General features: G+C 38.0%; 12 protein-coding genes and 2 pseudogenes across 12 annotated transcripts; 3 read left to right on the plus strand and 11 right to left on the minus strand.

Annotated features, from left to right (window-relative positions):
* Window positions 1–6,013: 6,013 nt before the first annotated feature.
* Window positions 6,014–6,964, minus strand: LOC138836256 (olfactory receptor 2AG1-like). Its single transcript, XM_070034749.1, has one exon. It carries the CDS (start codon window positions 6,962–6,964, stop codon window positions 6,014–6,016), a length of 951 nt encoding a protein of 316 aa, XP_069890850.1.
* Window positions 6,965–13,272: 6,308 nt separating this feature from the next.
* On the plus strand, window positions 13,273–16,601 carry LOC138836541 (olfactory receptor 2AG1-like). The gene is made up of 2 exons (XM_070035328.1): window positions 13,273–13,303; window positions 15,629–16,601. The coding sequence occupies exon 2, from the start codon at window positions 15,651–15,653 to the stop codon at window positions 16,599–16,601; it is 951 nt and encodes a 316-aa protein (XP_069891429.1). The 5' UTR covers window positions 13,273–13,303; window positions 15,629–15,650.
* A 4,071-nt stretch (window positions 16,602–20,672) lies between these two features.
* Window positions 20,673–21,295, minus strand: LOC138836542 (olfactory receptor 2AG2-like; annotated as a pseudogene).
* Window positions 21,296–24,150: 2,855 nt separating this feature from the next.
* LOC138836257 (olfactory receptor 2AG1-like) lies at window positions 24,151–25,101 on the minus strand. Its single transcript, XM_070034750.1, has one exon. It carries the CDS (start codon window positions 25,099–25,101, stop codon window positions 24,151–24,153), a length of 951 nt encoding a protein of 316 aa, XP_069890851.1.
* Window positions 25,102–32,697: 7,596 nt separating this feature from the next.
* Window positions 32,698–33,648, minus strand: LOC138836543 (olfactory receptor 2AG2-like). Its single transcript, XM_070035329.1, has one exon. The coding sequence runs from the start codon at window positions 33,646–33,648 to the stop codon at window positions 32,698–32,700; it is 951 nt and encodes a 316-aa protein (XP_069891430.1).
* A 5,935-nt stretch (window positions 33,649–39,583) lies between these two features.
* Window positions 39,584–40,507, minus strand: LOC138836258 (olfactory receptor 2D3-like). Its single transcript, XM_070034752.1, has one exon. The coding sequence runs from the start codon at window positions 40,505–40,507 to the stop codon at window positions 39,584–39,586; it is 924 nt and encodes a 307-aa protein (XP_069890853.1).
* Window positions 40,508–48,756: 8,249 nt separating this feature from the next.
* On the minus strand, window positions 48,757–49,680 carry LOC138836259 (olfactory receptor 2D3-like). Its single transcript, XM_070034753.1, has one exon. It carries the CDS (start codon window positions 49,678–49,680, stop codon window positions 48,757–48,759), a length of 924 nt encoding a protein of 307 aa, XP_069890854.1.
* A 6,754-nt stretch (window positions 49,681–56,434) lies between these two features.
* Window positions 56,435–57,357, minus strand: LOC138836260 (olfactory receptor 2D3-like; annotated as a pseudogene).
* Window positions 57,358–69,261: 11,904 nt separating this feature from the next.
* LOC138836544 (olfactory receptor 6B9) lies at window positions 69,262–70,218 on the minus strand. Its single transcript, XM_070035330.1, has one exon. It carries the CDS (start codon window positions 70,216–70,218, stop codon window positions 69,262–69,264), a length of 957 nt encoding a protein of 318 aa, XP_069891431.1.
* A 9,331-nt stretch (window positions 70,219–79,549) lies between these two features.
* Window positions 79,550–80,476, minus strand: LOC138836545 (olfactory receptor 6B9-like). The gene has a single exon (XM_070035331.1). It carries the CDS (start codon window positions 80,474–80,476, stop codon window positions 79,550–79,552), a length of 927 nt encoding a protein of 308 aa, XP_069891432.1.
* Window positions 80,477–88,191: 7,715 nt separating this feature from the next.
* Window positions 88,192–89,118, minus strand: LOC138836261 (olfactory receptor 6B9-like). Its single transcript, XM_070034754.1, has one exon. The coding sequence runs from the start codon at window positions 89,116–89,118 to the stop codon at window positions 88,192–88,194; it is 927 nt and encodes a 308-aa protein (XP_069890855.1).
* Window positions 89,119–104,628: 15,510 nt separating this feature from the next.
* Window positions 104,629–105,612, minus strand: Or6a2 (olfactory receptor family 6 subfamily A member 2). Its single transcript, XM_070034755.1, has one exon. The coding sequence runs from the start codon at window positions 105,610–105,612 to the stop codon at window positions 104,629–104,631; it is 984 nt and encodes a 327-aa protein (XP_069890856.1).
* A 10,644-nt stretch (window positions 105,613–116,256) lies between these two features.
* Window positions 116,257–117,212, plus strand: LOC138836264 (olfactory receptor 10A5). The gene has a single exon (XM_070034756.1). The coding sequence runs from the start codon at window positions 116,259–116,261 to the stop codon at window positions 117,210–117,212; it is 954 nt and encodes a 317-aa protein (XP_069890857.1). The 5' UTR covers window positions 116,257–116,258.
* Window positions 117,213–133,617: 16,405 nt separating this feature from the next.
* Window positions 133,618–134,586, plus strand: LOC138836615 (olfactory receptor 10A5-like). The gene has a single exon (XM_070035387.1). The coding sequence runs from the start codon at window positions 133,618–133,620 to the stop codon at window positions 134,584–134,586; it is 969 nt and encodes a 322-aa protein (XP_069891488.1).
* The last annotated feature ends 9,593 nt before the right edge of the window (window positions 134,587–144,179 follow it).

The following is a 144,179-nucleotide window of genomic DNA, read 5'->3' on the forward strand; positions in this document are numbered from 1 at the left end:
CATTTCTTCTTTCATATTTTTATTGCAAAAATACTGCACACAGGGGCTAGAGTTACATGAGTAGGGTAATGAGTATATATCCTATTGAGCATTGTTACTTCCTCCTTTGTTTTTCTCCTACCATCCCTTCCCCCAACTCCTCCACAACTCCTCCCTCACCCGAAGTTGTAAAGTTCTTTTTCAACATAATGTCTTGTACATCTCATTGTTACAATGGGTCAACCTGTATCTTTTTTTCAGCATTTTGTTATTTCCCTTCCCTTCCTCAAATTAGAAAATATATATCAAATACAGTAAAAACATGGTGTTATAGCATGGGAGAAGAACATATGAAATAAATAAAAACATCACATGGTACACTATAAATACATTAAAAACAAGAGCAAGAAGGATAAAATCACTGTGTCCCTATATTGGGGTTCATTTTCATTAGCATCATCTTTTTTTATTGTGAAAATACTGTACAGAGGGGTTACAATTATATAGGCAAGATAATGAGTACATTTCTTATCAAGCATTGAAGCCTCCTCCTTTGTTTCCCCTTCCCATCCCTTCCCATCCTCCCCCTGCCCCCCATCCAGTCCTCCCGGCTCCCTCCCCCCCCCACCACCAAAGTTGTAAAGTTTGTTTTCAGCATAACAACTTGCACATCTCATTGTTGCAATGGGTCCACCTGTATCCCTATTTAAACGATTTGTTTTTCCCCTTCCCCTCCACAGATTATACCGACATCAAATACAGTGAAAGCAGGGTTTATACTGTGGGAGAGGGACATACAAAGCAACAAAGAAATAATCTTATAAATGTGTTAGAAACAATCGCATGAAAGAAAAAAACATTTGAATACATATCTTAGGGTTCATTTCCTTAACATCAACTTATCTGACCTTTTCTGCTTGTCTCAGACCTATACTAGATATTGCAAATAAGGGAAATCATGGAACCTATGTTTCTTTGGGCCTGGCTTACTTCACTTAATATAATTTTTTTCCAAGTCTTTCCATTTCCTAACAAATGGGGCAATGTCATTCTTTCTGATGGAGGCATAGAATTCCATTGTGTATATATACCACATTTTCTTGATCCATTCATTCCATTAGCATTATCTTATATGGTCACATGAAAATAACTTTTGAGCTTTTCTGGATGTCTTAGACATATACTAGTTATTGCAAATAAGGGAAACTATAGGACCTATGTTTCTTTGGTCCTGGCTTACTTCACTTAATATAATTTTTTTTCCAAGTCTTTCCATTTCCTAACAAATGGGGCAGTATCATTCTTTCTGATGAAGGCATTGAATTCCATTGTGTATATATACCACATTTTCTTGATCCATTCTTCTACTGAGGGGCATCTGGGTTGGTTCCATATCTTAGGTATGTTGAATAATACTACGATAAATATAGTTGTGCTGGTAGCTTTGGTATGACTTTGTTTGTGATCGTTTGGGTAAAGGCCCAAAAAAGTAGGATTGCTGGGTCATAGGGAAACTTTATGTATAGGTTTTTGAGGAACCTCCATACTGCTTTCCAAAGTGGTTGAACATGTTTACACTCCCACCAACAATGCAATAGGGTTCCCTTTTGGCCACATCCTTCCAGCATCTCTTATTACTAGATTTCTTGATTATAGCCATTCTAACTGGGGTGAGGTGGAATCTCAGTGTTGTTTTGATTTGCATTTCTTTTATGGCTAGAGAAGTTGAGCATTTCTTCATATATCTATTGGCCATTCTTATTTCCTCTTCAGAGAAGTCTTTCTTTAAGACTTTAGCCCACTTATTAATGGGACAGTTGTTTCTTTGAGGATTTGTTGTTGGGGGATTTAATTTTTTGAGTTCTAAGTATATTTTAGATATCAGACCCTTGTCTGTTGTATGGCTAGTGAAGATCTTCTCCCAGCCCACGGGCTCAAAACCATTTCTATACAATTTATCTCCTTGATATCTGTTCTTTTATTTTATTATTCTAAATCAACCACACCACACACATAAGTGTGATGTGAAAAAATAAATGTGAATTTTTTTTCTCACCTGGATTACTGCTTCAGGAGACAAATCTTGCCATGCGTACAATCCCATCTATCGGATAGATTCCATATGAAGCACACTTTTCCTTGTCTTCTCTGCATTTGTACTTTAGTCCCATTTGTCATAATTCCTTTACAATACTTTTAAATGGTCCCATTTTTTGTCTTGTCCAGCAGTGGTCAATATTCTGGCCAGCATACACTGACCTCCATGTAAATGAATCAGATCATGTCAATTGTCAACAAGGAGGCACATGATCTTGTTTCATCCAAGCATTTGGTCCATATCTGAAACTGTCCCTTTGTGCCTACACCAACTCACATCCTTGGCCTTCTTGCTGCCAACATTCAGCTCATAATCATACTTGTTTAGTACCAATTAGCTTTTCTCATAAGTCTGCAGTGTTCCCTTGCCAAATCTGTATAGCTTACCACATCTCATCATTTAAACTTAGCTTAAATACTAGCTTGTCAAAGAACCTGCCAGTCTAAGTAACATGCACCCAAACCACAATGTTACCATTCATCTCATTAAACATGAATAGAAATCTTTTTCATGACTTAAGTTTACTTTATTCCTTCATTCCTCTTTCATTCTACTATAAAAAAAACCTCCAAAAATCCTTTGAATGTGAATGTGAATGTAAATGTGTGTGTGTACATATTGACTACCTAGAGTTCATAAAGGACCATGTAATATAAGTTAAAAGGAGTTCAACATTCATGTAAAGATGTTAAGGTTTTCTTTAATAACCTATCATTTATAAGTAACATCTCTCTGATGGAGGCATAGAATTTCATTGTGTGTGTATTATATCTATATCTGTATCTATACAAGATATAGATATAGATATATCACATTTTCTTGATCCATTCATCTACTGAGGGCATCTGGGTTGGTTCCATATCTTAGCTATGGTGACTAATACTACGATTAACATGGTTGTTCTGGTAGCTTTGGTATGATCTTGTTTGTGATCATTTGGGTAAATGCCCAAAAGTGGGATTGCTGGGTCATAAGGGAGCAATATGTGGAATCTTTTGAGGAACTGCATCTTGTATATGCATTTTTCTAATTTGGGGAGGGGAAGGTAAATAACAAAATGCTGAAATAAGGATACAGGTTGACCCATTGTAACAATGAGATGTACAAGACACTATGTTGAAAAGGAACTTTACAACTTGCGGAGAGGGAGGAGGAGTTGGGGAGGTGAGGAGGGAAGGGATGGCAGGGAAAAACAAAGGAACAGGTAACAATGCTCAATAGGAAATGTACTTACGCATGTATCTATAATCCCTCTGTACAGTATTTCTACAATAAAAACATTATAAAAAAGGTGGAAAGAAACAAAAAGTAAGTAACATCTCTAATATTGATAGCAAATTTTCAAAACTATACTGTAAGCCAGGTGCTGGTGGCTGCTCATGCCTGTGATTGTAGCTACTCAGGAGGCTGAGATCTGAGGTCTGTAGTGCAAAGTCAGATTAGGCAGGAAAGTACTCAAGACTCTTATCTCCACTAAATCACAAAAAAACCCCACAAAACAAAAACAAAAACAAAAACAAAACCCAGAAGTGGTTCAAGTGGTTCAAGTTGTAGTGAACTAGCCTTGAACAAAAGAAACTCAGGAACAGAGTTCAGGCCGTGAATTCAAGTCTCTAGTACTGGCACACACACACACACACACACACACACACACACACACACACACACACACACACACACACACACACACACACACACACACACAGAGGCAATAATGCAGTTTTCTTCTAAAAGCCAAACTACCACACTAAGTATGAATTCTCTTGGACTATTTTCAAATGACTAAATAAATAATACTTTCAAGTGACTAAAAACATAGTTTTGTGTCATGTTATCTACTCCATATACACTATCTTCTTGTGTCGTAATCCCCTTAGCAAGTATAGGGGCACGTGACTAAGTTTCCTTGTGATACTCCATGTGAGCCTGTGTACTTTTTGCCTCTTCTAAGTCATAAAACCTACCAGTAAAGAACAATCCTGTCTTCACCTTTTGGTGGATGTTACCGAGTTAGACATCTTTGAAATCCCCAAAGAATAAATCTGCCAGTTTGGGTCCATGCACCTGCCATTTCATCCCTCATCTAGGATTTCCATATGTGAAAAAAGGTTTTATCTGTAAACTCATAGAGATTAAGGATTCATTGCCTTGGATGGCAGGGGTTGAAGAGCAGAAACAGCTAAGAATGACACCGATGAGATTCACCACCCTGCTGTTGTAAATGGAATTTTATTGAGACATTTGTTTTTGTATCAATAGTGATTGCTTCCCTGCTGTAACAGCAGAGTTGAGCAGTTTATCATAGGGACAGAAATCTTTTGCTGATCTATCTATCTATCTATCTATCTATCTATCTATCTATCTATCTATCTATCTATCTATCTATCTATCTATCTATCTATTTAGAAAAAGAGAAAGAAAGACAGAGCAAGTAATGTTATTTTAATTTGAAGAACTGTAGAACCTGGGAATAACATGTTATTTTATTACATTAGATTGCAGTCTAAGGAAGATTCACACAAACAAATTTTTACATATGTCATTATTAAAATTTATTCTTTGCCCCAAAACAGCAGGATTTTTATTGTGTTAGCAATCCTATGAGGCTTATTTTAAATAAAAATTCTCAGATTATCTTCTATATTTCACACTATATTGGGAAATATTATCTTTCATTTGCAACTAAGAAGCCATTACAATCCTGGTATACGAACTATATTCTATATTATAAAATTCAAATATTCTACCAAAGACGTTGACAATCTCCCATAATTCTCTCTTTTTATCTCATCTTTATTTTGTAGGGCTGTCCCACAATTCTTCCCATCTTCCCTTTCTGAAGCTTGCATGCAGTACATAGTCCTTATTACAGAATTAAAGGTATTTTTTAAATCTAGATGTTTCACCCTTATTTTCAATGTATTATTTCACTATTTTCTGACTTACACACATATATGTCTCTGTATCAGGGCACTGGCTTAGTATGTGTAAGCTGTGGGCTTGCTTTCCAGCATGAACAAAATAATCCTATAAATATGCACATCTTTCACTTTCAGAAATCGTTAATTTTTTTTTTTTTGCTGGTCATGGGGCCTGAACTCTGGGCCTGGGCACTGTCCCTCAGCTCTTCAGCTCAGGCTAGCACTCTACCACTGGAGCCACAGCACCACTTCCGGCTTTTTCTATTTATCTGGTGCTGAGGAATCGAACCCAGGGCCTCATGCTTGCAAGGCATGCATTCTACCGCTGAGCTACCTTCCCAGCCCCAATAAATCATTAAATTTAGAACTGAAGGCCATTTTAAAAATATACCACCATAACCATGAGATATTTCTGTTTCATATCTATATCCTTAGCTATCAAAGATGTGTCTGGGATATATATACATATATATATATATGTATATATATGTATATATATATATATATATATATATATATATATATACATACTATTTTGGAAGTGAATTCATTTGCCCATACACATTCTAATATGTGTGATGTTTCTCTGTATAGTGGTTTGTTTTTCACTGGATGTCTGCAGTGAATTTTGTGATATGTGTAAATGTGTTCATTTCAATTTTAAAGCTTATGAAATTGAAAAATAGTTACAGTTAGGTTCTCATGTGGCTCTTTCCCAGCTTCATTCATTCCTTTCTTTTTTGTTTCATTTCTTTCCTTTTTTATGCTCTCTTAGCTATGTTTTTTCCTTCCTTCCTTCCTTCCATCCTTCTTTCCTTCCTCTATTTCTCTCTTTTATTTTTTTCTTTTATTGTCATGTAACTCTTGACCCATGCTTCCCAGGAAACATTATTTTTTTGGTTTTCTTTTTTAAATATCATTTCAAAAGTATATGTGGCATTCCCAACAAGCCTACTATTAAGGAAGCGTTAAGTATATCTATTTGTTGAGGAGAGGAAATAGTGAGAGGCAGGCTCTAAATGTTGGGGTGTGATGGCTGTATATATTTTCCAAGGACTCTCTTCAAGGCCCCCATGACCTCCTTATTTCTCAAGCTGTAGATGAGGGGATTCAGGGCTGGGGTGACAATTGTGTAGAAGAAGGAGAGGATGTTGTCCTGTTTGGAAGTATGGAAAGAACTGGGCAGGACATACACGAATGTAGCAGGCCCATAATACATCCCAACTACAGCCAGATGAGAAGAGCAGGTAACAAGGGCTTTCTTTCTTCCCTCGTTTGAGGGCATATGGAGTATAGTAAAAAGAATTAGTGTGTAGGACACCAAAATGGCAGAAAGTGGGGGAATCAGAAAGATCACACCCATCACATAAACCATAAGCTCATATCTAGAGGTATCTGCACAGGCCAACTTCAGCAGAGGTGGGATCTCACAGAACAGATGTTTAATCATTTGGCCTTTGCAGAAGGGATAATGCATAGTGTAACTGGTATATACAAGGGCACTCAGAGATGCCAGGATCCATGATGTGCTCACCATGAACCAAAGAATTCTTGGTCTCATGAAGATCATATAGTTCAGAGGATGACAAATAGCCACATACCTGTCATAGGCCATAAAAGCTAGCAGCAGGTCCTCTGCCCCACCCAAAATCAGTTCCAGGAACATCTGAAGAGCACAGCCAGCAAAGGAGATGGAGTTATCTCCATGCAGAAAGTCCATGATGGCCTTGGGTGTGACAACTGATGTGAGGAGAAGGTCAATGAGAGAGAGCTGTCTAAGCAGGAGGTACATGGGCACGTGGAGCCTCACGTCCATTGTGATGAGCAGGAGCAGCAGCCCGTTGCTGGTCAGAGACAGTGTGTACAGCACTGTCATTGTGGCACAGAGCAGTTCAGGAAACCTGCTGTCATTCAGAATGCCCACCAAGATGAAGCCGCTTCCCAGGGTGGAGTTCCAGACCTCCATTCTCTGTGGTCTTTTTAGTTGCCTAGAACCAGATGTCTAAAGGAAGCCTTGCTAAGGGATTTCAGTCAATATTTGAGGCCAACTGGGGTAGCCAACAGAAATTCTGTGGAATATCTTTCAATTGTCTATGTTCCCTCTATGTTTTGATTTGTCTTAAAGTTTTCAGTGAATTATAGTGATCTTTCAACTAATGAGTGACAGACATATCAATTGTTGCTAACCATTAAATATATCATACATGTCTTTATGAATAGAATACACCCAGGCAAATATCTTCAAAGAAGTGAAAACATCTCTTACTTCATAATTACATAGTAAACTTGATATTGGTTTAAACTTTAGCTGCTTTTATGCTTAAAATCTACTTGGGTGTATACTTTAAAGTTTGTTCAAAGGAGTAGTATTTGCTAGTTTCTTCCTTGACTTGATGCGTGTTTTTACTTTGTCGTTTCAAAGTTGTTGTTTGTTTCTTCCACACAAGAATATCTGTGTCCTGACCACTTGGTCTCCAGTAGTCTTCAAATATTCTCCTCTCCTTGATAGTTACACTGTTGGTCTGCTGAAGGAAGAGTAATTCTTAGCTAAAATGAATGAAGGGGTGAAATTGTTTTTAGCGATAAGTTGGTAGAAATAGTGAAAAATCACTTAACTTTTCAAGATAGCAATAGAAATTTTTTTCAGTGGAAGCAAAGACAAGAAACTGGACGGGATCTCTGGAGGCATGATAGCAGGTTCCATTAGTGAAGGGTATGTATTTAAGGTGTTGGGTACATAATGCCGGCATTGTAGGAAAGATAAAAGCCATCCCACTACTTGAGACTCACAGCAGCACAAAGCATGAAACATTTTTTTCCCTCATAAATATTAGTAATGTGAGGAAAGATGCCATTCTGATGATGGTGAATCTAAATGAAAGTGCTGGTGGAAGGGATTGAAATGGAAAAAACATGGCGTGTGGGGTATCTGTGAAAGCATCCATTAATCATGAAGCCTGCTTTTTATAAATGCATCCCTCATTGTTAGGAAGACTTAAGAGACACTGTGGGAAAGAAATAAAAAATGTCCACTAAACTACTTATCTCTCATTGATAAATAACTATCTGTGGTACTATTCACTTGGGGTTCCCATCGGACTGTTGGTGTCCAGGAATGATCAGTTATACCAAATGCAAGTATTGCGATGTTTTTTGTTGTTGGTGGTGGTCATGGGGCTTGGACTCTGGGCATGGGGGCTGTCCCTGAACTCTTCAGCTAAAGGCAAGTGCTCTAACACTTGAGCCACAGCACCACTCTCATTTTTCTGGTGGCTTGTTGGACATAAGAGTCTTATGGACTTTCTTGCCTGGGCTGGCTTTGAACTGCAATCCTAAGATGTCAGCCTCCTGAGTAGCTAGGATTACAGGTGTGAGCCATCGGAGCCCAACTTTCAATCTTTTTTTTTTAAACCATACCCAGGCTTGAACTCAAGGGCTGAGTGTTTTATTAACTAATTTGCTTATGCTGGTTCTTGGCTTTTTCTGACATGCCTCCAGCCCAGATTTTGTCTCTATATTTTGGCATGAAGTCTGATGGACTTTTCTGCCCAGTTTAGTTTCAAACCATGATCATGTGGGTGTTATCCTCCTGAATAGATAAGATTGTCGGCATGAAGTACTAGACTCTGATCAGTACTGAGGCTTTTATCAGAAATTCTAGATTCTTGAGTTTGGCCACTGTTGTGCGTATTTCAGGTAGCTTCTCCTGTACAAGGTAGATATGTGTATCATGTGCCTAGAATATACATGTGTGTGTGTGTGTGTGTGTGTGTGTGTGTGTGTGTGTGTGTGTGTGTGTGAGCTGTGAGGCCTGAGAAATAGACAGGGAGTAGAACATCAACTGTTTTTCAGTAATCACACGCTCTATACTTTCTAGAGACAAAGATACAACATTTACCTCCAAAGAGAAAAGTCACAGATTTTAGATCACACCTATTATCCTAGGATTCATGTGGGACATGAAGAGGCTCCAGATTCTTAGGAAAGAGGAAGCATTTCTTCTGAAAGGTGGAGGTGTGGATGTGCACGGTGGTCACTAGGATCAGGAGTCATACGCTCCTCCATTCACCATCATTTTTGCCAGCCCTCCTTAAGGAAGAGATGGATATAGATAATCACCTAAGAATCCAGGCAGGATGCTGTGATGCCAGGCCCTGATTCCCTCAGAAAGTCTTCATCCAAACTCCTTGCCAGAAAGTCTCTCCTAGCTCCTGGAAGGTTTCCCGAGTCTTCCTTAAGTTCCCGTAATCAACTTCCATCTACTCTCCCAGCAGGAGTCCATATGAAAACAAGAGCCTGGTAGAGACTCTGAGACAGATGAATGGACAGTGCTGCTCAAAGGAGACCCACCATTTGTTTATCCTCGCTGCCTCTGGGGCAGTAGGGATCCTGGTCTTGTCTTTGGAGAATTTTCATACTCTCATCCTCCCTGGTGAAATGGGTTCCTAAGAAATTACATCTCCTAGAAGCCGAATTTTAATGAGTCCTTCCGGACTTGTCCCTTGGCCTACCATTTCTGCAAACATCACATACTAAACTAGCTCTGAGTCCTAGGACTTGTTTCATCTCTTGTGTTTTGGCTGCCTAAGTCCCTGATTAAATAGATAGTTTCAACAACTGACCCAGAAGCAAACGGGCTCTGATGCAGCCTCTAAGTTATCAAGGGACTCATGTCTAGGTTAGGACTGTCACTCTCCTTCTACCTCCCTGTGTCTCTTATTCAGGATTTTAACAGTGTGCTTTTGGTAACCTCAGATCTTCCTTCACTGGCCTTTAACACTGGTTTAATAGATGCTTCGAGTTTTTTGTTTCTTACATCTATGCTCTTTCATGTGTGTGCACGCCTGTGCCTGTCCTTGTCCTTCAGTATTCAGTGACCAGGGGATGAAGCTGGGCAGAGGTCAGGATGATGACACAACCCATCCCCCAGCTGTCACTGCTCTGGCTCAGCCCTTCTCAGCTCTCAGCCAGTTCTTCATTTCTTAGTCTTCAGTTTCCCTCCTCACCAGTCAAGGCTGGAAAAAAAAGCAGCTGGGTTTTTTTCTACCTTTTTTTTGCCCTCAACATTAGCAAATTAAAATAAAAATAGGTTTTCACATATTAATTATAAAATGCACACATTCCCCAAAGCTTTTTAGACATTTTTATTGTTAAGTAGTTGCACATAGACGTTACAGTTCCATGTTGGGTTATGAGTACAATACATTTTGATCAACACCATCATTCTCCTCCATTATGTTCCCCCATCCCTAGCCCCAAGTTACTTTACAAACACAATGCAAATGATAGGTATTTTGTTATTTCCATTTATTATTTTTACAGGATCAAAAGTGGAAGCAAACCTTGTGCCCCTAAGCAGTAAAATAGTTATTCACTAGAAGTAGTAAATATTTACTGCTATATAGAAATCAAAGCAAAGGATCAAGACGGCTCTGCATTTATGTAATATATTTATTTCTGAAAGTGGTTTTAAACTAAAAATAATGGTTTTGTGTTCCTATAGCCTACTAAATGAAATGTTGGCATATATATATATATATATATATATATATCCATTGTAGAATGGAGGAATTGTAGCACTTTACATTTGCACTACTCCACTCATTTTTGTGCAATGAGAATGTTAAAGTCTACTCTGTAATTTTCATAAATATGGTACAGGGCTACAACTGTAGTATGTCCTCCAATAGCTCATTTGTACTTATTCCATCTTCATAGATGAAATTTGCCTCCTGTATTCAGCATGTCCACCACACTCTCTCCCCTCCTGCTGGCCTCTTGTAACCACAATTCTGCTCTCTGCATATGTGAGCTCAATGCTTTATGGAAATAGACTGTCAATTTCTTATGAATTCAAATATTATTTTATGATACAACAGAGCAGAATCTATAGTCTTTATTGAGTAAATAGACTATTTGTGATCATGAATGTATCTGATTCTTTTTTGTATAAACAGGGAAATTGGAAGCAACACAAATGACCACAGATAAGTGAATGAAGAGAGAAATAGGAATAGTCCATATAATTGGATGCCACTTGGCTACAAATGGAAAAGAACTCCTAACAGACAGAAGAGTATAAATGAATTTCAAACACATTATGCTAGAAGAATGAAGCTAGACTTAATCTGTATGATATAAAGGACAAAGTTATGTTGGCAGTAAACAGATCAGGCATATAGATGGAGTTTGTTGAGGGGAAAATATTACAATCAAAGAGCACTAGAGAGTTCAGATGGCTGGTAAAATTTTGGCAGCTAATATCTTGACTTCGGTGGTCATTACATGACTGTTTATTTAACAAACTTGCAAAACTGAGTATTTGGTGTATGTTCCAAGTGCTTGTGTATCTAGTGAAAGGGTCAAAGTTCAATCCCTCATACAACACCACCACAAAACAAAAACACCTTGAAAAACAGAATACTAAAAACTGACTGATATTAATGAACTTAAAATTTTCTCATTTAAAAATAAAAAGGAAATAACTAAATGAATATGAATATAGGGTTTCTACTGCCTTCATAAGTATACATAGCAGTATCCCAACCAAGTGCTGTCATTCTTGTGAATTAGAACTCTTTTAAGAATATAATGTATATTTTTTTCAAGAATTAAACTTCACAATTTACTCACTGACTCAGATTTTAGTTTCAACATTCTTCCCGGAACTGTAAATAGCTCCTAGCTTTCATTTTTCTTTCTGGCTGAACTTATTTTATTAGGAGACTTTTGGGTTTTGCTTTTATTGTTAATTTTGATTCCTTCAGTAACTATAGTTTAGCTGTGTAAAGATAATCTAGGTGTGTGTGCCGCTATATTTAAGAGTCTCTGTAAATGTATGTGTCCCTTGTCCCATTATTGCCTTTGGAAGGCCATTGTTACCTCAGTACATTTACATAGTGGGTAATGTATCATTTTAATCCCTGCAAGCCTTGAAAGGGTTATAATTAATATTGATACTCTATAAGCTTCAGTACTATGTGGGCTTGTTTTTCATAGTTGATCAATACTTGGAAAGTTGAACTCTCTCCCTTAGCATCACAGATGGCAGAATAGTAGCACCGAGATGTGCACACAAATAAGCTTTACTGACTTCAAAAGGTAATGAAAGGAAAGAGTTTACATTTACAGTCTGTGCAAGAGCAGCCATATGGCATTGGAAATAGTCCAGGCTGCAAGGACCATAATGGAGGAAAGCAACGCTTCACAGAAACAGAGAAACCCATCTTATGTTTGGGGAGCTGAATGCTAGCACAAGGACACTTGCTTCCTGCTATCTACAGTAGCAACTTAAAGATTTGTAAAGATCTTGTGTAGGGCTGACTAGAAACCTAGGCGGCTGTGTGCACATGCCTGTAATGACACTACTTGAAGGCCGAGGCAAGATCACAAGTACAAAGCTAGCCTGGGCTACAGAGTGATTCTGTCAAAAAATAAAAAGGAATGAATAAAGGAGGTGAAAAGAAAGGAAGGAAGAAATTAAGGAAGGATGAAAAGAAGGAAAGAAGAAGGGAAAGAGGGAAACAAAGGGAATGGAGAAAAGGAGGGTAGGAAGAAAGGAAAGGAACTTAAGGCTCAGATTGCATTTAGTGAGAGAAGAAAGTCAGGTCCACAAACCAACCCAAGAGTATTCATTAACCTTCCATTTCCTGGGCCAGCATTTCCATGGAGACCATTTCAGCAGAGAACATAAAGTTCCTCTCAAGATGGAGAGGTGAAGGACAAAGTAGAGGGAGGAGGCATGGGATCAGAGGACAGAGAACCCTGTTCTAGTACAAGGGCCCAGCTCTCTGCAAGTTCCAGAGATGCTGATGTGGGACATAGCAGAGACTTTTGTGCCTCTCTTGCATTATCTACTTCCTTCCAGAGGATTTGAATAATGGCAGTGGCTCTCAGATGCCAGCAGGAATAAAGTAGAGTTTAAGCAACTGGATCCAAGAACTCAGTCAAAAACTGCCACACAGCTAGAAGGACTTTCATTCCGTGGCAGATTGTATGATAAAAGCAGTTTCTGCAAATTCCTCTCAGCATTAAGAAGAGGAAGTCCAGCTTCTTGCTCCATAGGATACAAGCCAAAGATTGTGGTAGCTGCCTGTCTGTTCCTACTGTACCTTCAGTGAACATCTGAGTACCAATGGAGCCTGACACCTGATATCGGAGGGGATCCTGAAACACAACCAACTTAGCATACTGAATACTACTGCAGAAACCCACATCTTCCTCATTTCTACTGAAACAGCATCAACCTTCAAATAACCCAAAGGAGTGGAGACAGTCAGGAAAGCTGGGCTTCTCTCCACCAGAGGTAAGACATTTTTCTGTCTTTAATGGAAATGTATACTCTCTCAGCACACTGGTCAAAAAAATTAGGGTTCAAGGTTAACCGTAATTAACATGAACTACTTTGCCCACCAACTTCTTGTGCTGTGGTCTCCATTTCCTTAATCTCTCAGCGATTTCCTGATTAAAAGCCAACCAGTCAGAACTGATAAAAAGCCTATACTATAGGTTAGGACAAAGTACCTGCTTCCTGGTGGCAATCTCAATACCTGATTTCAGATCCTGTCACCATTACTAGCTTCTGACCATGCTTTTGTACTTATCTGATGATGAACCACCATCACAGGCCATCTAAGAATTTCTGATGTAATTGTTGAAAATTCTTATACCTTTTCAGTACTCAAAAGAAGCCAATGAAAATCACTGAAACATTAGGATGTATATGATATGATGTATCTAAATGAGTTGCAGGAAGTGGAATCTTTCACTTGAATCTTTCACTTCCTGGCTTCATCTGTCTGTTCATTGATTATCCCAACTCTAAATGCCCTCATTTCCAATCTCACATGGCATAATAATAGCACATTAAAACTAAGAAGCAAACAAAATTGTTTGCATGCATTCTGCAAGTGTAGATAGAAAAGCAACATTATCTCAGATTCAACATCCTGTGGTTTGAAAGCTAATAGAGATTGAGATTCTGGACAAAAGAAGTAACTAAAGGGATAAATTTGCACACTTTTAACCCAACTAGTGTCTGTAGCCTTGAATGCTACAGAAAATTGTGGCTTTAAGGAACATGGAAAAGAAGCCAGGCATAGCAGTTCATTTCCACGATCCCCGTTCTCATAGACAGACAGGATGATTGCAAATTTTAAGGCAGCCGGCTTTAAAAAGGATGTATCACCCCCAAAAAAGTAGATAAAGAAAAGGAGATCTTTTCTTAAATTCATATCCCTGAACTTATAAGTAGAAAAACAGGGTCATAATGCAAATAAACTTGCTATTTATTTATTTTTCTTATCAAGCATTATTGCCTCCTCCTTTGTTTCCCCTTACCATCCCTTCCCATCTCCACCCCCCCAACAGTCCCACCACCCCCCTACACCAAAATTGTAAAGTTTGTTTTTCAACATAGCGTCTTGTACATCTCATAGTTGCAGTGGGTCCACCTGTATCCCTATTTAAACAATTATTTTCCCTTCCCCTCCACAAATTATACCAACATCAAATACAGTAAAAAAACAGGGGTTATACCGTGGGGGAGGGACATAAAAAGCTACAAAGAAATATCTTATAAATATGTTAAAAACAATAGCAAGAAACAAAAAACCATTTGAATCCTTATCTTGGGGTTCATTTCGCCTAACATCAACTTAATCTGATCTTTTCTGCTTGTCTCAGACATGTACTAGTTATTGCAAATAAGAGAAACCATGGGACCTATGTTTCTTTGGGCCTGGCTTACTTCATTTAATATGATTTTTTCCAAGTCTTTCCATATACCACCTCACCCCAGTTAGAATGGCTATAATCAAGAACTCTAGTAACAACAGATGCTGGAGGGGATGTGGACAGAAGGGAACCCTAAACTTGCTATTTAAAGCATTAATCAAACATTACATTAAGAAAAACAAAGTAACTGGGCTCCAGTGACTCATACCTATAATCCTAGCTACTCAGGAGGCTGAGATCTAAGTGTCATGATTCCAAGCCCCGGGCAGAAAAATCCGTGAGACACTTCTCGCCAATAAACTACTCAGAAAGAGCAAGAAGTGGTGTTGTGGCTCAAGTGGTAGAGCACTAGCATTGAGCACAAAGAGGCTCAAGGACAGTGCCCAGGCCCTGAGTTCAAGCCCAGGACTGGCAAATAATAAATAAATAAATATGAAAAAAGAGGATAGGAGAAAAAAACTGGGAGAGAATAAGGGAAGGAGTAATGTTGTCTGAAAAGAAATGTACTCTTTACCTGACTTATATAACTGTAACCCCTCTGTACATCACCTTTAATAATAACAAAAAAGAAAAAAGAAAAGAAAAACAAGGATGTGTCAGAATATTTCTTAGTCTTGAAAGAGAGATAATGTAATCTTTCTTGATAGATACATGTTTAGGATTAACATGCTGAATAATATTTTCATGGAATGACCTCTTGATGTTTATATAATACTGCAGTTTTTATTCTCCATATTGAGAAATTTTCTATCAAGATATAGTAAAAAAAATCACTTTAAATTCACAAGGGAGACATATATCATTTGTTGAAATTATATTGTTTGTTGAAATACATAATGATTGTACTAACCTATTTATATTAATAAGACCCCGCTAAAAATCCATCTGTTTCTAGGCAACAAAAGAAAGCACACAGAATGGAGGTCTGGAACTCCACCTTGGCAAGCAGCTTCATCTTGGTGGGCATTCTCAATGACAGTGGATTTCCTGAACTGCTCTGTGCCACAATCACAGTCCTGTACATGCTGGCCCTGACCAGCAATGGGCTGCTGCTCCTGCTCATCACAATGGACGTCAGGCTCCATGTGCCCATGTACCTCCTGCTTAGACAGCTCTCTCTCATGGACCTCCTTTTCACAACAGTTGTCACACCCAAGGCCATCATGGATTTTCTCCTAGGAGATAACACCATCTCCTTTGGAAGCTGTGCCCTGCAGATGTTCCTGGCACTGACACTTGGTGGAGCAGAGGACCTGCTTCTAGCCTTTATGGCCTATGACAGGTATGTGGCCATTTGTCATCCTCTCAACTACACGATCTTTATGAGTCCAAAAGTCCTTTGGCTCATGGTGATCACATCGTGGTTCCTGGCATCCTTGAGTGCCCTTGTATATACAATTTACACCATGCAATATCCCTTCTGCAAAGCCCGGGACATTAGCCATCTTCTCTGTGAGATTCCACCTTTGCTGAAGTTGGCCTGTGCAGACACCTCCACCTATGAACTCTTGGTGTATGTGATGGGTGTGACATTCCTGATTCCCCCACTTGCTGCCATTCTGGTCTCCTACACACTGATTCTCTTCACTGTGCTCCGTATGCCCTCAAATGAGGGGAGGAAGAAAGCCCTTCTCACCTGCTCCTCCCACCTGGCTGTGGTTGGGATGTTTTATGGGGCTGCCACATTCATGTATGTCCTGCCCAATTCTTTCCATAATCCCAGACAAGACAACATCATCTCTGTGTTCTACACAATTGTCACTCCAGCCCTGAACCCCCTCATCTACAGTTTGAGAAATAAGGAGGTCATGGGGGCCTTGAGGAGGGTCCTGGGAAAACACTTATTTCCAACACACCCAACTCCCTGAGTGTCATAGCTAGCTTCTTTTTGTTTTTGTTTTTGTTTTTCTGGTCTTGGTCCTGAGGTTTGACATGGGCGCTCTATTGAATTCTTGTACGTTCAAAGCTGGTGCTTTACCACTTGCACAGCTCTACTTTTGGCTTTTTGAGTGGTGTTTTTGGTGATTAATTGGAGATAAGTCTCATAGACTTTACCTGGATGGACTGGCTTTGAACTGTGATCCTCAGTTATTGGCCTCCTGAGTAGCTAGGATTACAGATGTGAGCCACCAATACCCAGCTTGGTAATATCTTTTGATGGAGAAAAATAACCATGTAATTGGACTCATCAAATGCTCTTAACATTTTCTTTTCATGTGGCATTTGACAGGATGAGTCATATTATATAGGTTTCCTTATCATTTACTCTTTCATAGTCTCTATTTTACCATATGGCTAGTTATTTAAAAGAGTCTAAAGGGTATGGCCAAATTGGATTTGGCTCCTGAGCCTTTTATTACCTACTAATCCAACTTAAGTATCAGAAACAACAGTTTCAAGTCAGTGGTCTAAGAAAGACACAGATATCACTTGTAGATATCTACAAGTGGTGTAAATCTCAGATTTATACCAGTTGTAGGCCAACCCTTATTAAAAGCTTCTTGACAGTCTTTGTCTAATGTCCTAGTAAGTTTTCATGTATTTGCATTATGTTCACTATTTTCCTCTTTCCAGCATCACCTTTAATAGGTATGCTTGTTTGTATTGAGCATGTATGTGTTTGTTATTTGAGAGTATTTTATAATAATTAAATTCAAATATTAAAGAAATGAAAAACATTATCCATTTGTAAGAACCATCAAAAGCACATCTCTTCTTCCTCCTTCTCCTTTTATAGAGCTAAAGACTGAAATAAGCATCAATGATTTTTGTCTCATTAGTAATAATACCAAACTAGCAGATCAAAGGAGGGAATTTTCCATTTTTCTTAACCTATTTTAATATGTTCCATAATTGCAAAGAGTCAGTATGCATGGTATGGTGTTTAAGTATTACAAAAATCTATAAATGTATCAAAAAAGCCTGTTATTCCATATAGACATGTAATTTTCCACTTTTATGTGTCACTAAAATCAATTTAAGTTTCAAAAAGAAAAGGAAAGAACAATAAAATTTTTCTTGTTAAACTAATTATGCTAAACTATTTTTGAGGATATTGTCCTATTCTATTTTTTCTTCCTCAAATAAAATAGCACAATAGCAGTTCATTTATAGCATTAATAGGTGCTCTTTTTCAGTTGATGTCATTCAAGTTGAAGACTGGTTACTAAAAGCTGGTGATTGTTGGGGGTGGAGAAGGAACAGAGAAATATTGTTCAAGAATATTGAATCAGGGCACTGATGATTCTACCTATAATTCTCAGATTCCTGAGCAGCTAGGCAGGCAAGTTTTGAGAATGTTCTCTCCAACTAAACACCAAAACGCTGGAAATAGAGTTGTAGCTCAAGTGGTAAAGAGCTAGCTTTTAATACAAAAGCTCAGTGACAGGAACAAGGCCTAAATTCAAGCCCAGGAACTGGCACAAAAACAAACAAACAAAAAGAACCCTGAGTTACAGTTAGGAGCAAAAATATCTAGCTTGTTATTCCACAGTATAATGAATATAGAAAAGGGAAATATGCATTTAGAAAAGGTAGAATAAAGAACCTCAAATATTTTAATAAAAAGAAGTAATAACAGCTGACAAAATAAATATATGTAAGTATATACATGTATGATAATGTAACATATGCACCACTAATTGGTACAGTTTTCATGCTCATATTATCTGTTACGATAAAGTTCTTTTAAAATTAATATACTAGGTATAGAAAAACTTTCACCTACACACAGTTAGATGAATTTCCTTCCATTTTTAATGCAGGCATACAGTTGTTTCTCACCTATGGATACTTAGTGATGCTTTCCTCTGCACTGTATGGTGGCAGACTGAGCAATACTGAAGATTGCTGTATCCATTGTTAGGCTTGAGAACTCTACAAAGTGCATTGCTTACTTGCATAACTTTGAACATGAATCTTAATCCCATTGAACTAGAGTCAGCAATAAAGTGTTCATAATTTAAAAGATTCATTTCCTAGAATTTTGTGAAGATTAAGTTTTAAATATGTGATGTGTAATGAGGGATTTGACATACGGCTATTTCATGTGATTCCTAACTCCTAGATGATTAAATTGCCTTGAAAATGCTAAACGATAGCATAAAATTAAACTGTATGGATGTTTTTAACTGTATGGATGTGTTTCAAATTCAGGGGTTCTGGTAATTTTGTGTTCTATTAATATTGCAAAATATTCCATCATAGCAAGAAAAAAGAATCTCCAAATTGTAAATGACAAAAGAGTTTAATTAGAAATATATAAAATATAAATGGATATACACAAAATGAAGAGGAAAAGTTCCAGGTGATTTTTTGGTTGCTATTTTCTAAATCTCTGAATTTTCTCAAGTACTGCTATCAAAAATAATGTCATTGACATAAATCAAAATATTTTAGAATACCTTCACTCAGCAAATATGAGGCCAACAATGGCTTTAAGTCTTCCCACACCAAAATATAATAATAATAATAATAATAATAATAATAATAATAATAATAATAATGGTGATGATGATGATGATGATGATGTGTTTAGAGTCAGGAGCTAGCAGCTCATGTCTGAAATCCTAGCTCTTCAGGAGGCTGAAATCGAGGATCTTGGATGGGGGGTAGGGGGGAGAGGGGGGCCGCAGGGCGAGATGGGAAGGGATGGGAAGGGAAACAAAGGAGGAGGTAACAATGCTTGATAAAAAATGTACTCATTACTTTGCCCATGTAATTGTAACCCCTCTGTATGGAATTTTCACAGTAAAGACTTATTAATAAAAAAAAGTTTCAGAAATGTAGTCAACATTGCTCTAGAAACATCATGTATAATATTTTGTTTATATTTTATGTGGATGAACACACATATATAGTGCAGGTATATATATGAATGAAAAACCCCTTTGCCATTTAAAATTTGGTGACTCTTGTTCCTTCTTATGATGAAATATTTTAGAATATTAGTAAGATTGGAAGTGACCAGAATCCATGGATATTCTTTCCTTCTCTATTTATTTGTAGCTAAATTTCCATTGCAATTATTCATTTGTTACTTTTGGTTTTATATTTAGACATTGTAAATGGCTCATTTACAGAAACCATGAAAGTTTACAACTTGAAATGTCAGGCTCTCTTTTTGTAGCCCTTTGTTGTACTCACTACTGGTTTTTTATTTTTTTTGTAAACACGAATTTCTCCACAGATATAGAATACAAATGTAATCATATATCTATTATTCCTCCTCATCAATAGCTTTCTTTTTTGCCAGTCCTGAGGCTTAGACTCAGGGCCTAGGTGCTGTTCCTGCTCTCCTTTTACTCAAGGCTATCACCTTACTATTTGAAGCACAACACCATGTTCAATATTTCTGTGATTTAATAGGAGATAAGGGTCTTATAAACTTTCCTGCCTGGGCTGGCTTTGAATCATGAAACTCAAATATCAGCCTCCTGAGTAGTTAGGATTATAGGTGTGAGTCACCAGTGCCCAGAACAATAGCTATCTTTTAAATGAGCAATGAGTCCAATACATCTTTTGTGGAACTTCTCCTTTATTAATATTTTAAGAATACAATCGAAAGGGAGTAGACTGCTGAAGATCAATGCTATTACTTTTTGCTTCGCCTAAAACAACTAATATTTCTCCCCAATATGTAAAAGTGAAGTAGAAATTTAATCCCCTGTCCTGTCAACTTGGTAATGTTCATGATTCCTCACAGCATAGTAAACCTCAGACACCTATTCAACCATTTTCTTCCAGTCCTTTTTTAATGTGGAAATTACCAAGAGAAAGTAATATGTGCCACATGACTTCAATGTCATGTCTTTGTACATACTAACTACACAGTAGAAGATAAAGAGTTTAAAATGTGTTTGGACCATCACAGAATCTATTACTAAAAATTAGGTGAGTATAGCAATTTGATGAGGAAAAGGAATAGTGACAGGTAAGCCCTAATTGCTAGAGTGTGAAGGCAGGATGTATTTTCCAAAGACCCTCTTCAAGACCCCCATGACCTCCTTATTTCTCAAACTGTAGATGTGGGGGTTCAGGGCAGGAATGACAAAGACGATGTTGTCCTGTGTGGGACTATGGAAGGAACTGGGCCAGACAAACAGGAACATGGCAGCCCAACTACAGTCAGGTGGGAAAAGCAAGTGACAAAGGCTTTCTTCTTTCTCTCATTTGAGGTCATGTGGAGCACAGAGAAGAGAATCAGTGTGTAGGAGATGACCATGGCAAAAAGGGGGAGCAAGAGGAAAGTCACCCCTGTCACACAAACCAAGACTTCATAGGTGGAGGTGTCTGCACAGGTCAACTTCAGCAGAGAGGGGGATCTCACAGAACAGGCATCTGATTTCCAAGGAAATGGAGAAAGGAAAATGCGTGGTGTATATGATATGTCCTAGGGAACTCAGGGATGCCAGGGTCCATGATGTGGTCACCACGAGCCAGCAGATATTGACCCCATAAAGATTGAGTACTTGAGAGGATGACAACTGGCCACGTACCTGTCATAGGTCATAAAGGCTGCAAGCAGGCCCTCTGCACTACCCATTATCACTGTCAGGAACATTGTGTACCTGAAAATTGCTGAACACAGTTTTAACTGTTCTTACAACAAAGTATGTGAAATCAAGAACATCCCAATAAGCTGGAATTATCAATGCTATAATTACACACACATTAAAACATTATAATATACACAGTTAACAGATGTGTCCATTCTAAAAAGAAACAATCATATTAGGATTTTGGAGATTCTTTACCACTTATACATACAAAAGATTATTTACAGACTTGGTCTAAAGGCCTGACATTTGTTATATTGTGTTAAGAATCATGATATAAGGCTTCTATTGATCACCACTTTTAACAGATAAGCAAACCAAGTTACAAAAAGAATGGGAACACAGATGAAAAGATTTGTATCTACTGTTTACCACCTTATTAACTAGAAATGGCCATGTATATTAATAGTTTGCTTGAAGACATCTTTGACAAAAGAAGCAATATGTCATTTGTAAATTTTCTTGTTCTAAAGAAAGCAGTTATGTTCTATAGATCTAAATTATGTAAATAAAAGTTATTTTATACTGTTAAAAAAAAAAAGAATGGGAAACAGATCCTGAGGATGTACAGATGCAAACTCAGGAACTTTGGCTCTTTCCTCTCTATGAATACTCCAAAATATGATAACATAATAGTAAGCCAGAAGAGTCACTAAACATTACAATTCAAATAAAAATTTAGCAAAGCCTAACAAAAAAGGAAACTGACTTTTGCTTCCTTCTAGATACTGAATTTTCACAATTGTTAAACATACTTGGTTTAATGAGCTTTAACTGTCATAGCTTAGTTTTACAGATTTACTTAAGATGACTTAAGGAAAAAACAGAATTTCTGGGTTTTCACCAAGCATTGCTGCCAAAGATAAACCACAGCAGTGTGGAGCTTCTGCACCCACAAAGTTCTCACGTATTTTTATGTCTTCTCATGTCTATTAGTGCTATAAAATAAAGCATATTTAGGGTAGAAAGAAGGGAGATTGTATAATCTATGCTTTTGTTACTCTGTACACAGATATGATCATATTCTCACATCAAGATTATGAGCTCCTTGCAATTATTTTGAAAGCACACTAGTGTATCAATAAGAACACATTAAAAAATTCAAACCACAGAAACAATAAACTCTATTATCACATCTGCTTTTCTGTTTAAATAAATGCTTGATTGTATCTTGTATTTTAATTACATTATAAATATATGTATATATGTGTATATGTGTGTGTATACACACACACACACACACACACACACACACACACACACACACACACACACACACACACACACATATATATATATATATATATCTTAGGGCCTGGGCACTGTCCCTGTGCTCAAGGCTAGTGCTCTACCACTTGAGGCACAGTGAAACTTGCAGATTTTTCTGAGTAGTTCATTGGAGATCGGTGTCTCACACACTTTTGGCCTGGTTGGCTTCCAACTACTACCCTCATATCTCAGCCTCCTGAGTAGCTAGGATTATAGGCATGGGCCACCAGCACCCGGCTCTTATATTTTCTATTTCAATCAAAGATATTTTTATTTTATTTTAACTTTTTATTGTGAAAATACCATACAGTGGGGTTACAAGGTAATGAGTACATTTCTTTTTTTTTATTGTGAGAATACTGTACAGAGGAGTTATAATTACATGGACAAGATAATGAGTACATTTTTTTTTTTTGGATCCAGTCGTGGGGCCTGAACTCTGGGCCTGGGCACTGTCCCTCAGCTCTTCAGCTCAAGGCTAGCACTCTACCACTTGAGCCACAGCGCCACTTCCAGCTTCTTTCTTTTTGCTTATGTGGTGCTGAGGTATCGACCCCAGGGCCTCATGCATGCAAGGCAAGCGCTCTACCACTGAGCCACCTTCCCAGCCCAAAACGAGTACATTTCTTATCAAGCATTGTTGCCTCCTTCTTTATTTCCCCTTTCCATCCCTTCCTATCAAAGTTGTAAAGTTCGTTTTTCGACATAACGACTTGTACATCTCATTGTTGCAATGGGTCCACCTGTATCCCTATTATATTTTAAAAAGTACTCTGACAGGGGCTGGGAAAGTGGCTCAGTGGTAAAGTGCTCACCTTGCGTGCATGATGCCCTGGGTTTGATTCCTCAGCACCACATAAGCAAAAAAGCCAGAAGTGGGGCTGTGGCTCATGTATAGGGCACTAGACTTGAGCTGAAGAGTTGAGGGACAGTACCCAGACCCAGAATTCAGTCCCCTACAACAGATTAAAAAAAAAGGACCTTGACAATCTCTGATGAAAATTTCTAGGCTTTCTTCATTCACACTTTCTACTATGTAAATATAGGCTATTTGTCTTTGTGGCATGAATATGAAATACTCCTCAGAGAAAATTTCAATTACAATCAATGGTCTATTATTTGTCTCAGCCGATACCAAATTTCTTAATACAAAGAAGCCCAATGTAGCTTTTGTGTGTCCCTCCACTTGTTAAATTATATGGAAATCCAATAGTTGGCAAAGAGTCTTCTAAAGTAAGATGATATTGGTATTTGCTTAGACCAAACAACTGATATTTCACCTTGTTTTGTAATTTTGAAATGGAAAGTTAATATTCTACCTCCCTAATGAGTAAGGTAGGTGACTAGCTGCTCCCTCACCAGAGTGAGATTTACATATCTATTCAAAACTTTTCTTCTTCTAATGGCTTTTCAAGGGGAGGATTCCAAAACCAAGTTATGTGCAAATGACTTGAATATAAAATGTTTTTATATACTAGCTACAGAAGCAAAAGAAGTTTAAAAATGTATGTAAATTCTCCAACTGAGTTTACTATGGAAAAATATCTGAAGGCAACAATCTGACGAGAAGAAGAATAGTAAAGATCAAGCCCTAAACAGTGGAGTGTGAAGGCAGGATGTATTTTCCAAGGACCCTCCTCAGGGCCCCCGTGACCTCCTTATTTCTCAGGCTGTAGAGAAGGGGGTTCAGGGCTGGGGTCACAATTGTATAGAAAAAGGAGACGATATTATCTTGTTTGGGACTATGGAAGGAACTGGGCAGGAGATACATGACTATGCCAGATCCATAATATAGTACAACCACAGTCAGATGGGAGGAGCAGGTGAGAAGTGCTTTCTTCCTCCCCTCCTTTGAGGGCATGTGGAGCACAGTGAAGAGAATTAGTGCATAGGAGACCAGAATGGCAGAAAGTGGGGGGATCAGGAATATCACACCCATTATATAAACCATGAGCTCATATCTAGAGGTGTCTGCACAGGCCAACTTCAGCACAGGTGGGATCTCACACAACAGATGTTTAATCTCCCGGCTCTTGCAGAAGGGAAAATGCATAATGTACATGGTATATCCTAGGCCACTCACAGAGGAAATGATCCATGTTGTTGTTACCGTGAGCCAAAGGACACTTGGTCTCATGATGATCATATAGTTCAGAGGATGACAAATAGCCACATACCTGTCATAGGACATAAACGATAGAAGGAGAGCCTCTGCGCCAGCCAGATTTAGTTCCAGGAACATCTGAAGGGCACAGCCTCCAAAAGAGATGGTGTTATCTCCACGCAGAAAATCTGTGATGGCTTTGGGAGCTATATCTGATGTTTGGAGAAGGTCAATGAGAGAGAGCTGTCTAAGCAGGAGGTACATGGGCACATGGAGCTTCACATCCATTGTGATGAGCAGGAGCAGCAGCCCATTGCTGGTCATGGCCAGCATGTACAGGACTGTCATTATGGCACAGAGCAGTTCAGGAAACCTGCTGTCATTCAGAATGCCCACCAAAATGAAGCTGCTTTCCAAGGTGGTGTTCCAGACCTCCATTCTGTGCATAGAATAAGATGTCTAATGGAAGTCTTTCTAAGGGATTTCAGTCAATGTTTGAGTAGACTCAGACCAACTGGGGTAGCCAACAGAAATCCTGTAGAATATCTTTCAATTCCCTATGTTTTCTCTGTGCTTTCTGATTTTCCTCAATATTTTCAGTAAATTATAACAATCTTTGAGTTAAATGGGTTACAGACATGTTGATTAATACTATTAAATATATACATATATATCATCCAATAGAGTACATCAGGGCAAATATTTTCAGAAAGAAAGCAAAGCATCCTTTAGTTTATAATGAAAAAGCAACAACATGGTATTGTAATAAAATCTAATTGTTTCCATGTTTAAAATGTACTTATGACATAGCTCATTTTTAAAATTATATTTATAAAAAATTCTTCCATTTTCTTCCTTGACCTGAAGTCTACCTTTACTTTCTCATCTCAAAGGTGTTAGTTTCTTCCACAGCTTCCTCCACAGAGGGATCACTCAATGACCTTATCCCAGGTAATCTTCAAATGTACTCCTCTCCTCCATGGTTGTACCATTGATTTGCTGGAGGAAAAGTAAATCTGAGCTAACAAGAATTGATATGCTAGATAGAGCTAAAAGGTGAATTGAGATGAAGTGCATAAAAGTTTTTTTTTACCTCTTTAAGTTAGTAATAAATTATTTACTCAGTGGAAATCAAAGAGAAAGAACTGGATGTGGTTTCTGGAAGCATAGTAGCCATTGGAATGCAGCTAGTACTGAGACTTACAACAGAAAGTCAATATCAGAAAATCTAAAAACTTAGGTCTGGCCAGTAGTACTGAATATTCAGTATGTTCCGTCATGTATGAAATAGATATCTGTCAAAGTGTCTAAAGTTCAGATGGGAGCGAGTTAGGAATGAAGTATGCAAAACTAGACAATTAGGTAGCAGAACAGTAATTCTTAGTCTTGTTATTCACGATTCATTGCTTCCCCGTAGTTTCTAGAAACAAAGATAGAACCCTTACCTCAAAGGAAGAAAGATACAGCCTCATGCCCATATCCAGTGTCCTGGAATTAATTAGGGACAAAAAGGGGCTGAAGACGCTGAGGGAAGAGTAGGTATTTCTTCTGAGAATGCGGGGTGAAGTTGCTCATGACAGTCAGCAGATTCAGGACACCACCATGGCCAGTCTTCTCTGTAGAAAGGGATGGGTGCTAAAGTTAGTCACCTGTGAATCCAGGCAGGATGTGGGGTAAGCCAGTCCCTGATTCTCTCAAAAATGTCCTCACCCAATCTCCAGGTGAGAAAGTCTGTCACAGCACTGCAGGGGTTCTGGCTGGGTCTGGTGTCTATGTATTCTTAGCTGGACTCGATGATAGAAGATGTGCCTGGCAGAGAATTTAAGAGACATTATTGTATGAGCAGGGCTCCAAGGAGTCACAGCCACTGTCTCTGGGGCAGTTGGGCTTCTGGCCTTGTCCTGGGAGCCTTCTCACAGTGACATCCCTGGTGGCCTGGGCTTCCAAGAACATATTTCTCCTGGGAAGTGTATTTTAATGAATCCTCTCAGGCTTGCCCCAGTCCTACCATTTCTTCAGGCATCGCCCATCAAAATGACTCTGAGTCTTGAGGCTTTATTTTGTTCCATGTGATCTGGCCATTGAGGACCTTGATTCAATGGCTGGTTTCAGTAACTGGCCTGGCAGCAAGAGGCCATGGCCAGCCTCTGCCCAAGTTATAAAGGAGTCAAATGTTCCATCACTGATCTTTAGTTAGTGTGCGACACTGATCGAATCCATGCTTCTGTGCTTTGTTAGTTTTTTTCCTTGTCTGTCCTTTGTCATTTTTCTTGTCTGCTCCTTTGCTCCGTATCTGTATTCAGGGGACAGATCTGTACAAGATCTCAAGATGATGAACAGTTCCCTCCCTCCAGCTCAGGCCTTTCTCCCCTCTCCACCTGCTCTTCATGTCTCCTCAGTGTCGTTCCTCTCACCAGTCAAGAGCTGCTGGAGTTTTCTATCTCTGCACTCTCAACTTGCAGAAAGTAAATAATACCTTTTCATAATAATATAAATTACGTATATATTCCCCAAAGATACTGCACAAACACAACAGAAATGATAGTTTAACACTGTTTTGAATCTAAGAAGAAACAATATAGAAGTCTTCTAATTCTAATGATTCAATTGGCAAGTATATTGTAACATTCAGGTCTGAAACTTTACCCTAGCTCAGATTCTATGATCTCCCCACTTATTACCATCAGGTCTTCTACATGCTAATTCTCTTGTAGGTGCTTCATGTGCCCACAAATTACAGAAACAGAAAGCTGTTTCTCCTGCCTGGCTGTGTTTGGGCTGTATTATGGAGCTGCCACATTGATATGTTTTGTCATTCTACAGCCCCAAACAAGACAACATGCTTGAGTTAGTCTTGTCCATAATGACTCCAGTACTAAAAAACCTATCTATAGCTTGAGGAATGATACAGTTTTAGGGACCTTAAGGGCTCTCCTGATTAAACATATGTTTCTGGGAATCCTACCCTCTAGGTAGAGCTCGTTGCCTTTTAAATTTATTTCTTCCTCAAAGTCATGTACAACAACTATAGTGAAGAGTATATCTTTTGACAGAATAATATAGTAATATGATTGGACACGTGGAATACTCTTTAAATTTTGAGGAGGTATTTTGTAGGCTATGAATTTCAGTTTTTAGCATTTAATGTTCTCTCTTTAAATATTAGTCTTCCTCTTGCCATAAAGCTATTAAAGGGTTCTGAAAGTATCACAAAATTGATCATGGTCTCTGAGCTTTCTAGTTTGTTTACTGAATCCATTTGAGAGACAGAGGTGTTAGTTTGGACTGGAGACCCTCATGAAGTCTCAGGCAGCCATGGAGAGGAGTAGAGATTTGTATAAATTATGAAAAGGTCTTATTGATAGTAGTAGTCTTAACTAATGTCCTTCTGTAGTAGTTTACTTTAGAAGTTATTGTTGTTTTTTTCTATAGGTCTGTAAACTTACTTGCATTAATTTCCTTTACAGATTTGATGTAGTTGAAAAGTAATCACTGTTTAGGTTCCCATATTGCTCTTCCTTACCTTCTCTCATCTCTTTCTTCTTTCTTTACTTTCCCCCCTTTTCATGTTTGCTTTAGCTCTGTCTCTTTTTCTCCCTTTGTTTCTTTTATATTTCTTATCCTTTATTGGTATTGATTTTAGATCCATGTCCATGTTATCTTTTTAATGTGATTTTAATTGACAAATAATAATAGTATAAGAAGTTTATTCACCTTGTGAGAGAAGAGATACTAGAACAAAAATAATTTACAAAGTGAAAGAATGATTTGTAAGAGGAAATAATTTATAAGAAAATCCCTTTTATGCATATCTGTTCTATTGCATATCATGGTCAGGATATTGATTAAAATGGTAATACGTTGTATATTTGAAAATTGTTGAAGAAAGTTTTTTCTGTTCTTAAATAAAATACAATGCAAATTCAAGCATATATAAGCAAGCGTTAATTACCAATGCTACAATTTGCACACACATCAAAACATCATAATGAACACTATGCTTATTGATCTATCTTTGTCTGTCTGTCTGTCTATCTATCTATCTAGCTAGCTAGCTAGCTAGCTATCCATTTACCCATTCTAGTGAAAACAAGTGTCTTTTCTTTTTTTTCTTTCTTTCTTTATTTTTTATTGTGAAAATACTGTACAGAAGGGTTACAATTACATGGGCAAGATAATGAGTACATTTCTTATCAAGCATTGTAGCCTCCTCCTTTGTTTCCCCTTCCCATCCCTTCCCATCCTTCCCCTGCCCCCCACCCAATCCTCCCCGCTCCTCCTCCCCATCCTATCCCCCCACCCCCCAAAACCAAAGTTGTAAAGTTCGTTTTCAACATAACGACTTGTGCATCTCATTGTTGTAATGGGTCCACCTGTATCCCTATTTAAACGATTTGTTTTTCCCCTTCTCCTCCTCAAATTATACCGACATCAAATACAGTGAAAGCAGGGGTTATACTGTAGGAAAGGGACATACAAAGCAACAAAGAAATAATCTTATAAATGTGTTAGAAACAATCGCATGAAAAAAAAAACATTTGAATACATATCTTAGGGTTCAATTTGAATACATATCTTAGGGTTCATTTCCCTAACATCACCTTATCTGACCTTTTCTGCTTGACTCAGACATATACTAGATATTGCAAATAAGGGAAACCATGGGAACTATGTTTCTTTGGGCCTGATTACTTCACTTAATATAATTTTTTCCAAGTCTTTCCATTTCCTAACAAATGGGGCAATGTCATTCTTTCTGATGGAGGCATAGAATTCCATTGTGTATATATACCACATTTTCTTGATCCAATAGAAAGCCTACAGATTGGGAGAAGATCTTCACTAGCCATACAACGGACAAGGGTCTCATATCTAAAATATACTTGGAACTCAAAAAATTAAATCCCCCAATAACAAATCCTCAAAGAAACAACTGCCCAATAAATAAGTGGGCTAAAGACTTAAAGAGAAACTTCTCTGAAGAGGAAAGAAGGATGGCCAATAGACACATGAAGAAATGCTCAACATCCCTAGCCATAAAAGAAATGCAAATCAAAAGAACATTGAGATACCACCTCACTCCAGTTAGAATGGCTAAAATCAAGAACTCTAAAAACAACAGATGCTGGAAGGGATGTGGACAGAAGGGAACCTTACTGCATTGTTGGTGGGAGTGTAAACTTGTTCAACCACTTTGGAAAGCAGTATGGAGGTTCCTCAAAAGACTCCACATAGAGCTCCCCTATGACCCAGCAATCCCACTTTTGGGCATTTACCCAAATGTATACAAACAAGACCACACTAAAGCTACCAGCATGACTATGTTTATTGCAGCATTATTTACCATAGCTAAGATATGGAATCAACCCAGATGCCCCTCAGTAGATGAATGGATCAAAAAAACGTGGTATACAAGTGTCTTTTCTAAAAAGAAAAAAAATTGATTAGGATTTTGAAGACACTTTTCTCTTCATAAATATAAAACACAATATATGTGTAGTACCATTCACCTTTATTGGTATAAATGCTTAACATTCGTTATTTCATGAGATAAGGTTTCTATTTATCAATACTTCTATCAGATGAGACAACTGTGGTACAAAAATGGAACACAGTATTCAAGGATGCTGAGATGACAAAGGACAGATAGAGTTTCAAACCTAGGTACTCAGGCCCTCTCCCACTATCAATACTCTACACAGTCACATCATAAGGAAAGAAAAACCACCAAATACTAAACAAGAAAATGAGTCAAATCATCACTCAAAAATAAAGGGAAAACTTAAAGTAATGTTTGCTTCTTTTTAGGCATTCACATTTTATCCTTTTCCTTCCTTCCTTCCTTCCTTCCTTCCTTCCTTCCTTCCTTCCTTCCTTCCTTCCTTCCTTCCTTCCTTCTTTCTTTCCTTCCTTCCTTCCTTCCTTCCTTCCTTCCTTCCTTCCTTCCTTCCTTCCTTTCTTTCCTTCCTTTCCTTCTTCCTTCCTTCCTTCTTACCTACCTACCTTCCTTCTTTCCTTCCTTCTTCACTCTTTTTTCTCTTTCTTTTTTTCTCTCTTTCTTTCTTTCACTCTTTCCTTTCATGCCAGTCCTGGGGGTTGAATTCAGGGTCTACGTACTGTCTCTGAGCTTTCCTGTTTTGTTTTGTTTGTTTGTTTGTTTGTTGTTGTTCAAGGCTAGTACTCTACTAATTGAGGCATGGCTCCTTTTCTGACTTTTTAGTAGCTTAGTAGAGCTAAGAGTTTCACAGACTTTCCTGCCCGGGTTGACTTCGAACCTCAATCCTTGGATCTCAAGCTCCCGAGTAGCTAGGATTACAAGCCTGAGGCACTACTCCCACCGTATTTCATGAACTTTTAAGATTCTTGGTTTAATTAACTTTAGCTGCTTTAGCTTAGTTTTACACATAGAACAATTTAAAAAGGACTTAAGAACCTAATTCTGGTTTTTTTCCAAGCACTGTTGTTAAAGAAGAGTCCAACATAAGGCCCAGTAGCTTCTGCACCCAGAAGGTTCTCACTGAATGTTTTCAGTCTCTCCTGTACATTAATAATGTAGTTTAAAAAGCATATTCAAAGTAAATCATATTTTCTGTGCTTCCTTTTCTATTCACACAGACATAAACATATTTCCATGTTTCTTCCCAGCAACTAGTATCAAAACACATCTGTGTGCTATAAAATCACATTTGAAAAAATTCAAACCACAAGAGCAGTTGATTTCTCTCCACGTTATTATACCTCTGCTCTCTGTGTACATTTAATTCTACTGTCTTTACTTTATGTCTTAATCATACATATTTTAAAAGGACTCTGACAGTTTTAAAACAGAGTTGCCAGATTGAATTTCTTCAGCCCTTTCTAGTCTGCAAATGTATTGGTCATTGTGCTATCAATGTGAATTTCTCCTCAGCATAGAATGTAAACACAATCACTAGTAAGATTTTCCTAATACTATGAAGCCTAATGTAGTTTTGGTAAGTCCTTCTTTTTATTTATGTAAAATCCAAAAGAAAGGGAGCAGATTTTTAAGATTAGATGCCATGCGTGTTTCCTTAGTCCCAAAGAGTAACTATTATTCACTCTATGGGAATCAAAATGCCAATGAATCCACTCTTCAGTTGGTAACAAGAGAGCAAACCTCAGACACCATTCAAAACTTTTGTACTGTTTTTATTTTTCATTTTGCCTTATTTGTTATTTTTTGTATTTGGGGAGATAATGGGGGAACGGAAAAGATGGAACAAAGAGTGAACAAATATTACAGTGGTACTTACGAGACACTATGTGGAAAATGAACTGTACATCTTGTGGGTGGGGATGGGAGAGAAAAACTAGGAGAGTATGAAGGAAGAAGAGACATAGTTCAAAAAGAATTGTAGCCATTACCTGATCCATGTAACTGTAACTCCTTTGTATATCACCTTTGCAATAATAATTTAAAAAGAAAACAAACAAACTAAACCTTTAATTGGAGATAAGTGTCTTACAGACTTTCCTGCCTGGGCTGGCTTTGAACCATGAAACTCAAATCTCAGCCTTATTATAGGTGTGAGCCATTGGCACCCAGAACAAAGCTATCTTTCTTTTAAATAAACAATGAGTCCAATACATCTTTTGTGGAACGTCTCCTTTATTAATATTTTAAAAATACAATCGAAAGGGAGCAGACTGCTGAAGATCAATGCTATTACTTTTTGCCTAGTCTAAAACACCTACTATTTCTCTCCAATATGTAAAAGTGAAGTAGAAATTTAATCCCCTGTCCTATCAACTTGGTAATGTTTATAATTCCTCACAGCATAGTAAACATCAGATATCTATTCAACTATTTTCTTCCAGTCTTTTTTTAATGTGGAAATTCCCCAAGACAGAGTAATGTGTACCACATGACTTCAATGTCATGTCTTTGTACATATTAACTACACAGTAGAAGATAAAGAGTTTAAAATATGTATAGACCATCACAGAATCTATTACTAAAAAGTAGGTTAGTATAGCAATTTGATGAGGGAAAGGAATAGTGACAGCTAAGTTCTAATTGCTAGAGTGTGAAGGCAGGATGTATTTTCCAAAGACCCTCCTCAAGGCCCTCATGACCTCCTTATTTCTCAAACTGTAGATGAGGGGGTTCAGGGCTGGAGTGACAATTGTGTAGAACACAGAGATGATGTTGTCTTGTCTGGGATTATGGAAGGAACTGGGCAGGACATACATGAATGTGGCAGCACCGTAAAACATCCCAACCACAGTCAGGTGGGAGGAGCAGGTGACTAGGGCTTTCTTCCTCCCTTCCTTTGAGGGCATGTGGAGCACAGTGAAGAGAATCAGTGTGTAGGAGGTGACAATGGCAGAAAGGGGGAGCAAGAGGAAAGTCACCCCTGTCACATACACCAAGAGTTCATAGGTGAAGGTGTCTGTACAGGCCAACTTCAGCAGAGGGGGGATCTCACAGAGCAGGTGTCTGATTTCCAAGGACATGCAGAAAGGAAAATGCATGGTGTAGATGGTATGTCCTAGGGAACTCAGGGATGCCAGGATCCAGGATGTGGTCACCACGAGCCAGCAGATCCGTGGCCTCATGAAGATCGTATACTTGAGAGGATGACAAATGGCCACGTACCTGTCATAAGCCATAAAGGCTAGAAGCAGGTCCTCTGCACTACCCATTGTCAGTGCCAGGAACATCTGCAGGGCACAGCCTCCAAAGGAGATGGTATTATCTCCAAGGAGAAAATCCATGATGACTTTGGGTGTGACAGCTGTTGTGAAAAGGAGATCAATGAGAGAGAGCTGCCTAAGCAGGAGGTACATGGGCATGTGGAGCCTCACATCCATTGTGATCAGCAGGAGCAGCAGCCCGTTGCTGGTCAGGGCCAGCATGTACAGCACTGTGATTGTGGCACAGAGCAGTTCAGGAAACCTGCTGTCATTCAGAATGCCCACCAAGATGAAACTGCTTCCCAAGGTGGAGTTCCAGACCTCCATTCTGTGTGCTCTCTTTAGTTGCCTAGAAATGGAATGCGTCTAGAATCTCTTTTAAAGAGGTTCTAGCCTATTTTTCTAGCCTATTTTTGGATTGTCCTAAAATAAATGGGGATGGAGAAAGGGATTTTGGAACTTATCTAGAATCCAGAATCGTTTCTTTTCTGTTATTTTTAACTTTTGAATATTTTCATTGTATTATGAGGATTCATCAACTACATATATAGCGAACATGTTGAGAATTACTATTAAGAATATCTTTCATATAAAGCATCAAAGACAAGAAAGACAGGCAAAGAATTTTGTTCATAAAGGAAAACATCTCTTATTTTATAATAAAGAAATACATTGAACATTGGTTTAAAATCTAGCTATTTTTTGCTTAAAAGTCTACTAGGGATTAACATTCATTTTACATATCTTATTCAGTAAAAATTATTCTTTTCTACTTTCCTCTGAGGTATGCCTTTACTTTCAAGTCTCAGTGTTGATCGTTTGGCAATAGAAGCTATTCTGGGCTCTTGGGCCATTGGAACTCTATAGTCTTCAAAAGTATTCCTCTCCTTGATGGCCACACTGCTTGTCTGCTGGAAAGAAAAGGAATCCAGGACTGAATTAAATACATGAGTAAAATACATGTTACAGCAACAGTACAAATGTTATTTGCCTCTTTGAAGCTAGTGGTTAAGTATTTACTCAGAAGAAGGCAAGAAGGATACAGGTGGGATTCATGGAGGCATGGTGTCTGTTTCTGTTAGTATGTGTTATATCCATAAAGCAGACATTGTAGATGAGGCTTGTGGCTACTACCTGGGATTCACTGTAATATTCTGATTATGAGGGATGATTATCTTGCTTCACAAATCTTAGCAATACAAGAAGGAAGCTGTCCTGCTGATTGTAGTAGCACTGGTTGAAATTGATTGAGGAGGAAAGTCACACAGATGTGTGCATGCGCTTATCTATTTTTTATCATTGCAAATTATTCACAATTTGGTGGAAAACTTTAGAGAAACTCTGAAAGAGATGAGGAAACATTGCTAGTAAATTCCCTATCTTCCTTTGTATATGTATTCCTATTGCACTTTTCTTCTATTAATGTCACTATCCTGGTTATTCCAGAGTTGGGATCTTTAAGTAGTAGATTCATAAATACCTGACAGGGAAAGCCCATGTATTAGCTCTGTTTTATTCACTTAATCAGCATTTACTGAGCACCTACGATGTATCAGATACTATACTTGGTTCTAGCTAGGGTAATTGTACATATGTGAAAATTTATCACACAAATCCCTTCATTAGTACTGAAAATTAATGTGTGAATAAAAATGTGAAAGGTTTTGAGACCATTCATGTATGATTTCAGGGAAGGATTCATTCAGTAAGTGTCTACAAGATGAAAGTTGAGAGTGAATAGAGTTTGGGGTTCATGTATGAGAAAAATAGTGGATGGCATTGTGGAGTTCATGACAATGAAATACAGTACAAGGTTGGCTTCTATTTTTGCTCAAGGAACTCCACTCAAGAAGCATTTTTAAATGCCTTTTAAAAATCACATGTCTTTATTAGTTGTCATCTGAGATCTTTCTCTCATTCCATGAAATCAAATCTATAGGTCTAACCTGAGAAACATTGACTGGAAGATGTTCTCTACTTTTTGAGCAAAGGCAAGTTCAAAACCAATCTGGCCATTGTTTTTGGTAAATATGAAACTTGAAATTCTCTTCTATTGATTTAAGATGGACAGAGGAAAAGGAAAGAAAATTAGGTGAACATACATTCTTCGATATCCCTTTTTCTTGTGCTTTTTTGGTAGCATTAGGTTTTGTTCTTGCTAGTCAGATACTTTACTATCCAAGCCTCATTACTACAGGTCTCTGTGCCATGATCTGTACAGTTTTCAAGAGGAGAAAAGAAGATATTTTGACAAGAAATGTCCTTATTACCTTACTTATGTAACTGTAAACCCTCTGTACAACACCTTGACAATAAAACATAAAATAATAAATAATATACATATATATGAATCATTGTTCTGAAATCTTGAACACAGTGCAATAAAAATATGTTCATCTTTAAAAAAAGAGAAAAGAAGATAGAAGTGGTCGAAACCAAACACTAGACCCTATTTAGCTGCCAACTCCATTTCTAGACTCTTGCTTTCCCTTCCTTCCTATTAACTGACATCTCCCAATGTTCTTTAGGGTAAAGGGTAGAGTGCTATCACTGTACCAACATAGGAAGTGGCCTTCTTAGACAACCATAGGTGATGTGTGTGGGTGCTTGTATGGATTCCCCAACTTAGAGAAGTCAGCTGAAGTGAATGGAAGATAATTTTTGTATTGTTTTACTTCATAAAAAAAATCATTCAATTAAGGAGAACAGCTAACTATTTGGAAAAATACTCTTTTTAATTTTTGCCGGTCCTAGGGCTTGAACTCAGGGTCTGGACACTGTCTCTGAGCTTTTGCTTAAGGCTAGCACTCTCCCATTTGAGCCACCACACCACTTCCTGCCTTTTCTGGGTAGTTTATTGGAGGTGAGAGTCTCATAGACTTTCCTGCCTGGGTTGGCTTCACACCACAATCTCAGATCTCAGCCTTCTAGGTAGCTAGGATTTTAAGCGTGAGACACTGACACACAGCTGTAAATACATTCTTGTAAGTTTTATTCTCTGTGTCATTGTCCCATAGGGTAAAATATTTAATCAATTTCAATGATCCTTTTGGGGAAAGCAGTGTTGAGACAGTTCAAGGCTGGCCTTGAGGTCTTAATTTCCAGCCTCAACTTCCCAGGTACTTGGATTAAAAATGTATACCACTGCAATCAGCTTTCTTCAGTTGGCTTTTCTGAGGTGTTTCAGGTTTAAGCAGTTGAGGAACTTGATTAGATAGTCCACTTTTCAGGCACTATTCGTTTGGGGTTTCACATCAGACTATTAGAGCCCAGAACAAATGTAATAGTGCATTTTTCTTTTAAATTAGAAAGCCAGCATCAGAAATTCTAGGGACTGGGGTCTGGCCCTGAATGGTATCTCCACATGTACAATGTGGGTAATTTCACTAAGTTTCTAGAGTACAGGTGAGACTGAGTCAGCTATGAAGCTTGAGGAACTTAACCTGAGAGCAAACCAGGAGTTTTTGGTTCTGTTGCTCAAATCTCTCAGTCTTAGAAGAACAGTCATTGTTGTGAAACAGAGAAAGAACCTTAATCTCCAAATGGAAAACAGCACGAAACATGGCTTCCCTACCGTACTGCTTGTCCTGGGATTCATTTGGGAAATGAAGAGGTTCAAAATGCTGAGGAAAGAGAAGAAAATTCTTGCAGCAGGGTGGGGTGTAGACATCACTCGGATCAGTGATCAAAGTTCCTCCAGTTACCGCCATGGCCAGTTTTCATGAAGAAAGGGAGTGGTTGGGGCTGGGGGAAGGAAGATACTCAGGTGAAAATCCAGGCAGGATGTTAGGGAAGCCAGGAGCTGATACCTTAAAACCAGTCTCCTTGTGAGAAAGTCCTTCACAGTGGTTCTGTCTTTCTATATACTCAGACATGCATGGTCCCAGCTGGAGTCCAGATGAGCCTGGTAGGGACTTGGGGAAAGTGGTACTGGCAGAGGTTCTCAAACAATACACATCATGGCCCCATTACACTGTCTCTGAGGACACAGAGAGCCCCAACATTATCCTTGGGGACTTTCAGCAGTATCCTCTCAGTCGACATGGCTTCCCCTGAAATGGCTTCTTCTGGAAATGGCATTCTAATGAGTCCTCCAGGGCTGGTTCCCTGGCCTGATATTTCTTCCTGCATCACACACTAAATTGGCTCTTGGACCTGAGGATTTGTTCTGAGCCACATGATCTGGCTACCAAGCTCTATTGCTAAATAGATGGTTTCATGGTTTCAGCAACTGAAGCAAGGAGAAGGCTGCCTTGTCCAACCTCCTGCCTGAAATAGAAAAGAAATCATGGTTTCTGTTTGGCCTGCTATGCTACAACTCCTTATTTTTCTTTCTGTCTAGACTAGTGCTTGCTGGAAGTTTACCTCGAACTTCTGCTAACATCAGATCTTTTAGCTCTGATCTTCAGTGAGCATCCAGCATTAACCTAGTGGATCAGTATTTTTTTGTGTCTCATCCCTAGCTTCTTTCATTCATGTATTCACATGCATGTCTGTGCACCTATATTCTGTGAACAGAAAACTCAGCCAAACCCAGCTGAGGGTAATGACATTGCTCCAGCTGCAGCTGTCATGGTGCATTCTTCTCCCAGCTCTTCTCTCTTCTCCTACCCATCTCTTCCCTTCACATTCTTCAGTTTTCCTTTGCTCACTCTTTCTCCAGTAAGTGCTCAAAGATGCTGCTGGAGTAGTTATAACTCTTCACCCTCACCTTTCAGAAAATTAAAAATAAGTGTTCACTTCTTGACTGTGAAAATGATACAGCCCAGAAAATATTGTAGAAGCACAAGAGAAGACATGTATCTCTTTATTTTTCCTAACAAAAGCCACAAATACAAAGTGGTATTCATTACCTTTCCATCATGATAATGAAATACCTGGAAACAATTCACTTGTAAACAGAACAGGTTTGTTTGGATGTACTAGTGCAATGAAGCTTCGGCCCTCAGGTGGAGAAGCTGGCTGAAAAAAGAGCTCATTGGATCAAAACAAAATAACACAAAATGCTCATCAGGGGTATGTGTCCAAGATTCTTCCAGTCTAGAATCATTGTAGGGGGTAGGAGAGGGAAAGAGAGAGGGGAGAGAGAGAGACAGACGAAGTCCCAAGGTCCTCTCATAGACACACCCTCAAAGATTTGAGGACCTGCTACAAGACTTCATGTGATGAAGATTCTATTATTTCACCATAGCACCACCTTGGGGTGCCAATCTTTATTTAACACATAGTCATTTTGGGGACACTTAGCAGCTAAACCATGACAGAAGGTTTTACACTTGTAAAAATGTACAAGCTCCATTCACAAGATGAAAACTGGAAAGAAAACTTTTGTCCAGTAATAGAAGGGAAATATTAAGTCAAAGGGCTATTATACAGAAGTCAAACAAAGGACTCAGAAGGTCTAAAGCCTTGCCATAGTTTGCCATTTCTAATTGTTTTAATTGAAAAATAAAATTGTGTATATATTTACTGTGCATTGTACGATGTGTTGATATGCATATATTCTTGAAGGCATAAATTGAGGGAATTAACATTCATATAGAATTCTGAACAGTCAGAACATCAGCATCTACCATTAAGAAGTTTAATTCAGTTTATCTCACCATTCCATGTGACAGATTTAGTACTACAGACTCACTTCTCCATCAAGACCTTACTTTATTAGTCTAACAGCTATTTGCTTAACTTCACACACTTTTAGCAAAATTCTACCATTCAGTATTTCTAAAATGTACTCTTTTCAATGGCAGATGCTACTAAATTGGAGATTAAAGTCCATAAAGCACCATTTTATTTTTTATCTTAGACATTATGAAAGTATTCGGAATATACAACATGTGATCAAAGCTATTTGTCAAAGAAATCTATAGCTTGAGATATATGCTAATGCTATGATGATAGTTTCTTGTTTATTGATTCTGTGTTTTGACATGAAGTTCTAACCTCTGTAGCTACTATTAAGAGATAAGTGAGAATTATTTGTTTTCCTTACCTTCCTCTATACCTCTCTCCCTCTCCCTATGTCCTCCAATCTCTTCCTTCCTTTTCCCTTCTTATTCCATTGTTTCTCTCTTTTCTCCTCCTAGAATCTATTTCCTTATTTTCCCATTATTTAGTTTGACATTTTTGGAATCTCCCCAATTGCTCTTCTTTGCATAGGAAATTTGTTGATCTGATTAGAGAATGGATATAGGAAAATATAAGGAAGAAAAAATAGCTGGATGGGATGAAAATGGAATTCAACGCCACCATGTAATACAAATTATTTTGCCATCACTCTCTTGAAGGCCCCCTTGACATCCTTGTTCCTCAGGCTATAAATGATGGGATTCAGCATGGGTGTCACTGCTGAGTAGAACACAGAGATCGTTTTATCCCTCTCACTCATTATTTTGGAGTTGGGCCTCATGTAGGCAAATATCGCCGAGCCATAGAAGAGAACAACAACAATGAGATGAGAACCACAGGTGGAGAAAACCTTCAGCCTGCCCTCCCCAGACTGCATGTGGATCACGGTGGAGATGATGTTCCAGTAGGAGACCAGGATGAGGGAGACAGGAGCTAGCAGGATTACCACCCCCATGGCAAAGATGGCCATCTCTGTGCTGTAAGTGTCTGCTGAGGCCAGCTTCAGGAGGGCAGGAGGCTCACAGAAAAAGTGGTTGATGATGTGATTTCCTCGGTAGGGAAGATGCAGGGTGAATGTAGTGTCCACCAGGGACACAAATGCTCCACTGGCCCAGGACCCTATGGCAAGCTGGACACATAGCCCCTGTGTCATGATGGTGGAGTAGTGCAGGGGCTTGCAGACAGCCACATAGCGGTCATAGGACATCACTGCCAGCAGTGCACACTCTGTACAGCCAACCAGAAGGAGGACTACTATTTGTGTTGCACATCCAACAAAGGAAATGGTTTTCTCCTTTGCTAAGAAGTGGACAAGCACCTGTGGGACTGTGGTAGTAGAAAAACAGAGGTCAGCAAAGGAGAGGTTTCTAAGGAAAAAGTACATGGGTGTGTGGAGTCTGGAATCAATGTGAATGAGCACGATGATCAGCAGGTTTCCAAGCACGGTGAGCAGGTAGATGGTCAGGAAGAGGAAGAAGAGCAGGACTTGTGTCCGTGGGTCTTGTGAGAGGCCTAGGAAGACAAACTCTGTCACAGAGGATTGGTTCTCCTGTCCCATGAATGGTGGATCCTGTTTATACCACAGCAATAGAAATGCATTAGTGTTTTTAAAACCATCGATCTGAGATATTGTAATATCAGGATCCAAAAAGAACTTATTGATTGTTATCCTTTAACAAAATGTTCATTTTTCTTTGCTCAGCACTTCTACCAACTGAAGCTAAGTCTATTTTAATCCTTGAATTTTACTTTGTAGCTCTCATGGGAAGGAGTCATTCTGAATTGCCCCATGTTGAGTTGAACATGTCACGCTTATTTGTCATGACAGTAATATAGTGCCACTTACAGTGCATCTTTCCCTTCATATAGTTTTATGAATCATATAAATTGATATGACCTTTATCCAGTTAAATGGCATGTGGCAAACTGTATGATAACATTTATAAAAACTATTTTCTCATTATATTTTCAAAATAATCTTAAAGATCATGATGAGACCAAATGGAAATTAAGGTTAAAGATGAAATAGAATATCAAGATCATATCCCTTGTAAAAACTCATTTATTTTCAGCATATAGAGGGCTCTTTCTCACTGTAGTTGAAACAGCTGCTTTTTTAGTAGTAACAGTAACATCCTTCAAATATCCTCTATCTTCACACGTTTATCTCCTTGGACAGTAATAATTCTAATTACTACCTCTTGGGCATCTCCTGGTAGTAGTCACTTTTGGTAGTTTCTTTGCATCCCGTCTTATTCTTAGTTTAAGTCCATACGAGACACCTATTATTCTTCCTATTGTACAGAAGATTAAGGAAAGACTCAGAAATATTCTCAACTTGGTTGCTGTAAGCTTTCCTCCTGTGATTTGTCTCCTTTCTTAAGTGTGGCTTGTAGAGAAAGTTGAAGTCTTGCTAACTTTCCTGCTTATCTCTCACATCCACACTTTGGAGACAAGCCCATGTCCTTTCTCCATCACCAGGGCTTTAGAATTAGTCCACTGGCAGAATTGTCAATGGACACAAATATCACTGTCAAGCACATTTTTCAGAGATAATTTTCAACACTCTGAGAAGTGGCAATCAACAGGCAATAGAAAGTATTAAGAGAACAAAATCCCCTATGACCCAGCAATCCCACTTTTGGGCATTTACCCAAATGATCACAAACAAGACCACACTAAAGCTACCAGCACAACTATGTTTGTTGCAGCATTATTTACCATAGCTAAGATATGGACTCAACCCAGATGCCCCTCAGTAGATGAGTAGATCAAGAAAATGTGGTATATATACACAATGGAATTCTATGTCTCCATCAGAAAGAATGACATTGCCCTATTTGTTAGGAAATGGAAAGACTTGGAAAAAATTATATTAAGTGAAGTAAGCCAGGCCCAAAGAAATATAGGTCCCATGGTTTCCCTTATTTGCAATAACTAATATATGTCTGAGTCAAGCAGAAAAGGTCAGATAAATTGATGTTAGGGAAATGAACCCTAAGATACATATTCAAATGTTTTTTTCTTTCATGCAATTGTTTCTAACATATTTATAAGATTATGTCTTTGTTGCTTTGTATGTCCCTCTCCCAGGGTATAAACCCTGCTTTCACTGTATTTGATGTTGGTATAATTTTTGGAGGGGAAGGGCAAAAAAACGTTTAAATAGGGATACAGGTGGACCCATTGCAACAATAAGATGTACAAGTCGTTATGTCGAAAAACGAACTTTACAACTTTTGGGAATGGATGGGAAGGGATGGGAAGGGGAAACAAAGGAGGAGGCAACAACGCTTGATAAGAAATGTACTCATTACCTTGCCCATGTAATTGTAACCACTCTGTATGGTAGTTTCACAATAAAAAAAAAAAGAAAGAAAATGTGGTATATATACACAATGGAATTCTATGCCTCCATCAGAAAGAATGACATTGCTCCATTTGTTAGGAAATGGAAAGACTTGGAAAAAATTATATTAAGTGAAGAAAGCCAGGCCCAAAGAAACATAGGTCCCATGGTTTTCCTTATTTGCAATAACTAGCGTATGTCTGAGACAAGCAGAAACGGTCAGATAAGTTGAAGTTAGGTGAAATGAACCCCAAGATAAGGACTCAAATGGTTTTTCTTTCTTGCAATTGTTTCTAACATATTTATAAGATATTTCTTTGTTGCTTTGTATGTCCCTACCCCACGGTATAACCTCTGTTTTCACTCTATTTGATGTTGGTATACTTTCTGGAGGGGAAGGGAAAAAACAATTTTTTTAAATAAGGATACAGGTGGAGCCATTGCAACAATGAGATGTAGAAGATGTTATGTCAAAAAATGAACTTTACAACTTTGGAACGAGGTGGGGGGGTGCGGGCATGCGGGGAGAGATGGGAAGGGATAGCAAGGGGAAACAAAGGAGGAGGCAACAATGCTTGATAAGAAATGTACTCATTATCTTGCCCATGTAACTGTAACCCCTCTGTATGGTATTTTCACAATAAAAAACAAATATCAAACATTTTTTAGATAGAACTTGACTATGTATCTTATAAATCAGAGCCCACAGGATAACGCATTGCAACAATGATACTCACAAGACACTACGTTGGAAATGAGCTTTACAACTTCAGGCAAGGAGAGAGAGAATTGGGGGAGGTCGCGGAGTGAAGGAATAGTAGGAGAAAAATGAGGGAGTGGGTAACAATGTTTGAAAAGAAATGTACTCCTTACCTTATTCATGTAACTGTAACCCCTCTGTATAGCATCTTTACAATAAAATAAAATTGTAAAACATCAGAGTGTACCCTAACCTATGATAACATGATGAGTTCATAAACATTTTGTGCTATTATATACTGAAAATAATCGAGTAGAAATTACAACTAAAATTCTTTTTTTTTTTTTTTTTTGGTTGATCATGGGGCTTGAACTCTGGACCTGGGCACTGTCCCTGAGCTCTTCAGCTCAAGCTGAGCGCTCTACCACTTAAGCCACTTCTGGTTTTCTGGTGTCTTATTGCAGCTAAGATTCTCATGGACTTTCCAGCCCAGGCTGGCTTTGAATTGTGATCCTCAGATCTCAGCCTCCTGAGTAGCTAGGCATTAGCCACCAGTGCCCGGCTACAACTAAAATTCTTTTAATAAGGAATAATGGCTTGAGTTAGCAAGGTGTACACTTAAGAAATTTTTGAGACCCCTTCAAAAAATTATGAAGCATATTTTCTGCATCAATGAATAGGAACATTGCTTTATAAATAGAATATAGAGGTCTTATGATTACAGAAATTCCCTAGACTTCCCATCAAGATTACAGAGAACTTTTAAAGGAAATTTAACACATGTGTTCAAAATTTTATCTGTATTAATTTATTTATCTGTATTTAATAATACAAAATGGAGTGTGGAAAAGAAAAGAAGGGAGTAGAAGAAACATATCCTATTTCTTATAACATATATTATTATTTTAGCTTTCTTAATACAATATGTACTGAGCAGTCACAATCATTTTGAGTAGCATACTAAAGTATGGAACATGTGGTTAAATATATATATATATATACATATGTTTATTCATATACATAAATAGACACAAACACCACACTTCATTTAACCATCCACTGATGGACATCAGGTGGTTTCAGGTGTCTCCACTCCATGTAAAGTGGAATATTAGTCAAGAACACCAACAGAATGAGCTCCTGCCATTTGCCAATGTGTGGATGAGCCTGGGAGACATGATGCTAGTAAGCAAGACAAAGAAAAAAAAACTGATGGCCTGACTATGCTTATCCATTGGAATCTACAAAAAGCACTTAAACACAGCAGAATGGAGGATAAAAGCCCTTGCTATCAGGGATTAGAATGAGTAAGTGCTGGAAATGAGGAGACGTAGGTAGGAGTATGGGAGGTAGCTGATATGCAGGACAAGTAAGTCCAGAGAATTAGTGGAAAAGCCCCATAGTCACAAGGACTAAATTGCACCAGGTTTGGGATTCATGCTAAATCAGCATAATGTAACTGCTCTTGCCACACAACAAACAAAGAAGGGTAAGGTGATGCATGTCCTAATTTGCTTCGCTTTAGTCACCTTTTTACTGTTTATATGTATCCAATAACATTATTTTTATTGCTGTAAGTTTTCTTTTCTTTTTTGTTTTGAATCAGGGTCTCCCTCTATAGGTCAAGCTGGTCTCAAACAGTTTACTTCTAGCCTCAGTCTTCCATGTGCTGAAATTATGGGTGTGTGTCATGCCCAGTTCAATAACATTGTTTTGTATACCTTGAAATATATCTAATAAGCATTATCATAAAAATTTTAATTGTGGATATTTACCAAAAAATTTAAGAGAAATTTGTATTATTCCTAACATATGAAGAGCTCTTAAAATCAGTAATACAATCCATTAGAAAATTATGTAAGAAATATAATCCCCTGTTCTCAAAAATAGGTAAATTGAACAATGCATGTGAGACAAAAACATACCTGTTCAACACAAAAATATGATATTACATTTTGTGTTCTAAATGAAAGTTATTAGAGCCTGCCTAGCAAGCACAGGGCCCTTAGTTCAAAATCCAGTGCCACCATTAAAAAAAATTAAGATACAACCACTAAATGGATCAAGAGTTTGTATAGCTTTATTCTTGATTTCTTTCTTTTTTGGAGGGGTGACGGTCCTGGATCTTGAACTCGGGGCCTGGACACTGTCTCTGAGCTTTTTATTCAAGGTTTTTCACTCTACCACTTGAGCCACAGTCTGTTTCTGGCTTTTTGATATGTAATTGGACATAAGAAACTTACAGACTTTCCTACCTAGGCTGGCTTCAAACTGGGATCCTCAGTTTTCAGCCTTTTGAGTAGTTAGGGTTACAGGTGTGAGTCTGGTTCAGCTATTCTTCCTTTTTATTCAAGCAAAAATCATTTTTAATGTGGTAAAGACAAATAATAGGGGCAGAAGTTCAATGGAAGGGTGAGAGATGGAAGAGAATTTGATAGCTTTGCTTTTAGTGCCAAGGGAGAGGCAGAGTGTCTCCAGCACTGGCAGTCATGCTGTTACCCAGGCAAGAGCTTAGCCATCTTCAGAGGAGCCGCAGAACAAGACCCATGGAGAGCTCCTCCAGTCCCTAGAAGCCACACGTCAAGAAGAGTACAGAGAGGGAAAGGCCAAGCCCTCCTCTTCCATGAGCCGAATCAAGATGACGACTCCCTGAAAGTATTCACCCACCTCAGCATCTTACCTGCTCTCACCTGGAACACTGACAGGTGCAAATACAGGATGTTAGTGGGATGGTGGAGAGAAATAGCAACTGAAGAGAGGCGAGGTCCTTGCAGCCTGTCAGCCCTTGTGCTGACAGGCCACCTCCATCCCTGTTTGTTGAATATGCTGAGGCTGGGACATCATCTCTGCCATGTATTCTATCCCAACCCAAGAAACACTGCTCTATTAAAGGACACCACCCCAAATATACTAAGAAACCAGAGTCTCCTAAAGGAAATCCTCAAATCTGAGGTCCTAAGAGCCAATATAATCGGACTGTTCCCTAGAGCAAGCAACAATGTTAATGTTTGTAACCTTGCTATCCTAAGATATCCCTTTGGGAATTAAAAAGAAAAAAGAAAAACAACTATAGTCTGAAAAAGAAATAACATGAATCTCATCTGAAGTCAGGTACAATACTGATGCGTCTCAAAGTACCCTATGGAGCTCTGGGATCTCCAAGCCTTGGACTTTTTCTTTACAACAGAAGTTTCGGTAATGAGGAAACTGATAGAAGCATGGTCATCTCATAGGGTCTGAAAAGAAGTAATTCCAGAACCCCAAAGATACCAAATTTGTGGATATGAAAGCCTCTTATATGAATCCAGACATAGTTACACATGACCAATGCACATCCTCTCTTAGTAAGTCTTTTTTTTATTTTGGGGGGGTCTGGAACTTAAACTCAGGGCCTAGGCACTGTCCCTGAGCCTCTCTGTACTCAAGGCTAGCAGTCTACCACTTGAGCCACAGTGCCACTTCCAGTTTTTCTAGCACTCTACGATTTGAACCACAGCACTACTTCCAGCATTTTCTGAGTAGTTTATTGGAGATAAGCTTCATGGCCATTCCTGCCTGGGGTGGCTTCAAACCATGATCCTCTGACCTTTGCCTCTTGAGTCACTGGGATTACAGACTTGAGCCACCTGTTCCTGGCTACTGACTCATTTTTTAAAAATATTTCCTTTATAACTGGTTAAATCTTTGTATACAGAACCTAGTAATAGAAAGAGCTAACTACCCTTTATCCTCTGCATTGTTTCTCATGATTAATAGCTCTCAGAAATTTTCAGACTCTAATCTGAATTTGTACTGTGTTGTAATTGCTTTCTGCTAGTAGCGAAAACACATACTAGAGGTATATGATGCAGAATCAGATAGCCTGAGTGTTTGCATAGCCTTACAATAGCTAGAGAAGCACATAAGGGTACTGAAAACACTGCCACACCTAACACAAGCCCCCATTAACAAGTACAAAAAACACTTTTGGTTTTCCCACCCAAATCCTGCTTTTTAACTTTCTCCACAGACAGGTCAAGCTAAAGATCCAGAAAGCATATTTTAGTCCTCTGTCATTTCATCAGGCATATCCTCCGTTTTGTGCATCTTTCCCCCTCTTCCCCTCTGCTAATTATAATCCTAGCTTAGACCTTTATTTCTCACCTAGGCTAGAATTCAGTCTTACTGACTTTTCCTTAGTTCCATGCTTGTGCTCTAATCATTTATTCTCCATGAAACCCTCAACAGGATTGTAAAAACAAAATATCAAAGGCGGATGTGGAGGTAGATGCCTGTAATCCCAGCATCTCATAAGGGTGATGGTGTGAATTGTGTTTTGATGTTTACTTGGGCAAAAAAAGAAATTAGTGAGAACTTATGTCAACACCTAAGCTGGACAAAGTGATGTACCCTGCCATCCCTGCTTTATGGGAGGCACAGATAGGTAAGAGGCTGACCCCAGGAACTGGGGCTGACCCCTTCAGACATTATCTGAAAAATAAAACTGCTCATTGACACCAGGTGTCCATGTGTCTTCAAGTCTAGCATCATTGGTAAGAAGAAAGGAAGAGACTAGGGTCCCACAATCCTCCATAGCCATGCCTCTAAACAGTCCCTGAGAATCTACTAAAGGTTCTATTATTTCTCAGTAGTACCACCCTGGAGATCCAACTTTAACACATAGTTCTTTGAGAGATACTTAACATCTAAACCATGTCAGGATATTTTATTCATGTAAAATAAGGATCAATCAACAATAGGAGGGAACTATTGACTCAAAGGGATATTATACAGAAATCAAAGAACTCATAAAGTCTAATTCCCTTCTGTATTTTATAATAAATATCTTTATTTTGGATTTAAAAACAGAATTGTGAATATATTCAGTATGTATTGCATTATTTATCTATATGTTGATATACATGTATAATAGAAAGCATAAATAGAGATAATTAAAGTTTACATTACCTCACATAACATTTTGCATGGTGAGCACATCAACATCTCCCTTTAAGCAAGTTTTAAATCAGCTTTTCTCAATTTTACCTAGATTTAGTACTTTATAATCAGTTATCAAACTGGACACTTTATTTTACACATTAAGCCTTATAGGTGGCTATTTCCCTAAATATACATATACTCTTTAAAAACATTCTACCATTCATCTGTACTCTTTTCAGCTTCAAACAACATTAAATTTAAGATAAAAAGTTTTATCAGAAATATAGCACCAATTTTATGTCTTACTTAGCATAAAAATATGGGGCATATGCAATATGAACTCACAAGATATTTGTCAAATGTTTGCAAGAATGAAAGAAAGAAATCCATCATTTGAGACAATTGCTTATCTCTGATGGCTCGTTTTAGGGTTTTGTGTTGTTGCTGAGTGGTTATTTGTTTCTGACATATAGCCCTAGAGCTACTTAGCTACTTGAACAAGCTGAAAAGTGCTTGTTTTTCTTCCTTGTCTTCTCTCCATTCCCCCTTCCTTCCTTCCCTCCCTCCCCTTTTCCTTCCTCCATTCATTTCCCCCTACATCCCCTTTATCCTTGAATGTCTTCCTTTCTTTCTCCTCACCTTATACTTCTTTTCTATATTTAACATTATGATTCCTCTCTTTGGCTGGGAAATTTGTTCATCTAATGGAAGAGTTAATGGAGGAAAATAGAAAAAAATGTGGATGAATGGAATGACAATTCCATGAAATTCAATACATCATCTTCTTACACTATTGCTACAATGGACATCAGAATCCAACGCCACCATGTAATACAAACTATTTTGCCATCACTCTCCTGAAGGCCCCCTTGACATCCTTGTTCCTCAGGCTATAAATGATGGGATTCAGCATGGGTGTCACTGCTGAGTAGAACACAGAGATCGTTTTATCCCTCTCACTCATTATTTTGGAGTTGGGCCTCATGTAGGCAAATATCGCCGAGCCATAGAAGAGAACAACAACAATGAGATGAGAACCACAGGTGGAGAAAACCTTCAGTCTGCCCTCCCCGGACTGCATGTGGATCACGGTGGAGATGATGTTCCAGTAGGAGACCAGGATGAGGGAGACAGGAGCTAGCAGGATTACCACCCCCATGGCAAAGATGGCCATCTCTGTGTTGTAAGTGTCTGTTGAGGCCAGCTTCAGGAGGGCAGGAGGCTCACAGAAAAAGTGGTTGATGATGTGATTTCCTCGGTAGGGAAGATGCAGGGTGAATGTAGTGTCTACCAGGGACACAAATGCTCCACTGGCCCAGGACCCTATGGCAAGCTGGACACATAGCCCCTGTGTCATGATGGTGGAGTAGTGCAGGGGCTTGCAGACAGCCACATAGCGGTCATAGGACATCACGGCCAGCAGTGCACACTCTGTACAGCCAAACAGAAGTAACATTACTATTTGTGTTGCACATCCAACAAAGGAAATGGTTTTCTTCTTTGCTAAGAAGTGGAAAAGCATTTGGGGAACTATGGTAGTAGAAAAACAGAAATCAACGAAGGAGAGGTTTCTAAGGAAAAAGTACATGGGTGTGTGGAGTCTGGAGTCAATGTGAATGAGCACGATGATCAGCAGGTTTCCAAGCACGGTGAGCAGGTAGATGGTCAGGAAGAGGAAGAAGAGCAGGACTTGTGTCTGTGCATCCTGTGAGAGGCCTAGGAAGACAAACTCTGTCACAGAGGATTGGTTCTCCTGTCCCATGAATGGTGGATCCTGTTTATACCACAGAAATAAAAAGGGAAGGATCACAATAAAACTCATTCTTTAACGCCTGCATTGAACTTATCCCCCAGCCAGGGAGGCAACAGAAAAAGAGAAGTATAGACCAAACTCCTTGATGAACATAGATGTAAAACTCCTTAACAAAACAACTGCTAGCCATAGTCATCAACTAATGAAAAAAATGAAAATCATATCCTACAATCAAATTGGTTTTATCCCAGGTATTCCAGATTGGTTCAATATATGTAAGTCAATAAACTCATCAACAAATTCAAGGAAAGAATCACATAATCTCAGATGTAGAAAATGCCTCTGACCAAATTGTAACATTCCTTTATGATTAAAAGCTCTGGAAAAACTAGGAATAGAAGGCACATATCTCAAGATAATGAAGACTGTTTATGACAAACCTATAGCCAACATCATACTAATTGGTGAAAAACTAAAACCATTTATTTTAAAATCAGGACGAAGACAAGGATTTCCACTCTCTCTATTCCTCTTCAATATAGTACTGGAATCTTTAGCCAGAGTAATAGGCAAGATAAAGATAAAGACGATCCAAATAGGGAAGAATGAAATAAAACTGTCTCTATTTGCAGATGATATGATTCTACTTCAAAAGGACCCTAAAGATTCCATCCTCAAGTTCTGAAAACTGATGACTTTGGTAAATTAGTAGGATATAAACTCAACCCACAAAAATCACAAGCTTTCTATATACCAACAATTAGATGGCAATCAGGAAAACAACTTGGTTTGCAATTAGCCCCCCAAAAACGTACTTAGGAATTAACATAAATCACTGAAGAACCTTTACAACAAAACTCTGAAACGCTGGAGAAAGAAATCACAGGAGACATCAGGAGTAGAAAGACCTCCCATGTTTCTGGATTAGCAGAATTAATATCATGAAAATGACCACAATCCCCAACCAATCTACAATTAACCCAATACCTATCAAAATTTCAATGTTATTTTTCACTGAGAAAAAGAAGACAGTACAAAAAGTCATATAGAACCACAAAAGTGGGGCTGGGAAGGTGGCTCAGTGGTAAAGCTCTTGCCTTGCATGCCTGAGGCCCTGGGTTCGATTTCCAGCACCACATAAGCAAAAAAAAAAAAAAAAAAAGCCAGAAGTGGCGCTGTGTCTCAAGTGGTAGAGCGCTAGCCTTGAGCTGAAGAGCTGAGGGACAGCGCCCAGGCCCAGAGTTCAGGCCCCACGACCGGACCCTCCCCCCAAAATAAAATAAAATAAAAAGAACCACAAAAGTCCCTGAATCTGTTCTTTCTAAAACCTGAAGATCCTTAGGTATTTTATTAACCAGTATCTAAAACAGAGATCTTGATTTTTATCGTTTCACAAAAGGCTCAGTTCTCTTTGCTCAGTAAAAGCTAAGTCTCCTTTTGTCCCTTTAATTTTCTTTTTCATAGTTCCAATGGGAAAGATTCAGTGTGAAATGCCCCAAGATGAGCCTTTGCTTTGACCACTTAATTAGTAACTGTTAGTCATGACAATAGTGTTGTGCCACTTAAATTGCACCTATCCTTTTATGTAGTTTCAAGAATCAAAGAAATTGATGTGACATAGGTCCAGTGAAGTCTCATAAGCTATATGAAAACATTTATTCAAAAGCAAACCTTTCATTATAGTTACAAAATAATTCTAAAGATCATGAAGTGTAAGGAATGAAAAGTTAAAATAAAAGCTGACTGAATACTAGGATTGTATCCCTTGTATAAATTCATTTAGTTTCAGCATAAAGAAGGTTCTTTGTCACATCTTTGCCTCTTTGATAATATTACTCAGTAGCATTCTTCATATACTCCATATGCTGTGTTGCTGTTTCATACATACTTTTATCTCCTTTGTCAGTAATATCACAAGTTACCATTGCTTGGGTATATTATGATAGCAGTAAAATATTAATTTCTTTGCATTCAATTTTAATTTTCTTTAAGTCTATGTAAGATAGTTACTATGCCTAATATACAGAAGAAAATCAGTCTATACAGGCTGTCAAAGAATTAGCTTAATGTTAATATAACATTTCAGCTAGAAAAATGCACACTATTAAGCCAAGTCATGCTATGGAAAATGACTAGATAGTTAAAAAATCATATAGAACCAGTTCTTACTCCCTTACTAAAGAAAAATACTTGAGTGAGTCTAATGTATATCTATGTACTGCCCACTTACATGCACAGATGTAATTAAACATAACCATAAAAATAAAATGAGCATTTGTCAACCTCTTGAGTTAAAGGAGTTTGGGGTCTACAATAAAAATACAAAATTAAAAAGAACACAATAATAACTTTCACTCAAAATATTTTAAGTGCATGAACATTTCACAAAATAAAATTTGAACAATAAAATGGATACATAAGGATACCATACATAGAAGCTCAAGAATTAAAAAACCTCATATTTAAAATGTAATAGACAATAAATAAATGGTAAATATTATAGGAGAATTACTAATGGTTCACTTCAGCTATAATAGAGGCCATAAGAGGATCACAGTCTGAGGTCAGTCCTTGCAAAAACATAAAACCTTTACTAAATGTTAAAAAAATACTAGGCACCAATGGCTCAAGCCTGTAGTCCTAGCTCCTCAGGTGGCAGAGATCTTGAAGCCAGCCCTGGTAGGTAAGTCCAAGAGACTGTTATCTCCAATAAACAACTCAAAATAGCTTGAAGTGGCATTGTGGCTCATGTGGTAGAGTACCAGCCTTAAGCAAAAGAGAAGCTGGAGGGCAGCATCCAGACCCAGAATTCAAGCCCCAAGACCAGCAAAAAAATAATCGACTAGATTATGGCTCAAGTAGCAGAGCACCTGCCTAGCAAGCAGGTGTTCAAACCCCACAATGACCCCCAAATGCAGCTTTATTATTTTTTTCAAACAAAAATTATTTTCTTAAATTAGGATAAATTAAATAATAGTGGAGGATGTGTGCTGGAACAAGGTGTGGTAGAGATTTGGTTAACTTGGCTTTTAGTGACAAAGGTGAGGAGAATCTTCAGCCCTGGCAGGCACTCTGTTATACTGTGAAGAGCTTAGCCATCTTCAGAGGAGCTGCAGAATCTGGCTCATGAAGAATTTCTACAGTCTCTAAAAGCCAGATGGAAAAAAAGGGAAGTGTAGAGAGTGAAAGGCAAAGCTCTCCTCCTCCATGAACAGGATCAAGATTGGGGTTCCCTGAAAAGATGAATCCCATCAGCATCTTAACTGCTCTCACCTGAAGTATTGGCAGGTGCACACACAGGAAGTGAGTGTAGTGATGGAGAGGAAGTACTAAAGGAAGAAAGGTGCTGCACCTGTGGCCTGCCAACCATTATCCTAGCAGGCCACCTCTGTGGCCTTTTCCCAAGTGTACTGAGGTTGGGACCTTATCTCTGAGACTTCACTCCAACCCAGGGAGCACTGCTTTATTAAAGAACACCATCCCAAATGCACTAAGAAACCTGTTAGGAGAATTTTTCTAAAGGATGTTTTCCAACCTGAGTTTCTGAGACTTGTTATAATTATACTATTCCCTGGAGCAATCAGAGCTATTAAGTTTTTTAAAAAATCTTTCTATCCTAAGAGATCCCTGAGGTATTTAAAAATAAATATCTGAAACAGAAATACCCTGAATCTCATCTGATGTCACTTACCACCCTGAAGGATTTCAAACAACCCTACGGATCGCTGGGATCTCCAGACCTTGGACATTTTCAAGTAGAAATTTCAGTAATGGTAATAGAGCAAAACGAAGCTGATGGACAGATAGCCATCTCTTAGTGTCTGTAGAAGAGTCATTTCAGAACCCCAAAGATACCAAAATCCTGGATGCTAATGCCCCTTACATAGACTGAGTAGTGACGCACATCCTCTATATTGTAAGTCATTTGGAAATTACTTTTAGTACCTAAAATGTCCAGTTATTGAGTCATTTTTTTAAAAAATATGTATTTTTATGATGTATAATTGAATACTTGGATATAGAACCTAATAACAGAAAGAGCTGACTGCTTACCCTTTATCCTCTTCATTATAATGCAAGACTGAGAGTTCACAGATTTTGGACTTGAGTACATTTTTTGTTCAGAGTGCTCTAACTGCATTTGGTTATTGGGAAACCATACACAAGGTACTTGATGCAGAACAAGATGGTAGAATGCCTGCCAAACAAGCACAAGTATAAGGACTTGAATTCAAACCTGGAATACATACATATATATATATATATATATATATATATATATATATATGTATGTATATACATATATATGTATATATTTATACATATACATATATATATATATTTATATATACAATAAACAGTTTTTATTGAAGACAAAGTAAAAATTTAACACCATCTTTTCAGGACTATCAAAGCTGATAGTATCATCCACAAAGGTATGTCCACCTGGAGGCTCTGAAGATGTCCATCTTGGAAGAAAGGTCTTCGTCAACGCGATTAAGGGACTTTCTGAGATGAAGTCATCCTGGTTTGGGGTGGGCCCTAAGCCCAATTGTAAGCATTCTCATGAAAACAGAGAAAGACACAGGGATAGAGTAAAGATTGTAAGATGAGAGTGGAAGGGGTTGGAGTTAGGCTGCCACCGATGAACATTGCAAGTCACCAGAAGCAGGATGAGAAGGAAGCTTTTCTACTACAGCTTGGAGAGGAACTTTGCTCTGCTGACGCCTTATGGGTGTTCCTGACCTCCAACACTATGAGAGAATATATTTCTGTTGTTTCCAGCCCAAATATCTATGATCATTTGTTATAATAGCCCCAGGAAACTGCTACAGATGCTCTACTTGTCTATGCTCCTGCTTTGTGTTATTCTTCTTTACCATCCTTTGTCACTTTTCAGCCACCAGACAAACCTTTTCTGTCTTCATCTCAAATATAAGCTATTAGACTTTTTTTCTCTTTGTGGAACCTTCTTCCCTAAACCTCTCCTTGTTCCTATTCTGGTCATGGTTCAAATGCTAATTTCTGTGAGATATAGTGAATCCTTTAACTATAAGATCCCTTTCCTAGCCTCCCGCAGAAATTTGCACCTCATCCTTCCTTTGATTTGTTGATAGAGCTTGTTAACATCAGAAATGTTATGCACATGCTTATTTTTTTAATCATCCTTTTCAAAGATGTAAGTTCAATGGGGTATCAATATATAGAATTAAGACTATTTCTTAATCTCAACTCTCCCACCCAGATGTTAACAAAGCCAGAATGCCACTACTATCTGTCGCTCCCTTCCTGAGTATTCCCAGAGAGAACCAGAATTTGGAATGAAACCATTATTTCTCCAAACAAACATACATCTTGAATTTTCCCATCTTAAAATCCATTGTCGCCAATTCAGGGAGCACTCTTGGCTCCTTTTGATAGAGGAGATATTGAAGTCTGGTGAGATGCTGTGAATGTGTCTCCAGTGGTGCTTTACCCTAACAGAGAAGTCCAGTAATACAGGTCCACCAGTGAGAAAAACCTGTGCTCAGGATACATACGTGATTGATTCATTTTCTCATACCACCTCCAATTTCTACTAAAGACTTGCCACCTCCAATAAATCTAAAAATTTCACCTTATCACTTAAGCATATTCTGTGTCCCTTTGGGTCAGGAGGATTACTGTTGGACTAGAGGCACATGGTCACACAGTTAAGGGCCATGACTTAAGCCATCCAATGACTTAGATGCATCTGATGATGACACTGGAGTATCTTATAGTTTCTCCATATCAGCTGAGCTATATGATACATACATTGGCATTTAAATGTTTTCATTTAAAATTTTCTTTTACTTTTAGCTTATTTTTATTGTCTAACACATTGCATAAGAAATCACCAAATAAGGCAGGCTTTTTGTATTTAAAAATGATGAAGAGGCCAAGTCATCTCACACAGTCAGCTCCAAGTCACACGTTCATATGTTAGCTATTCTCCTCCACTCTCCACAGAGGAAGGCTTAATGGAGCAAAGCAAGATCAGACCCCTAGAGGGAAGGGGAGCAGGCCCGGCAGAGGGGCATGCTGGGAGTACCTGCTTCTGAGGCATTTCTCACATGACAGGTCTAGTGTAGGAAGCTGCTTCTCCCTTCTAGTTCCCTCAGGGCAGCAGTTACTCTTGGAGGGAAACAATGTGTGAGATAAGAAAGATTTTTTTCCAGCAATATATGATTCCCAAACCTTGTTGACTGTGATGACAGCCCTCTGTTTGGGGGATTGAATTGGTTATAGCATTAGTTTGGACTTTAGAGATTAAAACCATATTCCCAGTGTCAAAGCAGCAGGGAATATAAGTATTGGCATTTTCTCACAGGAAACTCTGGAATCTAGCTACCTGACATCTGCCAGGATTTTAAGGTCCTTAGATGGATGATACAGGCATGAGGGTAACACATATGGCACGTAGCTGTGGGGTATAGGGCCAAAAGGAAATACCTCCTGGGTGAAAAAGGATCACCAAGAAGACAAATGGAAATCTTGTTCAATGTTTAACAACATTTTTTTAGTATAGTGGTTAATTGTCTTCTGTGGGACAAATGAGTTGCAGCCAAAGAGAATAAACTTGAGCAAGATTGCAGCAGACAAACTTTACTAGAGACAAAGGGTGTACCTTGCTGACATTTATTCTCAGACTGCACATGGCTCCAAATTAAACCTGTCAAAGATGTTGAGCTTTGGGATGTATCCACGCCCCTGATCATCTACAATGTGCCAGCGAGGGGATCTATCTTCTAAGAACTTTCCGTAATGCCTCCTTCACATCCTTGTTCCTTAAACTGTAAATGAATGGATTCATCATGGAGGTTATGATGGAGTAGAACACTGAGATCACTTTGTCACCTTCATTCATTTTCTTAGCATTTGGCTGCATGTAGGTAAATATTGTTGAGCCATAGAAAAAGATAACAACAATGAAATGGGAACTACAGGTAGAGAAGACCTTGAGCCTCCCCTCCCCAGATTGTATTTGAGTCACAGTAGAGATGATGTTCCAGTAGGAGAACAGGATGAGAGACATGGGACCCAGGAGGATTACCACACCCATTGCAAAGATGACCATCTCAGCTCTGTAGGTTTCTTCTGAAGCCAGCTTCAGGAGTGCCGGAGGCTCACAAAAATAATGATTAATTACATTAGGTCCTCGGTATGGGAGACTCAAAGTGAATGTGGTATCTACTAGTGATACAGATACCCCACTAGCCCAGGACCCTATGACCAGCAGCGTACAAAACCCCTGAGTCATGATAGTGGAATAGTGCAGGGGCTTACAGACTGCCACATAGCGGTCATAGGACATCACTGCTAGAAGTGAACTTTCTGTACATCCCATTATAAGGAAAAAAAACATTTGAATTGAACACCCAGTAAATGAAATGCTCTTTCTCATCACCAGAAAGTGAATTAACATGTTGGGAACAATGGTAGTAGAGAAGCAGAGGTCAGTAAATGACAGGTTTTTCAGGAAGAAGTACATTGGCCTGTGAAGTCGAGAGTCAACATGAATTAGGAATATGATAAGCAGATTTCCAAATAAAGTCAGCAGGTAGATGATGAAAAATATCACAAACAGTAGGATCTAGTCTGATGATCTGAAGAAAGGCCCAGCAAGATAAATTCAGTCAGATAGGTTTGGTTTTCTTTGCCCATAAATGTTTATTCTTGTCTACTGATGAACATAAGAAGGCATTCAAGTGTTGACCATTACAGGACAGCAAACCCAGAAAATGAAGTCCTCATTTGGAAGAATAATTCGTTCAAATATTTATAACATTTATTTTCTTATTTTTTCACATCCCTGTACTGCTTCTGTAGACATTGGGTTGGTGCACTGAACCCTGGACACACCCACTTTGTGATCAGTGCTGGCAGTGCTATTGTCTGTATAGCTTTTGTTTAACAACTGTTGGATGATGCACAGAAATATCTTCTCAGGAAATTACATGTTAGGAAGTTTACAGGTAAAATTACAGTTCTGATTATCTGAAACAAAAGAAGATGGTATAGATAAATGAATGTTGAAAAACATCAATAATTCTCACTTGAGTAAAAAAATCCTAGTATGTTTGTGTTTTGTTTTCTTGTTTATGGATCATAGGGCTGATTTTAGCACATACAAATAATCACTGGACCCATTTTCTTTTTTCTTTTTCTGCTAGTCCTGTCCCTTGAACTCTGGGCCTGGGTTCTATCCCTAAGCTTCTTTTGCTCAAGGCTAGCATTCTACCACTTGAGCTACAGCACCATTGCTGGCTTTTTCTGTGGTTAATTGGAGATAAGAATCTCACAGACTTTCCTGCCCAGGCTGGCTTCAAACTGTGATCCTCAATTCCCAGCATTCTGAGTAGCTAGGATTACAGGCATGAGCCACCAAGGCCATATTCTATACAGTGGATCATCTGTCATCTTTCCAAGCAAAAAAAAGCTTTTAGTTGTGTTATAATCCACAGTCTTTGCCCATCCTGAAATTCTTCATTGGATTATAGGAAACAACCCTTAATTATGATGCTGTCAGTGATGAGTAAGACAGAAAGGACTTTCATTATGTCTACAAAAGAAGAAAAATGTGTCTAGCCTTAAACAGCACCACAATGCTAGCCCTTCATAAAGACCAAATACAGATACAAATACAGCTACAGATACAAATACAGATATAATAATTGAATATTGGCAGTGTTTTATCTGGCATAATAGTGTCTGACTTCATTCATGCTGCAGTTTGACTCAGAATATCCAAACAGAAGGATAGATTAGTAGAAAATCAAGCACTGGTCTGATGCTCTAAAGCCAGGAAGGAAATACTAACCAAAAATCTATGATTTGGTGTATATCTGCAACAAATAAAGATTATGATGACTGGATCCAATCTAATGGATAGGAAGATGAGAAAGAATTAGGGAAAAGTCACAGTGGCTGGGCCTCACACCTGGAGTGTTGTCCCTGAGCAGGACTGAAGCATTAGTATTAGAACTGTTCTTTAGAATAAGGTAGTATCAGAGGTGCAAGTTAACCCTCCTGAAGGACCACCTTGAGAGGGGAAAATTGTAAGACTGACAACACATAAAAGTTATTTACACATAAGACCCTATGTTTAGCTGGCAATTGAGGAGAAATATGACCAGAACCTGTTTGTCTCATCTACCTGTTTGTCCTCATCAAATGAGGATTTCTCTTGAAGAAATTCCATCTAGAGCCAGCTGCCAGTGGTTCATGCCTGTAATCCCAGCTACTCAGGAGGCTGATATCTGAGGATCATGGTTCAAATCTAGCCTGGGCATGAAACTCTTATCTGCAATTAACTTCCAAAGAGCCATAAGTGGACCGTGGCTCAAATGGTAGAATGCTAGCCTTGACCAAAAACAGCTCGGAAGCAGCACCCAGACTCTGAGTTCAAGCCCTAGGATCAGCACAAGTGAAAAAAAAATCTATCCAGATTGGGTCTCAATTGAATCTAGCATACTTTGCTGGAATATGCATTGCTTTTGAATGACCAGGAAGATAGAGTCAGAGACTACTTTGAAGGATTGGAAAAATCAAAGGGAAAGCCTTCCCTTTCACTTGAGTTTGAGATGACACAAAAGGCTCAAAGAAAAACAGTCTCATCCTTAAGTGCTTCAAAATTGTGATTTATAATGTGTCATGGTAATTGAACAGAATTCGTGGATTGCCACCAATATTTATTAAAGCTGAAGAAGAAAAGAAAATACTATGCCGCAATATAAGCATAGTTTTAAGAAAATGTTTGTTTCACTGGATATGTTCATGTGTGTTTGCAAGTGTGAATGGACTTGGCTATCATGTAAATTGTGTTCCTTTTTTTGTTTGTTTGTTTGTTTGTCATGGGGCTTAAACTCTGGGCCTGGGCGCTGTCCCTGCGTTCTTCAGCTCAAGGCTAGTACTCTACCACTTGAGCCACAGCGCCACTTCCAGTTTTCTAGTGGTTTATTGGAGATAACAGTCTCATGGACTTTCCTTCCCGGGCTGGCATTGAACCTAGATCCTCAGATCTCAGCCTCCTGAATAGCTAGGATTACAGGCATGAGCCACCAGTGCCCGGCTTAAATTGTGTTCCTTATACAGGCCATTATCAAAAGCTATTGTTATCAGTAAAATCCTCCTTGCTGATCACATTCTCAATTACATTTTCACTACTTTATTATGCCAAGTTTTTATGAAATGAAATGTGCTTATTTCTATGTACAATGTGGTGAGTGTTGGCTTATGTGTGTAACAATAAGCTTTTAAAGGTACTTATTAAGTATTCATGACTATATGTTTAAAAGTCTTCCTCTCTGAAATGACTAAATTTCATTACGCTGATCACTATTACTGCATATATCGGCATCTCTTGGTATGTTGTAAAGCTTTAGGAAATGTTGTCTGGCTGAATGGATGTATAAATTACTGAATATATGTAGGAATAAATGGAGTCTTCCTCACACACAGGACCTGGCATATCCTCAGATATTCCTAAGTGCTACTCATCCTAAATAAAGCACAGTGTGAACTTTAGAAGATAGGGCTAATGCGGGTCCACCTAGATGATCTCCCTGGAGTGGAATGATGCTTTGATAAAGAGAAGCACTGGCAATATCACTTGAGTTACTTGTATAGGCAAGAGGACATCATTGACAATTCTTCCAATAAGAGGAGAAACATATCTTCCATTTTCAGTCTTTTCCCACTAAGGACTGTGTTGCTATGCTTCTGGTGCCCATATAGCCAGCATGAAGATGCACAGTGTTCCAGGTAATAAGTGGCCAATTGCAGGAAGCTCTATCGCACATAGACAGGGCCCTATTATGGATCCAGTAGGTATCACCAAGAAGAGATCATAAGAAAAGGGAAAGAACGCTGGTACTTACCAGCGTTTAAAGAGCTGAATACTGAATGGTCAGAGGGGAGGAAGATTCTGATAGCTGGGTTACCAGACTGAGTAAAATGATACCTGTTGTTTCTTGGGACTCTTGGCTCCCAAATTGATGCCCTATGAATCCAGTAGCAAAACTTCTAGGGCTGAGGATTCTAGAGAAAATAGGAAAAAGAAAATAATCTCTCAATGAGATGGAAGGCTGTAAAAAATAAGGATTTGCTCTTCTCTCAGGATAGATTCAAGGTTTCTGGGTTTTGAGGGCTTGTTTTCTTCTTTCAGGATGATGCTGGTCCCTTCAGCATCTCCCTCCTTACCTGGAGCCCAGGGAGCAGTCTGTCCCCACAAATAGGATCTAGAGATGAGTCGCTCTCACACAGAGTACAGTAGAGACCCAGAGATAAGCTACAGATATTGATAGAGTTGGGGCCTGTGTAGTTCTCAGCCTTCTCTCTTGACAGCTAGAGCATAACTGGAATTTGCAGTAAATCCCATTTCAAATTCTTGATGTATTTTTGGCTGAAGCAAACTCTTTCTTTCCAAGCACTGACATAGATCTGAACATTTTACAAAGAGGAATTTTTAAAAGGTTAGTGTCCTGAGAGGTGATACAAACAAGATATTCCCCAGGGTTTCCCTCTGGAGTAGCTCACTTTATTACTTATTCACACAATGAGATGCCTTGGGACATTTACATCTTGTTGATTTATAATCATAGATGGAATTCTGCAAATTTCCTCTCCTTTCCAGCCCTTCCCTAAACAACCAAAAGTTTTGTGTGTTTTGAGCTTTATAAGGAACCCACAAAGCCACTCATCAAAACTGATCTTGTCTCTGCTGTGTAAAGTGCCTGTAGACAGACATCTTTGCATAATTAACTTTGAGTTGTTATAAAAAATGTAAGCATGTATCCTTTTTCAGTAGCTTTCTAATGAAATTGATGTAATTTTTTATTTGAGCGTATCATGGTCTTTGTTAAGTAATTTAGCTGATATTTAAACATATATCTAAGAAAAATGTAAAAATCGAGTATTTGGATTATATGTCATATGTAAGAACATTTCGGGAGAATGAAATTGAGCAATTGAGTATAATTGTAACTTTTTACCCATATTCCCTTCTTTTAGAAAAGGGCACTTTTTTCTGGTCTAAACTATCTGAATTTTCATTACAGGATAAACAGATGCGATGAACATTTCTGTTATATTTATCTGTCTTTTGTGTGGTGACAATATGATAAAATGACTTTTTGCTTTTGAATTCAGGGCCTGGGTGCTGTCCCTGAGCTGTTTTTGCTCAGATCTAGCCCTTTACCACTGGAGCCACAACTCCACTTCTAGCTTTTTGGTGATTAATTGGAGAAAAGAGTCTCACAGATTTTCTTGCCTGGGCTGTCTTTGAACCATGATTTCCACAAGTTCAGCCTCTGGATTAGCTAGGATTATCAATATGAGCCACTGGTACCTGGCAAAATAAAATGATTTTGCGATTTCAAAGTATCAGTAATGGTTTATTCGTAACTCCTTTTGAAAATGGATCAGGATGCAAAATCAGCAGGACACACCCCCCCCAAACAGTAGTTTTTTTCTATATTAATAATGAACAGGCTGAGAAAAATGATCAAGAAAATAATTCCATTTACAACAGCCAGAAAAAGAGTGAAATAGCAATGAATAAACTTAAGTAAGGAGGAAAAAGACCTCTACAAGGAAAACTATAAAACATGAAAGAAATGAAAGAAGACTCTAGAAGAAAGAAAGATGTTCCTCCCTAACCTGCATGTACGGATTGACTCAATATTGTGAAAACAGCTATAACCCAAATCAATATACCAACTTAATGTAATTCCCATCAAAATCCTAATGTTATTCTTCACAAAAACAGAAAAATCTAATTTGCCACACCGTGGAGTCTGTAAGAAGCAGAACAATGCTTTCTGCAGGTATTTCATATCCTAATTCCTAGAACCTGTGAATGTAATCTTATCTAGTAAACAGAAATGATGATTGCAATTAGAACTAAGTCTGATAATCAACAGCCTAATATAATCATAGCAGTCCTTGAAAGTGGAAGGGAAAGCAGGGCAGTCTGAGACCTAACTGATTGTTAGTGGCTGTAAGGAATGATAAAAGAAATCACAACCTGGGAATGTAGGTGAGTTCTAAGGGTTAGAAAAGGTAAGGAAATAGATTCTCTCACAGATCCTCTAGGCCGATGCCTTGAGTTTAGTTCAGTGAGATTCATTTCACTCAGACTTCTGCTTTCTGGAACAGTAGGATAATACGTTTGAATTACTTAATCTGGTCAATTGGTGTAAGGGAGGTGAAGGGTAAACAAAGGAGGAGGCTGCAATGCTTGGTAAGAAATATATGCATTATCCTGCCCATGTAATTGTAACCCCTCTGTACAGTATGTTCTCAAATAAAATAAAAAATAAAAAAAAGAAAAGAAGACAGGTGTGAAAGCTTGATATCTTACATACACAGTCTATTCTTTCTCAGAAGCACAGAAGAGTCCAAAAGAATAGCACAGAAGAGTCCAAAAGAATCTAAGGATTCTAAGGATCTAATGGCTTGTAATCCTAACTATTCAAGAGACCAAGAGGATTCCATAATTTGAAGCTTGAATGAGCAGAAAAACCTGGGAGATACCATCTTCAATTAACCAGTAAAATACTGGACTGGAGGTGTAACTCAAGTGGTAGAGCACCATCATGAGCAAAAACACCAAGTAAGACTGAATTGCATTAACTTGAACTTCTTTTAAGTTACCAAAATCTTCACCACCTTATCTATGGAGCTCCTATTTCAATTATAGTGAATATTTGGACTTAGAATACCACCTAGTGTTCAATAACATAAAAAACAACAGGTTTAAGTCACAAGATAAATAAAAGGAGACTGAAAGTTTACTTTTGGCAAAGTCCTTCCTGGCCCTTATCAGTGATTCTGTAGGCCTCAGCAAACACTATCTAACCAAAGGAAAGAGGGTTGCTTTGCTGCTCTCTGGCATATAGAATAGGTAAATGATAATCAGGCTTCGAGAAGGAATCCTTCTGGCTGGAATCCCACTTACTTTTATTTGATGAAAAGAGAAGCTTCAGCAAAACCTCCATAAGACAGATTTATGAGAACTTTTTTTTATTTCAATAAATATCATTTTATATGATTGGAGGTGCCTTGGGTTCCTCCCCTAAGTATCCTCCTTTGGTCTCACTGCATGTGAATACCTAGAGTCCTGTATCACTTATCATTTCCCAATGTATGCACCATTTATGTCTCTGAGCTTAGCATACTTCACTTAACATGACTTGTCCTAGTCCATCCATTTCCTTGAAAATGGCATCATATTATTCCTTCTAATGGCCATGTAATACTCCACTGTGTATAAGTACTACAATTTTTCATCCACTCATCTCTTAGAGGGTATCTGGACTGTATGTTGGCTATTGTGATTAGTGCAGCCAAATAAATCTCTCATCATTGCTTTGATGGTTCTTTTATTCGCCCTCTCTTCTTCACTCTCCCTTGAGTTGTTGGTTTTGGAGAGTAGAATGGTCTTGGTTGCTCGTGAATTTTGTGATCTTTTGCTGTGATTTATGCATCTGGGTTCAAGGTTTACAGAGGTCGTTAAGATTAGGTATTAGGTGCAGTGGCTGTAGGCTGTGGTTTTCTGGTCTTCTTTTGGGCGCTGTGCCGTTGGTGTGCCTTGGAGAAGCGTGGGCAGGCTTTTGGGTCCAGCGGAATGCTGTCTCCTGCACTGTATCTAATGGTGTCATGTGTGGGCATGCATAGGCAGGCTTTTGTGCCCGGTTAGGCGTGAACCACAGGGCTGTGGGTTGTCATCGGCTTCACTCGCCAGGATTTTCAGGTAGGCTTCTGGGGTTGGCTGGTTCCCTGGAGCTGTGGGGAGGGCATTTCATGTAGGAAATGACTTATGTGCTTTGGAGGAAGGCACAGACCTAAGGTGATATGAGTGGGTGTCCCACTCCCCAGTGGGCCTTTGGGGATGTCTGGGTGCAACCTCTGGCGCTTGGGCTGGGGAAGCTTCTAGCACAGGATTGCACAGGATTGGGCTTTTTTGTCCAAGGGGCCTAGAGCTCCTCCTACAACAGGATCCGTCCAGGGATTGCATTGGTAGCCTTTGGCACCCTGTTGGGCACAGGCCCCTGGCACTGTGGTCGGCCAGCTGCGTCCCTCTGGGGAGGTGCACAGGTGGTTAGGCTGAGCACAGATGCCCAGCGAGGCACGGGCAGCGTCCTGTGCCCTGCGTGGTGTGCGTGGAGCAGCTGTGAGCGTTTAGAGGCCCACTGCGTGAACTCTCCCGCATTAGAACCGCGGAGACCGTTCCGTGAGGTTAGAGGGCCCACCAAGTCCATTCCCCGAGTTAGAGGCCCCGCTTTTGTCTACTTGCCTGTCAGAGACCCTCTAAGCCTATTTCCAAGGCCCCCTGTGTCCATCCCGGGGTTAGAGACCCGGCCTTGGTCATCTCCTGGAGTCTTTTGTGTCTGAAAATGCCGTTCGAGGCCTGTACAGCTGAGGCTGCCTTACCCAGTTCCAAGACTCAGCCACAGGAGGAGGTATGTTATTGCTGTCTGTTGCCTCACTGCTGGTAAGGTTGAGCGGCCACAGGAGAGCCACGGGAAACAAGGAGTGGGGAATGGGAAGGAAGAAGAGAAAAGAAAGTTCCATGGCTTTCTCCAGCAGGAGCCAGTAGCTGCAGCGCCATGCTGGGCGCCTGCTTTGGTTTCTGTGTTTTTTTACCTCTTGTAGAAGCAAGCTTAAATTTGAATCTCCTCGGTTAGTGCCAAACCCTGATTATTTCTAGTTTGTTTGATGTGGTCTAGTTTGCTTGTTGTGGAGTTCCGTGCTAGAGGCCCTGTTCCTCTGTTTGAGCTGAGAGAGCGCAGGTTAATCCCTGTCACTACTCTGCCATCTTGATTCGCCTTTATAAGAACCAATTCTAGGCTACAGTTTTGACATACAATTAGGATTCTAACAGTAACCTCAATTATCAGGGCAAACAACAAAAACCTAGTTTCATTCAGATTGTGCACTAATCGTCTGTGCACTAATCTTCATGAAATAATTCACCATGTGCAGAGTCTGAGATTTCTTTTATGTTTATTTATTGCTATGTAACATACCATTCTAACATTTATTCATGTACTTAAGAACAACCTCATTTTTATTTGCCACAATTCTGTGGTTGAATTAATAAGGCAAACCTGGCTAGGTGGTTTTTAAGATTGTAGATCTGAGAGATCTATTTTCTTGAGAAAATGCCAAGTCTTTCTGCCACTGTCTATGCTGGGATTCTAAACCTCCATAAATAGTGGGTTTGGAACCCTGTGCTTTGGGCTCTTTGGGATCTGGCCTATAAACAAGCAAATTGATGCCTTCAGGACCCCTGATATGGAACTTTTCTTCTGGGGCTGGCTTTGGACCAAGATCCTCAGATCTCAGCCTTCAGAGCTGCTAGGCTTACGGGTGTGTGCCACCAGCACCCAGCTTGCCATAAACTCTATTTGTAGGAAACGACAGTGTTTAGTTCTAGATCTGTTTAATTATGAACACGTTTTTCACTTTAGCAAGGAACTTACAAGTCATCTGAGTATAAGAATGTACAAAACTTTTCACATACTGAAGAGTATTTAGCATTCCTCTATGTGTTGCTCATTAAATGTCAGTCAATAGTGGCCCTATTTTCAAATCATTTTAGCAATCAAAGCTGCTACCACATATTACCTAAACCTTACTAGAGGTATATATTATTTGAGGTTATCCGGGGAATTGGAACCAATAAAATATAGAGAGATATGAAAGAAGGGATTTATTATAGAAAAAATTCTTTTTTTTATTGTGAAAATACTGTACAGAGGGGTTACAATTACATGGGCAAGATAATGAGTACATTTCTTATCAAGGATTGTAGCCTCCTCCTTTGTTTCCCCTTCCCATTCCTTCCCATCCTCCCCCCCCCCCCCGCTCCCCTCCACCCAATCCTCCCCACCTCCCTCCCCCCCCACCAAAGTTGTAAAGTTCATTTTCGACATAACGACTTGTACATCTCATTGTTGCAATGGGTTCACCTGTATCCCTATTTAAATGATTTGTTTTTCCCCTTCCCCTCCACAAATTATACCGACATCAAATACAGTGAAAGCAGGGGTTATACTGTGGGGGAGGGACATACAAAGCAACAAAGATAATCTTATAAATGTGTTAGAAACAATTGCATGAAAGAATAAAAAACATTTGAATATATATCTTGGGGTTCATTTCCCTAACATCACCTTATCTGACCTTTTCTGCTTAACTCAGACATATACTAGATATTGCAAATAAGGGAAACCATGGGACCTATATTTCTTTGGGCCTGACTTACTTCACTTAATATGTTTGTCCAAGTCTTTCCATTTCCTAACAAATGGGGCAATGTAATTCTTTCTGATGGAGGCATAGAATTCTGTGTGTATATATACCACATTGTCTTGATCCATTCATCTACTGAGGGGCATCTGGGTTGGTTCCATATCTTAGCTATGGTAAATAATGCTACAATAAACATAGTTGTACTGGTAGCTTTAGTGTGGTCTTATTTGTAAACATTTGGGTAAATGCCCAAAAGTGGGATTGCTGGGTCATAGGGGATCTCTATGTTGAGTCTTTTGAGGAACCTCCATACTACTTTCCAAAGTGGTTGAACAAGTTTACACTCTCATATAGAAAATTTTCTATAATTCCTAAATTTTCTAATTTTCTAAAATTTCTCATGTAATTATGGAGACCAAGAAGTTCTACAACATTCCAGCTGAGAGTGGAAAGTGAGACAAGAATTCCATTGATATACTTAAGTCTAAATCTAAAGGCTTGAGAACCAGATGAGCTGATAACTCCCAAAGAGAAGCCAAAAGACTGCAAATCAATGGTAGAGCTTGTGTAGGTCCCTGGTCCATAGGATAGTCCTGAGGACCAGACACTGATGTTCAAGGACAGGAAAAGATGGTCATACCAGCTCAAAAAGAATAAGTACATGCAGCCTGAAGGTAAACAAAGTAAAACTAAATATTAAATGTGGTTTCTAACATTTTAAAATACATGGAATGTTCATTATAAACTCTTAGCAGACCCATGTTTCGTTAATCCATTCATTTATTATTCCCATTAAGCCAAAGAGAATTTGTCTCTTTTTGACTAATTTTTATAATGATGAAATGGAAGCATATGCTGTGTGGTACAATCTTTCTTTTGTTTGGAGTTATTATCCTTCAGTAGTTTCAATTCAACATGTCAGTTTGTGAGTACAATGCATATTAATGTGTAACCCCTTTCATCATTCTCCTCCTCTCTCCCAATCCTATCCATTCCCTCAATTTACCTAGCTCCATTTTCACATATGTACATTGATATTATAACTCTCCCTTACTTCCTCCCACCTTGCATCTGTTCCAGCTTCCTGTAGGGCCATATGCATATATACACAAACATGTTAACTAAAGTAAAGCATATATGGAGAGGATTCCAGTGGTGTAACTCCTTTGAATAACTAAACATTTAACATAATGGTAACATCTTTCTTCTACTTTTTTAAAAAGCAAAACAAATGAGAAAGTAGATGTCTGAGAAGCCTGGGAAAATTCCTTCATCAATGGTGAAAAACAGATTCAGCAGTAGAGACCAAGGACATCTTAAAAACACGTGTCCTATTGCCAATGTGAATTTTTCCTTTATCTGAAAAAGAATGGTCTTTAAGGAACAGTCACTTGTTCATCAAAAATGTATGTGCAGAAGTTTCAACCAGGAATGGAATTAAAGCAGGAAATCATAATGATTTTCATTTTCTCTGTGTCATAATAAGTAATGAATTCTCTTTTATAGTGTTTCTGTTACCCACTGAAGGAAGTTTGCCTTTCATTTTTTTAAATTTCAAAATCAACCAAAATGAGAAATCATTAAGACCAATTGATTATAAAGAAGGCAGTTTCTAAAGTCTTTGAAACAATTGATAGTGTGTGTGTATGTTGTGTGTGTTGTGTGTATATGTATATGTGTTGTGTGTTTGTGTGTGTACATGTGTGTGAACTAGAACTCGGGGCCTGGGAACTGTCCCTTAGCTTTTTCACTCTACCACTTGAGCCACAACTCCACTTCCAGCTTCTTGATGATTAATTGGAGTTAAGAGTCTCATGGACTTTTCCTATCCTGACTGGTTTTGAATTACAGTCTTCAGATCTCAGCTTCTGGTGTAGCTAGAATCATAGACATGAACCACCAGAGCCCAACTACATCTATGATATTTTGCACAGCAAAACTTTTCTTTGTGCACTCCATTTAAGTGAAAGAGGACTTTGAAAAAAAGTCAAAATGAAATAATCCTCCCAACAGAACTCTGAGAAGAATTAGATAATACGTATTTTTCCTGACACAGTCTTCTTAAATGATTAAATTACTTTATACTACTTTCATTAACACAAATATTTTTGAATTTTGACTCATTCATCTTCTGACTTATAAAAGGAAATATTTAAATAAGACCTGACAGAAAGGGAAATTTCGCTGATCACTGTTTCCATGTTCCTAAACCATTTTCTAGGTCCATATGTTTACAATGTCGACTTTCCACTAATGGCAGTGGGTTTAAGTGATTAAGACAAATGCTAAAGAAGGCTTATCAGTGTGTCTTCAGCAAGGGGGATCTCTCAAGAAAAGGGCTTGTCCACTTGCTATGGTTTTCCTAATGCCATCCTTGACTTCCTTGTTCCTCAGACAGTAGATGATAGGGTTGAGCATGGGAGTGAAGACTGCATATATTGCTGAGATCAGTTTGTTAGAATTAAATGAAGCAATGGCCCGAGGTCGGACATACATGAAAATCACAGCAGTGTAGAAGATGATGACCACTGTAAGATGAGATGCACAGGTGGAGAAGGCCTTTCGCTGTCCAGTGGCTGAGGGTATGTGTAGGATGGTAGAGATGATGAAGACGTAGGAAAGGACAGTGGCTGAGAGAGGAAACACAAGTATGACAATTGCTAGCACAAAGTCTACTATCTCTGCCATAGATAAGTTCATGCAGGCCAGTTTGAGAATAGGTGACACGTCGCAGAAAAAATGATTTAAGATGTTATTGCCACAGAAAGAAACCTGGGAGATAAAGTAAACTTTGGCCATGGAGATGGTGAAGCCACTAACCCAGGAACTAATAGTCAGCTGTACACAAAAGCCTGTGGTCATCATGACAGGATAGCGAAGAGGACAACATATGGCCACGTAACGGTCGTAAGCCATGGCAGCTAAAAGCACACATTCAGTGCAGGCAAGTGAGATGAAGAAGTAGAGTTGGGTCATGCATCCCAGAAAGGAAATGGTATTGGGATGAAGTAGGAATCCAGTTAGCATCTTAGGGACTGTGACAGATATATACCAGGCTTCTAGAAAGGACATTGTACCCAAAAAATAGTACATGGGCTTGTGCAGGGACCCAGTGACCCATACAGTGAGGATAATGACCAAATTCTCTAACAGCACCAACAGGTAAGTGATGAGGAAGATAAAGAAGAGCAGAATCTGCAGCCAAGGGGCAGTAGGGAAGCCCACGAGGATGAACTCGCTAATGTTGGTGATGTTTTCTTTCCACATGTTAGGACCACCCCAAGACAAAACAATTTTTAATGATAATAACACCAATTAAAGCAGAAGATCCACATTAGCAGCACAGAGCTCTCAGGCTGGGCTGCGGGCACTTTGTTATAAGACATTAGTTCCTAGTTACGATGGTAAATCATGGAAGGCTGCAAGTCCTCTCCAGAAAAAGTCAAGCTCATCAAAGCAGAATGATGAAGTCAGATTATGATTTAGGTCTTTGGATCTGGGTCAAGAAGAGGTCTTCAAATAAGAGCAGGAGAAAACACTTTCTTTGTCAATTTCTTTATTTCAGAGTCAGCTCCTAAGGCAAGATAGTTGAATAAGCTCCAGTAAAGTAAGGGAACAGGGAAGTTCAAAACCTGGAGAAAACAAAAGCATTCATCCAACAGAAAAAAAGAGTAGAAGAACCTGCTCAGGAGAACCATTAATTCTGGCCTATTTGTCAGCTGTGTTGGGTGTCTTTTGAAGTCTCTGGTAATGATTCTCTGCTTATATGTAGAGTCATGGCTTAAAGAGTTAATGAAGAAAAGGCTACACTTTTAGAATATTTGAACACTATTTATATGGCTCCTATTAATACAAATAATAGCCTCTCCATTTTCCCTCCTTCCCTTCCAACCCTTCTCTGTGTGTAATACTTACAGTGGTTACCGTTTTATCTATGGGGACTATGTTCCAAGGTCCCTAGTGGAAGTTTGAACCTGTGGGCAATAGCAAATCCTATATATATTATGTTTAACCTATACATAAATACCCATGGTAAAGTTTAATTTATAGTTTAAGCATAGACAGTATTTTCACAATGAAATATTTATTAATAAAAAAGAAAGTTGATGGTAAATATAAAAAGGCATAGCATGATTTCAACAACTATAGCTAATAATAAAATAAATTAGCAATAGTAATTTCAAAAATGAAAATCATCTCTCAAAATTGCTTGTTGTACTATATCTCTTCACAACGTTGGCATATATTTTCTTCCCTTATTAATTCAATGACTTACTTTTCCACTTATAGTGAGTAGTTTATAGCTTTTTTGCATATTCTAATTGTCAGTATTATTGGTGTTATGTTAATGGGGTAATTATTATGTAAAATAGGGGTGTTGGAACAAAAGTTCTGTGACAGTTTATCTGATAACCAAAGAACAATTAGATGACTAAGAGAAGAAGAGTACAGAGAGTATGTATATTTTGAACACTGATGATTCATGGGAAAGTAGGAAAATTGATTTTATCATGTTACTCACAATGGTATGCAATTAAAAACTTATGTAGCTTATTTCTGGAATTCTCTATTTGATAGTTTGGAACTGTAATTAACTGTGTGTAACTGAAACCATGGAAAGCAAAAGTATAGATAAGGGGAAAATATTCATATATATGTATACATTCATAAATACACATATATACATATATATATATATATATATAACCACACTTATATAAGGAAAGCACAGCAAATACATTGGAACAAAAAATTGGAAGGCCCAAATTCAAGAGTATGATTTATTTGTGCCTAACTTGTAACTTGTGCCATAACAGTTTTTTAGGTGCTCCAAGGAAGAAGACATGCCTTCAGATGGGAATTTACTGAACTTTCCACTACCAAATCATGAATGTCCACCTTCTGATATCTCGCTTATTCTGTCCTTCTCATCTTCTCTAGATTGCATTTTTTCAAGAAACTAAACAATATTTAATTAATGTCTATTTCATCTTTTTCTGTGAAATTCATCCTTTCATTAGAATTTATTGGAATCTACAATGTAATAAGCATTATTTTGGATATTTAAAGTCACTCAAGTAACAAAACACATAAACACAAGAAAATCTATGTAGCTATATCTGAGTGGGAGAAGACAATAATGCACTTAGAATATAGACTGGGACCACTGGGTGCATTGCTCTAGAATCCAATTTTCTTTCTTTGTTTCTGGTACATAGATAGATAGATAGATAGATAGATAGATAGATAGATAGATAGATAGATAGATAGATAGATAGATAGATTGATTGATTGATTGATTGATTGATAGATTTATTGTCAAGGTGATATACAGAGGGGTTACAGTTACATAAGTAAGGCAGTGAGTACATTTCTTGTCAAACTTGTTACTCCCTGATTTTTCTCCCATTTCCCCTCCAATCCCTCCCAAGTTGTACAGATAATTTCCAACATATTCTTAGAAATGGTGGAGATTGGAAAGATTGTGGTTTGAGGGCAAGTTCAAATCAATGCTGTTTTAAAATACATATGTGATGGGCATAGATGATGCTTTTCTACTACTGCTACATTGCAGACAAATTCAAGTCCTTCTCATCTTATAAATGTTTATTTAATTTTTTTAAATTTATTGTTATTGGAAAGGTAATGTACAAAGGGTTACAGTTAATTGCATATGCCAGATAAAGAGTACATTTTTTGAACACTATCACCCCTTCCCTTGCTCTCTCCCAATTCTGGGACATGATAAGTTACACAGATCTCTAGGCATTCATACAGAATGAGACCAAAGAAGGATATTCGTAGGAGAGGATCACAAAGGCACAATAGTTATGTTCATCTGATCATATAAAGTAATATTTGTCAAAATAAACTCCAGGAAATGCATATGGGGCGGGGGGTTGTTTATTGCTGTTCTGCATTATTTTCCTTTTGTCTTGTTTATTCATTTATCTGTCTTTGGAAGGGTAAGAGGGAGCACAGAAATAATGGGACCAAGGGTGAACAAATGCAACTGTGATACTCACTGGACACTATGTTGAAAATGAACTATACAAAATGCTCATTTTAAATTAGCAGCATGTAATCCCGGCACTGAGGAGACTGAGACAGTTTGTGAATTTGATGCCAGTCTGGGCTATAAACAGGAACAAAAAACCAATAAAAAAATAATTTCCCACTCTATGGGATGACTCCTCACCCTTCTCTACATCTTTTAAGCCTGCCATGGATTAGGTAGTTCCAAACACCGAGGGTGTCAAGATAAAAAAGACACTGGAGTTATTTTTCAAAAGATACAACGAAACCGAGAACTGTAACATAGTATAACATGAATTACATTAGAACATTGAGTACTGTGAAAATAGAGACTATTTCTTTCTACAGAGCCCAGAAAGCATTCAGAGAGAAGATACAATTTAGACTGGATGAAGCATTGCAGAGATTCGGAGGGAAAACAAAAACCAGAAAACAAAAAGGTTATAGAGAAAAGAGATGGAAAGTTAATGATGGGATGCTTTAGAATTTGATTAGAAAGAGCTGGTGGAATGACCGGGAAAAAAAGAGTGAAAGAGAGAGAAAAGGGTGGTGTTTCCTATGAATCTCATGTGATGTTAGGAAAATGAACCCTTAAATATGTATTTTAATGTTTTCGTTTCTTTCAGGCATGTGTTTCTAACGCATTTATAAGATTATTTCTTTGTTGCTTTGTATGTCCCTCCCCCACAGTGTAACCCCTGCTTTCACTATATTTGATGTCAGTATAACATGTGGAGGAGATGGGGACAAACAAGTCGTTTAAGGATTCAGGTGGACCTGTTGCAACAAGGAGAATTACAAAATGTCATGTCAAAGCAAGCTTTACAATGTCGGTGTGTGTGGGGGGAGGGGGGTATGATTGGGTGGGGGGAGGGGGGAGGCTGGGAAGGGAGGTGAAGGGTAAACAAAGGAGGAGGCTGCAATGCTTGGTAAGAAATGTATGCATTATCCTGCCCATGTAATTGTAACCCCTCTGTACAGTATGTTCTCAAATAAAATAAAATAAAATTTAAAATTAAAAAAAAACTATTCTTAGACTTTTATCCTGTAACCTTCTGCTAATTCTCCCCATTGCCAATCCACACACGAGATGTTGCAGAAAGATTGCCTTTGGTCATACTGTAGTAAAGGAGCTGAATCTCACATCTGTGTTCTCTACTAACAGACTGAGCTCCTATTATTTGTAAGCTTTAAATTTTATGATAGGACAGTATTGCTCTACTGCCCTGGATACACAGGTGAAGACACATGGGATTACTGTCCTGCAGTCCCTCTTGGCCAAACACTCACCCACCTTTTTTATTTGGCCTTCAACATCTTCACTACTCACCTCTGCCTTGGCTATCTCCAGGCTTATATAATCTCTAATAATAATAATAATACTATCTACCACTTGCTAGGTGTATGTCTTACAACATAATATATATCAACCCTATTTGAAGACTATCTCTTCACTCCCACAACAACCTAGAAAGATAGATTTTACTGGTCCTGCATTCTTGTAAATAGATTTGCTAAATTCATACAAGTAAAATGTAGCAGATATGGAATTATAATTTAAGATTGTCATTATGCAAAATCCTTTTTTCTAATATGCAGTAATTTAGCTTTCCTTATTGCTTTCCACCACTGTCTATCCTGCATCATATTCCTAATTCATATCTCAGATAGCATGCATACATAATCTGTTCTTTTCTATCCTGATCTCTTTCTGATCTCTCCTTTTGACATTTGAAAGAAGTCTTATTTTGGTCAAGGATTTTTTTTCTGTCCAAATTCCACAGCAATGAATTTACTCTTTACACTCAAACTGACTTGTTATGATGCATCCAAAAATTTCAAAACCTAGAAAGTTTAATTGTTTATCATGACACATAATTGATATAGCAATTTATGTAACAATTAAGACTTCCTAATACTTTATATGTTCTTCACATAACCCTAGCTGAAACCCTATTGTATCAATACTTTGAATCTACATCACACACTGATCTCTGATCCAGTCATTTACTAGCTGTGCCCCACCTATCGCCTGACTCAGAGCATATTTATTAGAGTAGAAGTTGACACAGAGGAAGAAGGGGGCCCACCTGTCCCGTCAAAGTCATAGGATTTGATGTATTTACTTAGAAAATGCTCTAAGAGCGAAGTAGATTTTTTCAGGAAGGGAGTGGAAGCTAAATGATCTAGGGGAATAGTGAAAACAAAAGGAAGAAGTTTTAGGGTGGAAGATTGGGTTAAAGAGTAAAATACAAGCCATAGAAATGGTAGCAAAAATTCCACTGTCTGAGTAAAAACAACACTCCCTGAGCACTCCTAGACTCATGACTGCTGAAATATAACCATGAACTTGTGACTCACTAGTTTAAAACCATCAGAGTTTCAAGGCTGAATTCCTTCTACTGTGAGACCCTTCTGATCTGATATCCACATTTCCCTGTTTTCTACCATTTTGCCTTTATTAGAAACAACCCAAGCTTGAATAATAATTTGTGTCTCTTCACTACAGCATTCTTTTTAAGAATATGTAGCGGCACATATTCTGTTTTTTATCCTAAGGAATTTCTAACTCTTACCACCTGTCCCTGTTCCTATTCAGATTTTGTCTTCTGTCAAACCACAGCCATTTTCTACTCATAACCCTCAGCTAAAACCCCTCTGGTTTTTATAACCCTTGGAACCTGACAGCATCATTTCACAATAGTATGCATAATGTTGCTTAGCTGTCACTAGCCTTAGATTGTGAACACCTGGATAATGTTTCATCCTTTATATTTCTAATTTTCTCTACTATTGGTTACAGGTCCTGATTCAAATTTAACACTCGATAAGTAAATGAGTTGTGATATTTAATTAAGATCAGGTATCTCACCAAACTGCCTTCTGCTTATTTTTCTTCAAGGACTTGGGGGAGCAGGCCATCTTGGTTGTGTCTGGCTTGGAGACTTCAGTTCAGTTATTCCATGGTCAAATCTGTGGGCAGGTGTACTCAAGAACATAGCTTACACTTGTCATTGTCATGTTGCTTGAAAGGAATTTCAGAAAACAATCAGAAAGGAAAACGGCAAGAAATAAAGCAGAGATTTTGGAGCAGTCTAACTTGAATCCTGGAAAACTGCTTCTGTGTGAAGTTCAGGATACCACACCTTTGATTCTGGAACTAGGCAAGATTCTAGGGTCCAGACAAATTATAAAGAAATAAAAACTTATTATGTCATTGAATCAAGAAGTAATGCAGCACCATTTCAAATTTAAAATTCACAGGTTACTTCACAGCCTACATCTTTCTATGATTTTCCTCTTTCTTTTGTCTGCTTACCACTTGTCCCTAGCCTTTCTTGTGCCCAGCCTGGCTTTCATTCTTGCTCTTGAGCTGTTTTATGGCAGCAACCTCTGCCAGCTTGCTTTGTTGACTCCTCCCACAGTCTCATGCAGGCAGAACCTAGAGCTGGATAGGTCCCAACCTTGATTTTCTTCCTTTCTCTAGTGAAATAACCATTAGCTAGGACTTTCTCATTAAGGTACGATTATTCAGGGATACTGGTAAGAGCAGCAACACACACACACACACACACACACACACACACACACACACAAATGTAATTAGTGATTGTTCATAGTAAGCTCTAGAGATAAGTAAAATATATTCTCCACCTTCACATGAGATCCATACAAGCATATGTTGGTAAAGACAAAAGTTTTGTCTTCTGTGTAGCCTAATTTTGGCGTTCTCAGCCTTTTAGATTTATTTTGATTCTCTGTTTTGAATTGTTTCAAACTGCTCTTCCCACTCCCATATTTTATGAATAAGCATTGAGAGTAACTTGAGTAGGGGCTTAGAAGGAGGAATATCCATCCTTAAATACCAGTAACAAAACAAATCAGAATCTACAGCCAAAAGCAGCAGGAGATAAGACAAAGTCCAAGTGGAACGGGCAGTGAATAGTATTTCTACTCCAAATTAGAACACAAACTTCTATATCTTCTGCTCCAATCTTCCTTTGACTTTCATTACCATCAGATTAACAAAAACATTAACAGCCATGATTCGGCTGTGGGTCTGAGGAAAAGGACAGAGATTACTTGGGCTTCTCCAGGTTATAAGAATAAGACTAGTGGAATAAGAAATGACCTTATGTTCCATGACTAGTCTAGGGTGAATAACCAATAGAGGTTTGAAGGCCCAGATCGAAGGTGTAAAAAATGTGTCTTGACCTCATACAACTTGGCCTTCCACCTTCATACAACCCTATGAAACCAGTAAGTCAAATCCCAGTTTATTGACTGGTGGAGGTACGTGGATCATGGTTCAAAGCCACCCTAGGCATAAAGTTAATGAACCCCCATTTCAATCAATAAGCCAGCTGTGGTAATTAGCACACATGATCTCAGCAACAGAAGATGACATAGGATTGTGGTCTGAGGCTAGCCAAGCAAAAACATGAAACACTGTCTAAAAAGTAACTAAGATAAAAGAGAGTTTATAGGCATGGCTTGAATGGTAGACTACCTGCCCAGGAAATATGAGCCACTGAGTTCTGCCTGTAAAAGAAAGAATAAAAAGGAGGAAAAAAAGCGAGCATGTGAGGTAATCATAGCTGTAGTTACTGGACAGTATTTGGAGATTTTTCATTTTTCTGTTAGGTACTCATATTAAAAAAATAAGATGAGCAAAGATTATAAGAAAAAATTGGTCCCCATTGAACAGCATCCATATAAATAGATAGTACTGAAAATTCATGAGCAAGAATACAAGTTTTAATTTATAAAATTATTTTACAGAGATAGTATATTGAGTTATTCTGTTGAGATTTATTTTAAAATATAGGCGAAATAATTTTAAAATTTAACTAAAATCACACTACGGATATAACTGGTTATTTTATGGGGTTGATATAATATTGTTTCATGAATACTTAAGAAATGTTTTTCAACATTTATAAGAGTTACAAATTTTTAAAACTTTACTTGTTAATAGTTGAAACCTTGTAACTCTGGGACATTTCAGATGCCTTACAGAATTATAAAATAACCCACTTAATTTTTCAATCAGAAACTTGTGAATTATTATAGCATGTAATTTATTTACCACACATCCTTCAGTCAGCAAGATAACTAAAGTGATCTCTGTCTTTAAAATGTAAGAATGCCATGGTTAAGGCCATAGACCCATCTGAGAATACATGAAAGAGGCCATTTGCAGAAAATCAAGTCCATGGTAAGCTGTGACTGGTCCACAATAAACTCTCCACCAAGGTGTTACTTAACTTTTTCAGCTCTGTATCATTGCCATTTTACGTTTTATAGCAAGAAAATAAAGGCTCAGAGCAAATAATAGCTATCCTAGGGTGACTCTGTTATTAACATTTTGTTATAAAGAGTGGTATCCACTTTAGACCTTTGGAACAGAAAAGAATTTGATTCTTGTAAAATTTTTGAGGGAACCTAAAGAATTCTTTAGACTGAGTCTTTAGCTCTAGAACTTCCTTGTCTTAGCCACAATAGAAAAAGCTGTTGCTGTTGCTGCTGGCTTCAGAACTTTTGATGATAAAATCACAATGGATGCCTTACATCCTGACTTCGTCTGCATGTGACTTGTGTGTAATTCAAAGTTTGACATAGATCCCATGTGTAAGAGGACTTCTACAAAAAATAATCACACATTGGTACATTTCAAGCTTGTTCAAAGATTAAATTTTAAGTGCTTTTACCATAAGAAAATAAGTGAGGTATTGAATTTCTTAATTGGTATGCTTTAATCAACATTGTAAATATATGTCAGAATATCATGTTGTACTCCATAGATACAGTTGTCATTCTTACTAAAAATAAAAATTTTAAACACACTAGCGAAAAATCTCAGATAAGTACCATAGCTAGAAATCGAAACATGAATGAAAGCCTGAAAACTGATGTTCAGCTTTCTAGTCTCATCATTTGAGAAGGTATTGAAGCAAATATGAAGAATGAATAAAGGATATTGGTGTCAGTCATTTATCTAAAAATTAAAGACATTGGAATAAAGAGAATGTTTGAAATTGAAACTATGCCATAAAATTTGGAAGGTGTGGACACTGTGGCTATAGGTTAAAAGATGCACAACACACACACACATACATGCATGCATGCATGCATGCATACATACATACATATACGTATATACATGTTCATATATATATTTATACATAATTGCCATTGATTTATTTTTGTTTCCTGATTTGCAATATTAGCAAGTTAACTGTAATGGACTCATGAAAGATTAAGAGAAAAAGAGATTTTATTACAAGTATTACAAGTTCTAAGAACAATAATATATACATTATATGTTTATTGATATTAACATAACATAGGTACACATAAATATTCACAGTTGATAATAATAGTACACACTTAAATTGGAAAACAATAAGTGCTATTTTTCCTTAATGTTTTCCTTTTTCAGTTTTCTGGTACTGTGATTATTTAGAAATTTAGGTCTGTGAAGTAGTGCTGAAAATAAGTCGCACCAAAATAAATGTCACAAAAGGAAGCATGGTATCAAGAATGAGCCCAGCAGGAGGCGCTAGCAGCCCCCCAAAGTCTTTTTGATGGCATTCTTGACTTCCTGGTTCCTTAGGCAGTAAATAAAGGGATTTAGCATAGGTGTGAGTACTGCATACACAGCTGAGATGAGTTTGTTGGAATTAAATGATGCAATAGCTCTGGGTCGAACATACATGAAAATCATGGCTGTGTAATAAATTATGACCACAGTGAGGTGGGATGCACAGGTGGAGAAGGCTTTCCTCCTTCCCTGGGTGGAGGGTATGCGCAGAATGGTGGACACAATGTAGATATAAGAGAGGACTGTGGTGATGAGAGGAAAAACAAGAATGACAATGGCCAAAGCAAAGTCCACTAGCTCAGCTGTGGACATGTCTTTGCATGCCAATTTGAGGATTGGTGAGATATCACAGAAGAAGTGGTTCATGACATTGGAACCACAGAAAGCAACATGTGAGATAAAATAGACTTTGATCACAGAGACTGTGAAGCCACTCATGTAGGAGAGGGCCACCAGCTGCACACAGTAACCTGTAGTCATGATGACTGGATATCGAAGAGGATGGCAGATGGCCACGTAGCGGTCATAGGCCATGGCTGCCAGGAGCACACATTCTGTGCAGGCAAGTGAGACAAAGAAGTAGAGCTGGGTCATGCATCCTGTGAAGGAGATGTGTCGTCTCTGTAGGAGGAATCCATCCAGCATCTTGGGGACTGTCACAGAGACATACCAAACTTCTAGAAAGGACATGCTACTCAGGAAATAGTACATAGGCTTGTGGAGGGAGCCAGTGACCCAGACAGTGAACATGATAACAAGATTCTCTGTTATCACTAGCAGGTAGACCAGAAGGAAGAGGAAGAAGAGCAGGATCTGCAGCCATGGGGCAGTGGGGAAGCCCACCAGGATGAACTCACTAACCAGAGTGATGTTCAACTCCAGCATGACTACCAGTAATGCAAATAATTTCCAATATTATTATTTGACATAATAATTATGTCCAATGCATATGTCATCAGACAAAACCCCACAGTGTATTAGTAATTCAGTCTCTCTCTTTCTTGAAACTAAATCTGTTCATTAGAGTCTCTTCTTCAATCTAATGCAATTATCGTTCATCTAAGTATTTTTGTAAATGAGTCTCATTGAATCTAAAATTCATTTTACCACGTCACAGTGATTGGAGTGTAAAGATTCCCATCACTCCCAGCTCCTTTGTTAATGAAGCTAGATCTGTTTGTCTCTTCCATGTTGATTCCATTCTCTCTTTAACTTGGAAATTATTGAATAATCATTTATTCCTAGCTGAAATGAGACATAGAAGGTAGCATTAGAAAATCTTTTACATATTTAATATTGGAGTGATTCAGCTGAACTTTTTTTTTTCAGTGGTGGGGCTTGAACTCTGGGCCTGGGCACTGTTCCTCAGTTCTTCAACTCAAGGCAAGCACTCTACCACTTGAGCCACAGCGTCACTTCCAGCTTTCTGGTGGTTTATTGGAGATAAAAATCTCACAGATTTTCCTTCCCAGGCTGGCTTTGAACCACAATCCTCAGATCTTAGCCTCCTGAGTAGTTAGGCTTACAGTCATGAGCCACCGGTACCTGGCAAGCTGAACTTTTTGATCCAACCCAATTTCTACAAATTAAATTCTGAATATACTTTTAAATTTCAGTATTAGAAATAGTCTCTTAGGAGTTATCTGTAAAAACTTGGTTGAATTACCTCATGCACATTTGCTTTCCAGTTCACAGACTTAATGCAAGAATATTTCTCCCTTCTTCCCAAAACTTGGTTCATCGTGATTATGGCTCAAATGCCTAGATCAGTGATTTAAAAACACATGGATATTAATTCAGTATGGATAAATAAGTGAATTAATGTATCAATGGCAGATTTGAGATTTACAGGAAATAATCAGAGGTAGAAAAAGTATCTTTGGTTCTCCACTGGCAGGGGGCACATTATTTGTCTGTCTGTATGTCTATATATCATCTCTCTATATCTGTCAGGGTGCATATCTTTGACATATTCAGGTCTTGCACTCTAAAGATACTTTAATAACTAACACATTCATTCGTAAAGTCTGAACAGTAGAACTGAGCTATAATCTCTATTCATTTGCTAGGTTAACCATTGTCTCAAACCCTGGTTCAGGAGGCGAGGAAAGGCAGAAGAACTCAGGTGTGCAATAAAAGTACAGGTGTATTCTGTCATGCTGGAAGGCATGTGTGTGAATGTATATGTGTAAGCCATCCCACCTAGCTAATAACTTACTTATCCTTAGAGCTTGTGACTGGATGCTGCCATAGACCTTTGCTCCTCTTTCTGCCAGATTCTCATCCATCATATTCTCGGCACAAAGAAAATTGTAGATGGGTTAGAGTTCACTGTGTTAGGCACTTAAACTAGAGATCTGTGGTCCTAGTTCATGGCAATGGATTAAAAGCTGAAGTACAAACTATTAGCACCACTACCTTCTTTCCAGAGCAGCAAACATAGACTTAGCTCAGCATTATTGGCTAGGTAGAAGGGTAGATTCAAATTTATACTTTCCCCTCTGAGCAAGGTTCCTAATGAGTTCTTAGACTAATTTGCCAATGCTTTCAACAAAATGCTTTACACAGAAAAAAGAAACCTGTTGGGTCTCTGACAATAACCAGTTTTGTCCAGTAGGAAGCAGTGGCAACCTAGAAGTTTCTATTCATAAGGTCATGTGTAGCAATCCATAATCCCTTCATCAGCAACACATTTTACCATATGCTCACTTCTGCATAGAATGGAAAGATTCTGGCTTTAGAGTCAGAGAAAGTTTTCAGTCTTGTTTACATCACCTAATAGCTATGTCAAACTGAATAGATCAATTAACAAGTAAGTATTTACATACTTTCTCCTGTGGACATAATTTGTTTCCATTAAGATACATCTCTATAGCAGGGAACCAGTGGCTCATACCTATAATACTAGATGTTCGGGAGGGTGGGATCTGAGGGTCACAGTTTGAAGCCAGACTGGACAGGAAAGTCTGTGAGACTTATGTCTCCAATAAACTACTCAGAAACAGCCATAAGTGGTGCTTTGGCTCAAGTGGTAGACTGCTAGCCTTGAGCAAAAGAAGCTCAGGGACAGTGCCCAGGCCCAGAGTTCAACCCCCAGGACTGGCAAAAAATAAAAGGAAAAAAAGAAGGAAGAAACACCTAGATTACTGGAATGTGTTGTAAGAATTGAATATGACAGTGCCCCAAAGACATTTATCTTCTATAGGCTATTATCATGTCACATACTAGACCAACACATGTTCACTGTATGTGTTCATACATTTCACCTACATATACTCATAAACACGCACTTTTCCCCTCATTCATTTTCCTATTACCTTTTGGGGAATAAAACAGCTCAAATTTGTTAGAGAATAAGACTATAGAATCTGTGAAAAATCTCTGGCTTACAGATTTCATGCCTTCTTCCTAACTTAATTTTTAAAGAAGTTTTATTACTCATGTATACGCTTGTTTGCTTCATATTTTCTCCATTTTTTGCAGCAAATGTACCGTAAGTACATTTGAGGTTTAAAGTACACAGAAATGCAGAATCCTCATTTTATTGTCCTTGATGTAGAAGGAAAAGCACTAAGCACTATTATCTTTTTGGTATCCTAGATTTTTAAAAGAAAAAAAAACTTCATCACACCCTAGAACTACTTTTTCTAGTTCTAAATGTCCTTGATCTAAGGACAACACCATAGTTATTGATATCCCTTGAAACAAGAAATATGACTAAAATATACATTAGAACACCTAAAAGATCTAGCTTTGCTCATTTTCCCAACCTTGAGTATAAACATACTGCATCTTTACTACTCAAATATCCTTTCTCTTGTTCAAGAATAGTACCTGTGGTCAGTTTTCCTAAGTATGTCTTCATTTTCCTTTGAGAATCAGTCTCTCTTCATATCACTAACTACTCCCATGGTTCATCTTGCATTATTCTGACAATGAAAAAATTCTTCAGACATTTACACTGATATGGAAAAGCGAGCTGATCTGCTGATTCTTAAACCCCTTAGAGAAGTATGTGTGATCTTTATTTTTTCTTCATGGTAGCTACCACAGCTCAGAAGCAAGAAGACAGGAGCAGCATAATATATTCAGCACTTGCTCACATTTTTTCTGTCTTCTCCCTAGAGGCCAACTTTTATTCATTTTGTCCTGGCTCTGGGGAAATTTGGCAGGGGGGGCATTCCCAGCCTACATTTTGGGAACTTGGGAAGTTGAATGTTCATCTGCTTATCAATCTCTATTTAATGTTGGACCATGTTATTTATACTTAAGTGTGGTATGGTTCTTTTACTTTCCAGTATATGAAAGGTAATCTAGAAGTCAAAACCTCAGTATTTTAAAAGTAACACTGATATTTACTAATGTTTTGAATTTTTTGTATTAAATACACTTTCTGCTTTTATGGGTCTCAATTTGAATTTTTTATTGTTATTATAAGAGTGATGTACAGTGTTACAGTTACATAAGTACATTTGTTTTTGGACAATGTCACCCCTTCCCTCACTCTCTCCCAGTTTTTCCCTCCCATCCCTGCCTACAAGTTGAATAGTTCATTTTCTACGTAGTGTCTAGTGAGTACCACTGCTGCATTTGTTCACCCTTTGTGAGTCTCACTCATATAGGAATTGAGGTATGTACACTGTTAAAAAAGATAGGTCATGAGCTCTGACCTCTAGAAATGTAAGCTGTAACAAATAAAATAGCTAGTATTCATTGAAGACATGTGCCATAAAAGAGGTATGAAGAATACCTTGAGAACTCTAAGGAGGGTGAGATATTTTCTATTTTATCTGACAGCTGTCGATCTAGACTCATATCCTCAAATAGTTATCACTTTTATGATGAAACTTATTACTCTTGCCACCTTAGTGATTTTGAAGTAAAAACAGTATTTATTGATAACTTTCACTATGGTTTGCAATGTATCTAAAATCAATTTATATTATATTCTCCTCAAACATACATCGAATATTGTCCATGGCAAATTATTTGGTAGGTGAAAAGGCAGATTTTAACAAATTTGCCTTTCAAAATATGCCAAGCATTTCGAAATTTTAATTTTATTGTCAGGGCGATGTACAGAAGGGTTACAGTTACATAAGTAAGGTAAGGAGTACATTTCTTGTCTAACTTGTTCCTTCGTCATTTTTCTTCTTCTTTCCCTTCCCCTCTAAGTTCTCCCCCACCCACGTTGTACAAATCGTTTCTAATATATAGTCTTGTAGTGTCCCTGTTGCATAGGTCCTCCTTTTGTCCTTTGTCTCGCCATTTTGTTTTTCCCCTTCCCTCCCCTAGTTCAGATAAACGTATATACAATACCCAGGATGCCAAAATCGAATACAGTGACAAGAGGGATAAACCACAGGCAGAAAAAAAACACAAAAGAAAAAGGAAATCACGAAGTACATTGAGAACAATAACAAATAAAATCCTCTATGTCCATGTCTTAGATTCATTTTGCTTAACATCATCTTATATGGTCATATGTACATAGCTATTGAGCTCATTTGATAAGATTATCCTAGATGTATACATTATTACAAATAAGGAAACCATGGACCTATGTTTCTTTGGGTATGGCCTACTTCACTTAATAAGTCCTTACATTTCCTTACAAATGGGGTGGTGTCATTCTTTCGGATGGAAGCATAGAATTCCACTGCATATATGTACTGTCAAGCATTTTTTTTACTACAGTGGGGTGAAACTAGAAATCAAGAAAATTTAAAATTCACAAATATGTGGCAATTAACAAACATACTGTTGAAAACTCCATAGGTGAATGAGCTTCATATATTTAGCTATAGTAAGTCCAAGCTTTTATATTAAAATGAAATAGATATCATAAAAGGAATGACAAATATCTTGAGACAAGAAAGTAGAGATTAAATATATTAAAATTTATGGAATGCAACACAATTACTCCAAAAAGAATGTTTATAGAAATACATGCCTATATTATGAAAAAGAGAAAGATCATAAGTAAACAACATGCTTGTATATCTCAAGGAACTAGAGAGGACCACACTAAACCTAAAGCCAGTTGAAGAAAGCAAATAAAAGATAAGAGCAGAAATAAGTGAAATAGAAAACAAAAGCAATAGAAAAGACCAAAGAAGCTATTTATACCAATGATGAATCATAAACAACATGTCATTTATTTGTATGATATAATATTAATCATTCTTTAAAAAGAAGAAAATCTAGTCATTTGTAATGGCATGGATCAACTGGAGGACATATGCTAAGTGAAATTAGCCAGAAACACAAAATACTGCCTGATCTTATATCGTGAAAGACTGAAATAGAAGTACATTTTCAGTAGCCAGGGCCTGGCAGTGGTGGAGAAGAATGGGTGGTAATAAACAGTGCAAACTTTCAGATCTAAGATGCATAATGTCCTAGGCTCCCATATATACCAAGGACACTCCAGTTCATAATAATTGTTTAGTTGAAAATTTCCTGACATGCTGAAGAGCAAATATATGCAGTGATGATGGATAGGTCAACTAGCTTGATTATGGTATGCAAATCATCATGATGTCAACCTGAAGTGAATACAATTTTATGCTGTCAATCATACCTCAGTCAATCTGGGAGAAAACAAGAAAATAACCATAGGAAAAAACACACATAACAATAGACATGAAAAAAATCTAAACAACAAACACAGTTCTAAAACTGCTTTGTGTCAGATATAGTGTTTTCTATGCTAGATACGGGACTATAGGAAGGATTTTATCAGTAGGAAAAAGCTGAAAGGGCTTTCAGTTTAGAGGAAAGAATACAAAGCAATCACAGCAAAAGGTAAGATAATTGAACAGCTACTTTCTGCTGGAACTAGAGGCCATACCACTGTCCTGGACACCAGGAAACAGAAGCCCTGTCTGTTTCTCAAGTTATCCACAGCCTATTACGCTCTTGGAATCCTTGCTACAAATTGTACCTCAAGCGAGCCTAAAATCTAGAATGGACTGCTGAAGTTTTACAAGAACAAAAGCCCACAGATGTACTCTGTCTAGGTAGTTAGTCAAAAAGTGGCTAAGAGGAGCTGAAGTAAGGCCTAAAGAAAAGAAGAATCCTAGACAAATATTGCTAGTTCTGGAAGATCTAAATTAGTTTATTCAACTAGATGCAATTTTATGAAGGAGAGTAAACCTAGCACTTTTTTTGGGGGGGGGGGTCCAGTCGTGGGGCCTGAACTCTGGGCCTGGGCACTGTCCCTCAGCTCTTCAACTCAAAGCTAGCGCTCTACCACTTGAGCCACAGCGCCACTTCTGGCTTTTTTCTTTTTGCTTATGTGGTGCTGAGGAATCAAACCTAGGGCCTCAGGAATGCAAGGCAAGCACTCTACCACTGAGCCAACTTCCCAGCCCAAACCTAACACTTTTTGTGTGCTAGGTTTCTATGTTTCTCTCCTTATCAGCCAGTTAAAGAAAAAAGCATTTGTCTATGAATTTCAAGAGATTTCATCTATGTAAAACTACAACAGTTTTTCTCAGAAGAATATAAAGCATTTCCTGAACATTCTACTGAAACCATAAGGGAATGGTCCATATACCTTCAGTATAGAAGCCTTTAAATCAGAAAAAAAAATCTATTACATTATTTCACGGGGGGGGGGAAACCCCTAATAATATTAGCACAATGGAATTTATCCTTTAAAAACACTTCATTTGGGGATAATTTTAGATGGATAGAAAAACTGCAATAATATAAATGGACTATTCTTAATGAAAAGAATGGAGGATTTTAGGGTTACAGGATTGTTTTCTTCTTGTTGTTGTTGTTGTTGTTGTTATTGTTGTTGTTGTTGTTTTCGGTTGTAGGGTTTGAACTCAGACCCTGGATGCTGTTCCTGAGCTCTTCTGCTCAAGGCTAGTACTCTACCTCTTGGAACAACAGCACCACTTCCAGTTTTCTGGTGGTTAATTGGAGATGAAAATCTCACAGAGTTTCCTGTCTGGGCTGGCTTTGCATCATGATCCTCAGATATCAGCCTTCTGAGTAGCTAGGATTATAGGCGTGAGTCACCAGCACCCAACAGATTATGATTTTTAGAAAGTTCTTTATCCATATGAGTTTGAAGGACAGTTTGTGACCTGTGTTCAATGTGAAAGTGTAGCAAACAGCAGAAAATAGTAAAAAGTATTGAATCATAAAATAAAATCAAGTTTAAAAAATATTGTAAGTAAAAATTCTCCTATTCATCTGTACAAGTTCATCATAGGCAAGAAAAAGGCCAACAAACGAATGTGGAATTTATGCAGAGTTGATAGGAATGCATGGATTTTTAAAGAACTAGAGCTATATTTTGATAGCTTACATGCATTAAAATATATTAAACATAACCTTGTATTTAATAATTATTGAAATTCAATGTATTAAATTATGATATCATTTTAAGGTACTTTGGTGTCTGTCTACAGCGTAAAATAACAGTTCATACTTAGAGTAATCTATAATAAATGTCTTGTTTCTCAATTATGTTTTTGTTCATATTTCCCCAGCAGTGGGGCAGTCAGTGCTAATAATAAACAGTACCATGATAAATGTCAGCATATGACATGTGGTACCAGGGATCAGTCCAGCAGGAGGCACTAGCCAATCCCCAAGGTCTTTTTGATAGCATTCTTGACTTCCTGGTTCCTTAGGCAGTAAATAAAGGGATTTAGCATAGGTGTGACAACTGCATACACAGCTGAGATGAGTTTGTTGGAATTAAATGATGCAATAGCTCTGGGTCTGGCATACATGAAAATCATGGCTGTGTAATAAATTATGACCACAGTGAGGTGGGATGCACAGGTGGAGAAGGCCTTCCTCCTTCCCTGAGTGGAGGGTATGCGCAGAATGGTGGACACGATGTACACGTAGGAAAGGATTGTGGTGGTGAGTGGGAAGATAAGGATGACAATGGCCAAAGCAAAGTCCACTAGCTCAGCTGTGGACATGTCTTTGCATGCCAATTTGAGGATTGGTGAGATATCACAGAAGAAGTGGTTCATGACATTGGAACCGCAGAAGGTTACCCGTGAGATGAAACAGACCTTGATCACAGTGATCATGAAGCCAGTCACGTAGGAGAGAGCCACCAGCTGCACACAGTAACCTGTAGTCATGATGACTGGATATCGAAGAGGATGGCAGATGGCCACGTAGCGGTCATAGGCCATGGCTGCCAGGAGCACACATTCTGTGCAGGCGAGTGAGATAAAGAAGTAGAGCTGGGTCATGCAACCATTGAAGGAGATGCGCCGTCTCTGCAGGAGGAATCCGTCCAGCATCTTGGGGACTGTCACAGAGACATACCAGACTTCCAGAAAGGACAAGCTACACAGGAAATAGTACATAGGCTTATGGAGGGAGCCAGTCACCCAGACAGTGATCATGATAACAAGATTCTCTGCTATCACTAGAAGGTAGACCAGAAGGAAGAGGAAGAAGAGCAGGATCTGCAGCCATGGGGCAGTGGGGAAGCCCACCAGGATGAACTCACTAACCAGAGTGATGTTCAACTCCAGCATGACTAATCCACTGTGAATAGTGATCAGGCCTGTGGCATCAGACACAAGACAAACTAAGTTAATAATTCAGCCATCCTGTGAACAAGACTCATAAAACAATTTCTTTTAGTTAGACTCTCCTTTAAATGTGAAGAAAAACATCAAAGTTTTTAAAATTCACTTTCACACTGACTGCAAGTTACCTGGTAACAATGATTTGAATCGTACTACCTATTTTCATCTCAGTTTCTTTTCTATGAAGGTAGATCTTCTGTCTCTCTGTGTGTCTCTTTCTCTGTCTCTGTCTTTGTCTCTGTCTCTTCTTCTCTCTCTCAATGGCCTATTTAACTAGGAACTCACTTCACAAACCTTTGTTCTTCCTAAAAGCAAATGGGAAGAATAACATCAGATCAGGCAATAGCTGTGATATTTCAGCTGGCTCTGAGAGTACAGTAGTGCATTTTCACCTGTGCTTATCCCTTGCATGGGAGAAGCACAGTGTAGAGAGCCTCTGTTTCCTGAAACCATGAATCATAGTCCACATTTTGATCATCCACATAATATCCTATGCACTCACTTGTTCATAGAATTTAAGACTCACTGGCCTTAAGAGTCACTCTGAACGAATCACTTAAGAAAAATGTACTTGAATGCGCTCTTTAATATACCGAAGATATTGATAGCAATGCCTACCTGTCTGGTTTGTCATGATGGTTAAATGTGATTAATGAAAAGCCACTTAACAAGGTCTTGGACCGTGGTTATACTAGCTGCTATTATATTTGTGTTACGGTTTCATGCATGCTCACACAGATGACATGAGTATAAACCCTTTCTTATAAAAATACAACCATTCTCATTTGCTCACTTTTTCTGTTATAGTTTTGATATATGGCAAAACATTTCCTGGAGAACAGGATTATGGCATCTTTGAGGAGCTCTGAGTTCAGATTATTTATGCCTTTATCCTTGTCTTCATTCTAGTGATATTTTTCATATACTCAACATATCCCTGCCACTCCATATTCTCTTCCACTCTCTTTGTCACAAATGTGCCTCTTAGCCTCTTAACCTGGAGGAATGCAGAGTATATCTTCTGATTTTTTTTATTGTGAAAATACCATACAGAGGGATTACAATTACATGAGCAAGGTAATGACTAAAATTTCTTATCAAGCATTGTTGCCTCCTCCTTCTTTTCCCCTTACAATCCCTTACCATCTCCCTCCACCCCTACTCCTCCCCCGCCCATGCCAAAGTTGTAAATTCCTTTTTCGACATAACATCTTGTACATCTCATTGTTGCAATGGGTCCACCTGTATCCCTATTTAAACAATTTTTTTCCTTCCCCTCCACAAATTATACCAACATCAAATACAGTGAAAGCAGGGGTTATACCATGGGGGAGGGACATACAAAGCAACAAAGAAATAATCTTATAAATGTGTTAGAAACAATCGCATGAAAGAAAAACCATTTGAGTCCTTATCTTGGGGTTCATTTTACCTAACATCAACTTATCTGACCATTTCTGCTTGTCTCAGACATATACTAGTTATTGCAAATAAGGGAAACCATGGGACCTATGTTTCTTTGGGCCTGGCTTACTTCACTTAATATAATTTTTTTCCAAATCTTTCCATTTCCTAACAAATCTTATGATTTTTTTCTATTACCAGAATTCACAGCACCAAGCCTTGAGATCTTTATGCTCTCTAAGAACAGGTGTACAAAATTTTGTTACAGAACTATTTTCAACCCCCTAAGTGCTTGTTCCAAAGACAGCAAATCCTTGACAGATTTCTTAAGAAAAATGTCCTGTATGTCTTTCTCTGGAGATAGAAGATCCTGCACCTGCCCAAATTCCCCAACTTGGCTGTACTATACTCTACCAGAATGTTCATTTTCTTTGTAATTTCCTTTATAGGATTTCACATGCCCAGGAAAGATATCTGTTGATAGCTTACCAAGTTTCTCTTCATTTTCCTTGGAGCTTTCTTCAGAGGACAGTCACTTCTACTGAGAACCTCCAGCCATTCACCACTCTCCATCCACCCTCTTTGGACATGCCAAATTCACAGTCATTTTTAGCTGATAATGGAAAGGCAGGTTGCTCAGCAGGTGTTTATATTATATGATCAAAGTCTAGTCTTTGCTGAGATTGTATGGTATGTACTGCAGCCGTAAAACAGGATAGAAGTAAAGACAGAATATATTTAGCATTTATATACCTTTTGCCCCTATCTCTCCCCAGGGATCTCACGTGAAGTCTGTCCTGGCCCTAGGGAAACTCTGTGTGCACTGCCAGAGGTTATGTCCAGGGACATGGATGGGCAAACGGAAGCTCTCTAACTTGAGATGCCTAAAACAATAACTTACAAGTCTCTTTGTCTGTCAACCTGTGGTTATGGTGTGGGCCTTTTATCTAACTCACAAGAATAAGGGGACAAAGTACAAAGTTATTCAAAAGCCATTACAAGAACCCAAACTGGATAAATAAGACAACAGATACATTTGTGTTTTTTTTTTCATTTTAAAAATAAAAACCAATGGTTTACTCTTCTATTTACAGTTATAGTTTACATAGAATTATACATATATATGAGGCACTATGTTGATATTTGGATACACATACACATTGTACAAGGTCCCAAGTATTTTTACACATTAATTAAAATGTTTATTATTTCTTTTAACTTTACTCAAATATATATAGTATGACTTTTATTCATAGGCAAAATCTGAAACAGAGGATCTCATGGAAATTGAGAATAGATTAGTAGTTTCCAGAGTCCAGAGAGAGTATAGAGGAGGAGGAATGAAGAAAGGTTAGTCAATAGATAGCAAATTATAATTAGGAAAATTGATTTTTAGTGTTAATTTATTCATTTGTTACTTATTTTTATTTAGCAGCACTGGGGTTTAAATTTTCAGCTTCAAGCCAGATGCTAATGGTTCATGTCAATAATCCTCAGGAGGCTGAGATCTGAGGATCTTGGTTCAAAGCCAGCCTGGGGAAGGAAAGTCCATGAAACTTATATCTCCAATTAACCAGTAGAATACTGGAAGTGGCACTGTGGCTCAAAGTGATAGAATGCTAGCCTTGAACCAAGAGCTCAGGGATAGTGCTCAGGCCCTGCGTTTAAGCCGCAGGACTGACAGAAAAAAAAGAAAAAATTATGTTTCATGCTAGTTAAGAATGCACTCTACCACTTCAGCCATATCTCCAGGTTTTTCCAAATGCCAATTTATGCATGGATAAACAAAAATGATATATCCATACAATGGACTACAAGTCAGACATAAAAAGAAAGTTCTATACCATTTAAAATTGTATATATATTTGTTACTGTGATTGTAGAGGTGATATGCATGGGGGTTACAGCTATTTGAGTCAGGTAATGAGTACAATTCTTTTTTTTTATTCTTTTTTTTTGTGAAAATACCATACAGAGGGGTTACAATTACATGGGCAAGATAACGAGTACATTTCTTATCAAGCATTGTTGCCTCCTCCTTTGTTTGTGAGTACAATTCTTTTTGAATCATCACTTCCCTTCCCTCATTTTCTCCTAGTTTTTCCCTTCTATCCCCACCCACAAGATACACAGTTCATTTTCCAAATAGTGTCTAGTGAGTACCACTGTTATATTTGTTCACTCTTTATTCTACCTTTTCTATGTCTCCCTTACCTTCCCAAATGCAAACCAATGAACAAGACAAAAGGAGAAGAAAACAAAACAACAACAACAACAACAACTATAAAAGATCTCGTTTCCTTTTCTTGGAGTTTGTTTCATAAAGTATTATTTTATTGATCATATGCACATAGCTATTGAGCCTTTGTCATCAACTCCTATACATATTCTCAGTGTGTGAATGTCTAGAGACCTACATAATTTATCTTGTCCCAGTGTATGTATGTATGTATGTATGTATGTTAGTATAATTTTTAATCATCTGATGTGTTAACTTGTAGATTTATAGGCACATTCTAGCTACCACAAATGAGAGAAACAATGTAACCGATGTTTCTTTGGGCCTGGCTCACTTCACTTAATATAATTTTTCCAAGTCTTTTCATTTCCTTACAAATGACATAATATTGTGATGGATGAGTAGAATTCCATTGTGTATATATACCACATTTTCTTGATCCATTAGTCCACTGAGGGACATCTTGATTGATTCCATATCTTAGCTATGGTAAACAATGCTGCAATGAACATAGTTGTGCTGATAGTTTTAGGGTGGTCTGCTTTATTGCTCAGGAGTGGATTTCTGGGTGATAGGGATGCTCTATGTTTAGTCTTTTGAGGAATCTCCATACTGCTTTCAAGAGTAGTTGAATAAGTTTTCATTCCCACTGATAGTGTAGCTAGCTGCTAGCATTCTCTTTTGGCCACATCCCTACTAGCATCTGTGATTGTTAGTTTTCTTCATAATGGCCATTCTAACTTGTGTGGGGTGGAATCTGAATGTTGTTTTGATTACATTTCTTTTATGTCCAGAGATGTTGAATATATCTTCATGTGTCTATTCTTACTTTTTCCTTTAAGAAGTCTCTCTTTAAATCTTTAGCCCATTTATTGATTGGGTTGTTGAATTTTTGAGGGTTAAGTTAGGGGGGGTAATTTTTTTAACTCTAAGTATATTTTAGATATGAGGCCTTGCCTAATGCATAGCTGGTAAAAATCATCTCCCATTATGTGGGCTTTATATATATCTTATTAGCTATGTTTGCCATGCAGAAGCTCTCCAGTTTGATGAAATCCCATTTATTCAGTCTTTCTTTGATTTGTGTGACTCTGGATCTTTACTTAGGAAGTTTTGGCCCAGGCCTAGAAGTCCTAGTGTTTCCCCTATCCCTTCCTGTAATACTTTAGAATCATTTTTTCAGATAAGGTCTGGCTTTTGCTTGGATTGGGTCCCACACTAACATCCACCTGATTTTACCTCTTCCATAGGTGGGATGACATCTGGCTTTTTTTTTGTCAGTGGTGGGGCTTGAACTCTGGGCTTGGGTGCTGTCCCTGTGCTTTTCAGCTCAAGGCAAATGCTCTATCGCTTGAGCCACAGAGTCACTTCCAGTTTTCTAGTGGTTTATTGGAGATAGGAGTCTCATGGACTTTCCTGCCCGGGCAGGCTTTGAACCTCAATCCTCAGATCTCAGCCTCCTGAGTAGCTAAGATTATAGGTGTGAGCCAACAGCGCCTGGCTGGCTTATTTGTTGAAATGGGACTCACTAACTCTCCTCTCACGTGGGCTAGTCTCCAACAGAAATCCTTGTAATCTTCATCTCTAGAGCAACTGAGATGACACACATACACCACCATACCTAGCTTACTCATTATTTTATAAATTTCCTAGCTGGACACCAGTGGCTTATGTTTGTAATCCTAGCTATCCAGGAGGCTGAGCTCTGAGGATCATAATCCAAAGCTGGCCTGAGAAGGAAAGTCCCTAAGACACTTTTCTCCAATTAACTACCAAAGAGCCACAAGTAAAGCTGTGACTCAAGTGGTAGAGTACTATCCTTGAGCAAAAAAGCTCAGGGACAGTGCCCAGGCCCTAAGTTCAAGCCCCAGGATCAAATAATGCCTAGTTTTATTGAGCTAAATTCTTCAAAACAGATATACACAATTTATATGCCATATGAACATAGAATATTATCTGTGCTGTAATATGTGTTTTCCATTAGTAAACTAGAAACAACAATCAAAGAGGTATTATCTGAGAAGTATCATCTAAGAGGTGTCACTCCTTTTGGAAGAAAGGTAGTACTAAAGTGGCATAATAAGAATTTTTTGTTTAAGCTGACCTACTTCAAAAGAGTTTTCACTATATTTGATATTGGTATAATTTGGGGAGGGAAAGGGAAAAAACAAAATGTTTAAATAAGAATACAGGTTGACCCATCGTAACAATGAGATGTACAAGACACTATGTTGAAAAATGAACTTTACAATTTATGCGCGAGGCTGGGGAGGTTGTGGAGGTGGGAGGAAAGGGATGGTAGGGGAAAAACAAAGGAGGAGGCAACAGTGCTTGATAAGAAATGTACTCTTTACCTTCCTCATGTAACTGTAACCCCTCTGTACAGTATTTTCACAATAAAAAACTTATTAAAAAAAGATCAACTTCCTAATCTGGGAACCTACACATATTTTAGACATTTCATCTTTCTCAGTTTATTCATCATAGAATAAAAATTGTTGCATTCTTAATATCATGTCACTGATGTTAGAATCAAAGCTAAAACAACATTGTTATATCTACACAGTGTAGAATATTATTTGTGTTAGAATATGAATTATAGCCTGGATTTGATCAATAGAAGTTGAGAAGGCTCTATATAAAGAATACAGAGTAGTGATCCAGGTACAGTGGCTCACACCTGTAATCCTATTCAGGAGGCTGAGATCTGAGAATTATGGTTCAAAGCCAGCCTGGGCAGGAAAGTCTGTAAGACTCTTATCTCCAATTAATCACAGAAAAATCCCAGAAGTGGTACTGTGGCTCAAGTGGTAGAGGGCTAGTCTTGAGCAAAAGTAGCTCAGGGGCAGCCACTAGAACCAGAGTTCAAGCCTTAGGACTGGCAAAAATAGAATACAGAGTAATGATAGTAAAAGGTAAGGTAACAAAGTCATGAATCTCTGCATTGACAAGAGGTTATATCCACTGCCTTGGATACCATTCAGTCACTGACTGAATGCTTGGGAAGTGTGCGGTGTGTGTTCAGAGTAAAGCAGATAGTCCCTCTGTTTGTGGTCCAAGTAACTATAAAACCTAGAATTGACTGCTAAAAGTTTTGCAAGAATACAACACCATAAATACACTCTTGGCTACATCAGTAGCCAAAGGTAGCTGAAAGGAGCTGAAGCAAGGGACTGAAGTAAAGAGGAATCCTGAAGAAGCTTTGTTCAGTCCTGGAGGACCTGAATTATTCTATGTGTGAGTAATTGGAATATGATGGAGGAGACTGGACCTAGCTTTTGCTTCCCCCATACTTCCTTCTCCTCTTTCTAAAAACAAATGATGACTGACATGAATTCTGGGGAGAGTGGATCCACTGGTCATCATGAAATGGGAAAGTCAGGGCAGGAAATCTTGCCCTGAGGAATAATTCTAAGAGAAGGTGAGGAGCCCTGCCTTGTAGACTTTCCTTCTTCGTGCCACATGACATTGTCTTCTCATGCCTGCTGGCACCTAGCAGTGATTTCTGAAAGAACGGGTTTAATTTGTTAGTAATAAATGCATCAATCAGTCATTTTTCTACTTGCCAATTATTCCATATTTTAAGTCTCTCTTATGAATTAACAATATCAATAAATGAATGTCACGAGAATTAAAATTTCAGGTAAAATTTCAAAATATCAGCACAGAACACATGATGACTCACACATCATGGTAAGTGGAAAGGAAGGACTAGGAGAGAGGAAAGGAGTGATTTTGTTCAAAAAGAAATGTATTTTCATGTTAATTACTTTTTTTATTGTCAAGGTGATAAACAGAGGGGTTATAGTGACATAAGTAAGGTAATAAGTATATTTCTTGTCCCATTTCTTGTTACCCCTTCCCTCATTTTTCTCCTACTTTCCCGCCCCCCCACTGCCCCCACAACAAGTTGTACAGATCACGTCCAACATATTGTCTTGTGATGCTGTTGCATTGGTTCATCTCTTGTCCTTTGTCTCACCATTTTGTTGTTCCCCTTCCCTAATTCACATAAACGTAGACACAATACCAAGGTACCAAAATCAAATACAGTGACAACAAGGGATACACCGTAGGGGGAAGAATATAGAAAAAAGCAAAGAAATCACAATGACAACAAAGAAAACCTCTGGGGTCCATGTCTTGGAGTTCATTTCATTTAGCATCATCTTATGTGTTCATATGTAGATAGCTATTGAGCTATTCTACTTATCTGCTAAGATTGTCCTATACATAAAGTAATTATTGCAAATAAGGGAAACCATGGGACCTATGTTTCCTTGGGTCTGGCTTACTTCACTTAATATGATTTTTTTCAAGTCTTTCCATTTCCTTACAAATGGGGTGATATCATTCTTTCTGATAGAGACATAGAATTCATATATACATACATATATACATATATATGTATATATATATAATGGAATTTTATACACACACACACACACCACATTTTCTTGATCCATTCATCTACTGAGGGGCATCTGGGTTGGTTCCATTATCTTAGCTATAGTGAATAATGCTGCGATAAACATATTTGTGCTAGTAACTTTGGCCTTGTTTGTGATCATTAGGGTAAATGCACAGAATTGAGATTGCTGGCTCATAGGGAAGTTCTATGTATAGTCTTTTAAGGAACCTCCATACTGCTTTCCAGTGTGGCTGAACAAGTTTACAGTAATACCAATAGTACAATAGCATTTTAGCCACATCCGTTGTTATTAGATTTCTTGATTATAGCCATTCTAACTGGGGTAAGGTGGAATCTCAATGTTGTTTTGATTTGCATTTCTTTTATGGCTAGAGAGGTTGAGCATTTCTTCATGTGTCTATTGGCCATTTTTATTTCCTCTTCAGAGAAGTCTCTCTTTAAGTCTTCAGCCCACTTATTAATTGAGCGGTTGTTTTTTTGAGGATTTCTTTTTGGGGCATTTAATTTTTTGAGTTCTAAGTATATTTTAGATGTGAGGCCCTTGTCCGTTGTATGGCCAGTAAAGCTTTCTTAATCTGTGGGCTTTCTATTGATCTTGCTAGCTATGTTCTTTGCCATGCAGAAGCTCTGCAGCTTCATGCAATCCCATTTGTCCAGCCTTTCTTTGATTTGTTGTGTTTCTGGGTCTCTATTAAGAAAATTTCGGCCTGTGCCAAGGAGACCTAGGGTTTCTCCTATTCCATCCTGTAATGTTTTCAGAGTGTCTGCTTTGACTCCAAGGTCTTTGATCCATTTGGAGTTGATTCTGGTGCAGGGTGATTTATAAGGATCTCACTTTAGTTTTTTACAGGTGAATTTTGCCAGCACCATTTACTGAAGAGGCTGTCTTTCTTCCATTCTATTTTTAATTCCCTTATTACAACTTAGGTGGCCATAGGTCTGTGGGTTCATTTCTGAGTTTTTAGTTCTAGTCCATTGGTCCTGAGGTCTGTTTCTGTGCCAGTACCAAGCTGTTTTGATTACTATGTCTGTGTAGTAGAGTTTGAAGTTTGGTATTGTTATTCCTCCAGCACTATTCTTTCTGCTAAGGATGGCTTTTGTTGCTATTTGGGGTCTTTTATTTTTCCATATGAATTGTTGGATTGCTTCTTCTATTTATTTGAAGAATGATGTTAGGATATTGATGGGTATTGCATTGAATTTGTAGATAACCTTTGGCAGTATTGTCATTTTCGCAATGTTAATCCTCCCAATTCAGAAGCATGGGAAGATTTTCCACTTCCTTAATTCTGTTTTAATTTCCTTCTGCAGGTTTTTAAAGTGTTCATCATAGAGTTCCTTCACTTCTTTGGTTAATTCCTAGGTATTTTATTTTTTATTACAATAAGAGTTGCTTTCCTGATTTCATCCTTGCTCTTCTCATTATTGTACATAGAAAAGCCATTGATTTTTTTGTTGTGAAAATACTGTACAGAGGGGTTACAATTACATCAGCAAGATAATGAGTACATTTCTTATCAAGCATTGTAGCCTCCTCCTTTGTCTCCCCTTCCCATCCCTTCCCAGCCTCCCCCCAACCCCCACCCAACCCTCCCCGCCCCACCAAAGTTGTAAAGTTCATTTTCGACATGACAACTTGTACTTCTCATTGTTGTAACGGGTCCACCTGTATCCTTATTTAAATGACTTGTTTTTCTCCTTCCCCTCCACAAATTATACCGACATCAAATACAGTGAAAGCAGGGGTTATACTGTGGGGGAGGGACATACAAAGCAACAAAGAAATAATCTTATAAATGCATTAGAAACAAATGCATGAAAGAAAAAACAACATTTAAATACATATCTTAGGGTTCATTTTCCTAACATCACCTTATCTGACCTTTTCTTCTTGACTCATACATATACTAGATATTGCAAATAAGGGAAACCATGGGACCTATGTTTCTTTGGGGGAAAAAAAAGAAACATTTGTAGGGCTGGGAAGGTGGCTCAGTGGTAAAGCGCTTGCCTTGTATGATGCATGAGGCCCTGGGTTTGATTCCTCAGCACCACATAAGCACAAAGAAAAAAAGCCAGAAGTGGCGCTGTGGCTCAAGTGGTAGAGCACTAGCCTAGAGCCGAAGAGCTGAGGGACAGCACCCAGGCCAAGAGTTTAGGCCCCACGACCGGACCCCCCCCCAAAAAAAGAAAATAAAGAAATATTTGTATGAATAAAAATCTTCAATATATAATTAATTTTTAAAAAGGTTTTAAGTCCTCCTAAAAACTTCTAGACCCATTTTTTTTCACTGAAGAATTCTGTCAGGTGATTTTGTCACAGTGAATAATTTTATAATAAATGATGTCCTAGGAGTTGGCAAAAAAAAAAAAAAGAAAAGCCATTGATTTTTGAGGGTTAATTTTATACCCTGCTACGTTGCCAAAGTTTCAAATCAGCTCAACTAATTTAGGAGTAGAGTCCATGGGGTTCTTGGAATACAAGATCATGTCATCTGCAAAGAGGGAGAGTTTTACTTTATCTTTCCCTACTTGGATCCCCTTTATGTTTGCATCTTGCTTTACTGCTCTAGCTGGGCATTCTAATACTAAGTGGAAGACGAGTGGAGAGAGCAGACATATTTTTCTCATTCCTGAATTTAGAGGAAATGGCTTTAGTTTTTAACCATTAAGTATAATGCTGGCTGTAGGTTTGTCATACACAGCCTTTGTTCCATAGATTCCTAGATTTTCCAGAGCTTTCATCATAAAGGGGAGTTGGATCTTGTCAAATGCTTTTTCTGTGTCTAATGAGATGATCATGTGCTTATTATTCTTGCTTTGTTGATGAGATGAATTACATTAATTGACTTGCATATATTGAACCAAGTTTGCATCCCTGAAATGAATCCTGTTTGATCATAGTGTATGATTTTTTTGATGAATTACTGAAGTTGATTGGTTAGAATTTTGTTAGAAGTTTTGCATTGAAAGAAATGTACTCTTTATCTTATATAACTGTAATTACTCTGTACATCACCTTTACACTAACAATAAAAATGCATTAAATGAAAAAGAAAGGAAGGGGGCTGGGAAGGTGGCTCAGTGGTAGAGCGCATGCCTTGCATGCCAGAGGCCCTGGGTTTGATTCCTCAGCACAACATAAGCAAAAAGAAAAAAGCCAGAAGTGGCGCTGTGGCTCAAGTGGTAGAGTGCTAGCCTTGAGCTGAAGAGCTGAGGGACAGCGCCCAGGCCCAGAGTTCAGGCCCCACGACCGGACCCAAAAACAAACAAACAAACAGAAATTCAGCCAGTTGTTAGATAATATTCAGGCCCCATGACCGGACCCCAAAAAACAAACAGGAAAAGAAAGGAAGGACAGAAAACTATCATTTTGTAGAGGCCTCTGTAATCAATCAAACTTCTCTTAAATTGGTCTAAAAGCAATTGTTATAAATGGTTCTTTTATTTTGGGATAATATTAGATTTTATTAGGTAATACTGTTAGATTTTTTTCAGGTTCTCAAGTACTCCTTCCTCACTTTTGCTTTCCCATAATATAATCATCTTTCATTCCATTTATTTTTGTCAAAAGTAAGGATTGGAAGATGTTACTGTTAGCTATTTACATTTTATCAATTTTTATCTCTTTCAACTTTCACTTTCTCCACAATATATTCAGATTTTATTATTTTATCAATATTTTTATTCTAGGATTCAGTCCAAAATACCATACTTTGTTTAGGAAACTAGCCTCTTCTGATTTGGTATTTCTCAGTATTATTTGGGTGACATATATATGTATATTTATATAATGTGTATAATATATATATATATATATATACAGAAGTATATTAACTTTGATTTTAACATCTTATATATAGAGTAGTTTTACAAAGGAGTTTTCATGCATGCCAGTTTATAAATATAATTCATTAAGATGTTACCTCTTCCATCATTCTCCATCCCCTGAATCTGTCTCAGCCCCACATTCCCCTCAAGTTACCTGGCTCTATTTTCACATATATACATTGAGTATTATATATGTATTTGTCCACTCTTCTTCTCTCTATTTGTCTTCAGTCTTGTGTTCCATAATTGAAAGGGATTTTTGATCCATGGAAGCTGGATTTTCATAGTTGCAGACCAATTATCCTTCTTTTTTGTTTTAGAAATTTCTTTATTCTGGAAGGTTTAAGGAATATTTGCTGACTGTTCAATGTTAAATGTAGCAAGTAATAAAATTAGTGGAATTATTAACTTAGAGTAGATAAGAACTGGTAATCACAATGAATATTCAAAAGTACAAGGTTTGCACAAGAGATGAAAATAAAGGCTAAAAGGAAATTCTAGATTAAGCTATGAGAAAATTTGAAAGGCAGACTAAAATCCTTGCAGTTTATTCCACATTGGTGGGAACCACCAGACATTGTGAGCACAGAAATCATCTATATTGATTCTCGGTAGCCTGTAGATGTAGCTGCCTCTGGTCACTCTGAATAAATCTCCTGTATAAATGGCTCAGATAGATGCTGTTCTCCTCCATCTTGTATGTATGCAAGAGACTGTTGAACCTCAGAATTATTATTTGTTTTGGGGTCCAGTTGTGGGGCCTGAACTCTGGGCCTGGGCACTGTCCCTCAGCTCTTCAGCTCAAGGCTAGCACTCTACCACTTGAGCCACAGCACCACTTCTGGCTGTTTTTTTCTTTTTGCTTATGTGGTGCTGAGGAATCAAACTCAGGTCCTCAGGCATGCAAGGCAAGCGCTCTACCACTGAGCCACCTTCCCAGCCCTGAACCTCAGAATTATAAAAGTCACATCATCTATGCAATACTTTGGAAGACTGAAAAATTATGAATATGAAATGAAATAAGCAGCCTCCAAAGGAACAAGGAAATTTAAAATCCTATATTCTTGTTGAAATCATCTGAAATGTTTGTATATCAATTGAGGACAGCACAAATGTAATCAAATAATTAATACTTCCTGTAAAAAAAATCTTAGGATGTTTTTTATTTGAAATTCAATGTGACCCATAAGGCTCACTATCAAAATTCAGTCCAGTTAAGGATTCATCCCCATCATAGTTCATTGCAATCAACCAGCCTCTCATTTTTTATTTATTTTAAGAGGATATATGGAGAATATTGTGCTAAACACTGAAGTTGGCTTAAAAACAGGAAGTCAGAAAGTCAGAATTGGAGAATTAGAGTCAAGATTAGCTTGGCAAGCTAATGCATTTCATTGTATTATAATAGAAAGCACAGTGGAGAAAATCAGAAGCTTGTTCTTATTCCCTACTAACTGGAACTAACCGTTAAGAGAAGTTCATGTAATAGCTATAATTGTGATGCCCAGAGGAGAATGCTTCCTTCCCAGATCACAGCCCCATTCAAAAACTTACTCTACAGAGATAGTTATGAAGTAGACTTTTGGTAAACTTCATATCTAGTCACTTTAAATGAATTACAATGAGATATTTTGAAGGTACTCTAATAATCTGGGCTCACATAAAATGTGTATTACATTAAAATTTTTATCAAGTGTAGCCTAACAAATAATGTATGATAGAGCCAGGCTTCTCAGGGGGCTTAAGCAGAAGGATCACTCAAGCCCAGGAGTTTGAGTCCATCTTGTACAACATATCACAGGCTATGAGATGATTTACCTTCTAAAAGCCTTCCATAGACTATATCAGGCAACCAACAACTATAAAACAGCAGCAACAACTGGATACCACATCTGAAGATGGAGGCTTCATTGCTGTCAGGGTTCTGGGGCTTAAAATAGTTGGGAGCTAAATTTCTGAAAATTGTACTCACAAACTCTTACGCCATCTCTCTTTCTAGATGAGTAAAGTTGTGCATTTTGACAACCAAGAAAAGTTTATTTAAATAAATATATTTATCACCATGCTTTGCTGAAGAATGCAGTTTATAAGAAAAAGGACTAGGGGCTGGGAAGGTGGCTCAGTGATAGAGTGCTTGCCTTGCATGCATGAGGCCCTGGGTTCAATTCCTCAGCACCACATAAGCAGAAAAATAAAAGCCAGAAGTGGTGCTGTGGCTCAAGTGGTAGAGCACTAGTCTTGAGCTGAAGAGCTGAGGGACAGTGCCTAGGCCCAGAGTTCAGGCCCAAGACTAGACACCCCCCCAAAAAAAGGTCCATTGGTGGCTACAGATAGTATTTTAATTATTTTTGTAAAGTTTATGCAAACAAATAAAGCCAATTCCTGTGATGCTGTTGCACATCCTAATTAAGCTCACCTGTTATATTAGGATAATTTTTCTGTCATTATCTTTTTTAGATCATGTTATTTCAGTGCCTTTATAGTATGTATTCCATCAAATGTCAGGTAATTAACTTTAACCATGTTAGCTTTGTGGGAGTTAAACATATTATCTTGTTTTGGTTATTATGAATATGTACATATGCCCAAATCTGTTCAATTTTTTTGTTTTTTGTTTTTTTTTATTTTTTTGGGGGGGGGGTGTCCAGTCATGGGCCTGAACTCTGGGCCTGGGTGCTGTCCCTCAGCTCTTCAGCTCAAGGCTAGCGCTCTACCACTTGAGCCACAGCGCCACTTCTGGCTTTTTTCTTTTTGCTTATGTGGTGCTGAGGAATCGAACCCAGGGCCTCATGCATGCAAGGCAAGCGCTCTACCACTGAGCCACCTTCCCAGCCCCCTGTTCAATGTTTTCAGGGTCTATCTTACATATTGCTCAGGTCCCTCCCCAAAGGCTGACCAGTGTGTAACTCCTCAGTGCCTGCCAATCCCACCTCCAGCTGTCACACACATGTCTCACCCATCTGGCTCCAAACTGTATTCATTTGTTATATTTATTCATAGCCACCATGTGCTAGGTAGTGTTCTGGATCATGGCAATAAAACAATATACAAGCAAATGTGATCCTGTCACCATGACACTTCTAGTCAACCAGGAAGACAGAGACTAAAGAAACAGTGTGCTCAGACATTAGTTTAATACGGAGATGAGCTGGTAAATTAGGAAACAATGTCAAAAGCCCCTGTGATCCAGAAGGTGACATGTTGCCAACTCATAATTGATCATTTCTTACCATCTTGCTTTGTCACTCACACCATCACGAAGCCTCACTGTGGCTCTTTGCTTAGAATCAGATCTATGCAAATAACAATAGTGCAGATGACACTGGACTACTGTCTAGCTTGGATTGTATAGCTGCTTCCTGCAGAAATCTAGCTTCTAACTTGTGATCTATCCTTTTCTTCCTCCTGGACTAATTATAGTAAGTATTCCCAGTTTGTTTGCAATGCCTTTGAAACTAGCCCCTAATATGGACACAAAGAACTTCATTGGACTTCATAGAAGACATTCATCCAAGTTTAACAACAGTTTGCCAGACTTCACAGCTCCCCTCTATCTATCTCTGCCAGATTTCTTGGGATTATCATCCTGGCCCTGGTACAGATGCAGAGTTCGACGTAGGGCTCTCTTGACTTCTTGGTTGCGCAAGCAGTAAATGATGGGATTGAGTAATGGTACAATGACAGCATAGAGTACAGAGACCAGCTTATTGGTGTCAAAAGCAGAGAGTGCCTTAGGCCGGGCATAGATGAAGATACTGGCTGCATAGAAGATGATTACCACAGTGAGGTGAGAAGCACAGGTGGAAAAAGCTTTATGGCGACCAGCAGCTGAAGGGATCCGCATCACAGCACCCGTAATGGCCATGTAGGAGGCTCCAGTAACAGACAGCGGCCCCAGAAGGATAAAGATGGCCAGGACAAAGTCTGTAAGCTCTGCTGTGGACATGTCTGTGCATGACAGGTTGAGCAATGGGGAGACATCACAGAAAAAGTGGTTGATGATGTTGGGACCACAGTAAGAGAGGCGAGAAATGAGAAAAACTTTGACCATGGAGATGCCAAAACCCCCGGCCCAAGAACCAGTTGCCATCTGCACACACAGCCGGCCACTGACAATGACAGGGTAGCGGAGAGGATGGCAGATGGCCACATAACGATCATAGGCCATCACAGCAAGAAGGACACACTCAGTGCAGCCCAGTCCTAGGAAAAAGTAGAGCTGTGTCATACAGCCCTCAAAGGAGATGAGCTGCCCATGACTCTGTGTGGACCCAATGAAGCCTGCAAGCATCTTGGGAATGGTGACAGTGACGTACCAGATCTCCAGGAAGGACATATTAGCCAAAAAGAAGTACATGGGTTTGTGGAGAGTGGGATGGTTCTTAATTGCCACAATGATGAGTGCATTTTCTGTCAGTACCAACACATAGGCCAGCAGAGAAAGGGAAAACAGCAATGCCCGCAAGGGCACTGGTGCAGGGAAGCCCAGCAACACAAATTCACTCACTCTCCCACTGTGGTTCCTCTGCTCCATGGCATTGGCTCTGCCCATTTCTCTTCAGAAGATGAGGTTGCAGTGTCTCAAAAAGACAGCAGCAAGAGCCTAGATTTCATCTTAATAGTCATTAGTTGTGGTACATATGACTAATAACAGCTGAGAAACGAGCTAAGACACCCACGGACTCAAATAAGTGGCTTTGTATTGAAGACAGGCTAAGAGTCTTGCTGCAACCTTGGGCAAACACTTATTATTCATGTATTTCTCACCAGGAAATGTATTTCATGTATTTCTCAACTTACTGATCCCAATGTCTCTTCCTTGTTCCTATACCAACACAAGAAGGAAAGACCAAGATGATAGATATTAATGATGAAAACACTGTAGCAATAAATTTTCATATGCAAGTAAATAATCATATCCCCAAAGTAGGAAAAGCTAAGAGTCTTGGCTTCCAAAAAGCCATTGTTAGACAGATTGTAACTGTTTCGGAGAAGTAAATTATGAAGTGGTGTTACAAGAGTAACATATAATCAGAGTTTTCATTATGCATTATTGTTCTAGGCACTGTTTTAAGTTAGTAGAAGTAGCATTGGATCCTCAGAATAAGGCTGTGGGTTAATATTAATAACTCCTTTTCAAGCCTCAGGAAGTTGAGGAATGGAGAGGTTAAATGACTTGTTCTGGATTGTGGACATTATAAGAACCAAAAACAAGGATCCAGGACCTCAGAGCCTAAAAACTATTCTGGTAACACAAAAGATGGGCTACATAATATGATCTGTATTTACATGTAGGCAAGGGTATCTTTGGAACTCAGTTAGGGGTACAGTATCCCCTGCAAAGAAAGAAGACCAAAGCAGAACAGCAAAGTGTATTACAGGAGGACTTTGGACCAGCCTGGAAATTGTGAAATGGAAGCTGGCTGACAGAAAGACTAAAAATCCCATTAGTTCTCAAAGTTCTCATTAGTTCTCCTATAATGAGAGTAAAGCCCTTACTTTGGCATCAAGGCCAATATAAAGCATACATTTAGTGACACAAATCTCCTGGTTTGACTTGATACCAAAGACAAATTTCCCTTCCAAAATGTCAAACTTTTTCCGTGTTCCATGTAGGAACTGATAGAAATAAAAATTCACCCCATACCCTGTATGGTCCTAACATTTAAACAGGATACAGAGGTTAGAACTGGAAATAGGGGAGAGTCCATGAACTATCTAAGAGCTATCGCTTTCCAGAAAACCCCTTACTTTTTATTTGTACATCTATTCTATGTGCTATTAAGTCAGGGTAGGGAATGGTACAATGTGTTCACAAAGCAAACTTTAAACTGCTAATAATCTTATACTTGCAATTCCACTGTCTTTATGCTCTTTTGTCCATTTTTGAGCCCTGAACATTTCTCTCAATACCAGAGTATGACAACAAAAAACTACAGAATGCCAACATGGCATGCTTTACCCATCACTTCCATTCTCAACATCCACACCCATGATATAATTTGACCCAGAATTTAGGTAAAATGAACTTGGTATGAGGATGACAGATTCAATGAGAGAACATTAGTAGGTGTATGACTGATGAGTGAGAAATGGAAGATCAGGAAGGCTTTAGAGTGGGCAGGCACATATGAATGGATAAGAGCCCTTTATGAAGGAAATCATAAAGAAAGCAATATTGGAATATCAACAATATGGGTTATGTGAATAGGGATTTAGCGTTTTATTAGGTATAGAGAGGAATAAGGATAGAGACTGTTGAACAAAAATAGTGAAGACCTGGGAGATGTCTACTTGAAGAAGAATCAGTGGACAATAGAATCTGCTTGTGTCGGATGTCATTAACTCACCAGGGCTTTCCTGAGATGTCTAGGTCAGTTAGGAGAGGACGTAGGGGGTGTATGTTAAAGATTATCAAAGCCTCAGGTCAAAATGAAGTTGTGGAGACTCCTCTTCCTTCCATGTTCAGGGGACTCTGCCAAATGAGAAAAGATTCCTTTATCTTACACTTCCCTTATTCATTCCTCTTTCCCACTACCCCGCCTCCTTTTGATGCTTTGGGATGGCACGGAGGCAGGAACCCAAGAGACCAAAAGAGATACAAGAGGAAAAAACAAAAACAAAAAAGGATAAGATAGAGGACAGAAAAGAGAACTGATAGGAAACTCAGAAAATGAGGCTTATGGAGAGAGTGTCACAATACAAATATCTATATTCAGACAGGCATATTGTTGGTATACTACATTGTGAGTTGAATAACTATCAACAGCAACAATTGTTTGCACTGCTTAAGTGAGGAATACCTGTAAAACTTTAGATTTTATTGAAAGAGATGCCCATCTGACTTTTGTGCTTATTGCCAGTCAGTAAGTTGAGTTCATCCATGAATTTAGAGGGGATTTATTGTCAAATAAAGAAGAGATACAAATCCATCTTCCTTATCCAAATCAAACAAAGCATTTGGATATTTCAGGTCACAGAAAGAATATTCTGTGAAAGCTATAAGTTTCCTAACTTTCAGGAAATTCTGAAACAACATGATTGATAAGCTAATACATAAATGAATACATCTACAGGAAACACATGCACAATATGGAACAAAAACTAAATTATCAGTTACAACACAGTTAATCACCTAAAGTGTATAAGCCTCAACTTTAGGAAAAATTTTCAGTTTTCAAAGCTGATTGGATTTTAGAATTTAAAGTAAGGGCAAGAGGGCATGTATATCTTTTTAAAGCCAAATGCATATATTTGTTAAACATGGGAATACTAAATATATTCCCGTTAAGAGAGAAGATGACAAAAAAACTGGTCCTGTTACATTACTTTGGAAATTTTTGGCAAGTCAACACAGCATGAAATAAACAAATACTAAATACTGAAAAGATAGTTGTAATGAAGTAAACACTTATCTGTGGTTTGGGGGTGTAAACATAAGTGATCACTTTTCTAGAATAAGTACATAACATGCATATGCAGTCATGATAATAGTTTTTAGGAAACTCTCAAACTATTTGGAGTGGCTGTATCATTTGACACAGCTGCCACAGATGAATGCGTGATGCCCGTTTAAGTATTCTTACCACCATTTTGTACTGTCATTGATTTTTTTAAATCTTAGTGTTTTGATAGGTGTGCACTGATATTGTAATGTCCTTTGCATTTCTCTAAAGAACAAAAAAAGTCAATACCTTTTCATGAACTTATATAGCATCTCCATATCTTTTCAATAAAATATCATTGTGTCTTTTGCCTCTTTTTTTACTTGGGTTGCTATTCGTATTAATATTAACATTATTACTATCATTATTTGTGCTGCTCCTGGGCTCGAACCCAGGGCTTGGGCACTACCCCTGAGCTTTTTCTTTCCTCAAGGCTAGTGATCTACCATTTGAGCCAGAACTTCACATTTGGCTTTTTTTTTGGTAGTTTATTGGAGACAAGAGTGTCACAGACTTTTCTGCCCTGGCAAGCTTTGAACCACAATCCTCAGATCTCAGCCTTCAGAGTAGTAAGGATTATAATCATGAGCCACTGGTTCCCAGGTTGGGTTATTATTTTTAGAACTGTTTTTAAGAGTTCCTTATTCTATGTGTTTACTTTCTTCTAGGTGGGCTAATAATTATGAAAGAGAATAAATGAGCTCAAAATGGATTGTGGGAATTTATATAAAAAAGAACAAAGAAGACTGTTGAAATTGTATTAGGGAGGGTAGGTAAAGATTGGAATACATTGTAAACTTGCATAGAAATGTCAATGAAATCTCCTTTGTATAGTGTTGTATATGCAAATAAAACTAAGTAAACAAGAGTTCTTTATTCTGCATTCTGATTCTGTGGTTTACAAATATGGCTTCTCCATTAGACTTTCTGTTTTGATTTTTTTTTTGGGGGGGGTCAGTTGTGGGGCCTGAACTCTGCCTGGATGCTGTCCCTCAGCTCTTCAGCTGTAGACTAACACTCTACCACTTGAGCCTCAGCCCTACTTTGGCTTTTTCTGCTTATGTGGTGCTGAGGAATTGAACTCAGGGCCTCATTTATGCAAGGCAAGCACTCTACAACTGAGCACTTCCCAGCCTGTTTTGATTTTCTTACCAGGGTATTTTAAACAGCAAAAATTTTTGTTGAATTCTATCAAAGTCTAGACTATCAGGTTATTTTTTTTAGTGGAATTTGGTACGAATTCTAAGAATTCTTTGTCTAGGTCTAGATTCCAAAGCACTTCTATTTTTCTCTCAAATTTTTATACTTTTGCATTTTACAATTGAGTCTACAATGTTACATATTAATTAATTTGATTTTTTTCAGTTGTGGGGCTTGAACTCAGGGCCTGGGCATCATCCCTAAGCTCTTTTTGCTCAAGTCTAGTGCTCTACCACTTTGAGCAACAGCGCTACTTTCAGTTTTCTGGTGGTTAATTGGAGATAAGCATCCTACAGACTTTCCTACATGGACTAGCTCCAAACAACGATCCTCAGATCTCAGCCTCTTGAATAGCTAGGATTACAAGTATAAACCCCCAGTGCCCAGCATAATTTTTACATAAGGTGGAAACTCAGGCCTATGTTTGTCCAGTCATGCTAAAATCCCAAACCTACCCAGATGCCAGCATCATTTAGAAACCAGCATCATTTAGAATCACTTGGGCATACTTTTCATAACTTAGTATATATTTACTTTTTTGTTCTCTATCCTGTTTCACTGATTTATGTGCCCACACCACCACAAAGAACACTTGGGTTTGTGGCTATATAATACACGTTGGAATTATGTGTGGTAACTCTTCTTACTTTATTCTTTTCAAGTTTAACTATGTGTGATTCATTTGTTTTTATATAGAAAATTTGAATAAGCTTATCTATTATGACCAGAAAAAAGGCTCTCTTGCTCCAATTTTAAAAAAAAGATTTGCACTAAACTTGCAATTGGATGAAAGCTGTCATTATTACTATTCAGAAGCACCACATCCATAAGCACAGCATGTTTCTCCATTTATTTCCATTTTCTTTGGTTTCCTTGATCAGTACTCTGCAGTTGACAGTACATAAGAGTGGTTTTTTATGTCACCAAAGTGTGACTCTCTTTTTTGTTGAATAATGGTAAATGCTATCTTGCCACTAATTCCATTGTGTAAATGTTCATTGATAGTATACAGCAATTTTTTTTCTCTATTCAACTAATTTCTATTTTAAGCTTTAATTATTTTATGGAAATATACTGGCACTCTAGCTACATGGGAAATATAAATCGGAGGATTGCAGTCCACAGCAAGTGAATGTTATCAAAAGTTGGTTATTAGAAGATAAAGAAAGATTGGTATTAATTGATAGTTAAGTAGGAGGTTCTGATGTGCTAATATAGATAATGGTGTACTGTACATTTTCTGAAGTAGAATAAGAGAATTTGGGTGTTTTCACCAGGAGCCCTGCTGTTTTTCCTACCCCTTCCTGTAAATAGTTTTTTTTCCTGTAAATAGTTTTGTGCTTTCCTGTCTTACATTGAGGTCTGTGAGAGATTTTTGAATTGATGGTGGTGCCAGGTGCTGTATGAAGGTCTAGTTTCAGGTTTCTGCATGTCAACATCTAGTTTTGCCAGCACCATTTGTTGAAGAGCCTGTCTTTCTTCCAGCCTATATTTTGGCTTCCATATCGAATATTAGCTTGGTATAGGTTTATAGGTTTGTGTCTGATTCTTCTATTCTGTTCCATTGGTCCTCATGCCTATTTTTGTGGCAGTACCAAGCTGTTTGCATTACTATGGGTTGGTAGTAGAGTTTGAAGTTTGGTATTGTTATTCCTCTAATACTGTCCTGCTTGCTATTTTGTGGTAGATAGAATGTATTTACAAATCTGTAAGTAGACACCTAGGTGGTAGGTATGCATGTGGTTATAAATGAATTAACTGACCTATAATAGCTAGTGAGAGCTCAAATAGTCAAAGCCCAACAAAATCAGCAGCAGGAAATGGTTACAAGCAAGAGGTGGATGGGGCCAAGGGGAGAGGAGGAATGAATGAAGAGGGGAAGGAGAGAGAATGCAGTCACGAATCTGTTTTATATAACACAAAATTAAGAAAAGTAAGGGAAGGGGTGGGCTGAAGGGGGGTGAGAATGTTGAAGGAGTAACACTGATCATGATGTGTTGTAGTCATAACCTGCTCTGTGAAATTGGACCTCCTTTGTACAACTATGCAAAGATAGCAATTAATAAAAAGAAAACAGAATTGCCACAAAAATAGAAATATGAAAGAGAAGACAAACATATTTACCTTCTTTTAAACATTGTACAACAAGTCAATGTAGTAAGATGACACACGCATTCCATATGCAAGAACAATTAAAATATCTTCATGATTAAAAAATAGGTGGCTCTTGGGAAAACCCCACAAAATAGATGAATATTTATCAAGATTGATGACAAATGACAAAAAAATGAAAAAAATTCAAATGACTGAAATCAAAGTGAAAAGAGGCATTATAACCAATTTTATTGAAATAATGAGGATTGCAAGAGAAGTCTGAGTAGCTGCACATCTACAAACTATATAATCAGAAGTGGAAAATTCCTAAAAAGAGGCAAAACCAAATTGCCTACAGTGAAATAGAAAAAAATCTCAACAGACATATAACAAGAGGAAAAATTAATAATAGAAAACCTTCCTCCATGAAAAAGCTAAATTAAAAAATTAATTCACTGGTAAATTTTGCCATATGTTTAATTAATTAACACATATATTTCTTGAATTATTCCCAAGAGTAGAGAAAAAGAGATTGATTTCACCTCACTCTGTGAGGGTACTATTTCCTTGACACCAAAGCCAGAAAGAAAAGGTGTTTTTTAGCTGAAGTTTTTTTGTGTGTGGTTAAGGATACAGAAAATAAAAACTGAATTTACAGTCATGAAAAGAACATATTGTTCAGAACTTCTTGCTCATCTTCATGATGATAGAGGTGACACTTCTCAAAGAGAAATGCATTCATTACCTGACTTATGTAAAGATATGTATGTATGTGTGTATATATGTGTGTGTACACACACATACATATATCCCTATATGCCAGACCCTGGTGGCTCATGCCTCTGATCAGGAAGGCTCAAATCTAAAGGACCATGAGGGAAAAACTCTGTGAGAGTCTATCTCCAAAAATGCAAAGACATTGTTTAAATAGCAGAATGCTAGCTGAGCAAGCAAACCAAGCAAGCATGAGTTCCTGAGTTCACATCCCAGTAACGATGTATACTGTATAGATAATATGCTGTGCTGCCAAGCGTGTAAGGAGAGACAGTAGCACAGGAGCCAGGTGAGAACTGATGATGTTACAGTGCTGGAAATGTGTCAGAATATATCCACATTTCTGTTATAGGCAACTAGGTTGGTAGAGATCCTTTTGTTGATTGGAAATAGATGGAGGGTGAGCATATGTAACAGGAGAGGCAAGGTAGCAGGCGAGAGGTCAGGGTTCATTCTTCAGTTTTTCTTTTCTTTTCTTTTCTTTTTTTTTTGGGGGGGGGTCTGTTCGTGGGGCCTGAACTCTGGGCCTGGGCGCTGTCCCTCAGCTCTTCAGCTCAAGGCTAGCACTCTACCACTTGAGCCACAGTGCCACTTCCTGCTTTTTTTCTTTTTGCTCATGTGGTGCTGAGGAATCAAACCCAGGGTCTCAGGCATGCAAGGCAAGCGCTCTACCACTGAGCCACCTTCCCAGCCCCATTCTTCAGTTTTTCTATGTGAACCCAGAGGAAGAGCACTGAGTCTAGTGGAGATAGACATGTCAACATTAGGACCATGGGGGGGTTAAAAAATTAGTTATTACAAAAGTGAGGTGCAGAGGGGTTGTACTTAACATAAGTCAGGTAAAGAGTATATTTCTTTTTGAACAATGTTACCCCTTCCCCCACTTTCTCCTAGTTTTCTCTTCCCATCCCCACTTGCAAGTTGTGTGGTTCATTTTCAACATAGTGTCCAGTGAGGACCACAGCTTCATTTGTTCACTCTTTGTTCCTCCATTTCTGGGCCTCCTCTTACCTTCCCAAAGACATATAAATGAACAAAAAAGATAAAAAGAAAGGCAAAGAAAACTAAAACTGGGCTGGGAAGGTGGCTCATGATAGAGCACTTGCCTTGCATGCATGAGGCCCTGGGTTCAATTCCTCAACACCACATAAGCAAAAAGAAAAAAAGCCAGAAGAGGTGCTGTGGCTCAAGTGGTAGAGCGCTAGCCTTGAGCTGAAGAGCTGAGGGACAGCGCCCAGGCCCAGAGTTCAGGCCCCATGACCAGACAAAAAGAAAAGAAAAGAAAAGAAAATTAAAACTGCAATGAAGAAAGAAACCTTGTTTCCATTTCCTGGAGTTCATTTTGATAAATATTATTTTCTATGACTAAAGGCACATTGGCATTGAGCTTTTGTGTTCCTCCTCTAGGAATATCATCTTTTGAGGACCATGGGTTTTAACACAAAACAATTAGAAGCAGTAGTAAGTCAAGCATAAAAAAAATATAGCTAAGATAGGTGGTCCAAGAAAATTCAACAGAAAATGGAAAATGTGGAGAAGTCCAAATCTTCATGATCTATACTATACTGAATAAGAGCATGAACATGGCACAGTGGTTCAACTGGTAGGTCAGGAACAGCACCCAGGCCATGAATTTAAGCCCTAGGACTGGCACAAACAATGCCAACAAAAAATAGTGAGCCCCCCATCTCAAAATAACCAGTGCAAATAAGAGCCAATGGTGTATGTCAAATAGTAGAGCACCTTTCCACCAAGCACAGCCCTGAATTCAAACCTGAACATTCTGTAGGGGGGAAAGATTTTAAGCATGAGGTAGCAATAAAAATACATGTTGTAAGGCTTAGATTGGCAGCAGTGAGGAAAAAAGGGTGGCAAGAGGCAGGGTAGCCTTAGATCCCTAGAGTAATAGCTTTCCTTTATAAACTGTTTTCCGCCATCTGAAATTCCTTAGGGCCTCAAAAGACAGTAAATTCAATGAAGGTCAAGTTCTCATGAGAAAAAGAGGAAAGAGTTGCATAGGTGAGCTCAGTACACTTGGGTGAAGACACAGATTTCACCCCTTCCAGTTGGCTCTAAGGATAAAAGAGGCACAGCTGGGCATAGCATCAGGACTGAGAGCATGGTCAAGCCACAGACTGAGCTCTCTCATGTCTGATACAGAAAGCATCAGCAACCTAGTTCCAACTGCAGCCATTAATGGATCGTCCAAGACAACAAGCGCGATATCCCTGGTTTCTCCTCTGGCTCTTCTGAAACAAAGGTTAGGCATAAACAAGAATGTAAGGCAAGCTGATCAAAGACAATGTCCACATTACACACAGGTAAGGCTCAGTTCCCAGGACCAGATCAATCATGGGCCATCTATAGTTTCAGTTGCTCAACTGGACAAGGTTCAGGTAGGTTTTAGTGATACACCTAATCCAAATTGTATTCCTGGGTCTACACTGAGAATATCTCCTTTGGTTTCTCTCTTTTCTGGGCCTGTTTTCTTTGCATGTGTATGTCCTATAACGCTCTCTGATTCAGGAAGATTTCAGTCCCTAGAGTTTCCATAAGCATGTATGCCTCCTCTAGGTCTTGATTGTCCTCTGTCTAATTCAGGAAAGATTTGCGCAAGCAAAATATTCATGAGACAGAGACAATCAGGCTACACTACTTGTTTTGGGCAATCTTATGGATATAGAAAGTACACATTAACTATTGGATATTTTCCTTTGACAGTTCACTCAAATATTTCTCGTAATTTTCATGAAAAATGATGGCTCTCCTTAATTTTTTTCTCTATTATGGAAACAATTGAACTTTTATTGAATGGATTCACTTCCTAGGTGTTTTTAGTAAATACTTTTCAGAATTGAATTGAAAACCAATGTATTACAGAGTACTGGCAATCAATTGTCTGTTAGACATGTACAGGACTATATTGTACCCCATAGCCTAATTAAACAAGAAAAATAATTATGTTAGGTGACATGAAGTGTCAAGATACGAAGATGGTAAATGTCTTAAACTGATCACATTTAATAGATGTCATTTCTGTTCTGTCTTTTACTCACTATTTCCTACTCTGAATTTCTTCTAAATGAAGTATAATAAAATATGCATTTTCATATTGCATACTGTGTCACATTGTTTTAGAAGGGCAGTCCCTAAATGCATTTATAAAGGTAACTAATAATTTGTGAAGATTAAAAACAAGGAAACTGGAATAGGGGATATGAGTGTGTGTGTGTGTGTGTGTGTGTGTGTGTGTGTGTGTGTGTTGTGTGTGTGTCTACTCTTTTTCCATTTGATTCCATTCCTTTGCCTCTGGGGCCCATTTATTTCACCATTGTTAATGTGCTCTTTAAGTGGGAAGCAGAAAATGGATATAAATGAAAATGCTCAAATTTATTTTAGAATAAAAGGTTTACAAAGTCAAAATCAGATCATAAAAAATAAAATTTGAAGAAAAATAAGGCATCTCGTAAATCAGAGGTTACTGAGGATCTTTTTTTGTGCATTTATTTTTAGACAGCATAAAACCATTCCTCTTACAATGCAGATTTGTGATTTTGTGACTTTTCCCCTTCCATTAATGAGAAGCCGGGGGTAAAAGCATTTAAAATAAGATTCTTCCAATCAAGAACCTCTCCCATGACTACACTGTGGCTTCCTGTCTGTCTCCATGGCTGCAGGAAACTGGACACGCGTAGATGAGTTTATCCTCATGAGCTTCTCTTCCCTACCCAAGGGAATGCAGCTGCTGCTCTTCCTGGCATTTCTGGCCATCTACCTGGTCACCCTGTTGGGAAACAGCCTCATCATCGTGGTCACCTTGGCTGACCCCATGCTTCACAGTCCCATGTACTTCTTCCTCAGGAACCTGTCCTTCCTGGAGATTGGCTTCAACCTCGTCATTGTGCCCAAAATGCTGAGCACCCTGCTTACCCCAGACACAACCATCTCCTTCCTGGGCTGTGCCACTCAGATGTACTTCTTCTTCTTCTTTGGGGTGGCTGAATGCTTCCTCCTGGCCACCATGGCCTATGACCGCTATGTGGCCATCTGCAGTCCCTTGCATTATCCCGTCATCATGAACCACAGGACTCGTGCCAAGCTGGCTGTGGCCTCCTGGTTCCCAGGGTTTCCAGTGGCTACCGTGCAGACCACGTGGCTCTTCAGCTTCCCATTCTGTGCCACCAACAAGGTGAACCACTTCTTCTGCGACAGCCCGCCTGTGCTGAGGCTGGTGTGCGCAGACACGGCCCGGTTTGAGGTCTACGCCATCGTGGGAACCATTCTGGTGGTCATGCTGCCCTGCCTGCTGATCGTGTGCTCCTATGCTCGCATCGCTGCTGCTATCCTCCAGATTCCTTCGGCCAAAGGGAAGCACAAAGCCTTCTCCACCTGCTCCTCCCACCTCCTAGTTGTCTCCCTTTTCTATATATCTTCAAGCCTCACGTATTTTCGACCTAAATCAAACAATTCTCCTGAAAGCAAAAAGCTGTTATCCTTGTCCTACACTGTTGTGACTCCCATGTTGAACCCCATCATCTACAGTCTGAGGAATAATGAGGTGAAAAATGCCCTGGGTCGGACTTTCCACAAGGCCCTCATCCTCAGAAATCACATGCCATAGACATCCTGTCTCCCTCTCTTTACACATCCATTAGTGAAATCCAGCAGTTGAAACAGCTATTGGAAAGCAGACAGCTCACATACGCAATCCGACCTACTTAGGAAGCTGGAATCTGGAGGATCACCGTTCAAAACCAGACCAGGAAGCAAAGGTTTTGAGATTCAGCCTCCAAAACAAGACACAGCAAAATTCCAGACTGAAGTCATGGCTTAAGCTGTAGAGCACTAGCCAAGCTTGCCAAGCAGTACAAGTCAACATGAGACCTAGAGTTTGAACTTCAGTATTGGGGAAACAAAACGTACTATAGAAAAATGTGCTTAGAGTCAGGAAAGGTAAGAGGCCATGCTAGACATGAGGAGTCCTGGTAGAATAAGGCAAAGTGGAGAAGTGGGAGGTGTGGGGGGAGGGGTGGTAGGAGTCACAGTGTCCAGAGTACATCTTTATCATTTCAAGGAGAGTTGTCTCTTTTACCCACTCCATGTCTTAGTCACCTTGTTGGAGTTACCAGTGAAATATTTTCTAAAGCCATTCAACTCCATTAACTTGTATTAAAGTATTTTTTGTTTAAACATTCCTGCAGTGTTGTTTCTTGTGCCTTACCATCTTAAAGTAGCAGATTCCCTCATGTGTTTTATCTGTTGAAACTTTCCCTTGAAAACGTCATACAATTTGTTGCTTACAATTTTTCCCTTTACATCTAGAACCTGGAGGAGGAGGAGTACATTTATGCATAGGCACAACAAAATTATAGAAGGTATTAAATCATTGCTATTTTCAAATACACAACTGATTTTTAATGGAGAATGGAATATAGACTGTTCAGTGTTGTCTTCAAAGATAAGTGTAGAAGTAATGGATAGAATTAATAGGGGACTATTTTAAATAAATCATTGCTTTTTAAGCACTCTTCCATGATTAGTGTGGTGAAAAAATAGATTCATTAAGTATCATAGTTCTTTAAGAACTGAACTGTGAATCTGGGTAAGTTACACATTTGTGATAGAAATACATGATTAGATTCTCTTCCAAGGAGACAAGTAACCAAAGTGGACTACTTTGTTCTAAAAGGAATCGATCTCACACAAAATTGTGCAATCTAAACTGTACTGAAATATAAAATTTTAACTCAGTTGACTGTCTCCTTTAAATAAATACTGTGATTCTAAAGTACAACAGTACATGTTTTCAATGTATTCTCTTTCTCCAGGTATAGATTCAAGGTGCATATTCATAATTTTCTCTCTAATCTCTCTTCCCCTTGTTTTCCCTCCCACATTGATCAACTACATTGTATCGTATATAAGGTAATGCTGCCACAATTACTTTATTAGACATATTTATTATTCTCATTTAAGTGTTGAAACAGTTTTAGCTAATCTGAAGTTGATATAGTAGAGGTAAGCAGTAATAGACAGTAAAATAGTACAGGTGGAATTTAAGCTGTTATTCTGTTATCAGTTACAATGATCCTCCATTATAAGTTAGGTGACATATGATAAAGAATTGTTAAAAAGAAAATTAAATGTGCTAGAACTGGAGGTCTGACTCAGATGACAGAGTGCCAGCCTTGATTGAAACAAGAATTAAATATGTAGTTCTAGCACAAAATAACTGAGGGAAGAGATTTCCTCACCACCTGTCAAGGGCTATTGTACAGAGTATACTTATAAAGTTGTTCTGGATGATGAATCTGATATAAGTATATAATGAGACAGTTCCTATCATATAGCATATTATGCAACAAACTACTCACATTATAATTTGTGAAAACTAAAATGTGGAAGAATCACCAAGATCTCATTATCTATTACTGTATTTCTCATAATCTCTGACAGTTGTTGCTATACTATGTGTATATGTTTCTACTTGGTTTTATTAATTACTATCATAAGTAGATTTGCAAGATTAGATTCCAAATAAGACACAAGTAGTTTTCTCATCTACAAATGGAGACTACCACAATAACTTACACACAGAATTGTAACATTTAAGTTGGGTAGTGAACATAAAGGTCTTCACCCTAATCATAATTATTTTTATCTCTTTATTTTTATTTGTATGAATGTGAAGCATGATGTGTAAATAAATGAATATCAATCCTATGTCATCATTTAGTTTATATACTTTACTATTTTTTTATGTCTTACCTTTTTAAAGCAGAGAATCAAATAGAAATAATAATGTAGTGAATGTTTTTATAGTTATGGTTTTTGTGTGTTTAGTTACATTGAAATAGAATTTTAAATAGATTTAGGGATCAATATCCATGAAATGGTCTCAGTTCATTGATTTTTCTTTATGAGTTCTTCAAGGCTCTTCAACTTAATACAATGGTTCCTAGTCCACCCATTTCCCCACAGTACTTACTTTTATTAAGAATTATAGAATTATAATGATATAATTATAATGCTAAGAATTATAATTAGATAATTCTAATATTATTTATTAAGAATTATAAACTACAATCTCACAGAATCTTTAAAAGATGTTTGAGTAGTTGTAATTTATACAGTATATTTACATTAAGCTTTATTAATATTAAGGATAACTTCATAAAAAATATCAGTAATAACCTTATGTCAGTCAGTGAGTTCAGATTCTAAAATATATTTTAAATACAAAATTAACAAAGAGCTAAGCAAAAAATTGGTCTTTGGCAAATTCTAGAGATATGTGAATGCCCAGACCAGTATGTAAAAATGGTGATTGGTGTCACAAATCTACAGTTAATTGCATTCCGTGTGTGTGTGTGTGTGTGTGTGTGTGTCTGTGTGTGTGTGTGTCTGTGTGTGTCTGTGTGTGTGTGAAGAAATACCAAGTCAAATAATGTCAAAAATATACTTAGGAAACTGAGAGATGGTATTTTGCAATAGACTAAGAGATACGTTAAGATTACACACAAAAGTCCCAAGTGAGAAAGAACTTGGTATATTATGGAAGTATAAGAAAAGCTATTTTTACTGGAATGAGAATCTCAGAAAGATGGGTAAACGTGATTTGATACATGTGTAGAGACAGACAGAGTGAAGTTTATACAAGAATTGTTCTTAATCATGTGAAAGGCTTTAAAATTTAACTTACATGCACTGGGTAGCCATTAAAATACTGTGATCAATTTTTTAAGACAATAACTGCTGGATTACAGAACGTATTGCAAAATAGGAGAGTAGAATGAGAGAGACCAGTGAAGTACGTTTGGTTTAGTAATAGTAAAACAGCAATAGTAATTAAAGTTGAAATTCTAAACACATTTTAGAATGTGTTACCCAGGTGCTGGTGACTCATGTCTGTAATCCTAGCCACTCAGGAGGCTGAGATCTGAGGGTCAAGTTTGAAGCCAGCTTGGCAGGAAAGTCTGTGAGACTCTTATCTCTAATAAACTATTCACAAAAGCTGGAAGTGGTGCTGTGGCTCAAGCTATGAGCCCTGAGAAAAAGAATCTCAAGGATAGCACCAGGCCTTGAGTTCAAGCCCTAGGACCTGCAAAATCAAATAAATAAGTATAAATAAAATGAAATAATTGACATGGCATGGGGAGATGGATTTTTATTGAACTCTTGAGGAAAAAGGAAGTATCAAGAACTCCATCCACATTTTTGGTACTAACAATCAATTTAAAGGCTATCCCCTTCATCTAGATGGAAAATGGACTAGACATGATGGGGCATGGTAGAAAGAGAAACAGAGAGTTCATTTTCCATTCATGTTTAATCCACTAAAATAGGTACTAGACACAAGGGTAAGCCACTGAAATAGTGAGTATGCAAGACACAGTCTTTGTAGTTCAATGATCAGACAGAAATAGAAATATACAATTCGAATCCTGAGTATTAACACAGGCATACGAACTAGGGGTAAAAGAAGAGCATGAGTGTCAAATGGGATTGGTGAGACGTTTAGAGTTGAGAGCCAAAAGAAATTTTACTATAGAATCACAGGAAGTGAAGAGGGGCAAAACTGCATGGTGCATTATACCATCCCAAGTAGGTATCAGAGGTCAGCAATCTGCAAAGGGCCAGATAATAAATCTGTAAACCCTATTTATAAAGGGCCACGAAGAAAAAAAACAAAAGTTAATAGTCACTTGTATAATAAAAATAATTTTTCAAGCTGGGCACTGATGGCTCACACATTCATTCTAGCTACTCAGGAGGCTGAGATCTAAGGATCACAGTTCAAAGCCACCCAGGCAGAAAATTACCTGAGACTCTTATCTCCAATAAAGTATTCAGAAGAAGCCAGAAGTAGCACTGTGGCTCAAGTAGTAGAGTGCTAGCCTTGTGCAAATAAAGCTCAGGGACATCACCCAGATCCTCAGTTCAATTCCCAGGACCAGCAAAAAAAAAAATTCATCATTTTATTGAAGAAAATTAATAAACTATTACTAAGCTGATTACATTTTCAATGGAGAGTTACTAATAGAACAGTGACATTCACTTTTGGAGGGATAACATGTCAGTTAATTGAGTTTCAGAGTTAGTGTTCTCCTTCATGAAAATCAGTTGCAAGTGTTTATCTAGTAGTACTGATCTGTAAATCATTTAAATAGGGATATAGGTGTACCCATTGCAACAATGAGATGTACAAGTCATTATGTCGAAAAATGAACTTTACAACTTTGGTCGGGGGGAGAGGAGGGAGTATGGGAAGGGATGGGAAGGGGAAACAAAGGAGGAGGCTACAATGCTTGATAAGAAATGTACTCATTATCTTGCCCATGTAATTGTAACTCCTCTGTACGGTATTCTCACAGTAAAAAAAAAATTAAAAAAAAAGAAATTTAACATATTCCATTGCTGAAAATACCTTTCACAATGATACATATGCATAAATATCTTTTGTACTGAGCATATACAATATAACTTAATAGAGTGTATTCATTATACAAGATATTTACACAAGTCTATTAGATTATGTTCCTTTTGCTTTTAGCATAACAGTGCACTGAAGATTATTGGTTTTTCCACAGAAAATTCAGTGTACACTCATTAATTTCTTAGTTAAAGGGTTTTAATTTTTTGAGATATGGAAACCTTTACTAATAATGTTGGATTTGGACAGTAAGGCTGTAACTTCCCAATGCCTGGACAAGAGCATGAACTGTGAAACTGAAATGCCAAGGTTTTACCCTGACCCTATGACTTAACAGCTCTTTGATATTGGGGAAAGCTAGTTGGAATCTCTTGTGCTCAGTTTCCTCTGTAAAATAAAGACGATCATAGCAATCACCTCATAAATCGGGTAAGAAGATTAGATGAGCTCAACCTGTTCATCACTGAGGAACCATGCTAGGCACGTTGTACTTCAATGTTCACCATCATGATAATATTAATAACAGTGATGATGGTAGTGATAATAACGTTAGCAGTAATACATCATGGTAGAGAAAATGAGAACCATTAGGATGACTTTGAAAAGGTTTTTTTTTTTTTTTTTTTTTTTTTTTTTTTTTTTTTTTTTGCTGATCTGTTTGACCACTCTTTTGTGAACTAGGTAAATCAGTTTAACTTTTCAGTGCAATGATACAATCAGACATATATTTTGCAACATTTACTTTGGTGGCAATGTAGAGGAGAGGAGAGAATTGGTGACAAAGCAACATGGAAAAAAAAGAGGCCAGTTAGAAAACTTTTGTAGCCCAATTAAGTGTAAGGAAAGACACTTATTAATCTTAGAAATTGAAGCCCTCTATCAAAATAGGTCAGCAATGTAAGCCGTTTAGCAGAACTGATAGCTCTGAGGAAAATCACTGCAACTCTGGGCAGCAAATTGGAATACCACTTGGGATTTGAGCCTCAAAGGTTGCTTCTTGACAAGAGATATGGTGTTGGTGCTTAGGTTGTTAGCCCTCTCCTTAGATCCAATCCTGTCTAGTGACCTAAGTTCCCACTCCAGTTTCCAGCACAGGCCACTGGGAGCCTCAGTTGCTGTGCTCCGGGGAGCAGCGCAGTATCTCGTTAACAACTTTTTAATGAGATCACAGTCCGTAACTGTTCATTAAGAAATTGGCGTGTCTGCAACCCCAGGGGTAGAGGAGCCTGAGGACAGAAGCCAGTGACAATAGATCATCACCTATGTGTAGAGGCATGGGAGGAGGAGAATAACCTGCTCTTAGCCGACTCCCAGGCTTTTCCTGTTAGATCTCCAGGGCCCCAGGCAGCTCCCAGAGACTTTGAAGCCTTGGTGAGAGAAGGTGACAACAGAACCAAGAGATCCCAGCTTTGCAGCATCTTTTAGTCTACAGAGAGTTTGGAGAAAATCAAATGTTTTTCAGGTTTCTTTTTACTTGCTTGTTGCAAGTGGATTATTCTGGGGACTTTTTTTTTTGATCGTTTGCTTTTCATAATGAATGTCATTGCTATTCTTCCTACTCCTCCAAGTACACATTCCTGGAGTTATTTTCCAAATATTTTAACAACTACCCTTGTCCTGGAGGTTCAGTTGTTGATGTGTTCTCTCTCTCTTGGAAATCCAGTCTGTTCAGTGTTTGAAGACACTGCCTATATATAAATGAAATTTGACCATTGACTTCCATCTCTGGCCGGGATTAGAGCTAGAACCTCCTAATCAGCTTCCTTGCCTCTAGTCACACTGCAGTTACATACCCCCCATTCCCATCCATCTGATCTTCCACAGAGTCCTTTCCAAATATACACATAATCTATCATCATGCCTACACTTATGATTCACATCACTAGAATAAAACCAATGTTATTAGCATGTCATGCTAGCCCTTACAGTTCAGCTCTAGCTAGTCCTTCCAACCTTACTTCTTCCCATATCCCAACCATATAGTTGAATGAATATTTGACTAATCCCTGCAATGTCATTCTTTCTGATGGAGACATAGAATTCCATTGTGTATATATACCACATTTTCTTGATCCATTGATCTACTGAGGGGCATCTGGGTTGGTTCCATGTCTTAGCTATGGTAAATAATGCTGCAATAAACATAATTGTGCTGGTAGCTTTAGTATATGGTCTTGTTTGTGATCTTTTGGGTAAATGCCCAAAAGTGAGATTGCTGGGTCATAGGGGAGCTCTATGTGTTGAGGAACCTCCGTACTACTTTTCAGAGTGGTTGAACGATTCCACCAACAATTCAGTAAGGTTGCCTTCTGTCCATATCGCCTCCAGCATCTGTTGTTATTAGAGTTCTTGATTATAGCCATTCTAACTTGGGTGAGGTGGTATCTCAATGTTGTTTTGATTTGCATTTTTTTATGGCTAGAGAGGTTGAGCATTTCTTCATGTGTCTATTGGCCATCATTTCTTTAAGATAACTAAATAATTTGAAAAAATGATTTTTTTATTCTTTCAGTAAAGCTACATGAAACAGAATAATTATTCACCAAAAGTAAACTTCATTATTAAAACATTTTACCTTTGCTCCATCCCTCTGCCAACAGTTCCTGCCTCTCACCCCATCAATGCTGCCCAAGTCGACTCTTACCTGTATCTTAAATGACAGGTAACATTGTTCCTTGCAGGAGTCACTGGGTAGTTCCTATATGCAAATCTGAGCTCACTCTCATTTGAACAAATATGGTGTCTTGTGCATATGCCTGTCAAGCCTTAAAGGCATAAGACTATTTTACATATATAACAGAATATAAATTTTCCTTTGCTTCAAATGCCTGTCTTTTTAAATGAAATCGGAATGCTTGTACATAATAAAAATTCAGTAAGACTTCTTCCTCCTGGTGTTGGACATTAGCTCCTTTCCTGTCTATAATTTGAACTCAAAATTGACTTCTAAGGAATTGAACATAGATTAAAGGAGAAAATTTACAATGGAGAAACCTGGATGACAGCACCTTAAACAGGGATTAAGGTTAATACAACATGTTTATCTGCACAGCTTGATAGTACATGGTAAGAAGAACAAGGAAGGAACCTAATCTGTATGTTATTATTTCTAACTACCCCAAACCTGAATGTGTATTTACTCATGGAAAATCAACTTATAGCCCTTACTGGAGAATTTTATACAAAATACCTGACCATCTTTAACCACGTCAAGAGTGAAGTATATGAAATGTCTCTGTTATCTTTGTGAGTCTCCTATAAATCAAGTCATTTCAAAATCAAAATGATTTGATGAAAATACTTATCAGGGGGATGTAGAAGGAAACCTTACTGCATTGTTGGTGGGAGTATAAACTTGTTCAACCACTTTGGAAAGCAGTATGGAGGTTCCTCAAAAGATTCCACATAGGGGCTGGGAAGGTGGCTCAGTAGTAGAGCGCTTGCCTTGAATGCATGAGGCCCTGGGTTCGATTCTTCAGCACCACATAAGCAAAAAGAAAAAAGCCGGAAGTGGCGCTATGGCTCAAGTGGTAGAGAGCTAACCTTGAGCTGAAGAGCTGAGGGACAGCTCCCAGGCCCAGAGTTCAGGCCCCACGACTGGACCCCCCCCCCCTCCCCGCCAAAAAAAAAGACTCCACATAGAGCTCCCCTATGACCCAGCAATCCCACTTTTGGGCATTTACCCAAATGATCACAAACAAGACCACACTAAAGCTACCAGCACAACTATGTTTATTGCAGCATTATTTACCATAGCTAAGATATGGAACCAACCCAGATGCCCCTCAGTAGATGAATGGATCAAGAAAATGTGGTATATGTATACAATGGAATTCTATGCCTCCATCAGAAAGAATGACATTGCCCCATTTGTTAGGAAATGGAAAGACTTGGAAAAAATTATATTAAGTAAAGTAAGCCAGGCCCAAAGAAACATAGGTCCCATGGTTTCCCTTATTTTCAATAACTAGCATATATCTGAGATAAGCAGAAAAGTGCAGATAAGTTGAAGTTAGGTGAAATGAACCCCAAGATAAGTATTCAAATGTTTTTGCTTTCATGCAATTGTTTCTAACATATTTATAAGAGGATTTCTTTGTTGTTTTCTATGTCCCTCCCCCACAGTATAACCCCTGCTTTCACTGTATTTGATGTTGGTATAATTTGTGGAGGAAAGGGGAAAAAAACAAATTGTTTAAATAGGGATATAGGAGGACCCACTGCAACAATGAGATGTACAAGTCATTATGTCGAAAAACGAACTTTACAACTTTGGCAGGGGGTGGGGGGTGGCTGGGAGGGAGGAGTGAGGGGGGTGAGAGATGGGAAGGGGAAACAAAGGAGGAGGCAACAATGCTTGATAAGAAATGTACTCATTACCTTGATCATGTAATTGTAACCCCTCTGTACAGTATTTTCACAATAAAAAAAAAAGAAAATACTTATCAGTATAAAATTATGTATGGCCAGGCACTGGAGGCACTGGAGGTAATGCTGGACAAGGCAACAGCAATACTCGTAAGACACTATGTTGGAAATGAACTTTCCAACACAACTTAGGGGAGAGGGGTTGGGGGAGGGAAAGTAAGAGAAAACAAGGGGGAGTAACAATGTTCAACTAGTAATTTACTCATTAACTATGTAACTGTAAACCCTCTGGCATCATCCTTACAAAAAAAAATAAAATAAAATGTACTCATTCTAACTGTTACCCTACTTTATATCACTCTTACAATAAAATAAAATTTAAAAAATAGTAAATGAAAAAATAGTAATGCTGCAGATGTAGTTTAAGTGACAGCCTACTAACCTCAAGGCCTAAGTTCAAGTACTTCACACACGAAAAAAGATTTATGATTAAAAGTAAATGTCTTCATTTGGCCAGTGGGGGAAAAAAAGTAAATTTCTTTCTCAATACTGATGTCTTTGTTCCTATTTCCTTGCCCAGAGACAGTGTCTTATATACATTGTCAGAAATTTTCTAATAATAAATTTTATTTCTGTAATTATAATTTTCTTTTTCTAAGATACATGTGCAGCTTACATTGTGTGGTATGAATATGGTGCTTTCAGCTTGACTTTTTAAAATAAACCTTACAAAATCTAGGACAGTATTACAGAAAAATTGCAATGACAGTTCACATAGTATGTTAAGGCCCACATACAGCTCCCTGTAACTAACACCTTTTACTAACATGGCACATTTGTCACAATTAAGGAGTCAATAATAAAATGTTATTTTTACCTAACACCTGTACTTCATTTGCATTTTCTCAATTCTCACCTAATGTCCCTCTTAATTTCTCAGATCATGATACAGCTTTCCTGTCATGACCAGACTTCTCTTGGAAGAGTCTTGTGGATTTGTCTGCCTCATCTGGCTTTGAACCTCGATCCTCAGATCTCAACCTTCTGAGTAGCTAGGATTATAGGCACCCAACTATTTAAGGCTTTATGGAATTATTATTGTGGAAAGGTGGATTGTTATTTCACCATAATATAATATCAACAAGTTTTTTTTCTTTATCTTGATCTTAGTCTCTTGGCTAATGCAGTGTTTGTCAGGTTTTTCCTCCAATGTAGAGTTTCTCATCTCTCCTCCCATAACCATACTCTTTGATTGGAGATAAGAGCCACTACACTGAACCTACCCTCAAAGATGGGGAACCAGGTTCCAGAGGTTTGTGGGTAGCATTTGTACATCAATTCTTTAATGTTCTTCTGCTCAGGGAGTTGTTGATTCCCTCCACATAACTTTTATTTGCATTAATATATACATATGCAGTAGCTAGTTTATACTTCACGTTCTAATCCAGTTGTACATTGTTCAAATTATACATCTTTGGCTATGGAAAACTTTAATTGGGCTTCTGTGTTTCTTTGCCATAACCCAGTGATGTGTTGTCATTTTTTTCTTTTTTTCTGGAGCATTTACTTTCTTTTTTTTTAATTTATGGAGTATTTACTTTCTATATTATAATATGCTGCAGGCTCATTTTCTATATTTCTTGTTCCAGTCTTATTATCAGGCTTTTCTCTAAAAAGTACTAGTTCTTTTTATCTATTTGGGAGACAAATCCGTGATGGTACATGACTATAGTCCCAACTACATAGGAAATGGAGATTGGGAGGATCATGGTTCAAGACTAGCCTGAGCAAAAAGTTAGATATCATCTTAAACCAATAAGCAGGGTATGGTGGTAAATATCTGTCATCCCAGCTATGGAGAAGTTATAAATAGGACAGTTGTGGCCAAGATAAACCCAGACAAAAATTTAATAATAAACAATTTAATAGAAAAATAACCAAATCAGAACAGCTAAGAGCATGGGTCAAAGCACAAAGTGCTGAAATCAAAATCCAGTTTCACAAAATAATTACATAAATAAAAGATGAAAGACAGACCTGGTTGGTAGATGTTTATGTCTTCATCTTAATTTTTAACATGAATATTGATACATATTTATAGTCATATAGAATCTCCTTATAGCTGATGTAAAACTTATAGTTTCATTGTCCCCATTGATGAAATAAAGGCATTCCCCCCATTGTTTTGTAATTTAAGTGGTGCTGCAATTTCTAAAATAAAAACTTTTAGAAATCTGGGTTGAATAATTTTATACTGCTTTATTTTTGCTATAGTGTTCACTAGCTAGTTCAAAGTCCATTAGTACTAACTCACCTGAACAGCTAGAGAGGAATTAGGGTTATGAATTTTTCTTAATGATAAGAAGTATAAAACCAAACAACTTAAAAGAATAATCCTAATATTCAAGTATGTGTTTCAGATCTTTCCCCTTCAGTTTTCTTCTACCCTCTGGATTTACTTTTTTACTAGTATATATTAATTGTACAAAGAGGTTTCATATGATGTCCCTACACTTCATACAATGTATTTGATCAAATTCACCTCCCTACTACTCTTTCTTTACCTTGCTCTCTTTTGCCCTTTAAACAATTTTAAACAGGATTCATTATTATAGTTTTATTCATATAAATTAACCATCTCAATAATATTCACCCTCATCACTCTTCTATTGATCCCAAAGCTTAGAATCCTATTTTTATTATGATGCCATTCATTTTCTTTTTACATCAAGAATTTATATATGAGAGAATGCACATTGTCTTTCTCTGTCTGTTTTATTTCACTTAATGATTTCTAGCTCCTAGAAATGTTTTCTACAAATAATATAATTTCATTCTTCCTTATGGCTGAATAACACCCCAGTGTGTATATTTACCACATCTTCTTTATTTATTCATCAATCAATGGACACCTTGAATGACCCACTTAGTCTCAATTATTTACTTGTAGTTCAACTAGCTACTCTATTAAAATTTAAGGACAGGGACCACAACTGTTTGGTTCTTTGTTTTACTTAATTAATCTAATGCCTAAAAATAGTTGATATTTAGTAGGCAATATGTATTTGTTGAAAGAATGAGCATTACCTGCATGATAGATTTTGTTAATATAAGTTATTTTATTGTATTATAATACCAACCTTTAAAATAAAAAATTTAGGCAATATGGAACTGGAGCTCAGAGAATTTAATACAAATGTTCAGTTTTATAAGCTAGAGAGTTCTGGAGCTGAAATTAAGTTTAGTTCACTCTAATGTCAAATATTTAGTGCTTCTTTTTCCTATACAACGCTACTTACCTTATTTGTACCTGGTGTTTGATCTCTAAAATTCATCATGGTCTCAAAAGACAATAGATTTAAGAAAGGTCAATTCTCATGAGGAAGAAAGAAAAAGGAGCTTAGGTAAGCCCAGTAACTCCTAGGGGAAAACAGAGATTCAAGCCCTCCAACTAGGCCCAAAGACAAAAGAAGTTCAATTTGGAATCACTCTCTTAAAATCAGAACCAGGAGCATGGCCAGTCCACACAGTGCAGTGACTCATATATGACACCAAAGGTATCAGGGACTGTGCTTAAATCCAGCCATTCATGGCCCAGACATGGCAGAGGGTAAGACTTCCCTGGTTCTTCTTTGGACTCTTCTGAAACAGAGCTAGAGCTCTTCAATTATTATAAGGCATACATGAAATTTGAAAGTCGAGTGGAACTGACCATAGAAGAAGCCCCATTTAGTAACAGGCAAGATTCAATTGCTTAACTGAATATGATTTCTATTTTTTATGCATTGTTGGAAGATCTTATTAGTTCCTTTCTTCTTAGGCCTCAGTTTATGATTTCTACACCCTTAGTTGTATTTAAACCTACCAGAAAATTGATATCCACAGTGGTTTTGTTTTTATTTTTGTTGTTGTTCCCTCCTGTGAAGTCTTTTTTTCTTGTAAAGTTTTTTGAGTCAAGAAGCTTTTGGACTTGGTAGCTTTGAGAGAAAAAAACACTTCTTTCTAATCTCGATTTTTTCTGTGGACAACTCAGGGAATATTCCCTTCAGAGAAGCATCCACGAGACTAAGGATATCAATCTTTCCAATCTTCACTAACAGCACACACTATACATCTGTCAGGAACTGAGGCTCCATTTTAGTAAAGTAAAAGAGAAGTTCTAACAAAGAAAAGGCAGTTGCTGAGAAAAGTAACAACTCTAGAGAAAGAACTCCAGCATGAGCTTTGTTGAATTCATGTACTCATGCATCTAATTAGTTATTCTAAAACACATATAAATGGCTTATTCTAGACAGTTATATTGTGAAGGAATTTATAGATGGAGATGTGTGTGTGTGGGGTGTGTGTGTGTGTGTGTGTGTGTAATCACAGTAATTAAAAGGCTTTAAAAGACACAAGAAAAGCAAAGATGACTAATCCTATCTGAAAGTATCACACAACAAACAGTTAAGTTTTAAGAGTCAGAAGGAGTTGGTGAGGTAGAAGAGGTGTTGTGCACAATCAGAAATGATGGTAGTCATTAAGACACAAAATGAACTGATGCGTTCTGTAAATAGCAAGAAGCATAGCATCACAGCAGAGGAAAGAGAGACGATGTGGAAGATCAGTGATGACACGAGTTTATGACCAACAAGATATGTCTTATAATTATTTCACATGCCTTCTTGAAAACATAGTTTTAATATTGTAACTGAAAATTTCCTTAACTGTAATAGAGATATCAACTCTAATTTCGGTTTGTTATGTTTAACAAGGGGATATGATAATGCTATTTAAGTAACAGTGTTAGGCTCAGAGAAAAAATGAGGAAAGAATGTAAAGCACAAAGCATCCATCTTTACAACCTCAGTAAATATCGTCATTATTGTGATCCCTACCAGGTTTGGGTTTGGGTTGTTTTGTCGGTCATGGGACTTGAACTCGGCCTGGGCACTGTCCCTCAGCTCTTCAGCTCAAAGCTAGTGCTCTACCAGCTGCACTACAGTGCCACTTCCAGTTTTCTGGTGGTTAACTGGAGATCAGAGTCTCACAGACTTTCCTGCCCCAGCTGGCTTTGAACTGCAATCCTCAGATCTCAGCCACCTGAGTAGCTAGGATTACAGGCATGAGCCACCAGTGCCAGGCCATCAGTTTTATTTTAATTGTTTTATGACTAATACATAATAAATATGGCTCATCATGGCAAATGTGGAAATCTAGACAAATATAAGGAAATAAATATCCTATTCTATTTGACTTAAATAGCTTAAAATTTTTCTTATACCCTTTCAGTCTTCCCGCACAGCACAGATTTCAAGATTGGAAATTGTGTTAGTGAGTAGTAATGTGTTCTTATGTTTCATTACATATTATATGGAATTATTATACAACAGCATTTAATGGTCCTCAAATGCTGCTTTGGTGCTTATAGGATATTTTCTTAAGTACTTCTTTTGTACTTGAGCCATTCCTTCATGTGTGTTTATAAACATTTAAAGTTTATCACTACAATGGTCATCCCTAGACAAAGTAAAGCATAAGTTACTGCTTTCATATCTTTACTAGAAAGGGGTTCTCCAGAAAATGTTCAAAGAAAATTAATATATGTGATATTAAACAAAATAAGATATGCCTATTACAATGTTCTATATGCTCTCATATATAACCCATATATGTTCTCAATACATACTAGCCCCTCTCTCATCTCTCAAACTCTAGCCAGGTAAGAAAGATTTGTGCAGACTAGAAAAATCCACCAGGCTCACTATGGCTCACAACTGTTATGGAAACTATTAACAGACATAGACAGGAAAATTTTTAGTTCAAGACTCCATCTAAACCAATAAAAGCTAGACAGGGTACCATGTGCCTATTACCTAAGCCACATGGGAAACATAAATAGGTTATTCATGGTTTGGGCTGGGTCAGGCATAAACACAATGCACAATGCTCAAAACTTTTTATTTAATATTTTATTTTAAAGGTGATGTATGGAGGGGTTATAGTTATATAAGCCAGGTATTGAGTACATTTCTTTCTAAACAGTGTTACCTCTTCCCTCATTTTCTCCCAGTTTTTTTCCCGCCCAACCTATCTCCCCAATTATTTGTATAGTTCATTTTCAACATAGTGGCCAGTGGGTATCACTGCTGCATTTGTTCACCCTTTTCCCTCCATTTCCATGCTTCCCCTTCTTTTTCCCAAACCACATAAACTTACGTACAAGATAGAAGTTACAGAAATCAGAAACAGTGATCACAGGGAAAAAAACACAAAAAGTAAAATAAAAATTCTAATGTTTCCATTTCTTGGAGTTCATTTCAATGAGCATCATTTTATAGGATCATATGCACATAGCTATTGAGCCTTTGTGATCCTCTCCTAAGAATATCCTCATTTGGTCTCATTGTATGAATGTTTACAGTACTGTTTAATTTATCATGTCCACATGCAATTTTTGGTCTTTTACAATCCATTGGGTTTACTTCTGGATTTACAGGTACATTCTAATTATCACAAATGAGAGAAACCATGAACCCTTAGTGTCTGGCTTACTTCACTTAATATAATTTTTTCCAAGTCTTTCCACTAGGAATAGGGCAATGTCATTCTTTCTGATTTAAGTATAGAATTCCATTGTGTATATATACCACATTTGTCCACTGAGGGGCATGTGGGTTGATCCCATATCTTAGCTATAGTAAACAATGGTGCAATGAACAACTAAAGATGGCTGGGAATATGGATCAAGGAGTAAAACAACTGCCTAGCCTTGACCTCAAAACTTCAGTACCAAAACACGATCAATAGGTGGTCTATATTATAATTAAAATTAATTATAAATATATTTCTAGAGTTTGGATAAATTCATATATGTCTGTTCTTCAATGTGATCATGAGCATTGGGCATTTTATTCAAAAAATCACCATTGTCCTGCCAAATGTGTTCTTTCATGTCTTCTTCAGAGATTCATGATTCTGACTTTGCCTGGGTTTTCTCAGTATATTAGTACTCAAATGTCAACTCCCTCAAAAGCAGAATCACACCCTCATAGTAATTAAACTCTAGATATATTTTCCTTGCATCTTTATTCTTAGACAACACTAAACTGTTCCTCTTATAAATAGATCCTGATGTTGCCACCTTCCCTGACACTAAGGAGGATTCAGGAAAACAAATGCGGAATCTGACTCCTTCAGTCAAGAACCTCTCCCATGACTACACTGTAGCTTCCTGTCTGCCTCCATGGCTGCAGGAAACTGGACACGAGTAGATGAGTTTATCCTCATGAGCTTCTCTTCTCTACCCAAGGGAATGCAGCTGCTGCTCTTCCTGGCATTTCTGGCCATCTACCTGGTCACCCTGTTGGGAAACAGCCTCATCATCGTGGTCACTTTGGCTGACCCCATGCTTCACAGTCCCATGTACTTCTTCCTCAGGAACCTGTCCTTCCTGGAGATTGGCTTCAACCTCGTTATTGTGCCCAAAATGCTGAGCACCCTGCTTACCCCAGACACAACCATCTCCTTCCTGGGCTGTGCCACTCAGATGTACTTCTTCTTCTTCTTTGGGGTGGCTGAATGCTTCCTCCTGGCCACCATGGCCTATGACCGCTATGTGGCCATCTGCAGTCCCTTGCATTATCCCGTCATCATGAACCACAGGACTCGTGCCAAGCTGGCTGTGGCCTCCTGGTTCCCAGGGTTTCCAGTGGCTACCGTGCAGACCACGTGGCTCTTCAGCTTCCCATTCTGTGCCACCAACAAGGTGAACCACTTCTTCTGCGACAGCCCGCCTGTGCTGAGGCTGGTGTGCGCAGACACGGCCCGGTTTGAGGTCTACGCCATCGTGGGAACCATTCTGGTGGTCATGCTGCCCTGCCTGCTGATCGTGTGCTCCTATGCTCGCATCGCTGCTGCTATCCTCCAGATTCCTTCGGCCAAAGGGAAGCACAAAGCCTTCTCCACCTGCTCCTCCCACCTCCTAGTTGTCTCCCTTTTCTATGTATCTTTAAGCCTTACATACTTTCGACCTAAATCAAACAATTCTCCTGAAAGCAAAAAGCTGTTATCCTTGTCCTACACTGTTGTGACTCCCTTGTTGAACCCCATCATCTACAGTCTGAGGAACAATGAGGTGAAAAATGCCCTGGGTCGGACTTTCCACAAGGCCCTCTCTCTCCGAAACTGTATTGTTTTTGGCTTCATTAGGTAACTAACTTTTATTGAATTGAGAATAACCAGTCTCATATTTGAGATTCACCTCTGCATTATTTTACATCTCCATTGGATTGAATCTCAATGGCTTTTGGAAAGCTTAGTAGATAAGAAAGAGCACAAAAGTAGTTCAGACCTAATAATACTACCTGCAAAAATAATTCCTCACACCGGCCCAGTGGAGACATAGTCTTTTCCTTAATAATTGTGCTTGTTTTCAATTGTTTTATGGCCAACTGTTTATATGTATTTGTATTCCTGACAGGGTGTGAGCAGAGTGTTCTGATAATTTTTACATTTTACAGAAAAATCAATACAAGGCCATCCTAAAGCATCTTTTTACTTTCTCTTCCTCTGGGCAATCTGATTCTCCCTTGAAGTTCTCAGTTCTCATGTCTTTGAAGAATAATAGTTCCCTTAAACTCCTTGGTCTGTAATATAGATGTAGAAAGGCAGATCAATAACTTTCCTACAACTTCATAGTATCAATTATCCTTTTTCTCTCATTAGATTCTTTCCAGGAAAGATGAAATGAGATCCCATGAATTCTATATGTCATATTTAGGTGAAATAAATCATTTCAGTCATGGTTCACTGTCATCAACTTTAGATTCATCCACTTGATTCAGCATAGGTCTTCTTTAGCCCCAAAAATGTTTTCCATTCTTTCTATAACCTAATGAGACTATTTTTAGGCTTGCCATAATTTATTTAATCATTCTTTTACTATAAACAAATAATGTCAAATATAATAGCCTTAGAAATATGCTTGTTAATGTTTTTCTTACTGTATTTGAAAGATGAAAATCTATGCATATATACATATATAACATTGTATATTAGCAAATTTTTCCTCCTTCCACGTGACTGCACCATTTTAGACAAACAGAAATTCATGACTGTGCTTGTTTCCTGATAGCTTTGTTGATAACATGAAACATTTTTTGTCATGAACCATTTATACTTATTTAATATGTAAAATCTCAAAATTTGGGTGAAAACAAGTTTGAAGAATAAGGAAAAAATAAGTGAGCCAATCAGAGAAAAGTCATCATTTATTATGTTCAAAGTTCTGAGTTCATAGTTCAGATAATTAGCATTGGGGATGACTTAGTATTCTATTTTTTCTCCTTAAAAGATTCTTTCTGAATGGATAAATGGTATTTCATCGATGGATAAGGACATAACTAGCAAGAAAAATAGAAAACTAACAGAAAAGGAAATCTTTAATAACTATGCATCAGACAAGGACCTCATTTGTAAAATATACTTAGAGGTCAAACAATTAAACGCCCACAAACAAATCCTCAAACAACCACCCCATTAATAATTTCCTCTGAAGAAGAAATAAGAATGGCCAATAGACACATCTCTGGACATAAAAGAAATTTAAATCAAGACAACATTGAAATTCAATCTTATCCCAGTTAGAATGGCTATTATCAAAAAAAAATCTAATAACAACAGATGCTGGCAGAGATTGGCCAGAAGGGAACTGTTGGTGGGAATGTAAACTTGTTTAACCAGTCTAGAAAGCAGTATGGAGGTTCCTGAAAAGACTAAATATAGAGCTTTCCTATGACCCAGAAATTCCACTCCTGGGTATCTATCCAATTGACCACAAACCAGGCCACACTAAAGCCACCAGAACAACCATGTTCATTTCAGCTTTGTTTACCAGAGCTAATATATGGAATCAACTCAGATGGGTTGATGGATGGGTTGATGGATGAATGCATGAATGAGTGGATGAATGGATCAAGAGAATGTGGTATGTAAACAATTGAATTCTATACTTCATTAGAAAGAATGATTTTGCCCATTTATAAAGAAATGGAAAGACTTGGAAAAAATTATCTTAAGAGAACTAAACATACCCAAAGAAACATAGTTACATGATTTCCCTCATTTGCAATAATTAAAATGTGCCTATAAATCTTATAAGTAAACCCAATGGATAGTAAAAGAAAAAAACTACACTTGGACATGATAAATTAAACAGTACTCTAAACATTCACACCGTGAGACCAAAGGAGGATTTTCTTAGGAGAGGATCACAAAGGCTCAATAGCTATTTGTGTTTGCTGAAATGAACTCCAAGAAATGGAAACAAGAGGCTTTTTGTTGTTTAACTTTTTTTTCTTTCTTCTTTGTTGCTGGTTTTGTTTTCTGTATCTTTTGTCTTGTATGTAAGTTTATCTCTTTGGGGTAATTTAAGGGGAGCACAGAAATACTGGGACAAAGAGTGACCTAATTCAGCAGTGATATTCACTAGACACTATGTTGAAAATGAGCTATACAACTTGTAGGAGGGGATTGGGAGGGAAAAACTGGAGAAAATGAGGGAAGAAGTGCAACATTAACAAAGAAATATGCCCATTAGCTGACTTATGTAACTGTAACCTCTCTGTACATCACCTTTACAATAACATTTTTTAAAAGAAGCCTTTATTTTAGCCAAAATTATCTGAGCATTTTGGGGAGGGGTCAGTCGTGGGGGCTGAACTCTGGGCCTGGGCAATGTCCCTCAGCTCTTCAGCTCAAGGCTAACACCCTACCACTTGAGCCACATCACCACTTCCAGCTTTTTTCTGCTTATGTGGTGCTGAGGAATCAAACCCAGGGTCTCATGCATGCAAGGCAAGCATTTTACCGCTGAGCCAACTTCGCAGCCCAATTATCTGAACTTTTAATGTCCCATTGTAATTCCTCGAGATTATATTTTTGTTTTATGTGCTTCCATTCCAAGTTTATCAATAGATAGTTTAAATCTATGTTTTTGTTTATTTAGTTTAAATCTATGTTTTTGTTTATTTATTTTATCCAAGTACCCATAATCCTTTGAAAATAAGTACTACACAGTTTCTTTTTGAATATGACATAGATACTCCTGAATAGTCAAGAGACTGCTGATGCCAGAGTTTAAGGACATTTGACTCAATGTTGAATACAATCATCTATTTTGGTTTATTCTGTCCAAAAAAAGCTTTCTCATCACAATGAATTAATCCTCTGATTTTTGGTAGTTTATAAAAATGAGTAAGTGTTGCCAGGCGCCGGTAGCTCACACCTGTAATTCTAACTACTCAGGAGGCTGAAATCTGAGGATCACAGTTCAAAGCCAGCCCCAGCAGGAAAGTCTGTGAGACTCTTATCTCCAACAAACCACTCAGAAAACTGGAAATGGGGCTGTGGCTCAAGTGGTAGAGCTAGCTTTTAACTGAAGAGCTAAGAATAGTGCCCAGGCCCAGATTTGAAGCCCCATGACCGACAAGAAAAAAAAAGAATAAGTGAAAGGATAATTCCACTGAGAAGTGGAATTTATTCTAACTAATTTTTGGAGGAAGAGTTTGTAAGACTGGATAGCTGATAGTTGGATAGTTGAGCACTGCTCAAGAGAGGAGGGTGGCCATTCTTTCATAGCTCACAGCTGTAATCCTAGCTACTCCAAACTAAGCAAAGCTGCAGTTTTAGTTAACATTTTCAATGCAGCTTCATTCTGCAGGGAGTAGTAAATCATAAATTCTCCTTCAATGTTTTTTTCTGTATGGAGTCATAGGAAATAAGTGTTTGTAGTTATACACTAGTCAATCACTCCAGTCTGCCACTGACAGACTGTCAGGTGAAGAAGTAAAACTTCTAGCCACCTCTGTTTCCAAGGGCGTTCTTAGGGTCCAAAATGAGTGTTCTGAAGGTCTCAGGCACCAACCTGGTGCTTCATGTCTCTGATCTTTACTTAGAAGGCTGAAATCTGAGGATCCTGGTCTGAAGCCAGCCCAAGCAGATAAGCCTGGGAGACTATTACTTTCAATTAGCTATCTAAAAGCCAGAATGGGGGTGTGGCTCAAATGATAGAGTACCAGCCATGAATGAAAAAGCTGAATGACAACTTGGGCCCCTAAATTCAAGACCTAGTACCCCAACTCTCTCCCTACTCCCACTACAAAACCAAAAGGGTTTCAGGCAAATAATGTGAGAAATAGAGCCTATAAGGAAAGCATGTGCCAAGTGTTCTTAACCCCCCCCCCACACACACACACTCAAATATCTTCTTTTTGGAAAATCTCAGGGGTAATTTAAATAAAATATAAACATCCAAATTCATTTTCTAAGGACATCCCTTTATTATAAACAATACAGTTGAATACATAATAACAAATAAATATTTTCTTATTGAAGTGAACCTTAAAGCATCTATTTTTACAGTGGGCTCAAAATGACCATCATTATGTATGGCAGTGATAGTTCTTTTCCTTCATCTCTCACTTAAATAGCAGCCCCCCTCGGGATGCATGGTGATACCAGTTCCTTCTGTTTTTCTGATCATGATATAATTTAATTCTTCATTGCTGAACAATATTCCATTGTGTAGACATACCACATTTTCTTTACTGACATATTAGTTTTTGTATACTTAGTACAACCTAAATGTGTGTGTGTAGTGCTGGATTTGAACTCACCGTCTCCCACTTACTAGACAGGCATCCTACCACTGAGCCATACCTATAGCTCTTAAGATTTTGGCTAAGAGTCTCATGCTTATACTTTATGTCTCATTTAAAGGAAAATAATATTGCTGTTTTTGCAACTTCTTTGTTGCCTTGTACACGTTCATCACAGTTGTAGGATTATATTATCATGGTTCTTTGGTTTTCCTTTTTTAAACTCTGTTTCATAAATTAAGGGCATCTACTACTATAGCCCTAGTTCCTGGTGCATGTTAGGCACTGCATAAGTATTTCTTGGATGAATGGCAAATATTCAATGTGGATTTTATTCATGTGTTCTTTGGTTACTTGAACCTGAGTTGCAATTGCTCCTCCTACCAATACTAGAGTGAGAGGAGGGAAGAAAGAATGTGAGGAGGATGACAGAAAGAATGAGTAGACATGCCTACTCCCACATTACCTTTACTTACAATTCCAATTTAGCATGGGAGCAAGCAAGGATCCAGCTTCTACTAGACAAGATTGGGGTTAGCAGGAAGAGTAATAGTTACTTTTTAAAAAGTTTATTTTTTAAATATTTTATTATCTTTAAGTTATTATACAAAGGAAAATAGCTACTCTTAATCTTCCAAGAGCTACCTCTCTGTTGCATTGAAAATATGGGGTGTTTCTGTATAACAAAGTAAAGGGTGAGGGGCTATCTTACTTGAAACAGCCTTATCTCAAGTTAAGTAGGCAAGAGTGAGATAAAAATCAGTATACTCAATATGCATTGTGGATATGTAAGTATTCAAACCCAGACCCTGTGGTAGTTATCAAGCAAACAATAATAAACAAATGTATTGCTTACAGTGAGAAACATATAACCAAAATATCTGTTCAAAATCATGGTAGCCAATGGAGTTTTGGGGTAAACTCCCTTATCATTCAGGGGGACATTTTATTCCAAAGCCCTTCCTTCAACTTACTCTTTCAACTTTACTTCCTGTTTCACTAAAGTTAGAATTTTGAGGCTGTTAATAATAATTTCCTTTCCTCCTTAGCCTAGAGTTTATAACTTCCCCCAACTAATTATGATTTTTTAAAATACTGTACACTTGGTCTACACAATGTTTAATGGATAGATTCTCTTCCCCATACCTGAAAATTTCTCAGAGTCCAAGTCAGAAACACTCCTAAGAATCAACCATTTCCCTCATAAATAGGGGAATGTGAGAGTATACTGGACCACCCCTCTAATCTCTCAAGGGTACAAACCTTGAAGAGTAGATAGACCAGCTGAATTTTGTCCCTGGGATTTGTGAAGCTATAAGCATCACAGCTGCAGGCTGAAAGAAAAACCTTCCTCCAATTATACAATTGCAGAATCTTCATGGATTTTTGCACTCCTGGGAGTTTTCCAAAACTTACACCTGTCAGAAAGCAAACCTATTTCACCATAAAAAGAGGAAGCATTGGGGAAAATAACTTCCTTACAGTAAACAGCAGGGAACGAAATAGTCCTGAGACCCAGGCTGGAATCCTCTAGAGTAGATGACAAAGGCTCAGCCCAGAGCATCTCTGGAGTGACAAATGAGGCACAGCTTAGAGCTTCCTTAGGAGAACTGACCTACCCACAGCCCAGTTATTTCCTGGGGTGATGGACACAGCCCTGGGCCATAAAGCCTCTTAGTGACTGTGACACAGACACAGCTCAGAGTCCACCAGAAAGGTGGGCTGACAGAAGTACAGTCTAGAATGGCTTTCACAGGACAAACTACACTTTAGGACTCTCCTAGAATTAGTCCTTCAGAAATGACCTGAGCCTGCCTTAAGAGTGACCAATACTTCTCCAAAATTTCACAGCAGAAGTCCCTCAGAGCTGGTGAGTAAAGAGCACAGAATGGTGAATAAACACATTTTTAAGAGATAGGAAGAGACATCCAGGGTCTCATACAAGGGACAAGGAATTTTGTAGGACTTAACTAAGGGGGGAAGTGGGCAAAGGAAAGAAACAATGGTATATGTGTCGTTCTTTAGAAAACTCAGTGTTTTGGGGGCTGGGAAGGTGGCTCAGTGGTAGAGCGCATGCCTTGCATGCCAGAGGCCCTGGGTTCGATTCCTCAGCACCACATAAGCAAAAACAAAAAAGCCGGAAGTGGCGCTGTGGCTCAAGTGGTAGAGCGCTAGCCTTGAGCTGAAGAGCGGAGGGACAGTGCCCAGGCCCAGAGTTCAGGCCCCATGACCAGACCCAAAAAAAGAAAAGAAAACTCAGTGTTTGTTTGTACTGTGTGTTGTCTCATTTCACTTTTAACAAGAATCCTGTCAGGTAGGTAAAGCATTTTATTATTATTTTCACAGTTGAGAAAAATCATAACTCAGATAAAGGTTATGATACTGGCTAAGTGTATCACTGCTGCTGCCTCTACTACTCCTACTCTTACTCCTACTTCTACTCCTACTACTAATACAGCTACTACTGCTATTAGTAATAATAACAACTAGAACATTATCTCTGACCTTTCAAAGTCCTTGTAAAGCTCTGAGCACTCCCTTTCAGTTCAAATCACCCTTAGATGTAAGTATCACCATTCCCTTTAAAATGTGATGTGAATAGAGAGAGGCCATTCCTATTTTGTAAGTCCAAGAGCCAGGAATCACATGTAAGTTCTTCAACTTTATTAGCTGATCGTATAGTGATATTCTTTGATCACTTCAAGATTTGGGGTCTGAGATTCATTTTCTTCCTAGCTCCTCGTCACATGTCTTTGTCTAACTAGAGTCATCTTATTGAGTGTCCTTAGGAAATTCTCCAACTGTCGTGCCTTCAATGTTCTTCTGGTTTCACTATGCTGAGTCTTGGCTACATTTCATTGATTTGCTTTATTTCAACCCCCATTACTTTACTAAGGGATTTTAGTAAATTAGGGTTTTTAAGAAAGTATAGAAACTACAGTAATATCAATTAATTATGACAAAAAGAATTCAGATTTGTGTGTTGTTTATAACTTTACACTTATTTCAAACTTTCTCACTAAACAAAAATTTATAACATTGTTTAAAGGACTTTTTTTAACAAATACTTAAAATAATGGTGATTGCTTTACTAGGAATTTTACAAGAAAGAACCTCATTAACTTTTTAGAACAAATATTAGGAAGCTACACCAATTTAGTAGTATCATTCAAATAAATGTTAATTAGCAATTCTACAAGCACTTGAGAATTCTATTCACTGAATTTGATCATTCTACTAGCATTTTACTATGCTTGTGAATAGGTAGGTACCAGGCAAAGTAGTAGGGCCCAAGCAATGGATTTGACTCATTTCGTGTTTCCAGGATGTGCTGTAAGGGGAAAAACATTTGTAAAAGTAATTAAGATATGAAACCATTGCTAGACTAAGGATATTTTAATGCCAAGATGCAGAAAATAGTTATTTATACTCATTTATGAGATGAAGGTGATCAAAACTGACTTTATAAATTAGTTGACATTATGATGAGTGTTGATGCAGGTTTACCTGCATTTTGCAAAGGCAAATTTGATAAACTCTCTTTGTTGCCACATGAAAGAGATATGTTCTAGATGAGAGTACATAGCGATATATTTTCTTTTTTTCTTTTTTTTTTGGGGGGGGGTCCAGTCATGGGGCTTGAACTCTGGGCCTGGGAGCTGTCCCTCTGCCACTTGTGGCTTTTTTCTTTTTGCTTATGTGGTGCTGAGGAATCGAACCCAGGGCCTCATGCATGCAAGGCAAGCGCTCTACCACTGAGCCACCTTCCCAGCCCTAATATATTTTCTTAAACTCAAACTTTGGGTGATATGATTCAATAAAAAAAACTGATTCCTTGCATCGAAGGTTGCTTAAAGAAGTGGTATCAGCTCATTTGGTGACCTTGAAGGGTCTTTGTTCTGTCCTAGGAAATTTTGATTTAACAATGGCCTGGTGAACACACAACACACATACACACACAGAGCACTTACTAAAAATGACACTCTGTGATCTGACATAATGAAGACCCAACAAGAGAACAATTAATATCATCAAACTGTAAAACACTGTTAAAACTAAGCACATGGAGTTAAGCACTATTCTGGACACAAAAGGTAAAGTTAAACAATTTGGCTTTGTTGATTGAACAATTGCAGTAATGTACACAGGCTAACAATATGTACGTAATTGTAAAAGTCCCTAGTATAGATTTGCACAAAATATTGTGAGAAAGTAAAAAATACTTTGACTCTGGTAAAAATGGAAGGGAAACTTCTAAAAGATGTACAGAAGGCTGTCCATAATTTCAGGGAATGGTTTCCAAGAGAAAGGAACAGCATGCAGGCCTGCAAAAACAAAGTAAGAAAACATGTTGTGTGCAAGGAGCAGAAAATATTTTGGCGTGATTTGAGCATTGGCTTGCCATGGTATTTGAATCTGGAAAAAATAAGCAGAGATTGAATGCAAAGGACCCTGTTAGAGGGTTTGTACTTCCTCTCATGGGCAGATAAATGATATGATATGAGTTGTCAGATTATTATAATAGATAGAGAATAAAAACAGTTTCTTTCAATACGCAGGTGAGAGAAAACAAAAGCCAGAACCTAAAAACACATTGATGGAACAGATGGAGGAAGTAAAGCGAATCAATGTAGAAGAGGAAAGACAATCCAGTTCTAGGGCTAGATTAAAGGACAATATCTCATGTATACTTCTGGGTAATGCCACTTACTGACATGGGTAAATATAAAGAGGAGATTGAGAGTGGAGTTAGATTATAAGTACATTTGTTGAGTACATCATTCTTTAAGTTGGTGTCAATTATACAATATTCCTTTATGATTGTATCTGAATTCCTTTGGATTGAAGCTTACTGTACTTAGCTTCTGTCTACATAGATGTTTTCCTAATTATTCCCTATAATTTCTTCATTACCCATGAATTCCATCAATAACCTCTTAGTCTACTGTTCTAGACATCAGGATAAAAGTTTGAATAACACAATTTGTACTCTCAAGGAGCGCACCATCTAGCATATGAGATGAATATACATTTATAATTATTCCAGGGCTAAGACTATGGAAGTGATCATTCCATCTGCAGTATTTCTAACACAATGGAACGTTCTGCCCATTCTTTTTTTTTTAATTAATAAGTTTTTTTATTGTGA

The sequence above is a fragment of the Dipodomys merriami genome, unplaced genomic scaffold, assembly GCF_024711535.1.
Source record: "Dipodomys merriami isolate MVZ:Mamm:240054 unplaced genomic scaffold, mDipMer1.0.p SCAF_25, whole genome shotgun sequence".
Classification (NCBI taxonomy): Eukaryota; Metazoa; Chordata; class Mammalia; order Rodentia; family Heteromyidae; genus Dipodomys; species Dipodomys merriami.

Bases quoted from the DNA above. Each gene is read 5' to 3' on its own strand.
- LOC138836257 (XM_070034750.1), bottom strand. From the start codon at position 25,101: ATGGAGGTCTGGAACACCACCTTGGAAAGCAGCTTCATTTTGGTGGGC.
- LOC138836264 (XM_070034756.1), top strand. From the start codon at position 116,259: ATGGCTGCAGGAAACTGGACACGCGTAGATGAGTTTATCCTCATGAGC.
- Or6a2 (XM_070034755.1), bottom strand. From the start codon at position 105,612: ATGGAGCAGAGGAACCACAGTGGGAGAGTGAGTGAATTTGTGTTGCTG.
- LOC138836545 (XM_070035331.1), bottom strand. From the start codon at position 80,476: ATGCTGGAGTTGAACATCACTCTGGTTAGTGAGTTCATCCTGGTGGGC.
- LOC138836544 (XM_070035330.1), bottom strand. From the start codon at position 70,218: ATGTGGAAAGAAAACATCACCAACATTAGCGAGTTCATCCTCGTGGGC.
- LOC138836541 (XM_070035328.1), top strand. From the start codon at position 15,651: ATGGAGGTCTGGAACTCCACCTTGGCAAGCAGCTTCATCTTGGTGGGC.
- LOC138836259 (XM_070034753.1), bottom strand. From the start codon at position 49,680: ATGGGACAGGAGAACCAATCCTCTGTGACAGAGTTTGTCTTCCTAGGC.
- LOC138836615 (XM_070035387.1), top strand. From the start codon at position 133,618: ATGGCTGCAGGAAACTGGACACGAGTAGATGAGTTTATCCTCATGAGC.
- LOC138836543 (XM_070035329.1), bottom strand. From the start codon at position 33,648: ATGGAGGTCTGGAACTCCACCTTGGGAAGCAGTTTCATCTTGGTGGGC.
- LOC138836256 (XM_070034749.1), bottom strand. From the start codon at position 6,964: ATGGAGGTCTGGAACTCCACCCTGGGAAGCGGCTTCATCTTGGTGGGC.
- LOC138836258 (XM_070034752.1), bottom strand. From the start codon at position 40,507: ATGGGACAGGAGAACCAATCCTCTGTGACAGAGTTTGTCTTCCTAGGC.
- LOC138836261 (XM_070034754.1), bottom strand. From the start codon at position 89,118: ATGCTGGAGTTGAACATCACTCTGGTTAGTGAGTTCATCCTGGTGGGC.